Source organism: Oncorhynchus gorbuscha, linkage group LG18 (genome assembly GCF_021184085.1).
Source record: "Oncorhynchus gorbuscha isolate QuinsamMale2020 ecotype Even-year linkage group LG18, OgorEven_v1.0, whole genome shotgun sequence".
Classification (NCBI taxonomy): domain Eukaryota; kingdom Metazoa; phylum Chordata; class Actinopteri; order Salmoniformes; family Salmonidae; genus Oncorhynchus; species Oncorhynchus gorbuscha.
In genome coordinates this window covers 25,748,781-25,876,255 of record NC_060190.1, presented here as the reverse complement: position 1 = coordinate 25,876,255, position 127,475 = coordinate 25,748,781, and the positions used below count along the sequence as shown (strand labels likewise).

Below are 127,475 nucleotides of genomic sequence, written 5' to 3'. Positions count from 1 at the left end.
CCTGACTGATTTTGATCAAGAAGGTCATTCTGAGAGAGATTACATTTACATTTAAGTCATTTAGCAGACGCTCTTATCCAGAGTGACTTACAAATTGGTGCATTCACCTTATGACATCCAGTGGGACAGTCACTTAACAATAGAGCATCTAAAACTTAGGGGGGGTGGGGTGAGAGGGACTGAGATAGCGGGAGAGCTGACCAAGGACGGCACGTTCAAGAGTTTTGGAGAGAAAAGAAAGAAGGGATACTGGTCTGTAGTTGTTGACATCGGAGGGATCGAGTGTAGGTTTTTTCAGAAGGGGTGCAACTCTCGCTCTCTTGAAGACGGAAGGGACGTAGCCAGCGGTCAGGGATAAGTTGATGAGCGAGGTGAGGCAAGGGAGAAGGTCTCCAGAAATGGTCTGGAGAAGAGAGGAGGGGATAGGGTCGAGCGGGCAGGTTGTTGGGCGGCCGGCCGTCACAAGACGCGAGATTTCATCTGGAGAGAGAGGGGAGAAAGAGGTCAGAGCACAGGGTAGGGCAGTGTGAGCAGAACCAGCGGTGTCGTTTGACTTAGCAAACGAGGATCGGATGTCGTCGACCTTCTTTTCAAAATGGTTGACGAAGTCATCTGCAGAGAGGGAGGAGGGGGGGGGGGGAGGAGGATTCAGGAGGGAACGTTACGTGTATGATCTGTATGGTAATATTATTTGAATCAGAAATCCATTTGCATTGCTAGTTATAGCCTAATGTTAGCTAGCTAACATTGAACCGAGTTTGTTAGCTTTAGGTACCTGCAGATTCACACTACAGCTATGACAATGTTTGTATTGGTAGTAGTATGAGTCGGGATTATGCCGGTTCATTGTTTAACTAACTAGCTACGTCTAAACAAAGACTCCACTTTGGCCGGATTATTACATTACCCATCAAATTAGCCAGGTGTGTCTGGGGGTGACTATTGCCATTTATTGTATTTCAAGAACAAGTGTACATGTCTAGAAAATAGTGATCCATCCACTTAACTAGATGGGGCTGGGGTCGGTGGTTAGAGAATTTCCTTCACATTACCCATCAATTTAGGCAAGTGTGTCAGGAAAGCATAATTTAATATTAATTAAATATTGACAAAATATATTTATCTCGACACTTTCTGTTTTTGATGTTGATACCACTTCACTGTACCATTTACACCTTCTGTATCCTGTGCATATGACAAATAAACCTAGATTTTATTTGATTTACGTAGCTTGTGTTTACCACATGGCCTCACATGTGAATCCTAAAATAGATGGGTGGGGCTAAGGCTTACGAGGGTGTGAACGATGCTGAATGGATGTCGATAAATAATAGTTCCCCAGTAGGTGTACCAAAAGATTCAAGGACCTTTTTCTCAAAAGTGAGGTTACAAGTTTATCAACTTTCAAAGCAGAATTACTTTCCCATTGTTCTTCAACTGCAGTGTATGATATACTATTTTGTAGCTCAGAGTCTCTACTTTTATCCAATGTAAAAAACACCATTTCTAATTTTGCTACATTTTTTTATACATAAAGGGGACCTGAAATTCAAAATCAACTAGCTAAAAGATCCATAGTATGACCATCTTAAATCAATTCCATATGTCAGTCAAACAATTAGCATAACAAACAAGGTTTTGAAGTGTTTGTCCTTTGTCTATGAGATATAAGAAAGCTCAGGAAATATTTATATATTTTTTGTTACACATATTTAACGGCCCGTCTGGAAGACCAGGATCAGGTTGCAGAGGGAGGTGTTTAGTCCCTGGATCCTTAACTTGGTGATGAGCTTTGAGGGCACTATGGTATTGAACGCTGAGCTGTAGTCAATGAATAGCGTTCTCAGGTACTCCTTTTGTCTAGGTGGGAAAGGGCATTGTGGAGTGCGATAGTGACTGCATCATCTGTGGATCTGTTGGGGCAGTATGCAAATTGGAGTTGGTCTAGTTAGGGTTTCTGGGATGATGGTGATGATGTGAGCCATGACCAGCCTTTCAAAGCACTTCATGGCTTCAGACGTGAGTGCTTCGGTCGGTAGCCATTTAGGCAGGTTACCTTAGTGTTCTTGGCACAGGGACTATGGTGGTCTGCTTAAAACATGTTGGTATTATAGACTCGGACAGGGAGAGGTTGAAAATGTCAGTAAAGACACTTACTAGTAGGTCAGCGCATGCTCACAGTACACGTCCTGGTAATCCCTCTGACCCTGCGGCCTTGTGAATGTTTACCTGTCTCTCTAAAGGTTCTTACTCTCATCGGCTGCAGAGAGCATGATCACACAGTCGTCCGGTACAGCTGGTGCTCTCATGTTTCAGTGTTATTTGCCTTGAAGCGAGCGTAGAATTAGTTTAGTTCGTCCGGTATGCTTCTGTCACTGGGCAGCTCTCGTATGTGCTTCCCTTTGTAGTCTGTAATGGTTTGCAAGCCCTGCCACATCCAACGAGCGTCCGAGCAGTTGTGGTACGACTCAATCTTACTCATCTATTGACGCTTTGCCTGTTTGATGGAGCGTCGGAGGGCATAGTGGGATTTCTTATAAACTTCCACGTTACGTACTGTCACAGTGGGGACAATGTCATCAATGCACTTATTTATGAAGCCTTATTTATGATGCGGTGTACTCCTCAATGCCATTGTAGGAATCCCAGAACATATTACAGCCTGTGCTAGCAAAACAGTCCTGTAGCTGCTTAGCATCTGCTTTATCTGACCACTTTTTAATTGATCTAGTCACTGGTACTTCCAGCTTAAATTTTTGCTTTTAAGCAGGAATCAGGGTGATGGAATTATGGTCAGATTTGCTAAATTGAGGGAGAGGGAGAGCTTTGTATGCATCTCTGTGTATGGAGTATAGGTGGTCCAGAGTTCTTTTACCTCTAGTTGCACATTTAACATGCTGATATATATTTGGTAACACTAATTTAAGTTTTCCTGCATTAATGTACCCGGCTACTAGCAACACCGCTTCTGGATGAGCGTTTTCTTGTTTGCTTATGGCAGATAATGATCATTCAGTGCTGTCTTAGTGCCAGCCTCTGACTGTGGTGGTATGGAAACAACTACAAAGAATATACAGTTGAAGTCAGAAGTTTACATACACTTAGGTTGGAGTCATTAAAACTCGATTTTCAACCACTCCACAAATTTCTTGTTAACCTCTTGAGTGTATGGGGCAGTATTTTGATGTTTGGATGAAAAACTGCATATTTCTCACGCCCAGAATCTAGAATATGCATACACTCTAAAGTTTCCAAAACTGTCAAAATATTGTCTGTGAGTATAACAGAACTGACATTGCAGGCGAAAACCTGAGGAAAGTTACTTTTAAGGGTGGAACCAGCATGCAGTACTTACAGCAGGCAGAGAGGCAAGAACCATTAATTCGCCCACTCAGGGATATGCAACAATGTTCACAGCCCTGTGTAATGTTCAATATAATGTCATTACTTTACTTTTTGAAACGTAACGTATTTGTATTTTTTTACTTTTTAATTTGACATCCCATGTGTTAGGGATAGGGAGGTTGTTAAGTGGGGCTGGGGTATTAATGGGAAATATGTAAAAATAAAATAAATATATGGTTTAACCTCTCTGGTATAAGTGGGATGCTAGCACAACAGCCAGTGAAATTGCAGGGCTCCACATTCAAAACAACAGAAATCCCTCAAACATACAAGTATTATACACCATTTTAAAGATAAACTTCTTGTAAATCCAATCACAGTGTCCGATTTCAAAAAGGCTTTACTGCGAAAGCACACCATGTGGTTATGTTAGGCCAGCGCCTAGTCACAGAAAACCATACAGCCATTTTCCAGCCAATGATAGGGCTCACAAAATTCAGGAAGAGCCAATAAATTAATCACTAAGCTTTGATGATCTTCATCAGATGTCTCTCCCAGGACTCCATGTTACACAATAAATGTGTGTTCTGTCCAATAAAGTTCATCTTTATGTCCAAAAACCTCACTTGAAATTGGCGCGTTATGTTCCGAAATGCATTGTCTCAAACAAACATCCGGTGAAAGTGCAGAGAGCCACATGAAATTACAGAAATACTCATCATAAACATTGATCTAAGATGCAAGTGTTTAACATTAAAGATAACTTCTCCTTAATGCAACCCCTGTGTCCGATTTCAAAAAAGGCTTTATTGCAAAAGCACACCATGCGATTATGTTAGGTTAGAGCCTAGCCACAGAAAACCATACAGCCATTTTCCAACCAAGGAGAGGTGTCACAAAAGTCAGAAATAGCGTTAAAATGAATCACTTACCTTTGATGATCTTCATCTGATGGCACTCCCAGGTTTCCATGTTAGACAACAAATGTTTGTTTTGTTCGATAAAGTTCATCTTTATGTTCAAATACCTCCTTTTTGTTTGCGTGTTTAGTCCAGTAATCCAAATGCAAAAGTCCAGACGAAAAGTCAATCTTTAGGATGTTTTTATCATAAACCTTCAATAATATTCCAACCTGACAATTCCTTTGTCATTAGAAATGAAAGGGAACGGAGCTTGTGCTCACTGCCACGCGCGTGACTAAACTAAAGGCTTTCAGCCTGACCACTGGTTCAAACAACTCTTACTCTCTCCCCTTTCATAGTAGAAGCCTGAAACAATGTTCTAAAGACTGTTGACATCTAGTGGAAGCCATGGGAAATGCAATCTGACCCCAAAGACACAGTATATTGGATAGTCATTCACTTGAAAAACTACAAACTTCAGATTTCCCACTTATTGGTTGGACTTTTTCTCAGGATTTCACCTTCCTCCTCTTCTGTTCCCATGGGTGAATGTGTCAAAGACCTGACTGGGCCCAGCACCGCATGGTATGGATTGCTATATTGTCGTGTGGGTGTTTGTGTACTTGGGAACATGGAACTTGGTTACAGAAGAAAGCCACTTTCAATGTCCTTATGTTGGAGGCTTTCATCAAGGTAACATGACTTTAGAGCGTGTGTGATCCTGCAGCACAACACGTCACCCTTCACAAAGAACATGTTTATGTCATGTTCGACATTGGTGATTATGTGACACACTTATGCCACATTTTTGAACACGTTATAAAGCATGACATACAGTTATAGATGATTTGTGACACATTTATGAGACTTCAAAAGGGTGCTTCATCGATCACCGAGTCATATAGAGTCAATGTCAGCGCCTCCGATGAAATCTAATTAGCGTAAAATCCATCTGTTTAAGCTAGAGATATCTGGGGGGTTTTGCACCGGATCCGACGATGTCGGCCTTCCTCACCTGCGGTAAAAGGTGACAGAGCTACAGCTGTGTTTATCAGACCAGAAGACTTCTCGAAAATTGCGTCAGTATGGTTTGGCCTACAAACTAATGAACTCTCTATGGAAAGATGAGACTCTCATGACCACGATGGTGTTCTCTGTTTTGTTACGACCCCCACAAGCATCAGGGGACTCATCTGAAGTTGGTACCGCCGATCTGACAACTTCTGTCTGTAGCGTCCGAACCGTTTGGGCTACACACTAAATTACATCAGAAATAGAGGAAGGACCAAATAGAGGAAAGACTAAAAACAAACAAAATATAACTATTGTAAAATAGATTGTGTCTGTAAAATGCGTATAAGATGTATAAACTGAAGGTAGAAGCTCAAGTGTTATTGTTTTTTTTTTTTTTTTTATGTTTGCCGGGAATAATAAAGGTATATTCTAAAAAAGTATGTATGGCTATGTGTGTATATGTATGCATATGTGTATGTATATGGACATTTAAATTTAGCCCCCAAAAATATATGGGGGGATTGGAAATGATGCAGGCAATTACATTGATGGAAGCAACAATCTTTCCTCTATATTAAGCTGATCCACCTCTTAATATTTAAAAATAAAGAAATAAAACTAATGAACCCTCTATGGAAAGATGAGACTCTCACGAACATGATGGTGTTCTCCATTTTGTTACGCCCCCAAAAACGTCAGGGGCCTCATTTGAAGTCGGTACCACCAATCTGACAACTTCTGTCTGTAGTGTCTAAACAGTTTGGGCTACACACTAAATGACCCCGCCATCGAAAGGTGAGACTGTCACATTCGTTATAAGGATCGGACCAAGGCGCAGCGTGGTATACGTACATTCTTATTTATTTAAAGAATGAAACACTGAACAAACTAACAAAATAGCTAAATGAAACGTGAAGCTATACGAACGAGTGCTGAAAGGCAACTACACATAGACAAGACCCCACACCAGAAAGTGGGAAACAGGGCTGCCTAAATATGATCCCCAATCAGAGACAACGATAAACAGCTGTCTCTGATTGGGAACCATATCAGGCCAACATAGAAATACAAAAACCCCTAGACCTACAACAACCCTAGACATACAACACCCTAGACATACACTCTAGTGTACGAGACCTTCAGTTTCTTTGCAAATTCTCACGCGGAATAGCCTTCATTTTACAGAATAAGAATAGACTGACGAACTTCAGAAGAAAGTTCTTTGTTTTTCTAGCCATTTTGAGCCTGTAATCGAACCCAGAAATGCTGATGCTCCAGATACTTAACCAGTCTAAAGAAGGCCAGTTTTATTGCTTCTTTAATCAGACAACAGTTTTCAGCTGTGCTAGCATAATTGCAAAAGGGTTTTCTAATGACCAATTAGCCTTTTAAAATTATAAACTTGGATTTGCTAACACGTGCCATTTGGAACACAGGAGTGATGGTTGCTGGTAATGGGCCTCTGTACGCCTAAGTAGATATTCCTGTAACGTCGTTTGTCTGTTGAATGAAGAGAGTCAGACCGAAATGCAGCGTGTAGGTTACTCATGACTTTAATGAAATATATCGCGGTACATGAAATAACTGAATAAATACAAAAACAACAAACGGAACGTGAAACCTATTACAGCCTATCTGGTGAACACTACACAGAGACAGGAACAAACACCCACAAAATACAACGCGAACTCAGGCTACCTAAATACAGTTCCTAATCCGAGACAACGAGAATCACCTGACTCCAATTGAGAATCGCCTCAGGCAGCCAAGCCTAACTAGACGAAACACAACATATAAACCCATGTCACACCCTGGCCTACCCAAACATATAACAAAAACACAAAATACAATGACCAAGGCGTGACAATTCCATATCAAATCTGCCGTTTCCAACTACAATAGTCATTTACGACATTATCAATGTCTACACTTAATTTCTGATCAATTTCATGTTATTTTAATGGACAAAAAAATTGATTTTCTTTCAAAAACAAGGAAATATCTAAGTGACTCCAAACTTTTGTTTTGCACTAGGATGCCCAAAAGCCTGACAAGACTCATCTGAAGGTAGCCCAGTACCAGTTTAAAAAAAAGAAATGGAAGTATACACTGAGTGTACAAAACATTAGGATCCTTCCTAATATTGAGTTACAGACCCTTTTGCCTTCAGAACAGCCTGAATTTGTCTGGACATGGACTCTACAATGTGTCAAAAGTGTTCCACAGGGATACTGGCCCATTTTGACTCCAATGCTTACCACAGTTGTGTCAAGTTTGCTGGATCTCCTTTGGGTTGTGGACCATTCTTGATAAACACAGGAAACAGTTGAGTGTGAAAAACCCAACAGCGTTGCAGTTCTTGACACACTCAATCCGGTGCGCCTGGCACCTTCTACCATACCCCTTTCAAAGGCACTTAAATATTTTGTCTTGTGCATTCACCCTCTGACACATATCTCAATAGTATCAAGGCTTTACATTTTTTTTACTGCACCTAATGTCCCCTCCCCTTCATCTACACCAGCGTTTCCCAAACTCGGTCCCCAGGACCCCAAGGGGTGCACGTTTTGGTTTTTCCCTCGCCCTACACATCTGATTCAAGTAATAAACTAATCAAAAAGCTTTGATCATTTGAATCAGCTGTGTAGTGTTAGGGCAAAAAATCTAAACCTGCACCACTTGCGGTCCCGAGGACTGACTTTGGGAAACGCTGATTTTCACTGATTGGATTTCACTGATTGGAAGTGACATCAATAAGGGATCATAGCTTCACCTGGGTTCACCTGGTCTTGTTTTGTACACTCAGTGAATATGGAAGTAATGATTCATCAAATAATTTGTCAAACATTTTTATGTACTTACAGGGGTACTCAAATTCAAAATGAAATATCAAAATTATCCTTGACATGACCTTCTTAAAACAATTCCATATGTTAGCTTAGTAGAAACCCAGCCCCAGACCGTTAGACCTTAGGGGGGTTGTACATTAAGTGCAGTAATCAAGCACAGCAGTGTAGGAACAACTCCAGTTACCACCGTAATGCACATACTGTATCGGTGCATTTGTCTCTTGCTTGTCAAATGCAAGTCTCTGTCATGTTTTGTCATTTATTATCTTGTCTTGTCCCTGTGCTTCCCATTCTATTCGTTTCCCTCTGCTGGTCTTATTAGGTTCTTTCCCTCTTTCTATCCCTCTCTCTCCCCCCCTCCCTCTCTCACTCTCTCGCTCTCTCTTCTCTCTATCGTTCCGTTCCTGCTCCCAGCTGTTCCTATTCCCCTAATCATCATTTAGTCTTCCCACACCTGTTCCCGATCCTTTTCCCTGATTAGAGTCCCTATTTCACTCCTTGTTTCCCGTACCTGCCCTGTCGGATCCTCATTTATAATTCACCGTGCTGTGTCAATGTTTTGCCCTGTCGTGTCGTGTTTCCCTCAGATGCTGCGTGGTGAGCAGGTGTCTGAGTCTGCTAGGTTCAAGTGCCTTCCCGAGGCAACCTGCAGTTCTCGATCAAGTCTCCAGTCTGTTCTTGTCTTTACGTGTAGTATTATGCTTTTTGTTTTGTAAAGTTTATTCTGGATTAAATACTCTGTTTTCGCCAAGTCGCTTTTGGGTCCTCATTCACCTGCATGACAGAAGGATCCGACCGAGGAATGGACCCAGCGACTACAGACGCTCGTAACACTGCCGTCGAGATCCAAGGAGCCATGCTCGGCAGACACGAGCAGGAATTGTCTGCTGCTCGCCATGCCGTGGAGAACCTGGCCGCTCAGGTTTCCGACCTCTCTGGACAGTTCCAGAGTCTTCGTCTCGTGCCACCTGTTACTTCCTGGCCTGCCGAGCCTCCAGAACCTAGGGTTAATAACCCACCTTGCTACTCCGGGCAGCCCACTGAGTGCCGCTCCTTTCTCACCCAGTGTGAGATTGTGTTCTCTCTCCAACCCAACACATACTCTAGAGAGAGAGCTCGGGTTGCTTACGTCATTTCACTCCTTACTGGCCGGGCCCGAGAGTGGGGCACAGCTATCTGGGAGGCAAGGGCTGATTGTTCTAACAATTACCAGAACTTTAAAGAGGAGATGATTCGGGTTTTTGACCGTTCAGTTTTTGGTGGGGAGGCTTCTAGGGTCCTGGCTTCCCTATGCCAAGGTGATCGATCCATAACGGATTACTCTATAGAGTTTCGTACTCTTGCTGCCTCTAGTGACTGGAACGAGCCGGCGCTGCTCGCTCGTTTTCTGGAGGGACTCCACACAGTGGTCAAAGATGAGATTCTCTCTCGGGAGGTTCCTTCCTGTGTGGACTCTTTGATTGCTCTCGCCATCCGCATAGAACGACGGGTAGATCTTCGTCACCAGGCTCGTGGAAGAGAGCTCGCATCAACGGTGTTTCCCTGCTCCGCATCGCAACCATCTCCCTCCTCTGGCTCTGAGACTGAGCCCATGCAGCTGGGAGGGATTCGCATCTCGACTAAGGAGAGGGAACGGAGGATCACCAACCGCCTGTGCCTCTATTGCGGATTTGATGGACATTTTGTTAATTCATGTCCAGTAAGAGGCCAGAGCCCATCAGTAAGTGGAGGGCTACTGGTGAGCGCTACTACTCAGGTCTCTTCATCTAGATCTTGTACTACTATGTCGGTCCATCTACGCTGGACCGGTTCGGTGCTACATGCAGTGCCTTGATTGACTCTGGGGCTGAGGGTTGTTTCATGGACGAAGCATGGGTTCGGAAACATAACATTCCTTTCAGACAGTTAGACAAGCCTACGCCCATGTTTGCCTTAGATGGTAGTCATCTTCCCAGTATCAAATTTGAGACACTACCTTTAACTCTCACAGTATCTGGTAACCACAGTGAGACTATTTCTTTTTGATTTTTCATTCACCTTTCACACCTGTTGTTTTGGGTCATCCCTGGCTAGTATGTCATAATCCTTCTATTAATTGGTCTTGTAATTCTATCCTATCCTGGAACGTATCTTGTCATGTGAAGTGCTTAATGTCTGCCATCCCTCCCATTTCTTCTGTCCCCACTTCTCAGGAGGAACCTGGCGATTTGACAGGAGTGCCGGAGGAATATCATGATCTGCGCACGGTCTTCAGTCGGTCCCGAGCCAACTCCCTTCCTCCTCACCGGTCGTATGATTGTAGTATTGATCTCCTTCCGGGGACCACTCCTCCTCGGGGTAGACTATACTCTCTGTCGGCTCCCGAACGTAAGGCTCTCGAGGATTATTTATCTGTGTCTCTTGACGCCGGTACCATAGTGCCTTCTTCCTCTCCGGCCGGGGCGGGGTTCTTTTTTGTTAAGAAGAAGGACGGTACTCTGCGCCCCTGCGTGGATTATCGAGGGCTGAATGACATAACGGTTAAGAATCGTTATCCGCTTCCCTTATGTCATCAGCCTTCGAGATTCTGCAGGGAGCCAGGTGCTTTACTAAGTTGGACCTTCGTAACGCTTACCATCTCGTGCGCATCAGAGAGGGGGACGAGTGGAAAACGGCGTTTAACACTCCGTTAGGGCATTTTGAGTACCGGGTTCTGCCGTTTGGTCTCGCCAATGCGCCAGCTGTTTTTCAGGCATTAGTTAATGATGTTCTGAGAGACATGCTGAACATCTTTGTTTTTGTCTATCTTGACGATATCCTGATTTTTTCACCGTCACTCGAGATTCATGTTCAGCACGTTCGACGTGTTCTACAGCGCCTTTTAGAGAATTGTCTCTACGTAAAGGCTGAGAAGTGTTCTTTTCATGTCTCCTCCGTTACTTTTCTCGGTTCCGTTATTTCCGCTGAAGGCATTCAGATGGATTCCGCTAAGGTCCAAGCTGTCAGTGATTGGCCCGTTCCAAGGTCACGTGTCGAGTTGCAGCGCTTTTTAGGTTTCGCTAATTTCTATCGGCGTTTCATTCGTAATTTCGGTCAAGTTGCTGCCCCTCTCACAGCTCTTACTTCTGTCAAGACGTGTTTTAAGTGGTCCGGTTCCGCCCAGGGAGCTTTTGATCTTCTAAAAGAACGTTTTACGTCCGCTCCTATCCTCGTTACTCCTGACGTCACTAGACAATTCATTGTCGAGGTTGACGCTTCAGAGGTAGGCGTGGGAGCCATTCTATCCCAGCGCTTCCAGTCTGACGATAAGGTTCATCCTTGCGCTTATTTTTCTCATCGCCTGTCGCCATCTGAGCGCAACTATGATGTGGGTAACCGTGAACTGCTCGCCATCCGCTTAGCCCTAGGCGAATGGCGACAGTGGTTGGAGGGGCGACCGTTCCTTTTGTCGTTTGGACAGACCATAAGAACCTTGAGTACATCCGTTCTGCCAAACGACTTAATGCCCGTCAAGCTCGTTGGGCGTTGTTTTTCGCTCGTTTCGAGTTTGTGATTTCTTACCGTCCGGGTAGCAAGAACACCAAGCCTGATGCCTTATCCCGTCTGTTTAGTTCTTCTGTGGCTTCTACTGATCCCGAGGGGATTCTTCCTTATGGGCGTGTTGTCGGGTTGACAGTCTGGGGAATTGAAAGACAGGTTAAGCAAGCACTCACGCACACTGCGTCGCCGCGCGCTTGTCCTAGTAACCTCCTTTTCGTTCCTGTTTCCACTCGTCTGGCTGTTCTTCAGTGGGCTCACTCTGCCAAGTTAGCTGGTCATCCCGGTGTTCGAGGCACTCTTGCGTCTATTCGCCAGCGATTTTGGTGGCCGACTCAGGAGCGTGACACGCGCCGTTTCGTGGCTGCTTGTTCGGACTGCGCGCAGACTAAGTCGGGTAACTCTCCTCCTGCCGGTCGTCTCAGACCGCTCCCCATTCCTTCTCGACCATGGTCTCACATCGCCCTAGACTTCATTACCGGTCTGCCTTTGTCTGCGGGGAAGACTGTGATTCTTACGGTTGTCGATAGGTTCTCTAAGGCGGCACATTTCATTCCCTCGCTAAACTTCCTTCCGCTAAGGAGACGGCACAAATCATTATCGAGAATGTGTTCAGAATTCATGGCCTCCCGTTAGACGCCGTTTCAGACAGAGGCCCGCAATTCACGTCACAGTTTTGGAGGGAGTTCTGTCGTTTGATTGGTGCGTCCGTCAGTCTCTCTTCCGGGTTTCATCCCCAGTCTAACGGTCAAGCAGAGAGGGCCAATCAGACGATTGGTCGCATACTACGCAGCCTTTCTTTCAGAAACCCTGCGTCTTGGGCAGAACAGCTCCCCTGGGCAGAATACGCTCACAACTCGCTTCCTTCGTCTGCTACCGGGTTATCTCCGTTTCAGAGTAGTCTGGGTTACCAGCCTCCTCTATTCTCTTCCCAGCTTGCCGAGTCCAGCGTTCCCTCCGCTCAAGCGTTTGTCCAACGCTGTGAGCGCACCTGGAGGAGGGTGAGGTCTGCACTTTGCCGCTACAGGGCACAGACTGTGAGAGCCGCCAATAAACGCAGGATTAAGAGTCCTAGGTATTGTTGCGGCCAGAGAGTGTGGCTTTCCACTCGCAACCTTCCTCTTACGACAGCTTCTCGTAAGTTGACTCCGCGGTTCATTGGTCCGTTCCGTGTCTCCCAGGTCGTCAATCCTGTCGCTGTGCGACTGCTTCTTCCGCGACATCTTCGTCGCGTCCATCCTGTCTTCCATGTCTCCTGTGTTAAGCCCTTTCTTCGCACCCCCCGTTCGTCTTCCCTCCCCCTCCCGTCCTTGTCGAGAGCGCACCTATTTACAAGGTACATAAGATCATGGACATGCGTTCTCGGGGACGGGGTCACCAATACTTAGTGGATTGGGAGGGTTACGGTCCTGAGGAGAGGAGTTGGGTTCCGTCTCGGGACGTGCTGGACCGTTCACTCATTGATGATTTCCTCCGTTGCCGCCAGGATTCCTCCTCGAGTGCGCCAGGAGGCGCTCGGTGAGTGGGGGGGTACTGTCATGTTTTGTCATTTATTATCTTGTCTTGTCCCTGTGCTTCCCATTCTATTCGTTTCCCTCTGCTGGTCTTATTAGGTTCTTTCCCTCTTTCTATCGCTCTCTCTCCCCCTCCCTCTCTCACTCTCTCGCTCTCTCTTCTCTCTATCGTTCCGTTCCTGCTCCCAGCTGTTCCTATTCCCCTAATCATCATTTAGTCTTCCCACACCTGTTCCCGATCCTTTTCCCTGATTAGAGTCCCTATTTCACTCCTTGTTTCCCGTACCTGCCCTGTCGGATCCTCATTTATAATTCACCGTGCTGTGTCAATGTTTTGCCCTGTCGTGTCGTGTTTCCCTCAGATGCTGCGTGGTGAGCAGGTGTCTGAGTCTGCTAGGTTCAAGTGCCTTCCCGAGGCAACCTGCAGTTCTCGATCAAGTCTCCAGTCTGTTCTTGTCTTTACGTGTAGTATTATGCTTTTTGTTTTGTAAAGTTTATTCTGGATTAAATACTCTGTTTTCGCCAAGTCGCTTTTGGGTCCTCATTCACCTGCATGACAGTCTCGTAAGATTCTGTGTCTGTTGAGAGCTAACATCCATCCAACTGCCAAATGCATAGGGATACACTGCTCAAGGGATGATCTATAGCAAGGCTTCAATGGGGCCTACAGTGTTTACGATCATTCATATATGGACAAACAAGATCATACAGGTCTCCCCAATGCAGTTGATGTGATGGAATGCCAATTGTGATGCATAATGTTCCCCAAACCGCCAGAGACATCATATGGGATGCACATCATGTGTGGCTCATTCATCACAACCAGTGGCCTCTTTTCATAGCCATATCCATATTAATTTCATGTCTCTGTCAAGCCATATTAACCCTTGGGAGGAAGGCAGTAAATGCTGAAGTAAAGTTCATGTTCAGAAACTCCAGCAGCAGGGTGGCTGGTTGACATCTCCGCTCTCCGAGGCAGCGAGTTGAAATTGCTCTGGAAATGAACAGCGAAAGATCTACTGGAGCAAGAAGTTATAGTCAGTGAACCAGGAAATGGCCGCGAAGTTTCACCATCATATCATTTTTCCTGAGCGGTCAGCCCGATGACAGGTGGAGACAGAGGAAGGCGCTGACTGGGGTGTGAAAAAAACATGTATTCCTTCTGTTGAAAACTTGTGTGAAAATATAACGTTATTTAGAGTTCATTTTGGTAAATGCAACACCGTAGCATTTACATCGCTGCAACTGACATATTATGGTCAATACAGAGTAATGAACACCGATTTAGTCTTACAAGTGCTCTTTTCGTGCTATCAAACCAATGTACTGCCACTTTCCTTGTATTGCAATTCATATTTCCCTCCCAGGTTTTAAAATAGAAAACCAGGCCTCCACACATTTACCCCTGTTTCTGTTCCACTATGCTTTTCAGTCTCTCACTGACCCGAGAGAAACTCTCCTCAAAGCATAATCCCTGCACATCCTTACTGTGCAAAGTTACATTTCCCACTCCCTACATTTGACAAAATAGTCTCCGTTTTGGAGGGGATACCCATGTCATTTACAGTAACTTCAGAAAGTATTTATACCCTTTGACTTATTCCACATTTTGTTGTGTTACAGTCTGAATTCAAAATGTCAGTCTGAATTCAAAATGTATATATATATATATATATATATATATATATATATATATATATATCACCCATCTACACACAATACCCCATAATGACAAAGTGAAAACATGTTTACAGAATTTTTTACAAATTAAAAATAATTACAGAAATATCTCATTTACAAAAGTATTCACACCCCTGAGTCAATACATGTTAGAATCAATCATTTGGCCGTGATTACGGCTGTGAGTCTTTCTGGTCTCTAAGAGTGTTGCACACCTGGATTGTACAATATTTGCCCATTATTATTTTCAAAATTCTTTAAGCTCCGCAAATTTGTTGATCATTGGTAGACAACCATTTTTAAGTCTTGCCATAGATTTCAAGCAGATTTAATTCAAGACTATAGCTCTGCCACTGGGAACATTCACTGTCTTTTTGGTAAGAAGTGTAGATTTTCCCTTGTGTTTTAGGATGGTGTCCTGCTGAAAGGTGACTTAATCTCTCAGTGTCTGGTGAAAAGCAGACTGAACCAGGCTTTCCTGCTTAGCTCCATTCCGTTTCTTTTTTACCCTGAAAATAAGTGCCCTTCTTTGGAAGGCATTGGAAAACCTCCCTGGTCTTTGAGGTTGAATCTGTGTTTGAAATTCACTGCTTGACTGAGGGACCTTACAGATAATTGTATGTGCGGGGTACAGACATGTAGTCATTCAAAGGGATTGAAGACTTATTGACTCAAGACATTTCAGCTTTTAATTTTAAATTAATTTGTCACAATTTCAAAAAGCATAATTCCACTTTGACATAGCCATTGGAGTCTTAGCCATTGGAGAATGTAAAGCCCATGGAATTAAACGCCTCCGGACCTAAATCCCTGCTGATCTTATAAAGGATAGCAGCTGCTTCCCGAAACAGCCTCATGACACAGGCAACAATTGAGCAGGCAAACAGCTTCACCCACATTGAGCCATTACCTCTTGCAGTAAAGCTCAGGATATTTGGTTTCTCCAAAGCTCGGAGCATTGTTTAATATTCATAAAGGTGTCGAGATCTCTTGTTCTACCGGCATTAAAATGGTGGATGAGGTAAACAACAGTGGTGAAAAAAGTAACTACACAGGAGAGAAGCCATTTTCAAGACAAAACTACAAATTCCGTAGCCTTTTTGGAATATCGGCAGACGTAACAGAACTTCAAAGCCATCCGAAATCCATCAGAAATTGCTTACAAGTTCCATTGCTTAGCAGAAAGTCGAACATATAGCCAGACACATTTATGCCTACACATACTGACAACCTGTCTTTGAGAAAGCAAATGATTTATTCCATCATGAACAATGCCTACAATCATATTTATTTCATGACAGAGGACAAGTAGAAGAAGTGCGCATGGTTGAGAGAATTCAAGAGAATAACCATTGTGTTCTACCTGTTGACGGCGCACTGGCCTTGAAAATAAATTCGCCTCATAAATGTAAAACATTGTATTCAAATGCAGCAGTTAAAAAGTCAACCTATAGTAATGTGTCAGAAACTCAATACATTCCGAGTTTAAAGACCATGGAAAAGCCACAGCTTTGACATTCTTCCAGTTCCACACACACACACGCACACATACCTTCCACATCTCTGGATGGGCTGTCTAAAGCATTTAGTGCCGGGAGGTGTGGAGCTCAGGGCTGCCAGGCAGGTGTTATGTCCTTCTCAGTGCCTCACGTCTGCATACATCAGTTTCACTTCCCCCACAGCTCCCCCGGCTACAGCCTGGACATGACACTTCCAGGGAGAGAGCAGCGAGGAGTGGAGCTCCTGGAGAGAAGAAGAAAAGACACAGACCTGACAAAAAGTCAAAATGAGAGAGTTTCTGCAAGACCCTAAAGGTTAACTGCTTTTCAAGGCCTTGACAGGATTTCTGACTTCTCTTCAAAGGGAATGTTGAAATCCTACTGTATGTCTTCTTGAGAGAAACAAACATTTCCAGGTTTGATATAACAGAGTACTGTATGTTCATTAAATGCTCAAATAGATGATATTCAAACTGAAAAATGTATATCATCTACTCATGTAACAGTATAACTTTAGACCGTCCCCTCGCCCATACCCGGGCGCGAACCAGGGACCCTCTGCACACATCAACAACAGTCACCCATGAAGCATCGTTACCCATCGCTCCACAAAAGCCGCGGCCCTTGCAGAGCAAGGTCTCAGAGCAAGTAGCGTCACTGATTGAAACGCTATTTAGCGCGCACCGCTAACTAAGCTAGCCGTTTCACATCCCTTACACTCAGATAAAGCTAAATATAGAATATACACTGAGTATACAAAACATTAGGAACACCTTCTCTTTCCATGACATAGAATGACCAGGTGAATCCAGGTGAAAGCTATGATCCCTTGTTGATGTCTCTTGTTAAATCCACTTCAATAAGTGTAGATGAAGGGGAGGAGACAGTTTAAAGAAGGATTTGTAAGTCTTGAGACAATTAAGACATGGATGATGTACTTGTGCCATTCAGAGGGTTAATGGACAAGACAAATTTGTAAGTCGCTCTGGATAAGAGCGTCTGCTAAATGACTTAAATGTAATGTAAATGTAACATGTTTAAGTGCCTTTGAATGTGGTATGGTAGAAGGTGCCAGGCGCACCGGTTTGTGTGTGTCAAGAACTGTAACGCTGTTGGGTTTTTCACACTCAAAATTTTCCTGTGTGTATCAAGAATGGTCTACCACCCAAACGACATCCAGCCAACTTGACATAACTGTGGTATGCATTGGAGTCAACATGGGCCAGCATCCCTGTGGAACACCTGTAGACACCTTTTAGAGTCCATGCCCTGACAAATTGAGGCTGTTCTGAAGGCAAAGGGATCTGCAAGTCAATATTAGGAAGGTTCCTAATGTTTTGCAAACTCATTGTAAATAAAACCACTTCATTCTCATTGACAAGAATAGTTTTATATTGCTCTCTGAAGTTCAACCTCATATGAAATCAGAAGTTCAACAAATGAAATTAGATGGGAAAAATGATGAATAATCTTAATCTGCAAATAATATTACAGACTCATAACTGCATAATTTTGAATGTTCCTAGCAGTTTGTCCACATTGAACATTGTACCGCATATGGAGTTTTGTCAACAGGGTAAATAGTCCTCCTTAGTGCTAATGGTAATTAATAGCCACCCTTTGCCTTGATGAGAGCTTTGCAAACTCTTGGCATTATCTCAACCAGCTTCATGAGGTAGTCACCTGGAATGCATTTCAATTAACAAGTGTGCTTTGTTAAAAGTTCATTTGTGGAATTTATTTCCTTCTTAATGCGTATGAGCTAATCAATTGTGTTGCGACAAGGTAGGGGTGGTATACAGAAGATAGCCCTATATGGTAAAAGTCCATATTATGGCAAGAACAACTCAAATAAGCAAAGAGAAACAACCGTCCATCATTACTTTAAGACATGAAGGTCAGTCAATGCAGAAAATGTCAAGAACTTTGAAAGTTTCTTCAAGTGCAGTCGCAAAAACCATCAAGCGCTATGATGAAACTGGCTCAGAGTTACCTCTGCTGCAGAGGATACGTTCATTAGATTTACCAGCCTCAGAAATTGCAGCCCAAATAAATGCTTCACAGAGGTCAAGTAACAGACTGTGTGTTTCAGGCCTTCATGGTGAATTGCTGCAAAGAAATGCTACTAAAGGACACCAATAATAAGAAGAGATTTGCTTGGGCCAAGAAACACGAGCAATGGACATTAGATCAATGATCCTGTCCTTTGGTCTGATGAGTCCAAATTTGATATTTTTGGTTCCAACCGCTGTGTCTTTGTGAGACACATAGTAGGTGAACGGATGATCTCCACATGTATGGTTCCCACTGTGAAGCATGGAGGAGGAGGTGTGATGGTGTGGGGGTGCTTTGCTGGTGACACTGTCAGTGAATTCAATGCACACTTAACCAGCATGGCTACCACAGCGTTCTACAGTGATAAGCCATCCAATCTGGTTTGCGCTTAGTGAAACTATCATTTGTTTTTCAACATGACAATGACCCAACGCACCTCCAGGTTGTGTAAGGGCTATTTGACCAAGAAGGAGCGTGATGGAGTGCAATATCAGATGACCTGGCTTCCACCATCACCCAACCTCAACCCAATTGAGATTGTTTGGGATGAGTTGGACCACAGAGTGAAGGAAAAGCAGCCAACAAGTGCTCAGCATATGTGGGAACTCCTTCAAGACTGTTGGAAAAGCATTCCTCAGGAAGCTGGTTGAGAGAATGTCAAGTGTGAGCAAAGCTGTCATCAAGGCAAAGAGTGGCTCCTTTGAAGAATCTCAAATATAAAATATATTTAGATTTGTATAACACTTTTTTTGGTTACTACATGATTCCATATGTCTTATTTCATGGATGTCTTTACTATTATTGTACAATGTAGAAAACAGTAAAAAAGTACAGTAGGTGTGTCCAAACTTTGACTGGTACTGTACTTCTTAGAAACGTATAAAGCTAAATAGGTTCACTGTCTTGTTGAGGCCTACTAGCAGGTCGGTATGTTTAGTTTGTTGAATTGTTAACAAGAGAATGCTGATTCCTCGAGATACATTATCAATACATGTGTTATTGTATCCAAGCCTTGGTAAGTATGTCAAATAGTCTAGACAGCACATTTTCTGTTTTTGTGTCTGTCTACTGAATACAACCCTGTTGACAATTGAAATGCTTTTAAGTAGATCTCCTCAAGTAATTAGTATACTGGAACTGGACAAAAATCAAGGAAAATCTATCTTTGCAATGTGCTGTAAAGCTTTCACAGATAGCACAGGTTGTGAGAGTGGGAATGAAGAGGGTAGGCCACTGTGAGGAGACTTTATGTTATCCAAGCCACTGTTGTTTCCGTGAGAGTCGGGACATTCAACAAATTGCAATTGTAAGTACACTTGAAGCTCAGTCTTGTGTTGTGTGTAACTGTAACCAGAGAATCAGAAGGTCTCTGTTAGCTTGTGGTTTGGTGAGACCTCATGACTGTAGGAATTGTGGTTGCTTGAGCAGCTGTACAGTACAGTAAAACAGCAAAAACGTGCCTTTTCTACAAGAGAAAGGATTGATTTGTCTCTACTAACTAGGGTACCTATTGTAACTTGTGAGTACTTGGGAGAGTGTTTGAGTGAGTGTCCATGTGCTTTGCGCAGGTGCCTGTAAGCTGTGACTGCGCCAAGGGCTAAAATATGGTGTGTTGTCTCTTCGTGTGCATGGCAACTAAAAAGAATCCAACCGGCAGACCTGCAGTTGTGGCAGTGTCCTAATTAAAAGTACACAACGCAGATCGAACCAAGCTACATCTATATGGGGGCAGAACCCGTATTAACTTGTATAGAAGCTAGTGTTGCCAAACGTAGCTCATTCAGTATGACGAACGAGGCTCGCGTGCTTTTTTAAAATTAATGCCCTGTGTAGGTGTTCAACTACACTATGTGTTCAACCACACGTGTCCCTTAATTAAGAGCCTGCGAGCTCACTGCACGCCAATACGAGCCCCATAGGAGGAAATGTACGGTTAGGCTAACAGCTGCAGTAGCGCTGAGTCCTAGGTTAATACTGCTGTAAGGCCATGTGTTAGATGTGATGACAGCAGGTTGGTTGCTGTATTCCTCTAGTGGTTTGGAAAAGGACAGTCTCGCATAAAGTAGCATTTCTATGGAATCAATCTGTTTGCAGTAGGCTGAGAATCATATGCCTAACCCAATATCACATTTGATCAAATATACCAAATATATCCATTATATTATAGTGGAATGATTTTGAGATGCTTTTTTTTCTATGATTTGGGGAGATTTGAATGTCGTGGTCTTGCTTGAATAAACTGATGAATAGATAGATTGCTAAAGCCATGTTAGGTATATGGAATGCAATACAGGCCAACTGCAATTGTACACGTTGCCTATGCCCAGAAAAATACACATTAGGCTACCTTTTTGAGTTGCCTATATAGCAAGTAAAAACATATTTGTAAAGAAGTAAGAATAACAGTACAGGAGCTTTGACTATTGAACATATATTTTTTATAATGAGTATTCAGAAAAAAAGGATGTTAAATCCTCAGATCCCCCAATGTAACTTGTTATAAAAGTTAATAACAGTAGGCCTATAATTTTTCTAGATCCCTCCGCCTAATTGACTTTCTCTGCAAGCCACTGCACTTGTCCCCATGTATTTCTCCGTCCGCCTCTACTGGAGGTGCTTGCTTGCAGAAATACAGGGAACCAGTGCTGATAATATCCCGCAGGCGAATAGGGTACACCTTGCGCCTCATAGCGCAATTTTTGTCCGGTGCTATTTTGTATCTAATCTCCGAGGGTGCTGTCATCCAGGAAGAATTTGGATACTATTTAGTGAGCGTGCTCCGCCTAACGTGAGTTTTTCGACCACGACTTGAAACAAGAACAAAAGCAATGGGAGCATTTGGAGTGATAATATGGATTTTACATTATATGGGACTCTATATTCAATTTAACGCCGCTTACAAACCGACTGTGCGAACCGAGGTGGACAATCATATATCTGGAAATGGTAGGTTTAATTCCGTCGGTAATTATGTAGCCAATTCATTATGTTGCATATTTAATACAACTGATACATTGTGCCATGCACTCGCGACTATTCTGATTGGGTGGGGTTGACTGATGTCAAGATGGTGATGAGTATAGAGAATAAAGTTATCTGGGACACACATTAATAGTGTCTTGTAAGCCCATGTGGGCCGGGCACCGGTAGCTAGGTGTATGACACGTAAATAAAATAAATCCTTCAATCATTAACATCTTTATGACAGAATAGCATTTTTAATCAATTTGGCTTTTTGACTTCCCTGGACTGTTTAGCCTGTATCTGTGCAGATTGCTTTGTTATTATAATACATTAAACATGTGTGATATTAATGAACGCAACATTCCTTTATATGGCACGTTTGAGTATTGAAAAGGGGAATGAGTTCATGTCAACCCGGAACAACTGTTACATTAATCCAACTGTGCAATACAATTGTATGACCTCAAAGACCATTTTTGTGAGGGGCAGTTCAAACTTGATATCTGACAATGCTATATTTGGAGCAACTGTTTTGAGCAATTGCTGTTGGATTTCGTATATGGTATTTCCAGTTAGGTAGCGGTGCATCTTGGGCTAATTTACTGACAGAACAACAGAGACAAGAGGAAAATCAATGTTCATGTCCCAAAGCTATAAATCATCCATGTCATTTTAAGTTTGTTGGAGGATATATTTTCTTTTTCAACTTTTGCTTCGTTTGCGTGCTGTGAAATCAAGGGCGGCAGGGGGGTGCATTGTTGGCAGAGGTGGGATTTTAAGGGGAGGATTTTTGGAGGGAAGGAGTAGATAGGTGGCAGGTGATTCAGAACCGTATATGGCAGGTGTGAGGGCACTAGTCACGGTATGTTGAGGGTAAATACTTACTTATAAATGACTTACTTAGGAAGTTACTATGGGAATAACGGGTGAAAAAGACCTCGCATAGGAGCGCAGTGTGCAGAGTCTCATTTCACTTTCTAATAGATTTTTTTAGTAGCCAGCACCTGCTCAGAGACAATGGATGTGTGTAATCGTTCCCTATTCTAAGGTCCTATGGGAGACATTGGTAATGGATTGGACAGACAAAAAAATAGTTTAAAATCTGTATTAATAAATCATGTTATCTACAAAAATTAGTTTTCAAAATGTTAATGAGCCACCACCCTGAAACCCTGGAGTTAGGTTGGGAGGAAACATGAATAAACCAATTTATCTCATTAAGATTTCTGGACTTTTTTTTGAATGATTTCATGATTTTTTTTCAGATTTTCTTTCAGATCCCCATTAGCTGTTGAAGAAGCATCAGCTATTTTCCTGGGGTTGACACAAAACATAGAACATGACAAAATGCAGAACACAAATGGACAGGAACAGCAATGATATGTTGATGCATTATTTTAACAGCAATACCTTACCAGCAATGAGCGTGCTTGTACATACTCAAATAAAATGTAGCTCAGTAGAAGCTTACTAATTGGTGTGGCACTGCATTTTTGCCATATTCCCTGTCACAAAGATGTTTCTACAGTATTTTGGCTCTAACTGCAGGCTGCTATACAATTTAATTTGATCGTCTGCGATAAACACTTTATCATTGTGTCTCCCTATTCTGTCCCAGGAGCTCTCTCTCTCTCTCGCTCTCTCTCTCTGTCCTTAGCGCGTCAGCTTTAGCCAAATCAATATGAATGAGTGTAGCGTATACTGGCGCTGGATGAATTGACAATCTTGGATGGGTAGAAAAATCGATTACACGCATCACTCCCAGAGGGAGTTAATTAAAATGGGGTTTAACTGCAATGTTCTCTCCCCGGTCTTACGTGTAACCAGCCACAAAAGAGAATGGCTCAGGGTGGGGGGAAAGCTCATCATTTCAAAATAGGCTACTGTAGCGTAGCTATAACTCAGATCCTACTATCTTCATTCGCTGTTCTCTCTTTGGTGACCTGGAAAGAAATAGCCTTTTGTTTCACTCTTGGAGGTGACTGGCTTCTCAACCAAAATGAGAGCTGCATCCCATTGAGGTTAAGTCGTACCTCAACGTCAACTAAACAGATTAGCTGAATGTGGACTGCTGGAGACAGCAGAGAGGGCATGCCCCAACCACATCGACGGGGCCGCAGCGGAGAGGGTCAAAAGCTTCAAGTTGCTCTGCGTGCACATCACTGACAACCTGAAATGGTCCTTTCACACAGGCAGTGTGGTGAAAAAGCTGCAACAGCGCCTCTTCAACCTCAGGAGGCTACAGATGCACCATTGAGAGCATCCTTCCGGGCTCTATCACCATACCTATTGGCTATTGAGCAAGTTGAGGAGACTAAACTGGTGGGTGTAACCCTAGATAGCAAGCTGTCATGGTAAAAACATATAGACTAAATGGTCAAGTACCAGTACCCTGCCCTGGGCCACTGCCCAGCTTTGTGGTCATGTGCAGCTAAGAAGGACATAGGTCAATTGCAGTTGGTCCAGAACAAAGCAGAACGTGTTGCACTTAGATGTAAACAGAGGGAAAGTGTCCGTAACATGCATGTCAGTCTCTCCTGGCTGAAAGTTGAGGAGAGATTGTCTGCATTACTGTTGGTCTTTGTGCAATGTATTGTTGTGTTGAAGGTACCGAACGGTCTGTTCAAGCAGTTGGCACACAGTTTAGACACTCATCGGTACAACACAAGACATGCAACCAGAGGTCTCTTCGTAGTCGTCAGGTCCAGAACAGAGGCTGGGAAACGCAAAGTATTAAATAGAGCCATGACATCGGCTAACGCTCTCGGTAACCGATGTGAACAAAGCCTTTAAACAGGTTAACATTCACAAAGCCGCTGGGCCAGACGGACTACCAGTACGTGTACACAAAGCATGCGCAGACCAACGGCAAGTATCTTCACTGACATTTTCAACCTCTCCCTGACCGAGTCTGTAATACCTACATGTTTCAATCAGACCACCATAGTCCCTGTGCCCAAGAAAGCGAAGGTAACCTGCCTAAATGATTACCGCCCTGTGGCACTCATGTCAGTAGCCATGAAGTGCTTTGAAAGGCTGGTCATGGCTCACATCAACAGCATCCACCAAGATACTCTAGACCCACTCCAATTCGCATACCGTCCCAACAGGTCCACAGATGACACAATCTCAATCGCACTCCACACTGCCCTTTCTTACCTGAACAAAAGGAACACCTATGTGAGAATGCTATTCACTGACTACAGCTCAGCGTTCAACACCATAGTGCCCTCGAAGCTCATCGCTAAGCTAAGGACTCTGGGACTAAACACCTCTCTCTGCAACTGTATCCTGGACTTCCTGACGGGCCACCCCCAGGTGGTAAGAGTAGGCAACAACACATCTACCATGCTGATCCTTAACACTGGAGCCCCACAGGGGTGTGTACTTAGTCCCCTCCTGTATTCCCTGTTCACCCACGACTGTGTGGCCAAACACAACTCCAACACCATGATTAAGTTTGCTGATGGCACAACAGTGGTAGGCCTGATCACCGACAACGATGAGACGGCCTATAGGGAGGAGGTCAGAGAACTGGCTGTGTGGTGCCAGGACAACAATCTCTCCCTCAATGTGAGCAAGACAAAGGACCTGATCGTGGACTCCAGGAAAAGGCAGGCCGAACAGGCCCCCATTAACATTGACGGGGCTGTAGTGGAGCGGGTCGAGAGTATCAAGTTCCTTGGTGTCTACATCACCAACAAACTATCCTGGTCCAAACATACCAAGACAGTTGTGAAGAGGGCACAACAAAACCTTTTCCCCCTCAGGAGAATGAAAAGATTTGGCATGGGTCCCCAGATCCTCAAAAGGTTCTACAGCTGCACATCGAGAGCATCCTGACCGGATGCATCACCGCCTGGTATGGCAACTGCTCGGCATCTGACCACAAGGCGCTACAGAGGGTAGTGCGAATGGCCCAGTACAGCTTCTAGCCCCCACCCCCATTGTACACTGTTGCTACTCGCTGTTTGTTAGGTACCTATGCATAGTCACTTCGCCCCCACCTACATGTACAGATTACCTTAACTAGCCTGTACCCCTGCACACTGACTCGCTACCGGTGCCCCTGGTATATAGCCACGTTATTGTTATTCTTATTGTGTTACTTTTTAGTATTACCTTTTATTTTAGCCTAGTTGGTAAATATTTTCTTCTTCTTGAACTGCACCGTTGGTTAAGGGATTGTAAGTCAGCATTTTACAGGTAAGTCTACACTTGTTGTATTCGGCGCATGTGGCAAATAAAGTTTGATTTGATTTGACTACATATAACTCTCTGCCACACCAGGTAACTCAAGCTAGAAATAAAACCAGTTTCAGGTTTGAAAAAAACAGGTAAAAGAACACCTGACTGCACAAATGGGACCGTGAAGAGACAGCCATTTTATATATCTTGTATTGTAATTTGCATTGTACTATGTATTCAGTGGCGATTTTAGCATGTAAATCTTGGTGGGGCATAAAAAAGTGGGATGCATGCCAGCAAAGCCACAGAAAAACATAGCTGATATGGCAGACTTACTGTGGTTTCTACTGACCTTGAGCCTTCTTGGATGGGCACTTCTAAAATAACTTTATGTCAGAACCCAAGGGGCAAACATTTTTGAGCACTAACCTTAGAATTGGGAATGATGTACTGTCCATGAGTGACAGAAAACTGAGTCAATCATGACAGAAAACTGAGCCAATCAGGCTCAACTCTCTGTATTTTCTGCTGGCTAGCCCCACCACCACAGAAAGCACTGATCTAGTCTGCCTTACTCAAGGAATAAAAAAAGAGACCATGTTTGTATGTGGCTTTATTAACTCAATTACATTGTTTGCAAGCTGATATGTGACATGTATTAATGCCAAAATATCAAGCAAAACAGACAAGCCCCCCAATTAATAAAACAAAAAACAAATATATATATCTATATATATATATTTAATTATTTATGTATTTATAACCTAAAAGTGTGATGCTCAAAACAGGTGGGGCCCACCTGCCCTGAATGACGGGTTGGCACTGTATGTATTAGACCTAGATATTGGGTGTATGTTTTGATATGTAGGCTGTGTGACGATTTAGGTGTATGTACTTCAGTCCTTGACTAATAATGTGCTGTACTATGTATTATGTCATGTTTCATGTGGATCCCAGGAAGAGTAGTTGAAGCTTTTGCAGCGGCTAATGGGGATCCTAATAAATACCAAATACCAATACTACCTGGTATGGCAAATGCACCGTCCACAACCGTAGTGCTCTCCAAAGGGTGGTGAGGTCAGACTAAAGCATTATCGGGGGCAAACTGTCTGCCCTCCAGGACACCCAGTGTCACAGGAAGGCCAAGAAGTTCATCAAGGACATCCACCACACAAGCCATGGCCAGTTCACCCCGCTTCCATTTATAAGGGGGACACAGTACAGGTGCATCAAATCTGGGACCAAGAGACTGATCAACAGCTTCTATCTCTAGGTCATCAGCTTGTTAATTCTTACGGCTTGGGGTTCCGGCTTGGGGCTCCTTGTTAATCTACCCATCGTGTCCGATTTCAAAAAGACTTTACAGCTAAGTACACAATTTGATTATGTTAGGTCAGAGCCTAGTCACAAAAACACACATAGCCATTTTCCAGCCAAAGAGAAGAGTCACAAAAAGCAGAAATAGAGATATAATTCATCACTAAACTTTGATGATCTTCATCAGAAGGCACTCATAGCACTTCATGTTACACAATACATGTATGTTTCATTCGATAAAGTTCATATTTATATCCCAAAATCTCAGTTTACATTGGCGCTTTATGGTCAGTAATGTTGTGCCTCAAAAACATCTGGCAAATTTTCAGAGAGCCACATAAATTTACAGAAATACTCAATATAAACTTTGATAAAAGATACAATTATTATGCACAGAATAATAGATATACTTATCCTTAATGCAACCGCTGTGTCAGATTTCATAAAAGCTTTACGGAAAAAGTAAACCATGCAATAATCTAAGTACGGCACTCAGACACAAAAACATGCAGATACCCGCCATGTTGTGGAGTCAGAAAAGGCAGAAATAGCGTTATAAATACTCACTTACCTTTGATGATCTTCATCAAAATGCACTCCCAGGAATCCCAGTTCCACAATAAATGTTTTTTTGTTTGATAAAGTCCATAATTTATGTCCAAATACCTCCTTTTGTTAGCGCGTTCGGTAAACATATCCAAACTCACGAGGCATGGGCAAGTCCAGGCGAAAGTTCAGACGAAAAGTTCAAAAAGTCATATTACAGTTCGTAGAAAAATGTCAAACAAAGTATAGAATCAATCTTTAGGATGTTTTTAACATAAATCTTCAATAATGTTCCAACTGGAGAATTCCTTTGTCTTTAGAATTGCAATGGAACGCAGGTCGCTCCCACTTGTGCACGCATAATCAGCTCATGCCACTCTGGCAGGCCTCTGGTCGATTCAGCTCTCATTCTCCCCCACTTCACAGTAGAAGCCTAAAACAACGTTCTAAAGACTTTTGACATCTAGTTGAAGCCTTAGGAAGTGCAATATGACCCCATAGACACTGTATATTTGATAGGCAATGAGTTGAAAAACTACAAACCTCAGATTTCCCACTTCCTGGTTGGATTTTTCTCAGGTTTTCACCTGCCATATGAGTTCTGTTATACTCACATACATCATTCAAGCAGTTTTAGAAACTCAGAGTGTTTTCTATCCAATATTACTAATAATATGCATATATTAGCTTCTAGGCATGAGTAGCAGGAGGTTTACTCTGGGCACGCTTTTCATCCGAACATGAAAATGCTGTCCCCTATCCCAAACAGGTTTTAAACAGTCATCACTAGCCGGCCTCCCCAGTACCCTTTCCTGAACCTTAGACACTGTTACTAGCTGTCTACCACCTGGTGCTCTACCCAGCACCTTGGAGACTGGACTGCTTCACCCTATGTGTATAGAGACATTGAACACTTGTCACTTTAATAATGTTTACATACTTTTGTGTGTAATGTTTTGTATTGTTAGGTGTTACTGCACTGTTGGAGCAACAAACCTCAGATAATATCTGCAATTGGTGTATCCGACCAATACAATTTGATTTGACTTTATATCTATTCAGTATACTGTATTCTCGTCATGGCTCATCCTATATAACTACTAATGTACAAACCTTTTATATTCATATGATGCCCATACTGTCTATAACAAGGTTCTCCAACTATACTGTATACAGTGCCTTAGGAACGTATTAAGACCCCTTAACCTTTTCCACATTTTGTAATGATACAGACTTATTCTAAATTGGATTAAAAAAGAAAATCAGAAATCTACACACAATACCCCATAATGACAAAGCAAAAACAGGTTTTTAGATGTATACCAAATTTTAAACATAAATACCTTATTTACATAAGTATTTCAACCCTTTTTATGAGACTTGAAATTGAGCTAAGGTGGATCCTTCTTCCATTTTTCATCATTGGTATGTTTCTACAACACAATTGGAGTCCTGTGGTAAATGCAATTGATTGGACATGATTTGGAAAGGAACACACCTGTCTATATAAGGTCCCATAGTTTACAGTGTATGTCAGAGCAAAAACCAAGCCATGAGGTCAAAGGAATTGTCCGTAGAGCTCTAAGACAGGTGTGACTCGGAAGCCCCTGTCACGGCAGATTTCCTCCTCTTCCTCTGAAGAGGTGAAACAAGGATCGGACCAATATGCAGCGTGTTAGGTGTCCATGGTTTTTAAGAAAAACTGAACATGAACACATATACAAAATAATAAAGTGAACTGGCAATGAACCGGTCCCGTGTGGCACAAACACTGACACAGGAAACAATCACCCACAAAATACCCAAAGAATATGACTGCCTAAATATGGTTCCCAATCAGAGACAACGATAGACAGCTGCCTCTAATTGAGAACCAATCTAGGCAACCATAGACATACAATTTACCTAGAACGGAGCCAGCCCCATTAACTTACAAAAACCCCTAGACAAGACAAAACACATAAATCCCCCATGTCACACCCTGACCTAACCAAAATAATAAAGAAAACAAAGATAACTAAGGCCAGGGCGTGACAGCCCCTGCGCCACTCGGGAACCCCTCCCCCAACAGACACTGCGAGAAGACCAAGTAACCAAGATATTGATGGTCACTCTGACAGAGCTCTAGCGTTCCTCTGTGAAGATGGGAGAACCTTCCAGAAGGACAGGTCTCTGCAGCACTCCACCAATCAGGCCTTTATGGTGGAGTGGCCAGATGGAAGCCACTCCTCAGTAAAAGACACATTACAGACCACTTGGACTTTTCTGAAGGGCATGTAAAAGTCTCTGAGACCATGAGAAACAAAATTCTCTGGTCTGATGAATCCAAGATAGAACTGTTTGGCCTGAATGCCAAGCTTCACATCTGGAGGAAACCTGGCACCATCCCTACGGTGAAGCATGGTGGTGGCAGCATCATGCTGTGGGGATGTTTTTCAGTGGCAGGGACTGGGAGACTCGTCAGGATCGAGGGAAAGATGAATGGAGCAAAGTACAGAAAGATCCTTAATGAAAACCTGCTCCAGAGTGCTCAGGACCTCAGACTGGGGGCAAAGATGCACCTTACAACAAGACAACGACCCTACGCACACAGCCAAGGCAACACTTCCGGACAAGTCTCTGAATTTCCTTGAGTGGCCCAGCCAGAGCCCGGACTTGAACCCGATCGAACATCTCTGTAGATACCTGAAAATAGTTGTGCAACGATGCTCCCCATCCAACCTGACAGAGTTTGACAGGATCTGCAGAGAAAAATGGGAGAAACTCCCCAAATACACGTTTGCCAAGTTTGTAGCGTCATACTTCAGAATACTCGATGCTGTAATTGCTGCCAAAGGTGCCTCAACAAAGTACTGATTAAAGGCTCTGAATAGTTACAGTATGTAAATGTGATATTTCTGTTTTTCTTATTTTAGAAATTAGCTAAAAATTCGAAACATATTTTTGCTTTAACATTACTTGGTGTTGTGTGTAGATTGATGAGGGAAAAAACGATTTAATACATTTTAGAATAAGGCTATAATGTAACAAAATGTGGAAAAAGTCAAGGGGTCTGAATATTTTCTGAATGCACTGTATGTATAATGGTGTGTAAACAGCATGAATACATTTTTTAGAGTAATGTGCAAATATTGTACAATCCAGGTGTGCAAAGCTCTTAGAAACACACCCAGAAAGACTCATGAATACTTTCTGAAGGCATTGCACTCCTGAGTTTTCACCCCTGAGTCAATACATGGTATAACCACCTTTGGCAGCGATTACAGCTGAGAGTCTTTCTGGGTAAATCTCTAAGAGTTTTGCACACCTGTCTTGCACAATATTTGCACATTATTCTTGAAAAAATTCTTTAAGCTCTGTCAATTTGGTTTCGGATCATTGCTAGACAGCCATTTTCAAGTATTGCCATAGATTTCCAGAACTGTAACTAAGCCACTTACAAACATTCAGCATTGTCTGTTCAGCAACTCCAGTGTATATTTAGCCTTGTGTTTTAGGTTATTGTCTTACTGAAAGGTGGATTTTTCTCCCAGTGTCTGTGGGAAAGCAGACTGAACCAGATTTTCCTCTAAGATGAGGATGTTGCCAGTGCAAAGCTCTATTCCATTTATTTTCATGCTAAAGAACTCCCCAGTCCTTGCGAATGACAAGCATACCCATAACATGATGCAACTACCACCATGCTTGTGGCACTCAGCGATGTGTTGTGTTGGATTTGCCCCCAAACAGTTCTTTGTATTCAGGACATAAAGTACATTTCTTTGTCACATTTCTTTGCCTAAATGCAAACAGAATGCATGTTTTGGAATACTATTATGCTGTGCAGGCTTCCTTCTTTTTACTCTGTCATTTAGATTAGTATTAGTATTGTGAAGAAACTACCATGTTGAAACTACCATGCTGTTTTAACGTCATCGTTGACCTCATGGTGAAATCCCTAAGCACATTCCTTCCTCTCCGATTAGGAAGGACTCCTGTATCTTTTGGGGATTCTAAGCTGACATGGAATTGTTTTAAGATGGCCATACCATGGATCATTTAGCTATTTGATTTTGAATTTTAGGACCCCTTTAGGTATCCCCCCAAAATATTAAACAATTATTTGATAAAATGTTGAATTTAACCTTTACTACTATAGCCCATAGAAACATTTTCAATAATACATTCATAAATGGCTAAAAAGACAGTCCAAAAATAAATCATAAGTGTCGGTCCTATATCTAGGATATGTATATATATATATATATATATATATATATATATATATATATATATATATATATATATATATATATATATATATATATATATATATATATATATATATATATAAAGCTCTGGAAAATATTAAGAGGCCAGTGCAAAATGAGTTTTACTATTTATAGGTATGTGTTTGGGTAAAATATTTTGTTTGTTTTATTCTATAAACTACTGACAACATTTCTCCCAAATTCCAACTAAAACATATTGTCATTTAGAGCATTTATTAGCAGAAAATGACAACTGGTCAAAATAACAACAACGATGCAGAGTGCAAAAAAATCTCAAATAATGCAAAGTTCATATTCATTTTCAAACAACACAATACTAATGTTTTAACTTAGGAAGAGTTCAGAAATCAATATTTGGTGGAATAACCCTGATTTTCAATCACAGCTTTCATGTGTCTTGTCCTGCTCTCCACCAGTCTTTCACATCAATGTTGGTTGACTTTATGCTTCTCCTGGCGCAAACATTCAAGCAGCTCAGCTTTGTTTGATGGCTTGTGACCATCCATCTTTCTCTTGATCACATTCCAGAGGTTTTCAGTGGGGTTCAGGTTTGGAGATTTGACAGGTTCTTGATCAGGTGCTCCTCCATCAACACATTGATTGACCTGGCTGTGTGGCATGGAGCATTGTCCGGCTGGAAAAAGTTTTCTTCCAGGACAACCTTGTACGTAGCTTGATTCATGCATCCTTCACAAAGACAAATCTGCCCAATTCCAGCCTTGCTGAAACACCCCTAGATCATCACCGATCCTCCACCAACTTTCACAGTGGGTGCGAGACCTGGAGAGTCCTACAAGCCACAGTGTCTCGCACCCACTGGGAAATTTGGTTGAGGATCGGTGATATATATATATATATATACTCTGACATTGTTTGTTCTGATATTTCTTCATTTCTTTATTTCTTTATTTTTACTTTTTGGATAACGTGCATATTGTTTTGTTTTGGTTGGTATTATTACTGTACTGTTAGAGCTAGAAACACAAGCATTTCGCTGCACCTGCGATAACATCTGCAAATCTGTGTACACGACCAATAAACCTTAATTTGATTTATCAGGCCAGACACTGATGGGTTGATATATTGACCTGGCACCCAGGAGCTGTGCAGCACCGGCACTTATGTGTGGCTCAGTGGGTAGCGTACCCCGCTTGCAAATGCCAAGGGTTGAGGGTTTGATTCCCCATGGGGCCACCCATATGTAAAATGTATGCATACATGACTGTAAGTTGTGTTGGATAAAAGAATCTGCTAGATGGCATTTTATATTATATTATAGAACACAGCAGCCAATGCAGTGTTCCATGGAGTGTTTGTTTTATTTAGCCCAGGCTCATTTGTATCCAGCCCCAGATAAGTGCATTTGTCCTGGGTTTCGTGGCCCTGCATGGCCACTGCACATCCGACGTGTACAGGTCTGTAGGTCTAACACCTGTGCAGCTAGGCGGAACATTGCATGGCATCGGAAGGGAAGGTGAAGAAGTCAGGTCTAACAACACCTGGCTCCTTTGACACGTGTGTCTGGGTCTGCCCCGGTCTTGCCAATCTCACAGCATCAGGTCTCGGAAGGTTGCACAGAGAAAAGACGAGGGAGGGGGGGCAGTGTTGAGTGTGTGTCCATGTGTACCTGGAAGAGCAATAATGAACACAGTACAAGACATAAGATCTACTCTAGTAGGTAAAATGCGACATTGGACGTCATAATTGTCTGGTTGTAAATTGGTTCCCTAATTGTAGAGGCATCAGCTTATCACAAGGAAAAGATGTATATTTTGTTCACGATGACACCAAGACGTCTAGCAATGGCACATCATTATCTGTGTCACGCCCTGGCCATAGAGAGGCTTTTATTCTCTATTTTGGTTAGGCCAGGGTGTGACTAGGGTGGGCATTCTAGTTTCTATATTTCTATGTTTTCTGTTTCTACGTCTTGGCCGGGTATGTTTCTCAATCAGGGACAGCTGTCTATCGTTGTCTCTGATTGGGAATCATACTTAGGCAGCATGTTTTGCCACCTTAGTTGTGGGTAGTTGACTTTGTTAGTGGCCTGTATAGCCCTAGTAAGTGTCACGGTTGTTTTTGTTGGTGACATTCAAAATAAAAAGGAATGTACGCTCACCACGCTGCACCTTGGTCTGGTCATTTCATTTCCCTGACGACGTTCATGACAGTCTGGTAAGATATCCAGGTAACAACCATCAGAACAAAAACACCAGACAACACCAGATGATCCGGATCAACACAACACCAGATGTATTTCTCCTGGTCGCTAAAAAAGCATGAAAAAAATCTGTAGGCCTATACAACCTGACCATGACCTCACAATATGTTATTGACGCCATTAAATTCAGTTTGCCCTAGGACACTGTTTTGTTGAATATTCTGCACTGTGACAGCAGTCCAATTTGACAACATTTCAAATCCCACCCAACAGAACGTCAATGTACTCTGATTTTTCACCATGTAATCATTGATCGCGCTACATTTACCATCTGGACGTACTGTATAAGTTAATTACGCACAAAAAAAATATTTTTAAATTCTCCTCCACAGTATACCAATACTGACAACGACAACCATCATCAATACTGTCACACCCTGATCTGGTGATTGTCTCCACCCCCCTCCAGGTGTCACCCATCTTCCCCATTATCCCCTGTGTATTTATACCCGTCTTCTCTGTTCATCTGTTGCCAGTTCGTCTTGTTTGTCAAGGCAACCAGTGTTTTGTCTCAGCTCCTGCTTTTCCCTCATCTCTTTTTCTCATCATCCTGGTTTTGTCCCTTGCCTGTCCCTGAGCCTGCCATCCTGTACCTTTGCCCCTACTCTGGATAACCTACCTCTGCCTGACCTGACCCTGAAACTGCCTGTCGGCCTGTACTTTTGCCCCACTACTCTGGATTACCAACCCCTGCCTGCCTTGACCTGTCATTTGCCTGCCCCTGTTGCTGTAATAAACATTGTTCAGCACAGTCTGCATTTGGATCTTACCTGAAACGTGATAAATACCTAATCACCACCAAGTTCCTACCTTTTATTCCCTTGTTTTCTTCACCAATAAGTAACAATACTATTACTCATATTGGCATTAATCATAAAAGCGGTCATATTAATAGCTATAATAAGAGTAATGATAGTTGTAATTATAATAATAACATCAACGACAATACAATCATCATCCTCACCATCAATAAGTCAAACGAACGGCAAAAACAAGAGTATGCAGATATTCATATACAGCAGCTCATTATTTTCTCACTTTGTAAGTTGGCAGTCTTCAATCACAACACAAGGTATATCAGACCATTTTGTTCAGTTCATTAGATTCCCTTGCCAATGAAAATGGAAGAAAAGTTCAGAAACAACATTATAGGCTCACTTAGGCCTAGATTCCATCAGATCATGCCTTAACCAGTCATAGCAGATGTTGGAACTGCTGATGAAGACAGCTTGGCTGTCGAAAGGTTGGTAATTACATTTTTGCATCTGAGCTCCTAGAGTGTGCGGCTCTCTTTTATTTTCAAGTTGGAAATGCTTTTGCCATCATTCCTCACAAAGCCAAACGTTCAGAACAAGAAAGTGGGCTGCATGGGATTTCTCTTAATGTGACTCTGTTCAGCCACTGGCATTCAAATCGAATCAAATTTATTTATATAGCCCTTCGTACATCAGCTGATATCTCAAAGTGCTGTACAGAAACCCAGCCTAAAACCCCAAACGGCAAGCAATGCAGGTGTAGAAGCACAGTGGCTAGGAAAAACTCCCTAGAATGGCCAAAACCTAGGAAGAAACCTAGAGAGGAACCAGGCTATGTGGGGTGGCCAGTCCTCTTCTGGCTGTGCCGGGTGGAGATTATAACAGAACATGGCCAAGATGTGCAAATGTTCATAAATGACCAGCATGGTCGAATAATAGTAAGGCAGAACAGTTGAAACTGGAGCAGCAGCATGGCCAGGTGGACTGGGGACAGCAAGGAGTCATTATGTCAGGTAGTCCTGGGGCATGGTCCTAGGGCTCAGGTCAGTTGAAACTGGAGCAGCAGCATGGCCAGGTGGACTGGGGACAGCAAGGAGTCATCATGTCAGGTAGTCCTGGGGCATGGTCTTAGGGCTCAGGTCCTCCGAGAGAGAGAAAGAAAGAAAGAGAGAAGGAGAGAATTAGAGAACGCACACTTAGTCACACAGGACACCGAATAGGACAGGAGAAGTACTCCAGATATAACAAACTGACCCTAGCCCCCCCCCCCCGACACAAACTATTGCTGCATAAATACTGGAGGCTGAGACAGGAGGGGTCAGGAGACACTGTGGCCCCATCCGAGGACACCCCCGGACAGGGCCAAACAGGAAGGATATAACCCCACCCACTTTGCCAAAGCACAGCCCCCACACCACTAGAGGGATATCTTCAACCACCAACTTACCATCCTGAGACAAGGCTGAGTATAGCCCACAAAGATCTCCGCCACGGCACAACCCAAGGGGGGGGGGCGCCAACCCAGACAGGATGACCACAATAGTGAATCAACCCACTCAGGTGACGCACCCCCTCCAGGGATGGCATTAGAGAGCCCCTGTAAGCCAGTGACTCAGCCCCTGTAATAGGGTTAGAGGCAGAGAGTCCCGGTGGAAAGTCCCAGCATTGTCCCGCTTTAGGTATAATGCCAGGAGCCGCTTGTGGATTTGACAGCTCTGACGCAGTTCCAACTCCGTCACCGTCAAACAACCGCTATGTGGATGTCGGCCAAAGCGGATCTGATTGAATAGAGCCATTATTCACATTCAGACAATCACAATAGAGGAAAGGCAGATCAGCCCAGTTTGTTTCAAGTTCATTAGATCCGAATGTCAGTGAAATGAGAGAAAGAAATTGAAAACAACAAGAGCAGTTTTTAAATGTCCATTACTCACACGTTGCCTATTAAGCAGAGAACATATTTCCACATGCCATCCTTGTTATATTCTAGCATTAAAAATACTCATTTGAAGAACTGGCAATAACTGATAACAGGTATCCGCTTTACACATCACAACACCCTTGAAAGAACACATAATCCTCATTTGGAATCGCCCTTGACACTGAAGGACAAGTATGGTAAAATAATAATACATCTCAATATGCAGATCTGGTAATTGGAGCGATTATTAAATATGTATATTTTAACTGTAGATCTACATATATGAAATATTATTGTAATGGTTTTCTTTAGGTGAAGTAGAGGCGGACCAAAATGCAGCGTGGTGGTTATTCATGTTCTTTAATAAAAACACTAGACATGAATAAACTAACAAAAACAATAAACGTGGAAACCCAAAAACAGCCCTATCTGGTGCAAAACACAGAGACAGGAACAATCACCCACAAACACAGTGAAACCCAGGCTACCTAAATATGGTTCCCAATCAGAGACAATGACTAACACCTGCCTCTGATTGAGAATCATCAGGCCAGACATAGAAATAGACAAACAAGACATCCAACATAGAATGCCCACTCAGATCACACCCTGACCAACCAAAACATATAAACATACAAAGCAAACTATGGTCAGGGTGTGACAATTATACCATGACCCCTATTATATCATGACCCCTTTTCCATGATTTGGAAAAGGGGTCGGAGAGAGAAAGGTAGCGTAAACCAAACGAATCAGATCAAAATGTCCTGCCCCATGGAAAGTAGTGGTTTAAAATGTACTTTCTTAAACCAGCTACTGTTGGGTTTACTCATTTAATTTAGGCTAACATTAGTTTGACTCAATGTTAATTCCCCACAACACTTCCCTCCATCAGAAGACCAAGGGGAACAAAGGTAACATTGGACTTCATATCTTAACCGCAACACACTACCTCGTGGAGGGTTTTTCTGGTTCACCTGTAATGGTTAGTGCAGTGCAGAATGGCTACACTTCTACTAATGTGAACAGCATTAAGGTTATGTCTGTCTCTATATCCTTTCCATTGCCTATTGGTTGAACTTAGAGTTTGTTGTTCAGGAGTTATTCACAACTTGGATGCTATGGTTCATGTACCTACAGTAAATACCACAGGTATCAGAGAGTCAAACGTGAAGAATTCCATCTCATGGAACCAGTTTTTACCACAGATGAAAGTTCAGAATTGCGAATATGGAGTCTTCAATACACCTGTTTGAGTGAGTAATTCACCAGTTTTGCACAGTAAACCCTTTGCGTCTTGAACCTCACATGGGGGATATCCAGGATTTCTGCAGCCAATAATACATAAGGCCTTGCAGGCTTGCACAAAGCCCAATCCCCCAGACTCCCTGCTAAGTGTCACGTTCTGTGGACCTATTTATCGAAATGTTACACTGCCTGTGATCGTGATTGCCGAAGACTCCTCTCATCAGATCAAAGGCTCAGAGCATTTCTTTTGATATTCCTTGCCATAAATTCAGTGCCATGTCTAGCCCCAAAGTCCCCAGGAGCCTAATTGTTATTACACCACATTCAATTGATAGCATGGTAGAGAAGCATGTGCCTATTTCAGAATCCGTGTATTGGCCCGACAAGACTCTCAGATGACCGTCATATTGAAATGCAACAAATTTATATTTTAAGTATTTCCAACTTCCTGAGACTGAATGTTACAAAATGTGACGTTGGTGACATAGACTTCTTTTTTGGCGTCAGACTAACAGTAAACATTTGACAGGAAACATGAGATTTCCTAAAAACAGTATAATTCTAACGCACGAACAAATTCCCAGACCAATCTATCATACAGTCATAGAGTCTTAGAAATCTACTTTTGTGTAGAAATCTTGTGGATTGACCCTCCAAGGTTCAATCTTTGCTACAAAGTGGAGCTCTCCTTTCCCCGGTGTCCTCCTCTTCCAAAACACACCACTGTGCATCACTTCATCCATGTCAGACCTGTCATTCCGCTCCACTCACTCACCAGGTCTCTGTCATGACCCTCTGCTGTGACAGTGTAAATGTCCAATCTGTTGGCCCCTCTCTCACAGCCAGAGCCACATTCAATTGAAAGCCAATGCAAACTGCCTGGGCAGATGAGACTCATTAAATGGACACCAAGCAGAGTGTGTAGGAGGATTTCAAAGACTTTTTGTGCGTAATTAATTCGTACAGTACGCCCAGACGGTAAATTTAGTGTGAACAATGATTACATGGTGAAACAATCAGAGTGCATTGACGTTCTGTTGGGTGGGATTTCAAATGGTGCCAAATTGGACTATGCCCTCACAGCGCAGAATATTCAACAATTTTGTTTTTTTGCACTTCCAGGCACACATGGACACACAATCGACATTGCCTGCCTGCCCCCCCACACCACTGCCACTCTCTGTTGTCATCTATGCATAGTCATTTAAATGAACTCTACCTAGATGTACATACCACCTAAACTAATTGGTGCCCCCGCACCAATTGCACTTTAATTACTTGTTACTTTTATCTCTTATTCTTATCCGTATTTTTTGAAGCTGCACTGTCGGTTAGGGGCTCGTAAGTAAGCATGTTCACTGTAAGGTCGCATCATGTGACTAATACATTTTGATTTGATTTGACATTGCCCCCCCCCCCCCCCCCCGTTTCCCTCGTCTTTTCTCTGTGAATCCTTCCCGATACCTGATGCTGTGAGATTGACAGGACCGGGGGCAGGCCCAGACACACGTGTCAAAGGAGCCAGGTGTTGTTAGACCTGACTTCTTCACCTTCCCTTCTGATGCCATGCAATGTTCCGCCTAGCTGCACAGGTGTTAGACCTACAGACCTGTACACGTCGGATGAGCAGTGGCCACGAAACCCCAGACGAATGCACTTATCTGGGGCTGGATACAAATGAGCCTGAACCAAATCTACCAATACTAATACAGAATTATAATAATATACACTTCTCTTTCCATGACAGACTGACCAGGTGAAATCTATGATCCCTTATTGATGTCACTTGTTAAATCTTCTTCAATCAGTGTAGATGGAGGGAATGAGACAGGTTAAAAAAAGGATGTTTAAGCCTTGAGACAATTGAGACAAGGATTGTGTATTTGTGCCATTCAGAGGGTGAATGGGCAAGACAAAAGTGCCTTTGAACTGAGTATGGTAGTAGGTGCCAGCAATGCTTAATTTGAGCCATATCCTGCCAGAACAGAGATCCGGCACCTCTCAGGTTTGACCTTGTTCGTTCCGGCACCTCTTTGACTGGCTACGGTACCTTTCACAGCCTTATTTATACAATTTGTTCACTGTTTGCATAAAAAAAAAATTAAGCGATCAGAGTTAAATCAAGTTGCATCCTGGTCATTTCTCCCGCCTCCCTGAAAAACCATAATGTAAAAGCACAGTGATCCTTCTGTGCAACCTTCCTATCCTTCCACACTGATTTCAGACCTGCTCTCTTATTTGTACATATAGGTTATGGGGTGGGCCGGCAAGGTAAGTAACTGATTTTGAAGCAGGTCTTGGCAGTGGTGGTCAGCTAGTGAAGAGGTCCCTACGTAATCATGTCAGCTAGCAAAGGCTAGTAGTCTCCCTCCTGAATTTTAAACATGGAAAAGACAAATAAAAAAATGGATAAGCAAAGGCAATCAACTTTAATTAAGATTTTCAAGTCCAAAAATCCTGAAAAAGATGGTGAATCGAACCTGAAACGAGCCAGAGAACTGTCAATGGCGGATGAGAGGAATGGGTCAGAAGTTTACATACACTAAGTTGACTGTACCTTTAAACAGCTTGGAAAATTCCAGAAAATTATGTCATGGCTTTAGAAGCTTCTGAGGCTAATTGGAGGTGTACCTGTGCATGTATTTCAATGCCTATCAGTGCCTCTTTGCTTGACATCATGGGAAAATCAAAAGAAATCAGCCAAGACCTCAGAAAAAAAATTGTAGACCTCCACAAATCTGGTTCATCCTTGGGAGAAATTTCCAAATGCCTGAATGTACCACAGTCATCTGTACAAACAAGAGTAAACAAGTATAAACACATGGGACCATGCAGCCGTCATACCCATCAGGAAGGAGACGTGTTCTGTCTCCGAGACATGAACGTACTTTGGTGTGAAAAGTGCAAATCCATCCCAAAACAACAGGAAAGGACCTTGTGAAGATGTTGGAGGTAACAGAAACAAAAGTATCTATATCCACAGTAAAACGAGTCCTATATCGACATAACCTGAAAGGCCGCTCGGCAAGGAAGAAGTCACTGCTCCAAAACCAACATAAAACGGCCAGACTACGGTTTGCAACTGCACATGGGGACAAAGTTCGTACTTTTTGGAGAAATGTCCTCTGGTCTGATGAAACAAAAATAGAACTGTTTTGACCATAATGACCATTGTTATGTTTGGAGGAAAAAGGGGGAAGGCTTGCAAGCCGAAGAACACCATCCCAACGAAGCACGGGGATGGCAGCATCATGTTGTGGGGGTGCTTTGATGTAGGAGGGACTGGTGCAATTCACAAAATAGATTGCATCATGAGGAAGGAAAATGATGTGGATATATTGAAGCAACATCTCAAGACTTCAGTCAGGAAGTTAAAGCTTGGTCGCAAATGTCTCTTCCACATGTACAATGACACCAAGCATACTTCCAAAGTTGTGGAAAAATGGCTTAAGGACAACAAAGTCAAGGTATTGGAGTGGCCATCACAAAGCCCTGACCTCAATCCCATAGACAATTTGTGGGCAGAACTGAAAAAGTGTGTGCGAGCAAGGAGGCCTACAAACCTCAGCTACACCAGCTCTGTCAGGAGGAATTGGCCAAAATTCACCCAACTTATTGTGGGAAGCTTGTAGAAGGCTACTCGAAACATTTGACCCAGGTTAAATAATTTAAAGGCAATGCTACCAAATACCAATTGAGTGTATGGTAACTTCTGACCCACTGGGAATGTGATGAAATAAATAAAAGCTGAAGTAAATCATTCTCTCTACTATTATTCTGACATTTCACATTCTTAAAATAAAGTGGTTATCCTAACCTACTTAAAACAGGGATTTTTTTACTCGGATTACATGGCAGGAATTGTGAAAAACTGAGTTTAAAAGTAGTTGGCTAAGGTGTATGTAATCTTCCGACTTCAACTGTATCTGCTGGTGGAATTGTCCGTAATCTGTTATCTACGTTAGAGGGTGTGAAGTTTACTGAAAAAACCCTCATTGGAATTACGTGAGATTGTGCGTCTGTCATGCTGCCATGCAAGAGCGAGGTAGTAACAAGGCTTCAGGCCCTCTTCCCTAATATAAGTGTTTGGCACTGCTCGGGCACACAGGCTTGAGCTCGCAGTAGGTAATGTGCTAAAAGAGATGAGAGCAATCAATGATTTTCAAATACCTATGGACAAGCTATATACGGTCCATAGCGTATCCAACATAACACAAATGGAGCTAAGATAGTGCACAGAGAGTTTAGACATTCAGCTGTGCAAAAACGGCAGGATCTTTGATGGGTGGCATCCAGTTTTTGAGTTGTAGAGTCTGTGTGGAACAATTACCCAGCTCTTCACAAGCATTTCACCACAGCAGCCGAGGATGCCCGCCGAGTTTAAGTGGTCTTGCCATGCAAATATCGTCACATGCGTTTGTTAACAATCTAGGCTTTACGTTTGATGCACTTCAAGAACTACCTGAATTGTCACTCGAGCTCCAAAGGAGAGATTGCACAATTATTACTGCACACACAGGGCAGTCATCAGGGAAGCATTGCAATGGCAGAGCAGCCAGGCCGACACACACGACTCAGCCAGAGAGGGATTGAGAACTCTTTCCAATGAGTCAAACTGAATGGTGGAAGACCCAGCGACAGAGTCCTTAATCAGAGGGATTTTTACAAGGGCTTGGCGAGGAACATGGAGGCTAGAATGTTATCTCAAGGAGGACGGGCGGTGGACAATACAGGATACAGACAGTTCATCAAGGAGCTGAAGATGCTTTACGCGCAATACTGGCCAGAGGACGCAGGAGCACTGTACAGAGAAACAGAGATAGAATCTCTCTGCCAGCGGTTTGGCATTGACAGTCCACTTAGGGTCATACAGGCCTACAGGGAGTACAGGTACTACAGGTACACTCATGGTAACGATAAAGGTGCCATTCTAGATGGACCTAAAGAGCTGTTGGTGGCAGTCAGCACCAATGTAGAATGGGAGTGAGGATTTGATCATATGAATCTGATTTGCACCTCAACCTGCGCCCCTCTGCATTCCTCCACCATATCAGGACTTCTCTTTCTGAACCTTGTTATCCCCTGATCAAATTCAAGCCAGTTCCCTATGTGAGATGATGGATTTCTAAAGGACACAGATGTCACCGATACCAGGAGCAAAACAAGAAATAGGGAGAAGATGCACAAGGAAATGTCTGTGTTGAGGGAGATTTTTGAAAACGAAAAGGTAGGAACATCTTTTTCCTTTGCATACTTGTTCTGTACTGTGAAGTTAATCTGAATATGCACTTCATGTTATCACAAGTAGGAGGCCTATATATTCTGATGTGTGTTCTGCTGTAGCCTACATTGGATACTGAACAGAAATCGAAACACAATGTGTCAAGTGTTGGTCCCATGTTTCATGAGCTGAAATTAAAGATCCCTGACATTTTCCATACACACACACAAAGCTTATTCCTCTCAAACATTGTGCACAAATTTGTTAATGTCCCTGTTAGTGAGCATTTCTGCTTTGTCAAGATAATCCATCCACCTGACAGGTGCAGCATATCAAGAAGCTGATTAAACAGCATGATCATTACACAGGAGGGTTAATTGGTAGGAACCCGATTACTGGGATTTACCGCCCACAATCACACCCTTTTCCCGGGATAAATAACTGTGAGAAACCGGTAAATTATAATAAATTATTTATATTAACAGCATGGCGTGAAATAGAACTATTATATTACATGCGATGTCTAAATCTGGCTTCTCTATGGCCTCTGCATGATGAATCAACGCTCAGGGTGGGGACAGACAGCCCATCTCAGTATAGAGTGCAGTTCACAATATCATGTAGACCTATCATCTCATCATGATAATGTTTTTTCTTGTGACAGGTAGGCCTACATTTGTTACAGCATAGCCTATGCTACAGTGATATAAAGACCGAATGCGCATCTAATTTACCCATCTCCATCTGACTTTCGGGGGTTACCTTGGTTTTTAATTGTAATGATTTGTTTTTTGAGTTTTTGAGAGTTTTGAGAGATTTTAAACAGCCAATCACTTAAGCAGTCTTTCTCTCCATCAACTCCATTCAAATTGGATCCAATATAGATATTCCTGTTCTAGATTGATATATCGCACTAAATATAGATGTCCAAGTCTACCTCTTTCAGGTAATAAATACAATGTAGTATTAGCCTTATATTTAGCTAATTAATGATGGGTTATGCATATAAGCTTCTAACGTATAGCCACTGTCTCTTGCGCAATACACACGCACCTCTGCTCCACTGGCTTCTCCCTAAAAACACTCCTTAGCTCTTGAACTAGAATAGCTTGCTGGACGTAATTTTTTAGTATTTCTTATACTAATAGACTATTCCAAGAGGGACGCAAGCTCTTTTTTCCTCTATGTTAAATGCAGCAGCCAATAGAACTCATGAGTGGTTTGAAAGAAGAGTTGAAAGCACGATGGCTGTAGACTATAGCGGTTATTTATTCAAACCCATAAGCAGAGCCCCACCTGTTTTGAGCCCCACATTTTTAGCATTTATTTTCTGGGGGCTTGCCTGTTTTGCATGTTATTTTGGCATTAATACATGTCACATATCAGTTTCCAAACGATGTAAAAAATAATATATATATATTTTCTTGAGTAAGACAGCTCCAAAAGGCAGGCGTTTCAGCCTAGCTCAGAGCTTTATGTGGTGGTGGGGCAAGCCAGCATAAAATATGGAGCGCTGCACCGTGATTGTCTCAGTGTTCTGTCACTCATGGGGACTTTACGTCACTGCCAAGTGTAAGAGGAGACATTGAAAATTCTAGCCCTTCGGCTTCTGCCATAGAAGTGCCCATCCAAGAAGGCTCAAGGTCATTGGCCACGGATAAAATGACGTCAAATCACGCTTTATCTACAGTAGCTTATATTGGACTGATCATGTCAACATCACACTTACACAATCTTAGCCTAATATTTTGGTCTATTTACCTCTCTTTAATTTTGCCTACTGTTCTACCGTAGCCTATAACCTGTTTTAGATAAATGCAATCATCGAATAGTGTAAGAGCTTTCATTGTCTTCTAATATGCCCCCTTTATTTATTCTACAGTTCTAACTTGGTGTACAGGGAGAGCACTGAAAGAACGGCCCATGTTCTGAATTCTGTCGCTGTACATTTCAAAAGTGCTAAACAAATAGTTATATTGACTAACATTACGTCTGTCCTAGCTTGCTCGTTGTCTTAGTCGAAACTACGAATTGCCTCTTATGCGCATGTCGTCCCATTATGCCATAGTTTGTACATCTCAATTGTCATTAGAAACCACATTTGCTAAAGCAAGTCAGCCATATCAGCTATGTTTTTTTATTCAGTAAATGAGGTTGAATGAACTGTTTTGCTGCCAGACAAGGCTCCGCTGATAACCAGGTGTAGCAGTGGTAAGATGTTGGGACTAGAGGTCAACCGATTAATCGGAATGGCCGATTAATTAGGGCCAATTTCAAGTTTTCATAACAATCGGAAATCGGTATTTTGTCTTTTTTTATACCTTTCTTTAACTAGGCAAGTCAGTTAAGAACACATTCTTATTTTCAATGACTGCCTAGGAACGGTGGGTTAACTGCCTCGTTCAGGGGCAGAATGACAGATTTTCACCTTGTCAGCTCGGGGGATCCAGTCTTGCAACCTTACAGTTAACTAGTCCAACGCAATAACGACCTGCCACTCTCTCATTGCACTCCATAAGGAGACTGCCTGTTACGCGAATGCAGTAAGCCAAGGTAAGTTGCTAGCAAGCATTAAACTTATCTTGTAAAAAACAATCAATCATAATCACTAGTTAACTACACATGGTTGATGATATTTATTACTAGATATTATCTAGCGTGTCCTGCGTTGCATATAATCTGACTGAGCATACAAGCATACAAGTATCTCACTGAGTGGTGGTAGGCAGAAGCAGGTGCTTAAACATTCATTCAAACAGCACTTTCGGGCGTTTTGTCAGCAGCTCTTCCTTGTGTGTGAAGCATTGTGCTGTTTATGACTTCCAGCCTATCAACTCCCGAGATGAGGCTGGTGTAACCGAAGTGAAATGGCTAGCTAGTTAGTGCGCGATAATAGCGTTTCAAACGTCACTTGCTCTGAGCCTTCTAGTAGTTGTTCCCCCTGCTCTGCATGGGTAATGCTGCTTCGATGGTGGCTGTTGTCGTTGTGTTGCTAGTTCGAGCCCAGGGAGGAGCGAGGAGAGGGACAGAAGCTATACTGTTACACTGGCAATACTAAAGTGCCTATAAGAACATCCAATAATAACTACAACCTATTATAACTACCCATTCCTATAATAACTACAAACTAAAACTTCTTACCTGGGAATATTGAAGACTCATGTTAAAAGGAACCACCAGCTTTCATATGTTCTCATGCTCTGAGTAAGGAACTGAAACCTTAGCTTTCTTACATAGCGCATATTGCACTTTTCCTTTCTTCTCAAACACTTTGTTTTTGCTTTAATTAAATCAAATCGAACATGTTTCATTATTTACTTGAGGCTAAATTGATTTTATTGATGTATTATATTAAGTTAAAATAAGTGTCCATTCAGTATTGTTGTATTGTCATTATTACAAATAAATTAAATAAAAATCTGCCGATTAATCGGTATCAGCTTTTTTTTGGGTCCTCCAATAATCGGTATCGGTATCAGCGCTGATAAATCATAATCTGTCCACCTCTAGTTGAGACTGTTGTTGGGACAGCTTTATATAGGTCCTAACAGTCTGTGGGCACCGTCTGTCACAGTTATAGTGGAATTCATGTATTGTTTAGTGTTGAGTTGTGTTGTGGCTTTGCTGGCATGCTTCCCACTTTTTTTTCCCCTACTAAGCTTATATGCTAAAATGTAAGCTTGTGGTGTGTATTGTGCACTAGCCTATATCATATAGCCTATCCTATTGGATAACGACACAATAATTTGGGCTTTTTTGGGCTTGGGCTTGTTAAAGGTCCAATGTATTTAATGTATGTCTCATCAGGCTTGCATTTTCGATCAAAGCTTTATTCAAATCCAGACCTCGGCCTATTTATATGCTATATAATACTTTTGAATGACGCTTTTGGTTTTGGGACGTGGAACATTTGTAAAATACCGGAAAAGTATTCAACCTTATTACACAAGTGCACCTTGTGCTGGAGACAATACAAGGCCACTTTAAAATATGCATTTTTGTCTAACAACGCAATGCCACAGATGTCTCAAGTTTTGAGGGAGCATGCACTTTCTCTACCATAAACCGCCTCCAATGTTGTTTTAGAGAATTTGGGAGTACAACCAGCTTCACAACAGCAGACTATGTGTAACCACGCCAGCCCAGGACCTCCACATCCGGCTTCTTCACCTGCAGGTTTGTCTGAGACTTGCGAACCTGGACAGCTGATGAAACTGAGGAGTATTTCTGTCTGCGATGAAGCCCTATACTGGGAAACAAAACTCATTCTGATTGGCTGGGCCGGGTTCCTAAGTGGGTGGGTTTATGCCCTCTCAGGCCCACACATGGCTGCGCCCCTGCCCAGGCATGTGAAATCCATAGATTAGGGCTTAATTCATTTATTTAAACTAATTTATTTCCTTATATGAACTGTAACTAAGTAAAATCATTGAAATTGTTTCATGTTGCGTTTATATTTTTGTTCAGTATATATTCAGATATCAAATCAGATTATTGTGATATGTTTGTTCTACTGCTACATTGATGTCTTGAAAAGTATATGAAATTCAACTCTTGTAAGCCATACAGCTGAGTGTGTGGATATGCAATGGCAGGTGTTCTGTATTTACATCTAAAAATGATGTACATTAATAGCTTGAAAATCAGGCTATAAGAAATTCTGACTTGTAAGCCCCACAGCTGTATGCACTGTATATATGCAGTACCAGTCAAAGGTTGGATACACCTACTCATTGGTTTTTCTTTATTTTACTATTTTCTACATTGTAGAATAATGGTGAAAACATCAAAACTATGAAATAACACACATGGAATCATATAGGAACCAAAAAAGTGTTAAACATAATATATTTTATATTTGAGATTCTTCAAAGTAGCCACCCTTTGCCTTGATGACCGCTTTGCACACTCTTTGCATTCTCTCAAACAGCTTCACCTGGAATAATTTTCCAACAGTCTTGAGGGAGTTCCCACATATGCTGAGCACTTGTTGGCAGCTTTTCCTTCACTCTGTGGTCCAACTCATCCCAAATCATCTCAATTGGGTTGAGGTCGGGTGATTGTGGAAGCCAGGTCATGCAGCACTCCATCACTCTCCTTCTTGGTCAAATAGCCCTTACACATGCTGGACTTGTGTTGAGTCATTGTTCTGTTGAAAATCAAATTATCGTCCCACTAATTGCAAACCAGATGCGATGGGGTATCACTGCAGAATCCTGTGGTAGCCATGCTGGTTAAGTGTGCCTTGAATTCCAAAGAAATCACTGACAGTGTCACCAGAAAAGCACACACCATCAGATCTCCTCCTCCATGCTTCACGGAGGGAACCACACATGCGACGATCATCCGTTCTACCCTACTCTGCTTCTCACAAAGACACAGTGGCTGGAACCATAAATATCACATTTGGACTCATCAGTCCAAAGGACAGATTTCCACCGGTCTAATGTCCAATGCTCATGTTTCTTGGCCCAAGCAAGTCTCTTCTTCTTATTGGTGTCCTTCCTTAGTCGTTTTTTTGCAGCAATTCAACCATGAAGTCTCCTCTGAAAAGTTGATGTTGAGATATATTTGTTACTTGAACTTTGTTAAGCATTTATTTGGGATGCAATTTCTGAGGCTTGTAACTCTTATGAACGTATCCTCTGCAGCAGAGGTAACTCTGTGTCTTCCTTTCATGTGGCGGTTCTCATGAGAACCAGTTTCATCATAGCGCTTGATGGTTCTTGCGACTGCACTCAAAGAAACTTTCAAAGTTCTTGACATTTTCCAGATTGACTGACCTTCATGTCTTAAAGTAATGATGGACTGTTGTTTATCTTTGCTTATTTGAGCTGTTATTGCCATAATATGGACTTGGTCTTTTACCAAATAGGGTTATCTTCTGTATACCAACCCCTACCTTGTCACAACACAACTGATTGGCTCAAACACATTAAGAAGGAAAGAAATTCCACAAAATAACTTTTAACAAGGCACACTTGTTAATTGAACTGGTTGAGAGAATGCCAAAAGTGTGCAAAGCTGTCATCAAGGCAAAAAGGTGGATACTGTCACATCTACACCCGCTCCTACCCTCTGGCGTTCGACGTTGCCGGTATACTAACTACCAGTCCTGGGATCCATCATTACATGCACCTGGCGTCAATCATTATGCGCACATGCACATCATCATGAGGCACACATGGACTCCATTACCTCACTTATTACCTCCCCTATATCTGGCAATCCCTTAGGTTCCTTCCCCAGTCAGTATTGATCCTGTGTTTATGCAAAGACGCTACTGTTATGTTGTCTCATTTGTTGTTTTATTAAACGTTTCACCTGCACCTGATTCACCTGAGCTCAGGTGCATCCTGTTTCCATTTATCATCCTTGAGACGTTTCTACAACTTGATTGGAGTCCACCTGTTGTAAATTCAATCGATTGGACATGATTTGGAAAGGCACACACCTATCTATATAAGGTCCCACAGTTGACAGTGCATGGCAGAGCAAAAACCAAGCCATGAGGTCAAACGATTTGCCCGTAGAGCTCCGAAACAGGATTGTGTTGAGGCACAGATCCTGGGAAGGGTACCAAAACATTTCTGCAGCATTGTCCCCAAGAACACAGTTGTCTCCATCATTCTTAAATGGAAGAAGTTTGGAACCACCAAGACTCTTCCTAAAGCTGTCCGTCCGGCCAAACTGAGTAATTGGGCGAGAAGGGCCTTAGTCAGGGAAGTGATTAAGAATCCAATGGTCACTCTGACAGAGCTCCAGAGATGCTCTATCGAGATGAGAGAAACTTCCAGAAGGACAACCATCTCTGCAGCGCTCCACCAATCAGGCCTTTATGAAAGAGTGGCCAGAGGAAAGCCACTCCTCAGTAATAGGCACATGACACCCCACTTGGAGTTTGCCAAAAGGTACCTAAAGGGCTATCAGACCTAGAGAAACAAGATTATTTGGCCTGAATTCCAACCGCCACGTCTAGAAGAAACCTGACAACAGCAGCATCATGCTGTAGGGATGTTTTTCAGCGGCAGGGACTGGAAGAATAGTCAGGATCGAGGGAAAAATGAATGGAGCAAAATACAGAGAGATCCTTGATGAAAATCTGCTCCAGAGCGCTCAGGACCTCAGACTGGGGTTAAGGTTCATCTTCCAACAGGACAATCATTAAGTCGATTTGACAACATCGGTGAATTGGCAGAGCGCCAAATTCATATTAAATTACTATAAATATTAAACTTTCATGTAATCACAAGTGCAATTCTTGGATGGTTTGTCCTAGGGGTTTCTCCTGCCAAATAAGTTCTGTACTCACAGACATCATTCAAACAGTTTTAGAAACGTCAGAGTGTTTTCTATCCAAATCTACTACTAATAATACTATGCATATCCTAGCTTCTGGGCCTGAGTAGCAGGTAGTTTACTTTGGGCATGCTTTTCATCCGGACGTGAAAATACCGCCCCCTAGCCTAGAGAGGTTAAGGAATCTCTTCCGTGGTGCCCCAAAATCTCAATTAGTTAATTGTTACATAATTAATTTAATGGGATAAAAATGAAACACAGTTAGTGGATTAAATAATAACAGTCTTCAGATTAATGAAAGTAATGTCATGACACTGCAGTAACATGACATACCTAACGCCATGTATCACTCAAATCCTCTCAGTGCACTTTAAATTACTCTCTGCATGTATAAGACTGACGACTGTGTAATATGTTATTTTCAACAAATTACTCTACAAGCTAGTATCTATTTGATAGTACATTTCCATGATATGACAGTTCAGTTACAAATCTACAAGCACAGTAACTACACACAATGGTCGAAGCCATCGGAACGTCCAGTGACTGCAACCCTTACTCTTTGTTGACTACGGATGACCATTTAGGATTAATATTTAGGCCTGTCGAAAAACAAGTGCAGGAAAGGAAGCAGGATGGATGGAAAGTGTTGAATGGAATGAGAGAATGTGCGATGACAACACACGACTTTGACAACACAGTGTTTTGTTTTTGTTTTCTGTCACTGTCGTCTGTCTTTTCGCCTGATCAGGCATCTAGTTCTCGGTTCCAGACGTAACACATATGGCTCTAACCCATGGTAATTAGAGTACTGTGATTTGGCCAAACTCATCCAACTCCCTTTAGAAAGACTGAACGACTGAAAGAGAGAGAGGGAAGGGAGAGAGAGAGAAATAAAAATAGATTGCCAGATCGACCTCACGCTGGTACTTCCTCGCTGGATTTATCTGTCTAAGTTCATGTTCGACTCCCGTGAGGAGGGAGCGAATTTTATAGAGTGGCATCTCTCGAGATTGAGCTATGTTTACATGAATTGGTTTAGATATTTATTTACTTCAAGCACTTTCTGCTTTATTTAATTATTTATCCCCTTTTCATTTTTAATGAGGTTTCAGGCGACAGCTGCCAGCAGTGTCTGTGTGTTAGGGCCACATTTCTATCATAGTACTCCAAGTCATACAGTGAAAATGTCACGTGTGCGCAGGGTGTTTAAAAATGCACGTGTTGCATCTTCAAACGAGCATCGTCTGCAACTGCCGGGGGAGGATTATGACACCACTGCCTTTATGAGGTTTTCTGCTTGAAACTGCACAGTAGCAAATTTAAAATTGCTGGCTAGCAAGGCTGACTGTAAGTAAAATTATTCAAGTTGAACGAGAATGTTTCAATTTAGAAACTGCTCCCCTCTCTTGGAAGGATTTTTGTGGTAGTACGAAATACCACAAAGGTGTCAGTATTGAAATCCAAACGTTGCCGTTTGATTCCCGCTGTCGTTCTCAGTGGCGAGAGGCCGACGAAGCGGACTGGAGGTATGCAACATGTTGACTTATCATCCAGCCAAGGTTAGAGGATTGATTTCCCACCACACTAATGTGATTTAAGTCACGAACGTGCTGGATGTTTGCTGAGCAGGCCTGTCAGGACCTGACGATGGCACAAAGCACCCTGGGATATGGCCTGTTTGTCAACAAGTCATGTTTTATACATCACTGGAAGAAGACGCCTGCATACTGAGGTGGAAGACAATTTGACATCTGTCAGATCAATAAGGCAGGGAGACAGAGAGAGAGAGAGAAAGAGAGAGAGAGAGAGATGCAGAGCCCTTTTCCAAACATTATTTGCTGGTGGTGATGATGTGTTGTAAATAGAAGTGTGTGCTCAGCATGAAGTGTTGATGTGAGTGGGTGGATGGAGATGTGTGTGAGTGAGTGAGTTTGTGGGTGTATTGTATGTATTTGTGTGTGAGTGTATAGGCAGTGCTTTGATGATTGAAAAAAATATATACAGTGCCTTCAGAAAGGATTCATACTCCTTGACTTATTCTACATTTTGTTGTGTTGCAGCCTGAATTCAAAATGGATTAAACAGATTTTTGTTATCTCACACATCTACACACAATTAAGTGATAAAGAAACAAGAGGCCCTGCTCTACAGTATGATGAATATAGTCACAGGTAAATGGCATTGTTCGGCCAGATGTGATAGCGAGGGGTCGGTCAACCCATTTACCTGTGACTGTATTCAGGATACAGCACTGCCTCATGTGCCTTATTGCTTTAATGTGTCACCAACATATGAATAACATATTAATACCAATTAATTACATATTTTCAATACAACTTTATTTTAATAAATACATTCATAAAATGTAATTATTCTACCAGACGATATAGCACAAAAAAACAAAAACAAAAATCTGGTTGTTCGTTATTTTGGTCATGTTGCTACAGGCAGGAACGACCCAGTCATTCATAATTTTTGTGTAGTCGCTATGCAAACAAAATGGTTGCTATGTAGGCTGGATAATGTTCTTGTTATTTGCTAGCTAGCTAGCTAGCCAGCCAACTTTTCAGCTAACTCATTCATGTCAAACATTGAACCTGGAATGACAGTACACAAGCTGCATTTTCATTTGTTATATATTGTTTTCTATTGGCATTTACTTGGATTTGTCCATGATAATGACATTGTTCAGTGATTTCTAACAATGTTGTTCGTTGATTTCATCAAGCTTGGAAAAAGTTGTCTTGTCTTGTCTGGACACACTCTGTGTTTAGTACAGAGACCAAAATTGAAAAGTTAAATATTGTTTTTGGGCTTATATTAACTCCCACTGTAGCAAACTAAATGCTAGGCTGGAAGCAATGGGAAATAATGTGCGAGTTGAGATAAATACAAGAGATGATTCGGACAGCAGCATGAACATTATATTCTTATGAAGGTATGGGGATCATTTTCAGATGGAACTGTTAGCAGACATAGTGTGCCTGTGCCAGCAAATACAGGGTGGCTCGGAATGCTGCTTGTCCAATCAGAATCCAGGGTCAAAACAACTAGTTTTATAATACCCCATAATGACAAAGTGAAAAGATGTTTTCATACATTTTTGCTAATTTATTGAAAATGAAAAACAGAAATATCTCATTTACATAAGTATTCTCACCCCTGTGTCATTAGATGGCTGTGATTACAGCTTTGAATCTTTCTGGGTAAGTCTCATAGAGCTTTGTACACCTGGATTGTACAATATTTGCACATTCAAGTTTTATCAAGCTCGGTGAAGTTGGTTGTTGATCATTGCTAGACAGACATTTTCAAGTCTTCCATAGATTTTCATTTAAGTCAAATTTAAGTGATTTAAGTCAAAACTGTAACCAGGCCTGAATCACGTTTTCCTCTAGGATTTTTTTATTAGGGGGGTAGAGCAGCTTTAATATTGCAGACAGATTGTGGCTTCTATAAATGTAATTGTCTGCATCATTTCCAATACCCCATATATACAGTTGAATGTGGAAGTTTACATCCACTTAGGTTGGAGTCATTAAAACTTGTTTTTCAACCACTCCACAAATGTCTTGTTAACAAACTATAGTTTTGGCAAGTCGGTTAGGACATCTACTTTGTGCATGACACAAGTAATTTTTCCAACAATTGTTTAGAGACAGATTATTTAACTTATAATTCACTGTATCACAATTCCAGTGGGTCAGAAGTTTACATACACTAAGTTGACTGTGCCTATAAACAGCTTGGAAAATTCCAGAAAATTATGGCCTGGCTTTAGAAGCCACTGATAGGCTACTTGACATCATTTGAGCCAATTGGATGTATTTCAAGGCCTACCTTCAAAGTCAGTGCCTCTGCTTGACATCATGGGAAAATCAAAAGAAATCAGCTAAGACCAGAGGGAAAAAAATTGTAGACCTCCACAAGTCTGGTCCATATTTGGGAGAAATTTCCAAACGCCTGAAGGTACCACGTTCATCTGTAAAAACAATAGTATGCAAGTATAAACACCATGGGACCACGCAGCCATCATACCGCTCAGGAAGGAGACACGTTCTGTCTCCTAGAGATGAACGTACTTTGGTCTGAAAAGTGCAAATCAATCCCAGAACAACAGAAAATGACCTTGTGACGATTCTGTAGGAAACAGGTACACAAGTATCTATATCCACAGTAAAACGAGTCCTATATCGACATAACCTGAAAGGCCACTCAGCAAGGTAGAAGCCACTGCTCCAAAACCGCCGTAAAAAAGCCAGACTACAATTTGCGACTGCACATGGGGACAAAGATCGTACTTTTTGGAGAAATGTCCTCTGGTCTGATGAAACAAAAATAGAACTGTTTGGCCATAATTACCATCGTTATGTCTGGAGGAAAAAGGGGGAGGCTTGCAAGCTAAAGAACACCATCCCAACCGTGAAACATGGGGGTGGCAGCATCATGTTGTGGGGGTGCTTTGCTGAAGGAGGGACTGGTGCACTTCACAAAGTAGATGGCATCATGAGGAAGGAACATCATGAGGATTTATTTAAGCAACATCTCAAGACATCAGTCAGGAAGTTAAAGCTTGGTCGCAAATGGGTCTTCCAAATGGACAACGACCCCAAGCATACTTCCAAAGTTGTGGCAAAATGGCTCAAGAACAACAATGTCAAGGTATTGGAGGGGCTATCACAAAGCCCTAACCTCAATCCTATAGAGGATGTGTGAGCAGAACTGAAAAAGCGTGCGCAAGCAAGGAGGCCTACAAACCTGACTCAGTTACATCAACTCTGTCAGGAGGAATGGGCCAAAATTCACCCAACTTATTGTGGGAAGCTTGTGGAAAGCTACCCAAAATATTTGACCCAAGTTAAACAATTTAAAGGCAATGCTACCAAATATTAATTGAGTGTATGTAAATGTCTAACCCACTGGGAATGTGATGAAAGAAATTAAAGCTGAAATAAATCCTTCTCTCTACTGTTATTTCACAGTCTTAAAAACTGACCGAAGACAGGGAATTTGTACTAGGATTAAATGTCATGAATTGTGAAAAACTTAGTTGTGTATGGTGTATGTAAACTTCCGACTTCAACTGTGTATACACACACACACACATATATGTATATATATATATTTCCATCAAATTAAATATATGTTCCTTCTTTAGTATTTTCCCCTACCCCTACCACCCCTCCCCTAATTGGAGTAAACTAATTGACAACAATACTGACAACAATAGCATGTGTAAGCTGGAAGTTATAACCTATACATTTTATGGAGACAGTATATTTTAGTCATCTTTTTTAAATTATTCAGCTAGCCTCAACCCTTTCTCTTAAACCATCCAGTTTTAATTTCCATATATTTTCAACTGTGCTGTGATGTTTCACAAAGTTTCTGAACCTTTATATTCTCATAGATTCTACAGATTGTAAATTAAGTGCTACTTGCAAAGTTAGCTCCAGGTAAATGTTTAAAGTCTTCAAGCATTCCTGGACCTGTGACCAAAAACAGGCTACATTTCATTTATCACTATTTTCTTTAAACAATTTTGATCTTTAATGTAGGGCTGACAGACAAGTTCCTTACCTTCTCCCCCTTCCACTTGTCTCTTCCAGTTTTGCGGTAATGCTGCAATCAGTTGATTGTAATTTTCAATTAGTATACGGTTCCTTGCAAAAATATTCATCCCCCTTGGCATTTTTCCTATTTTGTGCATTACAACCTGTAATTTAAGTATAGTTTTATTTGGATTTCATGTAATGGACATACACAAAAAAGTCCAAATTGGTGAAGTGAAGTCAAAAAAATAACTAATAAAAAATTCAAATAAAAAACGAAAGTGGTGCGTGCATATGTATTCACCCCCTTTGACATGAAGCTCCTAAATAAGATCTAGTACAACCAATTAACTTCAGAAGTCATAAAATGTATGAAATAATGTCCACCTGTGTGCAATCTAAGTGTCACATGTCACAAACTACCTGTCACATAATCTCAGTATATATACACCTGTTCTGAAAGGCCCCAGAGTCTGCAACACCACAAAGCAAGGGGCACCACCAAGCAAGTAGTACCATGAAGACCAAGGAGCTATCCAAACAGGTCAGGAACTAAGTTGTGGAGAAGTACAGACCAGGGTTGGGTTATAAAAAATATGAGAAACTTTGAACATCCCACGGAGCACCATTAAATCCATTATTAAAACATGGAAAGAATATGGCACCACAACAAACCTGCCAAGAGGGGGCCGCCCACCAAAACTCACGGACCTGGCAAGGAGGGCATTAATCAGAGAGACAACAAAGAGACCAAAGATTGGAGTATCTGTCCATAGGACCACTTTAAGCCACACACTCCACAGAGCTTGGCTTTACGGAAGAGTGGCCAGAAAGAAAGCCATTGCTTAAATAAAAATAAATAAAAAGCATATGGAAAAAAACATATGGAAGAAGGTACTCTGGTCAGATGAGACTAAAATGGAGCATTTTGGCCATCAAGGAAACGCTATATCTGGCGCAAACCCAACACCTCTCATCACCCCAAGAACACCATGCTGTGGGGATGTTTTTAAATCGGCAGGGACTAGGAAACTGGTCAGAATGGAAGGAATGATGGATAGCGCTAAATACAGGGAAATTCTTGAGGGAAACCTGTTTCAATCTTCTAGAGATTTGAGACTGGGATGGAGGTTCACCTTCCAGCAGGACAATGACCCTAAGCTTACTGCTAAAGCAACAATCAAGTGATTTAAGGGGAAACATTTACATATCTTGGAATGGCCTAGTCAATGCCCAGACCTCAATCCAACTGAGAATCTGTGATATGACAGATATGACTGTACACCAATGGAACCCATCCATCTTGAAGGAGCTGGAGCAGTTTTGCTTTGAAGAATGGGCAACAATCCAAGAGGTGCCAAATGTATAGAGACATACCACGAGAGACTTGGAGCTGTAATTGCTGCAAAAGCTGGCTTTACAAAGTATTGACTTTGGGTGGGTGAATGGTTTTGCACATTAAAGTTTTCGATTTGTCTTATTTCTAGTTTGTTTCACAAGAAAACATATTTTGCATCTTTAAAGTGGAAGGCATGTTATGTAAATCAAATGATACAAAACCCCAAAAACTATTTTAATTCCAGGTTGTAAGGCAACGAAATATGAAAAATGCCAATGGGGTGAATACTTTCACAAGTTTAACTATAATATTTGTTGTAATATTTGTTCTCTATTTTCTGCTGGATTAAACTGAAATTGAAACCAGCTTTCTATGGCTTGTTTTAAAAATAGCAATATTTTGGAGATTATTTTATTTTCAGACAACCGAAAGGGAGAGGTTGTAAACTGATTAAAGAGAAAAATACCATTCTTGAACATGGGGTGAGCCATTTTTACTAATCTGCTACAACTGGTTTTGGATTGAAGTAAAGCTTTTGTATGACTGAAACCTTTAGTGAGAGGTCCAATGTTAAAATATTTACTCCTTTCTGCCCTCCAAATTCATATTCAATATATAAATAGGCATGTTAAATGTTATCTGGCTTGTTGTTCCAAATAAAGTGGAATATTCTTTGCTCTTATAATTTAAAAAAACAAGTCATTAGGTGTAGGCAGCGCCATGAGCAAATAGTATACTGGGATACGACTAAAGAGTTAATCAGTGTGATTTTTCCTCAAATAAACAGGTATTGCCCTTTCCATAGTATCAAGATCTTATCTATCTTTGCCAACTTTCTATGAAAATGTATGAGAGTGAGAATTTCTTCCTTTCAGAATAGGAATACTGATTGTAATCCAGAGCGGTTAGAACAATTCTGTGTGGCTGTGCAGCCATCCAAATAAAATCCAAATATATAAAAAAAACATGTTTTTAAGCCCTGGATTTATAGCACCTTGATATTATTGTTGGATCTGATATTAATAGCTAACATTTCGATAGCCATAAATAGATATGCCTATGGTGGGCAACCTTGTTTTACTCCTCAGTTTAATACTTTCTGAGAAGTAGACAATTTTATTTGTACATCTGGGGTTAGTATACATAATTTTAACCCATTGTATAAGAGATTCTCCAAAATGAAAATAGTCCAGGCATTTATATATCAATTCCAAACTTACTTTATCAAAGGCCTTTTCAAAGTCCGCTATGGATACCATGCCTGGTTTCCCAGATTTTTCATAGTATTCTATTGTTTCCAGTACTTGTTTTATAGTATCTCTAATGTATCATCAATGTAAAACACCTGTCTGATTAGGATTAATAATATCTGTCAATGCCTTTTTAATTCTGTGCTCTATGCATTTTGCTATCATTTTTGCATCACAACATGGAAGTGTATGGGGCCTCCTGTTTTTTAAAAATGGACTGGATCTTTATTTACCACCTGGGTCCTGGTTCAGTAATAGTGAAATCGGACCTTCTTGCTGAGTGTCTGAAGGTCTACCATTTTTATAGGAATGGTTAAAACATGCTAATAACAGACCCTCTGAGTACACCAAATAATGTTTGATATACCTCAACTAGTATGCCATCCAGCCCTGGAGTTTAAAGCCTTTTATTGCATCATGAAGTTCAGAAAATAATCGGAGAGGATAATTCTGACCCACATACAACAATATCATGATTACAGAATCAGGATTTTCAGTGCTTTGAACAGGCCTACACCGTGCCATCTACTGGTTGTGGTACTACTTCCACACTGTCATGGGGAAACAAAAAGTTAACTACATAAATTAAAGTAAGATTTTTAAAAAATGGTACATCTTTCATATCACTTATAAGTAGATGCATGTATTTTACATGTCTCAATATAACAACTGACCACATACCTATACTAGGGTCAATTTAACATAATGAACCTTTGGTTTTCAGATGTAATGTTTTTTAAATCTCACCTTAGTTACATTGGCATTTCTTGGTTGTGGTGCCTTCCTTTTCAGAGGATCAGAATAAAAATGTCAGTTTTGAAAAACCCAATTCCAACATTTAATCCTATCCGATTGCCGAAATCTGATGAATTAACTTTAAAAAACTGGGCCCTGTGTCAGAGTCTAGGTGATGTGGGTAAGGCGGAGTCAGGCACAGGACACAGAGATGAGTAATAATAGTAACTTTACTCAAAAATAATCTTCCAAAAAGGAGAACGAAAATCCAGAATCACATAAACGAAACAACTGATAACAATAAACACGCACAAAACCATGATGGCTCCAGAGGGTTAAATAGGGAAATAATTCAAACGTAATGGGAACCAGGTGTGTACAATACAGAGAAAACAAATGGAAAAAGAAATGTAGATTGGTGGAGGCTAGAAAGCCGGTGACGTCGACCGCCGAACGCCGCCCGAACAAGGAGAGGCACCAACTTCGGCGGAAGTCGTTACCCCCTGGTTTCCTGCACATTAGTAGAATAAATATCACAAACAGGACAATAGGAGAAACAGTGACAAAAAGTGTTGCATTTTATAAGTCATGGTCCTGCTGGGTTTTTCCACGCTCAACAGTTTTCCACGTGTATCAAGAATGGTCCACCACCCAAAGGTGTATTGGGAATAATTATATTTATTGTTATCTTTTTACCCCTTTTTCACCCCAATTTCGTGATATCCAATTGTTATTTACATTCTTGTCCTATCACTGCAACTCCTATACGGACTCAGGAGAGAGGAAGGTCGAGAGCCATGCATCCCCCGAAACATGACTGCTTCATGACACACTGCATACTTAACCCGGAAGCCAGCCGCACCAATGTGTCAGAGGAAACACCGTACAACTGGTGACTGAAATCAGCGTGCATGCGCCCAGCCCTCCACAAGGAGTCGCTAGAGCATGATGGGACAAGGACATCCCAGCAGGCCAAACCATCCCCTAACCGTGACGTCGCTAGGCCAATTGTGCGCTGCATCATGGGTCTCCCAGTCGCGGCCAGCTGCAACACAGCCTGCGATCGAACCTGGGTCTGTAATGATGCCTCAAGCACTGCGCAACTCGGGAGGCTGGGAATTAGTATTTGACATGTGTACATATAGTATATATACAGTGGGGAGAACAAGTATTTGATACAGTGCCGATTTTGCAGGTTGTCCTACTTACAAAGTACGTAGAGGGGTTGCAACAATGGCAGCGGATAGTTTTAGAAAGAGAGGGTCCAGATTGTCTAGCCCAGCTGATTGTACGGGTCCAGGTTTTGCAGCTCTTTCAGAACATCTGCTACCTGGATTTGGGTGAAGGAGAAGCTGGGGAGGCTCGGGCGAGTAGCTGCGGGGGCGGCGGAGCTGTTGTCCGGGGTTGGAGTAGCCAGGAGGAAGGCATGTCCAGCCATAGAGAAATGCTTATTGAAATGTTCAATTATCATGGATTTATCAGTGGTGACCGTGTTACCTAGCCTCAGTGCAGTGGGCAGCTGGGAGGAGGTGCTCTTGTTCTCCATGGACTTTACAGTGTCCCAAAACAATTCCCAAAACTTCTTAACCTCATTGAGCATTATGCACTGTGCTCTTGCGGTCATCTTTGCAGGATGGCCACTCCTAGGGAGAATAGCAACAGTGCTGAACTTTCTCCATTTACAGACAATTTGTCTTACCGTGGACTGATGAACATCAAGGCTTTTAGATACTTTTGTAACCCTTTCCAGCTTTATGCAGGTCAACAATTATTTATCTTAGGTCTTCTGAGATCTCTTTTGTTCGAGACATGGTTCACATCAGGTAATGCTTCTTGTGAATAGCAAACTCAAATTTTGTGAGTGTTTTTTTATAGGGCAAGGCAGCTCTAACCAACATCTCCAATCTTGTCTCATTGATTGGACTCCAGGTTAGCAGACTCCTGACTCCAATTATCTTTTGGAGAAGACATAGGGGTTCACATACTTTTTCCAACCTACACTGTGAATGTTTAAATGATGTATTCAATATAGATATGAAAAATACAAAAAAATTGTTATTAGCTTAAGCACACTATGTTTGTCTATTGTTGTGACTTAGATGAAGATCAGATCATATTTGATGACCAATTAATGCTGAAATCCAGGTAATTCCAAAGGGTTCACATACTTTTTCTTGTCACTGAAAGGAAACAAATACTTTGACCCATGTTTGTTCACAACCATTGCGCTATATCTATCTATCTTTCCATCAGCCTGTTTGTCTTACCATGTGTCTGTCTGTATGTCTGACTGTCTGTCTTTTTAGCCAGATGTTCTTTATCGACACGAAATATACAAAAGTATGTGGACAGCCCTTCAAATTATTGGATTCGGCTATTTTAAAATCTAACACACAGCCATGCAATCTCCATAGACAAACATTGACAGTAGAATGGTCTTACAGAAGAGCTAAGGGACTTTCAACATGGCACCGTCATAGGTGGCCACCTTTCCCAAAAGTCAGTTGGTCAAATTTCTGCCCTGCTAGATCTGCCCCAGTCATCTGTAAGTGCTATTTTTGTGAAATGGAAACAAGGAGCAACAACAGCTCAGCCATGATGTGGTAGGACACACAAGCTCATAGAACAGTACCGCCAAGTGCTGAAGCGCATAGTGTGTAAAAATCATCTGTCCTCGGTTGCAACACTCACTACCGAGTTCCAAACTGCACTGGGAGCAATGTCAGCACAAGAACTGTTTGTCGGGAGCTTCATGAAATGGGTTTCCATGGCTAAGCAGCCTAAGATCACCATGCACAATGCCAAGCATCGGCTGGAGTGGTATGAAGCTCGTCGCCATTTGACTCTGGAGCAGTGAAAATGCTTTCTCTGGCAGTCCAAAGGACAAATCTGGGTTTGACCGATGCCAGGAGAATGCTGTCTACCCCAATGCATAGAGCCAACTGTAACGTTTGGTGGAGGAGGAATAATGGTTTGGGGCTGTTTTCATGGCTCTGGCTCGACCCCTTAGTTCCAGCATACAATGACATTCTAGGCGATTCTGTGCTTCCAACTTTGTGGAAACAGTTTGGAAAGGCCCTTTCTGTTTCAGCATGACAATGCCCCTGTGCACAACACGAGTTTCATACAGAAATGTTTTGTCTAGATCGGTGTGGCAGAACTTGACTGGCTTGCCCAGTGCCCTGTCCTCAACCCTATCGAACACCTTTGGGATGAATTAGAACATTGACTGCAAGCCATGCCTAATCGCCCAACATCAGTGCCCAACCTCACGAATGCTCTTGTGGCTGAATGGAAGCAAGGCCCTGCAGCAATGTTCCAACATCTAGTGGAAAGCCTTCCCTAGAAGAGTGGAGGCTGTTACAGCAGTAAAGGGAGGACCAACTCCATATAAATGCCCATGATTTTAGAATGAGATGTTCGACTAGCAGGTGTCCACATTACTTTGGCCATGTAGTGACTCATGCTCTGTATTTTTAAGCCTGAAGCCTTACTGATATGAAACCAGTTATTTTCACATTTCTAAAACAGGCATGAGCAAGCACAAACAAGATTAAGAAATGCATACAGTACCAGTCAAAAGTTTGGACACACTTACTCATTCACGGGTTTTTCTTTATTTTTACTATTTTCTACATTGTAGACATAAAAACTATGAAATAACACGTACGGAATCATGTAGTAACCAAAACAAGTGTTAAACAAATCTAATACGTGAGATTCTTCAAAGTAGCCACCCTTTGCCTTGATGACAGCTTTGCACACTCTTGGCATTCTCTCAACCAGCTTCATGAGGTAGTCACCTGGAATGCATTTCATTTCACAGGTGTGCCTTGTTACTGTAAACACTCATTTGATTAATTACAATAACATCACATCAACAACCACTGCATGGTTATGAATTTCAACAACTCTAATTAAGAACGTAACCATGTTGCTGATTTTGCACAAATAATTCACTGTTTCCTTGCATGTAGTCGATGCATAGAGAATCACTCTTCCGTGTTATTTTTTGTCAATTTCCTATACACGGGGGGATACAATGCTTGTTTTCATCTTTGATCATTGAAATGGTTCTAATTCTCTGTAAATTGGTAGGGCCAAGGCTGCATGCATCCTTCCTTTCCTGGAGTATAGAAGGACATCATGGATGGAATTCCTACCTAGAGACATCCTTTCCACTCTGCACTCACTCACACACACCCACACACAGACACAAGTCAGGAGACACATAAGCACTAGTGTGCCACTGAGAGCATCACTGTGTACCAGACAGGAGAGGAGGAACAGGGACTGCACACTCAGCGAGAGAGAGAGAAAAGAGAGAGATGGGGGGGGGGGGGTTATAGAGAGGGAGTGAGTGAGGAGGAGAGAGAGAACAGAGGTGCAGGGGGGGTATAGAGTGGGAGGAAGGAGTGAGGAAATAAGAGGAGAGGCAACAGCTCTCAGTAGAGGGGAACCAAGAGGGAGAAACCTGAGGGTTTGTTTTAGAGGAGGAAAGCAACTCAGTGTGAGTGTGAAACTGTAGGTGAGGGAGAGAAAGAAGGAACAAAAAATAAAAGGATACACACCACAGGAGGTTGGTGGCACCTTAATTGGGGAGGACTGGCTCGTGGTAATGACCGGAGCAGAATAAGTGGAATGGTATCAAATACGTCAAACGTAAAATGGTTTGATTCCATTGCATTCCCTCCATTTCAGCCATTATTATGAGCCGTCCTCGCCTCAGCAGCCTCCTCTGATACACACATATGAGAGAGTGAAAGATAACAGTCGAGAGAGAGGGAGGGGAATTTGAGAGAAAATGCTTGAGTCTGCAGAATTAGTATTTTTAGTAAGTGTCTTTTGGGTTGGATTTGAAAGAGCAGGGTCTACCTCAAAGCTATAAGAAAGCAATTCCATGGTAACAATTTTGGTTTGTATGGACTTGACCAAATCTGCTCCAATCATAGACATCTATCTTCAACTTTGGACATCGCAGTACAGCACAGTAGAGAATAGTTCACTCTACTCTAGTGTGCACTACTGTACAGTACTGCAATGTATTGTACTGACCTATACTCTACTTTTCTTTACTGTACTGTACTTTACTGTGCTGTCCAAACTTGTGAAAAAGACATATGTGATTGGTTCAGATTTGGACTACTTTTCAACGCCCATAGACGTCCGGTGTCTGTGCTTAGTGAGTGAAAGGGCTGGTTCCAGTAAATGGAAATAGAGGGGGCTCATGGGTAGGTAAGAGCGGGAAGAGGTGACATTAACTGAAAAGAGAGAGACAAGGAGAGAGAGAGGAAGGGCAGTCCAGACTTTGACCACCACACAACAGAAAGAGAGAGAAAACAGTTATGGGCTGAACATAACAGTATGCCAGTAGCAGGTGACCCAACTGTGGTTTGTGACTACAATGAATTCCCATTGTAGCCAATTCAGTTGAATCATATAAAATCACATTTGATTTGTCACATGCGCTGAGTACAACAGGATTTTTTTTTAATTATGAAAAAGGCAATGCCACAGAGTGACATTCTCTACAATCGCACCAAAAAACAATTACTGAAAAAGGCAATGCCACAGAGGGACATTCTCCACAATCACACCATTGACAAGACTATATAAAAAGATTGCTTGAGTTTTCTAACATTTTCAAGTTTCCCAAGTGGAATAGAATAGCCCTGAAGGAAAGTTTATATCTTAGAATTTCCTCCCCCACTTTCTCTCCTCATAGACAAGAGTTTTTTTAAATAAAATAGTTTGAATTTTAGAGCCAATGTCATGTTTTGTCTTAGATTGTCTTGTCATTTTGCTTTTCCCTCTGTTCATTTTCCCCCTGCTGGTCTTTTTAGGTTCGTTCCCCTTTTTCTCTCTCCCTTCCTCTCTCTCTTCTCTCTATCGTTCCGTTCCTGCTCCCAGCTGTTCCTATTCCCCTAATCAATCATTTAGTCTTCCCACACCTGTTCCCGATCCTTTTCCCTGATTAGAGTCCCTATTTCTCTCCTTGTTTTCCGTTCCTGCCCTGTCGGATCCTTGTCTATTGTTCACCGTGCTGTGTCTATGTATCGCCCTGTCGTGTCGTGTTTCCCTCAGATGCTGCGTGGTGAGCAGGTGTCTGAGTCTGCTACGTTCAAGTGCCTTCCCGAGGCAACCTGCAGTTCTTGATCAAGTCTCCAGTCTGTTCTCGTCATTACGAGTAGAATTATGCCTTTTGATTGTAAAGTTACTTTACTGGATTAAAGACTCTGTTTTCGCCAAGTCGCTTTTGGGTCCTCATTCACCTGCATAACAGAAGGATCCGACCAAAGAATGGACCCAGCGACTACAGATGCTCGTAACACTGCCGTCGAGATCCAGGGAGCCATGCTCGGCAGACACGAGCAGGAATTGTCTGCTGCTCGCCATGCCGTGGAGAACCTGGCCGCTCAGGTTTCCGACCTCTCTGGACAGTTCCAGAGTCTTCGTCTCGTGCCACCTGTTACTTCCTGGCCTGCCGAGCCTCCGGAACCTAGGGTTAATAACCCACCTTGCTACTCCGGGCAGCCCACGGAGTGCCGCTCCTTTCTCACCCAGTGTGATATTGTGTTCTCTCTCCAACCCAACACATACTCTAGCGAGAGAGCTCGGGTTGCTTACGTCATTTCACTCCTTACTGGCCGGGCTCGAGAGTGGGGCACAGCTATCTGGGAGGCAAGGGCTGATTGTTCTAACAATTACCAGAACTTTAAAGAGGAGATGATTCGGGTTTTTGACCGTTCAGTTTTTGGTAGGGAGGCTTCTAGGGCCCTGGCTTCCCTATGCCAAGGTGATCGATCCATAACGGATTACTCTATAGAGTTTCGCACTCTTGCTGCCTCTAGTGACTGGAACGAGCCGGCGCTGCTCGCTCGTTTTCTGGAGGGACTCCACGCAGTGGTCAAAGATGAGATTCTCTCTCGGGAGGTTCCTTCCAGTGTGGACTCTTTGATTGCTCTCGCCATCCGCATAGAACGACGGGTAGATCTTCGTCACCAAGCTCGTGGAAGAGAGCTCGCGTCAACGGTGTTTCCCTGCTCCGCATCGCAACCATCTCCCTCCTCTGGCTCAGAGACTGAGCCCATGCAGCTGGGAGGTATTCGCATCTCGACCAAGGAGAGGGAACGGAGGATCACCAACCGCCTGTGCCTCTATTGCGGATTTGATGGACATTTTGTCAATTCATGTCCAGTAAAGGCCAGAGCTCATCAGTAAGCGGAGGGCTACTGGTGAGCGCTACTACTCAGGTCTCTTCATCTAGATCCTGTACTACTATGTCGGTCCATCTACGCTGGACCGGTTCGGGTGCTACATGCAGTGCCTTGATTGACTCTGGGGCTGAGGGTTGTTTCATGGACGAAGCATGGGCTCGGAAACATGACATTCCTTTCAGACAGTTAGACAAGCCTACGCCCATGTTTGCCTTAGATGGTAGTCATCTTCCCAGTATCAGATTTGAGACACTACCTTTAACTCTCACAGTATCTGGTAACCACAGTGAGACTATTTCTTTTTTGATTTTTCGTTCACCTTTTACACCTGTTGTTTTGGGTCATCCCTGGCTAGTATGTCATAATCCTTCTATTAATTGGTCTAGTAATTCTATCCTATCCTGGAACGTTTCTTGTCATGTGAAGTGTTTAATGTCTGCCATCCCTCCCATTTCTTCTGTCCCCACTTCTCAGGAGGAACCTGGCGATTTGACAGGAGTGCCGGAGGAATATCATGATCTGCGCACGGTCTTCAGTCGGTCCCGAGCCAACTCCCTTCCTCCTCACCGGTCGTATGATTGTAGTATTGATCTCCTTCCGGGGACCACTCCTCCTCGGGGTAGACTATAATCTCTGTCGGCTCCCGAACGTAAGGCTCTCGAGGATTATTTATCTGTGTCTCTTGACGCCGGTACCATAGTGCCTTCTTCCTCTCCGGCCGGGGCGGGGTTCTTTTTGTTAAGAAGAAGGACGGTACTCTGCGCCCTGCGTGGATTATCGAGGGCTGAATGACATAACGGTTAAGAATCGTTATCCGCTTCCCCTTATGTCATCAGCCTTCGAGATTCTGCAGGGAGCCAGGTGCTTTACTAAGTTGGACCTTCGTAACGCTTACCATCTCGTGCGCATCAGAGAGGGGGACGAGTGGAAAACGGCGTTTAACACTCCGTTAGGGCATTTTGAGTACCGGGTTCTGCCGTTTGGTCTCGCCAATGCGCCAGCTGTTTTTCAGGCATTAGTTAATGATGTTCTGAGAGACATGCTGAACATCTTTGTTTTTGTCTATCTTGACGATATCCTGATTTTTTCACCGTCACTCGAGATTCATGTTCAGCACGTTCGACGTGTTCTACAGCGCCTTTTAGAGAATTGTCTCTACGTGAAGGCTGAGAAGTGCTCTTTTCATGTCTCCTCCGTTACTTTTCTCGGTTCCGTTATTTCCGCTGAAGGCATTCAGATGGATTTCGCTAAGGTCCAAGCTGTCAGTGATTGGCCCGTTCCAAGGTCACGTGTCGAGTTGCAGCGCTTTTTAGGTTTCGCTAATTTCTATCGGCGTTTCATTCGTAATTTCGGTCAAGTTGCTGCCCTCTCACAGCTCTTACTTCTGTCAAGACGTGTTTTAAGTGGTCCGGTTCCGCCCAGGGAGCTTTTGATCTTCTAAAAGAATGTTTTACGTCCGCTCCTATCCTCGTTACTCCTGACGTCACTAGACAATTCATTGTCGAGGTTGACGCTTCAGAGGTAGGCGTGGGAGCCATTCTATCCCAGCGCTTCCAGTCTGACGATAAGGTTCATCCTTGCGCTTATTTTTCTCATCGCCTGTCGCCATCTGAGCGCAACTATGATGTGGGTAAATCGAACTGCTCGCCATCCGCTTAGCCCTAGGCGAATGGCGACAGTGGTTGGAGGGGGCGACCGTTCCTTTGTCGTTTGGACAGACCATAAGAACCTTGAGTACATCCGTTCTGCCAAACGACTTAATGCCCGTCAAGCTCGTTGGGCGTTGTTTTTCGCTCGTTTCGAGTTTGTGATTTCTTACCGTCCGGGTAGCAAAAACACCAAGCCTGATGCCTTATCCCGTCTGTTTAGTTCTTCTGTGGCTTCTACTGATCCCGAGGGGATTCTTCCTTATGGGCGTGTTGTCGGGTTGACAGTCTGGGGAATTGAAAGACAGGTTAAGCAAGCACTCACGCACACTGCGTCGCGCGCGCTTGTCCTAGTAACCTCCTTTCGTTCCTGTTTCCACTCGTCTGGCTGTTCTTCAGTGGGCTCACTCTGCCAAGTTAGCTGGTCATCCCGGTGTTCGAGGCACTCTTGCGTCTATTCGCCAGCGCTTTTGGTGGCCGACTCAGGAGCGTGACACGCGCCGTTTCGTGGCTGCTTGTTCGGACTGCGCGCAGACTAAGTCGGGTAACTCTCCTCCTGCCGGTCGTCTCAGACCGCTCCCCATTCCTTCTCGACCATGGTCTCACATCGCCCTAGACTTCATTACCGGTCTGCCTTTGTCTGCGGGGAAGACTGTGATTCTTACGGTTGTCGATAGGTTCTCTAAGGCGGCACATTTCATTCCCTCGCTAAACTTCCTTCCGCTAAGGAGACGGCACAAATCATCATCGAGAATGTGTTCAGAATTCATGGCCTCCCGTTAGACGCCGTTTCAGACAGAGGCCCGCAATTCACGTCACAGTTTTGGAGGGAGTTCTGTCGTTTGATTGGTGCGTCCGTCAGTCTCTCTTCCGGGTTTCATCCCCAGTCTAACGGTCAAGCAGAGAGGGCCAATCAGACGATTGGTCGCATACTACGCAGCCTTTCTTTCAGAAACCCTGCGTCTTGGGCAGAACAGCTCCCCTGGGCAGAATACGCTCACAACTCGCTTCCTTCGTCTGCTACCGGGTTATCTCCGTTTCAGAGTAGTCTGGGTTACCAGCCTCCTCTGTTCTCATCCCAGCTTGCCGAGTCCAGCGTTCCCTCCGCTCAAGCGTTTGTCCAACGTTGTGAGCGCACCTGGAGGAGGGTGAGGTCTGCACTTTGCCGTTACAGGGCACAGACTGTGAGAGCCGCCAATAAACGCAGGATTAAGAGTCCAAGGTATTGTTGCGGCCAGAGAGTGTGGCTTTCCACTCGCAACCTTCCTCTTACGACAGCTTCTCGTAAGTTGACTCCGCGGTTCATTGGTCCGTTCCGTGTCTCCCAGGTCGTCAATCCTGTCGCTGTGCGACTGCTTCTTCCGCGACATCTTCGTCGCGTCCATCCTGTCTTCCATGTCTCCTGTGTCAAGCCCTTTCTTCGCACCCCGTTCGTCTTCCCTCCCCCTCCCGTCCTTGTCGAGAGCGCACCTATTTACAAGGTACGTAGGATCATGGACATGCGTTCTCGGGACGGGGTCACCAATACTTAGTGGATTGGGAGGGTTACGGTCCTGAGGAGAGGAGTTGGGTTCCGTCTCGGGACGTGCTGGACCGTTCACTTATTGATGATTTCCTCCGTTGCCGCCAGGATTCCTCCTCGAGTGCGCCAGGAGGCGCCGGTGAGTGGGGGGTACTGTCATGTTTTGTCTTAGATTGTCTTGTCATTTTGCTTTTCCCTCTGTTCATTTTCCCCCTGCTGGTCTTTTTTAGGTTCGTTCCCCTTTTTCTCTCCCCTTCCTCTCTCTCTTCTCTCTATCGTTCCGTTCCTGCTCCCAGCTGTTCCTATTCCCCTAATCAATCATTTAGTCTTCCCACACCTGTTCCCGATCCTTTTCCCTGATTAGAGTCCCTATTTCTCTCCTTGTTTTCCGTTCCTGCCCTGTCGGATCCTTGTCTATTGTTCACCGTGCTGTGTCTATGTATCGCCCTGTCGTGTCGTGTTTCCCTCAGATGCTGCGTGGTGAGCAGGTGTCTGAGTCTGCTACGTTCAAGTGCCTTCCCGAGGCAACCTGCAGTTCTTGATCAAGTCTCCAGTCTGTTCTCGTCATTACGAGTAGAATTATGCCTTTTGATTGTAAAGTTACTTTACTGGATTAAAGACTCTGTTTTCGCCAAGTCGCTTTTGGGTCCTCATTCACCTGCATAACAGCCAATCTCAATCGAGATGACCTCCCATTCAAATCAATTATGCTTCTCAGATTTGACATACTAGACCCTACTAGACCCTACCTGTCATGTTTGTCATTTATTGTCATGTCTTGTCCCTGTGCTCCCCATGCTATTCGTTTCCCTCTGCTGGTCTTGTTTGGTTCTATCCTTCTCTCTCCCCCTCCCTCTCTCACTCTCTCGCTCTCTCTTCTCTCTGTCGTTCCGTTCCTGCTCCCAGCTGTTCCTATTCCCCTAATCATCATTTAGTCTTCCCACACCTGTTCCCGATCCTTTCCCCTGATTAGACTCCCTATTTATTCCTTTGTGATCCGTTCCTGTTCCGTCGGTTCCTTATATTGTATTCACCATGCTGTGATTGCGTTTCGCCCTGTCCTGTCGTGTTTTTTGCCGTGATTGTGTATCACCCTGTTCTGTCGTGTTTTGTGCCTTCATCAGACGCTGCGTGTGAGCAGGTGTCTCAGTCGACTACGGCCTGCGCCTACCCGAAGCGACCTGCAGTCTGTGGCCGCTTCTCCAGTTGTTTTCCCCTCTACAAATCTAGAGGATGTCAGTTATTCCGTTTTGAACATTATTAAACTCTGCTTCTGTTAAGTCGCTTTTGGGTCCTCTTTTACCAGCATGACAGAAGGAACCGACCAAGGAATGGACCCAGCGACTTCAGACGCTCGTTACACTGCCGTCGAGTTCCAAGGAGCCATGCTCGGCAGACACGAGCAGGAATTGTCTGCTGCTCGCCATGCCGTGGAGAACCTGGCCGCTCAGGTTTCCGACCTCTCTGGACAGTTCCAGAGTCTACGTCTCGTGCCACCTGTTACTCCCTGGCCTGCCGAGCCTCCAGAACCCAGGGTTAATAACCCACCTTGCTACTCCGGGCAGCCCACTGAGTGCCGCTCCTTTCTCACGCAGTGTGAGATTGTGTTCTCTCTCCAACCCCACACATACTCTAGAGAGAGAGCTCGGGTTGCTTACGTCATTTCACTCCTTACTGGCCGGGCTCGAGAATGGGGCACAGCTATCTGGGAGGCAAGGGCTGATTGCTCTAACAGATTCCAGAACTTTAAAGAGGAGATGATTCGGGTTTTTGACCGTTCAGTTTTTGGTGAGGAGGCTTCTAGGGCCCTGGCTTCCTTATGCCAAGGTGAACGGTCCATAACGGATTATTCCATTGAGTTTCGCACTCTTGCTGCCTCTAGTGAGTGGAACGAGCCGGCGCTGCTCGCTCGTTTTCTGGAGGGACTCCACGCAGTGGTTAAGGATGAGATTCTCTCCCGGGAGGTTCCTTCAGATGTGGACTCTTTGATTGCTCTCGCCATCCGCATAGAACGACGGGTAGATCTTCGTCACCGGGCTCGTGGAAGAGAGCTCGCATCAACGGTGTTTCCCTGCTCCGCATCGCAACCATCTCCCTCCTCTGGCTTTGAGACTGAGCCCATGCAGCTGGGAGGGATTCGCATCTCGAATAAGGAGAGGGAACAGAGGATCACCAACCGCCTGTGCCTCTATTGCGGAGTTGCTGGACATTTTGTTATTTCATGTCCAGTAAGAGGCCAGAGCCCATCAGTAAGCGGAGGGCTACTGGTGAGCGCTACTACTCAGGTCCCTTCATCTAGATCTTGTACTACTATGTCGGTCCATCTACGCTGGACCGGTTCGGGTGCTACATGCAGTGCTTTGATTGACTCTGGGGCTGAGGGTTGTTTCATGGACGAAGCATGGGCTCGGAAACATTACATTCCTTTCAGACCGTTAGACAGGCCTACGCCCATGTTTGCCTTAGATGGTAGTCATCTTCCCAGTATCAAATTTGAGACACTACCTTTAACTCTCACAGTATCTGGTAACCACAGTGAGACTATGTCTTTTTGATTTTCCGTTCACCGTTTACACCTGTTGTTTTGGGTCACCCTGGCTTGTATGTCATAATCCTTCTATTAATTGGTCTAGTAAGTCTATCCTATCCTGGAACGTTTCTTGTCATGTGAAGTGTTTAATGTCTGCCATCCCTCCCATTTCTTCTGTCCCTACTTCTCAGGAGGAACCTGGCGATTTGACAGGAGTGCCGGAGGAATATCATGATCTGCGCACGGTCTTCAGTCGGTCCCGAGCCAACTCCCTTCCTCCTCACCGGTCGTATGATTGTAGTATTGATCTCCTTCCGGGGACCACTCCTCCTCGAGGTAGACTATACTCTCTGTCGGCTCCCGAACGTAAGGCTCTCGAGGATTATTTGTCTGTGTCTCTTGACGCCGGTACCATAGTGCCTTCTTCCTCTCCGGCCGGGGCGGGGTTCTTTTTTGTTAAGAAGAAGGACGGTACTCTGCGCCCCTGCGTGGATTATCGAGGGCTGAATGACATAACGGTTAAGAATCGTTATCCGCTTCCCCTTATGTCATCAGCCTTCGAGATTCTGCAGGGAGCCAGGTGCTTTACTAAGTTGGACCTTCGTAACGCTTACCATCTCGTGCGCATCAGAGAGGGGGACGAGTGGAAAACGGCGTTTAATACTCCGTTAGGGCATTTTGAGTACCGGGTTCTGCCGTTCGGTCTCGCCAATGCGCCAGCTGTTTTTCAGGCATTAGTTAATGATGTTCTGAGAGACATGCTGAACATTTTTGTTTTTGTCTATCTTGACGATATCCTGATTTTTTCTCCGTCACTCGAGATTCATGTTCAGCACGTTCGACGTGTTCTACAGCGCCTTTTAGAGAATTGTCTCTACGTAAAGGCTGAGAAGTGCTCTTTTCATGTCTCCTCCGTTACTTTTCTCGGTTCCGTTATTTCCGCTGAAGGCATTCAGATGGATTCCGCTAAGGTCCAAGCTGTCAGTGATTGGCCCGTTCCAAGGTCACGTGTCGAGTTGCAGCGCTTTTTAGGTTTCGCTAATTTCTATCGGCGTTTCATTCGTAATTTCGGTCAAGTTGCTGCCCCTCTCACAGCTCTTACTTCTGTCAAGACGTGTTTTAAGTGGTCCGGTTCCGCCCAGGGAGCTTTTGATCTTCTAAAAGAACGTTTTACGTCCGCTCCTATCCTCGTTACTCCTGACGTCACTAGACAATTCATTGTCGAGGTTGACGCTTCAGAGGTAGGCGTGGGAGCCATTCTATCCCAGCGCTTCCAGTCTGACGATAAGGTTCATCCTTGCGCTTATTTTTCTCATCGCCTGTCGCCATCTGAGCGCAACTATGATGTGGGTAACCGTGAACTGCTCGCCATCCGCTTAGCCCTAGGCGAATGGCGACAGTGGTTGGAGGGGGCGACCGTTCCTTTTGTCGTTTGGACAGACCATAAGAACCTTGAGTACATCCGTTCTGCCAAACGACTTAATGCCCGTCAAGCTCGTTGGGCGTTGTTTTTCGCTCGTTTCGAGTTTGTGATTTCTTACCGTCCGGGTAGCAAGAACACCAAGCCTGATGCCTTATCCCGTCTGTTTAGTTCTTCTGTGGCTTCTACTGATCCCGAGGGGATTCTTCCTTATGGGCGTGTTGTCGGGTTAACAGTCTGGGGAATTGAGAGACAGGTTAAGCAAGCACTCACGCACACTGCGTCGCCGCGCGCTTGTCCTAGTAACCTCCTTTTCGTTCCTGTTTCCACTCGTCTGGCTGTTCTTCAGTGGGCTCACTCTGCCAAGTTAGCGGGTCATCCCGGTGTTCGAGGCACTCTTGCGTCTATTCGCCAGCGCTTTTGGTGGCCGACTCAGGAGCGTGACACGCGCCGTTTCGTGGCTGCCTGTTCGGACTGCGCGCAGACTAAGTCGGGTAACTCTCCTCCTGCCGGTCGTCTCAGACCGCTCCCCATTCCTTCTCGACCATGGTCTCACATTGCCTTAGACTTCATTACCGGTCTGCCTTTGTCTGCGGGGAAGACTGTGATTCTGACGGTTGTCGATAGGTTCTCTAAGGCGGCACATTTCATTCCCCTCGCTAAACTTCCTTCCGCTAAGGAGACGGCACAAATCATTATTGAGAATGTATTCAGAATTCATGGCCTCCCGTTAGACGCCGTTTCAGACAGAGGTCCGCAATTCACGTCACAGTTTTGGAGGGAGTTCTGTCGTTTGATTGGTGCGTCCGTCAGTCTCTCTTCCGGGTTTCATCCCCAGTCTAACGGTCAAGCAGAGAGGGCCAATCAGACGATTGGTCGCATACTACGCAGCCTTTCTTTCAGAAACCCTGCGTCTTGGGCAGAACAGCTCCCCTGGGCAGAATACGCTCACAACTCGCTTCCTTCGTCTGCTACCGGGTTATCTCCGTTTCAGAGTAGTCTGGGTTACCAGCCTCCTCTGTTCTCATCCCAGCTTGCCGAGTCCAGCGTTCCCTCCGCTCAAGCGTTTGTCCAACGTTGTGAGCGCACCTGGAGGAGGGTGAGGTCTGCACTTTGCCGTTTCAGGGCACAGACGGTGAGAGCCGCCAATAAACGCAGGATTAAGAGTCCAAGGTATTGTTGCGGCCAGAGAGTGTGGCTTTCCACTCGCAACCTTCCTCTTACGACAGCTTCTCGTAAGTTGACTCCGCGGTTCATTGGTCCGTTCCGTGTCTCCCAGGTCGTCAATCCTGTCGCTGTGCGACTGCTTCTTCCGCGACATCTTCGTCGCGTCCATCCTGTCTTCCATGTCTCCTGTGTTAAGCCCTTTCTTCGCACCCCCGTTCGTCTTCCCTCCCCCTCCCGTCCTTGTCGAGAGCGCACCTATTTACAAGGTACATAAGATTATGGACATGCGTTCTCGGGACGGGGTCACCAATACCTAGTGGATTGGGAGGGTTACGGTCCTGAGGAGAGGAGTTGGGTTCCGTCTCGGGACGTGCTGGACCGTTCGCTCATCGATGATTTCCTCCGTTGCCGCCAGGATTCCTCCTCGAGTGCGCCAGGAGGCGCTCGGTGAGTGGGGGGGTACTGTCATGTTTGTCATTTATTGTCATGTCTTGTCCCTGTGCTCCCCATGCTATTCGTTTCCCTCTGCTGGTCTTGTTTGGTTCTATCCTTCTCTCTCCCCCTCCCTCTCTCACTCTCTCGCTCTCTCTTCTCTCTGTCGTTCCGTTCCTGCTCCCAGCTGTTCCTATTCCCCTAATCATCATTTAGTCTTCCCACACCTGTTCCCGATCCTTTCCCCTGATTAGACTCCCTATTTATTCCTTTGTGATCCGTTCCTGTTCCGTCGGTTCCTTATATTGTATTCACCATGCTGTGATTGCGTTTCGCCCTGTCCTGTCGTGTTTTTTTGCCGTGATTGTGTATCACCCTGTTCTGTCGTGTTTTGTGCCTTCATCAGACGCTGCGTGTGAGCAGGTGTCTCAGTCGACTACGGCCTGCGCCTACCCGAAGCGACCTGCAGTCTGTGGCCGCTTCTCCAGTTGTTTTCCCCTCTACAAATCTAGAGGATGTCAGTTATTCCGTTTTGAACATTATTAAACTCTGCTTCTGTTAAGTCGCTTTTGGGTCCTCTTTTACCAGCATGACACTACCCTACATACTAGACCATACCTTATAGTGAAATGCTTACTTACAAGCCCTTAACCAACAATGTATGAAGTAAAAAATAGAAAGTAAAAAATAGAGCAGTGGTAAAATAACAATAGAGAGACTATATACAGGGGGTACCGCTACAGGGTAAAAGTACAGGGGCACCGGTTAGTCGAGGTAACTCAGGTAATATGTACATGTAGATAGAGTTAAAGTGACTATAAAAAGATAATACACAGAGAGTAGCAGTGTAAAAGAGGGGGGCAATGCAAATAGTCTGGGTAGCCATTTGATTAGCTGTTCAGGAGTCTTATGGCTTGGGGGGTAGAACATGTTAAGAAGCCGTTTGGACCCAGACTTGGCTCTCCGGTACCGCTTGCTGTGCGTAGCAGAGAGAACAGTCTCTGACTAGGGTGACTGGAGTCTTTGACAATTTTTAGGTCCTTCCTCTGATACCACCTGGTATAGTGTTCCTGGATGGCAGGAAGCTTGGACCTAGTGATGTACTCTACTGAGCCGTACGCACTACCCTCTGTATTGCCTTGCGGTCGGAGGCCGAGCAGTTGCCATAACAGGTAGTGATGCAACCAGTCAAGATGCTCTCAATGGTGCAGCTGTAATCTTTTCAGTCTCCTAAGGGGGAATAGGCTTTGTCGTGCCCTCTTCACGACTGTCTTGGTGTGTGTGGACCATGATAGGTTGCTGGTGATGTGGACACCAAGGATCTTGAAGCTTTCAACCTGCTCCACTACAGCCCCATCGATGAGAATGGGGGTGTGCTCAGTCCTCTTTTTCTTGTAGTCCACAATCATCTCCTTGATCACGTTGAGGGTGAAGTTGTTGTCCTGGCACCACATGTCCAGGTCTCTGACCATAGGCTGTCTCATCATTGTCGGTGATCAGGCCTACCGCTGTTGTGTCATCGGCAAACTTAACGATGGTGTTGGAGTTGTGCAGTGTTGAGTGAACAGTGAGTACAGGACGGGCCTGAGCATGCACCCAGGAGGGGCCCCCATGTTGAGGATAAGCATGCTGGTCAGGAAGTCCAAGATCCAGTTGCAGAGAGAGGTTTTTAGTGCCAGGGTCCTTAACAGAAGTTATTCTTTTTTTGGTCATTCTGTTACAGATTTGGTAACAGAATGACGCGTTTTAATCACTTAAACCAAATTTATATCAGTATAAACACTACAACTAATTGCTAGATCTATCTTGTTATGTGTTGGAATATTATATTCATTTGAGAGAGACTTAGTAAGTTCTTCCCCAAATTTTTTTTTTCAAAATCAATTAATTATTGCAATAATGAAACCGTCGACCCGGCAATCTTGCCTACCCTTTATAGACCATGCTGTTCCTTATATACCTGTTACTAAGATTGCTCAGTTTTAGCTGGTTCAAACCATCCCATATAGATTGGGGGCAACATAAGCCACTTTGGGTTCCTCCTGTGGTCATCTGCCAGGATAATAATGAGGCTGTTCTTTCTGTTCCTCCAGCCTATCTCTATCTTGGTGGCTCTCACCACATCTGATCTATGGAATGCCAGCTGTATGTTTTTTATCACCAAACCATCACTTAACCAGTTGCCAGCCCAAGCTCCATAAAGACTCCTCTCAGTTAACTCAGAACCTTACTCTAACAAATAAAACAACCATTTGGTGCATAAACATAACATTACATTGTAATCCAGCTACCACATTCCCCCATTTTGAGAATTCTCTCAACTTAAAAAGCAGAATTATAAGGTTTAAAAAAATTCTGGTTAGTGCCTAATGAACATGCCCAAGGACAAGTATCATGATTCCACCATTATATTATTATTATTATTATTATTATTATGTATAAGGCATCGCCTATGGACTCTATGTTCTATTAGCATAAACCTGCTATAGTTCCGGAGTATTATCATTATCAAAAATTACAATTTGGCAATGGATATAAATCCAATAGATTAGGATCAAATTTACTCTCAGGACCAGAGTTCACCTCTCCATTCCCAAGGCATGCTGAGAATAGCCATTGGTCAACATCTTCAGTACACAACAACTTCTTTACCTATGTCACAATCATCATAACAACAATCAAAACAATCAATCCATAATACCTGAATTGCTCCGATTAACATACCAAAAATTTCTCAAATCAATTGGGCAGTTTAAAGAATCATTCTGCTTCCAAATCATAATTAAAACCCAAATAATTATTCTAACAAAGTTTAGAATGACATTGCTCAGTGATTCACATTGGTTCTATCACCCAAAATGAAAACCCTCAACTTAACGCACTGACAGAATGTACATTTATATTACTATACAAACGATTAATCTCATAATTCTAGTATTAAGTTTCTCATCAGGGTTATAATTGCAGATCAGTATCTCAATGCATTCCTAGCCTAAATCACTATACATTTTGCAGTGTATAAACCTCCTCAATCAACCTGATACCCCAAAATAACAATTTTAGACAAGTCGAAATCAGTTATGGGCACAGGTGAACAACCCCTTCCTTTTCCCGGCCCTCAATCTTGTGGCATTTCTTAATTTTTCTTCTGCAGATAGCTTTACAGTTCAAAGTGGATGGCCCAAGACAATGTCCCAATTTCAATGTCTCACTTGAACCCCACCACAACTTCTACTATGTCTTGTCCATTTGCCAACCAGTATACAAGCAATATCAGAGAAGTTTTGGAACGGATCTCTCCCCATGCTCACTCCATGTGGACTTCTGTTGTATTCCTGGGAGAAAAGGCATGAGAGAAAAGGCAGTTGATAACTTCAACTGGATGCTGTACACCGATTGCTCGGTTCGGACTCAGGTCACTCGGAAGAGGTGGTGCAGGACAGGGCCGTAGTGAACACCATTTCTTCATCTGGTTAGAGGATGTTTTGAGGTCCACACCATTTGGTAAAAGTACCCCTCCCGTGCATTTAGATCCCATCTCCACCATAACCTTAAGAAAGGACAGATCAGAACAATAATTTAGTTCAGTGCATCTTTGATTCCGTAAATCCAAACAAATGATCTACTGTATGACAAAGTATTATTACAATCCAATAGTCTTAATGCAAATCTCTAAAACACATGTCTTTGAAAAAAATTACATCACATTCTGTTGAAACAATTTTTCCAATTAGCCCTATACTTCCCTTATCACACTGTCAACCTCATGGCAGAGTCATAGGATCAGGAAATGATCCCGATCATTCAGCAGACCCAATCTGGTGAGATTTATCGAAACAACCATTTGGTGGATAAATATAACATCATCTTGTAATCCTGCAACCACAGTTACTTCTGCGAAATGTAATCATCTTCCCTCCTCATGAAGGAGAGAAATAAGAAAATATCTTAAAGATAGGTGGGTTTTTTGGAACAGAATGACAATTATTTCTTAAATTTAACAGAAGGCAAATTATTTTTGCAAAGCTAAATATAAACATTGATATTATTTGGCAGGGTCTTTAATTCAACATGAATGTGTTTTCAGGTATTGTTAATAGCTTTTAAGAATTTTTATGTTTTCTAAGACTGCTGTTTCATCTGATACCAGATTCAAAGTCTTTGCCTATTCCACATTTTTAGGATGGAAAATGGTTGAGTAATGTATATGCCTTAATTTCTCAAAAATATAGAATTTTAGCTTTCATTTTATGTGCTCCTATGAACTTCAAGTTAGTGCTCGTGGGGATTTTTTTGACGTGGAAATGTCGAAGACCATCCTACTGTGGTGTGGAATCCCAACTTTAAGCCACATACAGGACTCCCTGCATATCCCTGTCCTTGAGATGACTTTTCTTTACTTTAGGGTTCCATCTATTAGGCTATGGATACAGAAGACTGAGGGCAGCAAAGGCAGTTTGTCAAAATTAGACTTCACTGTCTGCTCATTCACGGCTTTCATGGCTCTTCTCAAGCGGTATGCCTATATGAAAGTGATCACAAACCAAAGCTGTAGTTCATTGTTAAAAAATAATAACTTCGCTATGATCCTTTTTGTTCATTTTCTCTCTGTCAACCACCATCCTTCACCTATTTATTTGTGCTCGTGTTTATCTTCTTTTAAGTTAGATAATATGAGCAAACAACTGTCTGGTGTATGCTGTTGTCAGTAGACTGCCAAGCACTGTTGCTATCTTGGGTATGCCACACTTTCATTTGGATGTTCCAATAAACCACTTTTAAAAAAGGAGAGTGCATGCCTTCACACTGTTCATGATTCAAAAAATGACAATGAAAGGTCAATGTTTGGGTCACTTTCTGTTCTGTGTGATGCACCCTTTGGAGCATTTCAAGTGTGTGTAGGCACCCTTTAATTATATGTGTGCAGTTTTCAGACAGTTTTTGGATAATAAAGTAAATGAGCTCAGGGCGAGGATCTCCTTCCAGAGACATCAGGGATTGTAACATACTCTGTTTCACGGAAACATTGTTCTCTCAAGATATACTGTTTCCTTCCATTCAGCCATCTGGGTTGTCAGTACAATGTGCACACAGGAATTAAGAACTCTCCGGGAAGAAGAAAGGCGGTGGTATATGTTTCCTGATTAACCACTCTTGGTATGATTGTGATAACAAACAGAAACTGACGTCCTTTTGTTCACCTGACCTAGAATACCTCACAATCAAATGCCGACCATATTACCTCCCAAAAGAATTATCTTCGGTTATAGTCACAGCCCTCAGGCCGATACCATGACGGCCATCAAATAACTACACTGGACTTTATGCAATCTGGAAACCACATATCCTAAGGCCGCATTTATTTATTTTTAACAAAGCAAATGTGAGGAAAACGCTACCGAAGTTCTACCAACACATTGACTGTAGTACTGGTAAAACATTGGACCCCTACTCCTCAACTTTTCAAAATTCCTACAAGGACCTCCCCCGCCCTCCCTTTGACAAATCTGATCACGATTCAATTTTGCTCCTCTCTTTCTATAGGCAGAAACTCAAACAGGAAGTACCCATGCTAAGGTCTATTCAATGCTGGTCTGACCAATCGGGATCCATGCTTCAAGATAGTTTTGATCACACGGACTGGGATATGTTCCAGGTAGCCTCTGAGAATAACATCAACGAAAACACGGATACGGTGACAAGAGTTCATCAGGAAGTGTATAGGAGTTCTGTGACTTTTAAAACCTAACCAAACCAGAAAATGTGGATAGATGGCAGCATTCATGCAAAACTGAAAGTGCAAACCACCGCATTTAACCATGGCAAGGTGACTGGAAGTATGGCCGAAAATGAACAGTGTAGTTATTCCTTCCATAAGGCATCACGTCAGTACAGAGACAAAGTGGAGTCGCAATTCAACGGCTCAGACATGATAAGTATGTGGCTGGGTCAACAGACAATCACGGACAAAGGGAAAACCAGACACATCGCGACCACCCATCTCTTGCTTCCAGACAAGCTAAACGCCTTCTTTATCTGCTTTGATGACAACACAGTGCCACCGACGCAGCCCGCTACCAAGGACTGTGGGCTCTCCTTCTCCATGGCCAGCATGAGTAAGACATTTAAGTGTGTTAACCCTCGCAATGCTGCCAGCCCAGACGGCATCCCTAGCCGCGTCCTCCCTTATAGGGCCCCCCACAAACTCTGGGTCATGATCCCCACCACAATTGCAACATGGCCACTCTTCACTCCGATTTTTGTACACTCCACTCATCTGCACACACTTGAAACATGTCCAAATCCTTTACAGTTTATACATTGTAGTGGTTTTGGGACAAATGCTCTTATCTCACTATCAGATATTATAGAACTGACATGCTTTCTTCCTTTTCTCCATCTACCATCGGGGTCAAGCGTTGAGCACTAACCAAACCTGGGATTCTCGATGCAAGGTTTTCTGCCTTAACGTGTTAGTCCTACCCCCTACTTTTTCGAACATTCTGTTAAAAATCGCGCAACATTTCAGTGCCCTGCTGCTCATGCCAGGAATATAGTATATGCATTTAAAAAATCTGACTTGTTGCCTGGATTCACAACGAGTGTAGCTTTAATTCAATACCCTGCATGTGTATTTTAATGAACGTTTGAGTTTTAACTAATACTATTAGCATTTAGCGTAGCGCATTTGCATTTCCAGATCTCTAGATGGGACGCCTGCATGCCAGGTAGGACCAAGAGGTTAACTTCCCTCAACACCCTTGAGGTAACTTCCGTCGACACCCCTGGGATGACTCCCTTAACAGATGCCCAACTCTAGAGTTCGAAGCACGTTACTTCAGATGACACGATTCTTGTGAGGCCTGCTGTCCTTGTCCTCTATTCCTCAGGCACATCATTCATTATTAGAACAAGCCCACTCCTGGTCACTCAGATAGATTTCACTTTTCCCGGCAAACAATTCACCCGCTTCATGACCCAGATAAATATCATTGTTAGAAAAAAACAGCCCAATTTAGTTTACCTTTATTTAACTAGGCAAGTCACACCCCATCCTGTGAACGGGACCGTTGTCATCATCTGACACTAATTAGCATAACGCAACGGACATAAATCTTCCTAGAAAATATTCCTATTCATGAAAATCACAAGTGAAACATATTGGAACACAGCTTAGCCTTTTGTTAATCACCCTGTCATCTCAGATTTTCAAAATATGCTTTACAGCCAAAGCTAGACAAGCATTTGTGTAAGTTTATCGATAGCCTAGCATAGCATTATGCCTTGCTAGCAGCAGGCAACCTTGTCACGAAAATCAGAAAAGCAATCAAATTAAATTGTTTACCTTTGATGAACTTCGGATCTTTTCACTCACGAGACTCCCAGGTAGATAGCCAAAGTTATTTTTTTCCCAAAATATTATTTTCTGTAGGCAAAATAGCTCCGTTTGTTCTTCACGTTTGGCTGAGAAATCGACCAGAAATTGCGGTCACTACAACGCTGAAAAATATTCCAAATTAGCTCCATAATATCGACAGAAACATGGCAAACGTTGTTTAGAATCAATCCTCAAGGTGTTTTTCAAATATCTATTCGATAATATATCCAACGGGACAATTGGTTTCACAGTAGAAGCGATTGGAATAATGGCTACCTCTGTACTTTACACAAGATTTTCTCCGGGAGCATCATGTGACCACTTGCGCAATGTAGCCCCTTACGGGTATTCATCAACATAAATCCGTAAAACTACGTCACAATGCTGTAGACACCTTGGGGACTACGTAGAAAGCATAAGCTCATTGGCACGCAGCGCTTTCAAAATATGGGGCACTTCCAGATTGGATTTTTCTCAGGCTTTCGCCTGCAACATCAGTTCTGTTATACTCACAGACAATATATTTACAGTTTTGGAAATGTTAGTGTTAAGAACAAATTCTTATTTTCAATGACAGCCTAGGAACAGTGGGTTAACTGCCTGTTCAGGGGCAGAACGACAGAGTTGTACCTTGTCAGCTCAGGGGTTTGAACTTGCAAACTTCTGGCTACTAGTCCAACGCTCTAACCACTAGGCTACCCTGCCGCCCCGATAAGAAGTGAACCCTTGTACGACATACACTTATCATTCCCTTCAATTTTCGACACCTTTTTCATTCCATTCTTCGACTACTACTGTTGTCTGTTCATCTTCTCCAACTCTGCCCTTCTCGTTTCAAATTTGACATCCACTTCCACCATGACTCCTCATGGTCCTCAACCTACTATCGACGCCAAAAAACCATGCATATAACCAAAATCCACACGTGTTTACTTGGTTTTGAGCATGTGAAATAAATTTAAACGACAGTACCGGTGGGATGAGATAACTTGTGCTCCATAAACCACACCCCAGTGGGCAGAGGCATGTTGCTTGTTCACTGGGACACATTTTACCATGAGAAAGACAGATAGCCCTCTCATTTTACAATGGTCTACGCTAGTTGACAAGCCAGACCTGCTTGACATTCCCTCTCTGTATGTATTTCAATAAACACAATAGCATTTTCATTAGATTAATAATAATAATAGAATAAACACTAAAACACCACAATAAAACACCAAAATCCATTAAATAAACAACATCGCAAGGACCATTCATTATTCATTTGTTAAGGGCAGGTCTTAACTCTTGAAACTCTGGGGGCGGTATTTCATTTTTGGATAAAAAAACGTTCCCGTTTTAAACGGGATATTTTGTCACGACAAGATGTTCGACAATGCATATAATTGACAGCTTTGGATAGAAAACACTCTAACGTTTCCAAAACTGCAAAGATATTGTCTGTGAGTGCAACAGAATGTTACAGGCGAAACCCAGATAAAAATCCAATCAGAAAGTGCCCCATATTTTGAAAGCACTGCATGCCAATGACTCCTTATATGGCTGTGCATGGGCTATGAATGAGCTTACAGCTTTAAAAAAAAGCTTAAAGCTTAAAGCTTACGCTTTTTACGTATTCCCCAAGGTGTCTACAGCATTGTGATGTATTTTTACGCATTTATGTTGAAGAATAGCCGTAAGGGACCACATTGAGCAAGTGGTCACATGATGGCTCCCGCAGAAAATCTTGCGTAAAGTACAGAGGTAGCCATTATTCCAATCGCTTCTAATGAGAAACCAATAGTCCCGGTGGATATATTATCGAATAGATATGTGAAAAACACCTTGAGGATTGAATCTAAACAACATTTGCCATGTTTCTGTCGATATTATGGAGCTAATTTGGAAAAAAGTTTGGCATTGTAGTGACCACATTTTCCGGTCGATTTCTCAGCCAAACGTGAAGAACAAACGGAGCTATTTCACCTACAAAAATAATATTTTTGGAAAAAAGGAACATTTGCTATCTAACTGGGAGTCTCGTGAGTGAAAACATCTGAAGTTCTTCAAAGGTAAATTAATTAATTTGATTGCTTTTCTTATTTTCGTGAAAATGTTGCCTGCTGCTAGCAGGGCATAATGCTAGGCTATGATAAACTTACACAAATGCTTGTCTAGCGTTGGCTGTAAAGCCTGTTTTGAAAATCTGAGATGACAGTGTGATTAACAAAAGGCTAAGCTGTGTCTCAATATATTTCATTTGTGATTTTCATGAATAGGAATATTTTCTAGGGATATGTATGTCCGCTTGCGTTATGCTAATTAGTTTCAGGCGATGATTACGCTCCCGGATCCGGGATGGGTAGTATCAATAGGTTTTTAAGGAATTCATTTATGAATTAAAAATGCATTTCAAAAGAACAGAATGTCATATTTTGAGTTTAAATATATTACTGTGCTTTGAGTGTAGGAGTGCATGTGGGGAGCTTCTGTAAAAAAGTTATATTTTGAAATATAGCTCATTTGTCAGAGTTGCTTGGCAAGCATAGGTGATTTGGAAACTGCAGAATCTGCTCTTTCTGATACTATATAGACATCAAAATGTCTTACCTGCTTGTGACACTGTAAGAGAATTAGCAAAAGTCACTTTTTGGCACTCCATTTAATTTCCCTGCCTCTGTTGTCAATTCCAAACTGTGCTGTTTATCAGATTATTCATATACAATCTAACAATTGATAATATTCTCACCCATTGGACTATAGTCAATTTAATGTTTGTCTTTAGGCTAACTCTATTATTATAAGTGTGAAATTAGTTTGTTTCAATGGGCCGTCATTAGCTCCAGATGCCTGACAGGCAGGGGGGAAACATTGATATGTCCTCTTAAAACTGCTTAGAACACAAATTCTGTTTGTGTTATTAAGATTCTAACAACGATAGTGTGTTAGACTTATTTAGCAAAAGTCAAGGACGAGTGGGACATAACTTTAAAAATGACAGGGTAATAAAAAAGTGCATGTGTTTTGAGTCAATATGACGCTCTCTGCTCTCCTAGTGTTAAATGGTTACATTTGTGGCCACCTTGTCACTATCTCCTGGTCCCTGAGCCTAGCCTAACCTACTACCTCCTGGTCCCTGAGCCTAGCCTACTATCTCCTGGTCCCTGAGCCTAGCCTAACCTACTACCTCCTGGTCCCTGAGCCTAGCCTACTATCTCCTGGTCCCTGAGCCTAGCCTAACCTACTACCTCCTGGTCCCTGAGCCTAGCCTATTATCTCCTGGTCCCTGAGCCTAGCCTAGCCTACTACCTCCTGGTCCCTGAGCCTAGCCTACTATCTCCAGGTCCCTGAGCCTAGCCTACTATCTCCAGGTGCCTGAGCCTAGCCTAGCCTACTACCTCCTGGTCCCTGAGCCTAGCCTATTATCTCCAGGTCCCTGAGCCTAGCCTAGCCTACTACCTCCTGGTCCCTGAGCCTAGCCTATTATCTCCTGGTCCCTGAGCCTAGCCTAGCCTACTACCTCCTGGTCCCTGAGCCTAGCCTACTATCTCCAGGTCCCTGAGCCTAGCCTACTATCTCCAGGTGCCTGAGCCTAGCCTATTATCATCTGGTCCCTGAGCCTAGCCTAGCCTACTATCTCCAGGTCCCTGAGCCTAGCCTACTATCTCCAGGTGCCTGAGCCTAGCCTACTATCTCCAGGTCCCTGAGCCTAGCCTAGCCTACTACCTCCTGGTCCCTGAGCCTAGCCTATTATCTACTGGTCCCTGAGCCTAGCCTAGCCTACTACCTCCTGGTCCCTGAGCCTAGCCTACTATCTCAAGGTCCCTGAGCCTAGCCTACTATGTCCAGGTGCCTGAGCCTAGCCTATTATCTCCTGGTCCCTGAGCCTAGCCTAGCCTACTATCTCCAGGTCCCTGAGCCTAGCCTAGCCTACTACCTCCTGGTCCATGAGCCTAGCCTATTATCACCTGGTCCCTGAGCCTAGCCTAAACTACTACCTCCTGGTCCCTGATTATAATCTAACCTACTACCTCCTGGTCCCTGAGCCTAGCCTAACCTACTACCTCCTGGTCCCTGAGCCTAGCCTAACCTACTACCTTCTGGTCCCTTAGCCTAGCCTAACCTACTACCTCCCGGTCCCTGAGCCTAGCCTAACCTAACCTACTACCTCCTGGTCCCTGAGCCTAGCCTATTATCTCCTGGTCCCTGAGCCTAGCCTACTATCTCCTGAGCCTAGCATAGCCTACCATCTCCTGGTCCCTGAAACTAGCCTACTGTCTTCTGGTCCCTGAGCCTAGCCTAGCCTATTGTCTTCTGTAGGTCTATGTGAGTTGCATGTTAAATGCAAGAGTCATGGAATTACATAGGGCTATAAGACTATTTGGTCTCTAATGCAAAATCACATGTTAGATGGTTTGTTGTGTGCTATCAATTACAGTCAGATATGATAGGTTATGCTTTTGTGATGATTTGAGTGCCTAACTTTTGACCTTTTATAAATCAATCTGTGGAAACCATAGATCGAAATGGCTTACATTGAGCTAATAGCCTTGGTTTTTACCTTTACTTAACTAGGCAAGTCAGTTAAGAACACATTCTTATTTTCAATGATGGCCTAGGAACTGCCTGTTTAGGGGCAGAATGACAGATTTGTACCTTGTCAGCACAGGGATTTGAACTTGCAACCTTGCGGTTACTAGTCCAACACTCTAACCACTAGGCTACCCTGCCACCCCAAGGACAAAGTAGTACATTTTCTGTGTGACATAGGATGTGAAATCTGAAAACACTTGACGCTGGAATGTCACTCTAAGCATTTCATTGGCTCTTCTGACAGTCCATCAACTCCTGTCTAAACCCTACATCACAGACACTGACAAAGCACATGCCTGCAATCCATATATTGTAGTGCAGCAGGAGAGAGTGGTTTCACCACTGTAGCACATTTATAACCATTCATCTAAAATATTTTGTACATTTTAAACAAAAAAAAACACTTTATGTTTTTCACAGACGGGCAAAATTAATATGAGATGAAAGGTGAGAGCCTATCGAGTTCAGGAAGCCAAGATAAAGCTCTGTGCGATTCACAGCGATTGGGGGCAGGCATTTTGGTCAAGAGAGACCATTTAGAAAATATGCAAATGTTCTCTTACACTAAACATACACATATGTATTTTACAATTATAAGGAAGGTGAAATCTTATAGTTAGTGGTTGTATCATTAGATTATACTATATTTATAAAGAATATAAGAAATTTCAAGACTTATTCATGTCATTTTTTGAATAGAAAATGCATCATATAAAATATTTTGTATTTTCATATTTGAATCATATTTGTACTGTGTACTTGAGCTTGTGTCCTCAAAAGTGACTACACCTCAGCAATTTATAACAATTTGTACCTGAAAGGTGAGATTTGAACCTTTCTTGGAATATTCAGCATTGCTAGTTATTGTTTATGGCCCTCTCATGATAAATAATTACTTTTGGAGATTACGTAGATTGCATTTTGTAACATTTAGCTGTTTTAAAGGCACTGTTATCACCCTTTTCAGAGGAGTTTTATTTCATAGACTAAAGCATGTTACCTCTCGTGCCCCCAGTCTAGTGAAATACTCGGTCTCTCTGGAAGATAGAAGTATCCTATCATAATAAATACACTACTTTGACAGACAGCATCTCCCCTAGCCTACTTTCTACCCACCACGATACCTCGTACGGGTCCCCTTTTCATGGTAAACTTTTCCTTTGAACCATACTCCAGGTCGCAAGTTTTCATTTCCCAACTTTCTTCCTTCCCACCATTCTCAGGCACAGCAGCAGCTGCACCTTCCAGACCTTCCGCTATTTCTCCAGTCTTCGACTCACCCTTACTCTCTACAGCTTTCCCAATCTCCATCTCACTCCCTCTATGATCACTACCATCCAGAGGAGGCTGGTGGGAGGCGCTATAGGAGGACAGGCTCATTGTAATGGCTAGAATGGAATAAATGGAACGGAGTCATAAGTGGTTTTCATGTGGTTGATTAGTTTGATATTACATTTTACATTTGACATTATTCCAATCCAGCCATTATAGTGAGCCTGTCCTCCTATAGGTACTCAAGCTCAGTTTTATTTTATTATTCATGAAAAGCAGGAGATGTAGGTTTCCTTTTTGGAGATCTACTTCCGATTTTCCGCCATCTTTTTTTGCTCATCTTAATTTTGCGTTACTCATCGTGGTCATTATTTTTCTTCTTGTCCTCCATCCTGCTCAAATTCTCACTTTTCCGCTCTTTTAGCATCATTTTGCTGTCGTCCGCCCTGAGTAGATGTAGCTTGCTTCGTGATATACCACTCAGGTGTTTATGAGAAGGACCGCGTATAGTGATGAGGTGTCCTCAAACTTGCCTATTTTATGGTTCTAGACGCAGGGAATTCAGAACACAGCCTTTCCTCTCAAGGTTAAAGCATTTGGCTGCTGAAGTACAGCAGTGTTTATGTACCTTTTAACATATTTACCATTTGCCCTCACCAAGAAGAGGTAAGAGTTGAATATCCCTTGGTAAATGGACAGATGTATAATAATTTCTATTACATTTTAACCATGAGGTTTTCACTCCATCTTTTCTGCATACTTTTTGCTATATTTTGTATCCTGTGCAAATTTGAATTGTCTTGGAACTACTCTGCATGATCTGTTTATTTGATAAACAATATTTGTGCAAGAATATAAAATAAACAAATAGGAGTAACCCACTTGTTCAGGACAATGCACTTACTCCCAAAATAACTCACCACTGTAAGTACATAGTCATATAAAATCAATATGGAGAGAGAGTGAGCAAGAGCGAGAGATCTTTTTAGTAAAAAATGTGAGACTCAATGGGGTGTGATGAGTGTACAATCACACATGACCTCAGGCTGCTACGCTGTGTAGAGCAGGAACTGAATGTACTGAACATACATCTAGTTTCACCGCTCATTATTAAACCACCATCATTAGCGCGACGATAGATCAAATGAAGATAGATCAAAATGATTGATGTGAATGTAATGAACCAGTTGTCATTGTCCTGAAAAGCTCCTGGGGATGCAGGCTTTCGTTCCAGCCCAGCACTACCACACCTGATTTAACTTAGCATGGGCCAGATTGAAGATCACGATTAGTTGATTATTTGAAACAGGGATGTTCATGATAGGCTGAAGCAAATGCCTGCACACCATGAATGGGAATTGGAGACCCCTGGAATATACCTTGATTTAATAGAGGCATGATACGGTGATAATGTGTATTGTGTTCTCTAAGCGTTTGTCGTGCAGGGATGCGGGGACAATATTTAATCACAACACAAGACAAAGGCTGCTCTATGACCGGTGTAGGGTTTCCTTAATGTTTCTCTATGTTCTATACACAAGGGGTCGCTGCAGGAGACATGGCAAAACAATAGGCAGCCAGGAAGGATTGCGAAATGTAATGGACGCAGAAATGCCTACAACCCTTTTAATTCTTTTCCATAGGGGCATATCTTTTCAGGGGTAAATCACTTAGATAAGACAAACATTTTTCACAATCGTACATATCTATTGAAGTAGTTATTTATTATGATACATTTTGTACACATGCTTCTCATTACCTAAAGGACAACATCCTTAAAAAGCATGACTCAAAATGCGATTAGATGAGCCAGTCGAATTGCATTTGTCTGATACATCTGCAATGTCTTTAAGACACACAAAACATCTCTCCTACTCACATCTCCCTACAGTATACAAGAACATCCCTTCCAAAATCCCCAAAGTGCCCTTCAACTTAACTATCTTTATCCTTGCTGAAGTTTTATCATCATATCAGATGGTGGTGCATGTTAAACAACAAGACATCGCTTAAACAGAATACCAGTGGCTACCTTATCTTTCAAAGACTTGTCTCTAAGACTAAAGCACTTGGTGGAGGAAGCCTTTGTGGTGGTGAAATTATGAAGGATGATTAGTCCATGAATTAGCAATGTGTTTTAAGGGAGCAGTTTATACAGGATTTAGCGATGGTCTAATAGCTGGATGTGTGGGGATAGATAGGGGATATGAGGGAGTGATGTCTTTGTTTGAGAGATGTCCCTGGCTACTTTAGCCCTCTGAAGGATCACGAAAACAAAAAAGCCCACAGCAAAGCTGGGTGGTATTCATTAGGTGCCAAATGGAAAACAAACGACTGAAACAGGGAGGGACTAGCTGAAGATGTCCAATAAGAAACACTCTTTTTTTAGTGTTACTGTTCTTTAGCAAAGACTTTTTGACCCTTTCGTGATTTAAAGTCACAAATGTATCACTTTTATTTCCAGTGCTACCCCTGGTTGGTCACTTTTTCTGGTCACTTTTCGGGTGCATACATGCTCAGTCTCTTCACTCTTTCTCCATTAAGCTCTCTTCACGGAGGTCCCTCATGACACTACAACGCATAGCGGTCAGGATGTGGAGATGGCCTGTTCATTCCGGGGGGCGGGGCCCTCCTACTCCCTGGAGATCCAGTGGTGGTACATGAAGAACCACAGAGACTGGCCAGAGAAACCCGCCTGGACCTCCAATCAGGTGAGCCGCTGAGAGGAATGTTACGGTCGGAGGGCGGGACTTGCCTTTTAAGGGGAGATTGTTTTTGGCCGTTGGGTGTTTGGGTGACACGTGAGTCAACGATCCGAGTTACTGTTCTGTGATTCTGTTTGACATAGAGTAGCAGTGGTTGTGTTAGCTCAGGAGTTGGTGAGCACAATTAAACAATGTAGTTCCACTCACTAAATATTAGTAACTGTCAACCCTGGTTTGTCTATTGAAAGGTTACAAATGGAGCCCCCAATCACTACTTGAGACACATGTGTCGGTGTGTGTATAACATTTTCCCAACCTCCTAATGTCAATACAATATTTTCTTGTTTCATAAAAGAGTAGCCCTGTATCTGATTATCATTATCATCAATATTTGATTAATTCTCAGCTAAAATATTTATTACCTTTTAAAATGTATTCTAAATGTACAGCAGTCGGGTTTTAGACCATGTCATAGAACTGTCTCTGCTGCATCCACAGTTATAAATGATGTTGTTAACTGTATTAATAAAAAGCAACATTGTGCTGCCCTCTTCATTGACCTGTCAAAGGATTTCAATACTGCTGATCTCTCACTGCTAATTCAGAGGCTTTCCTCAAATTGGCCTAGACCAGGCTGCATGTAACTAGTTAAAAAATACTATAGATATATAACTCAATGTACAGTACATTCTGAAAATATTTAGATTGGGAGAATGTCATATGGTCAGATGAAACCAAAATATAACTTTTTGGTAAAAACTCAACTCGTCGTGTTCGAGGACAAAGAATGCTGAGTTGCATCCAAAGAACACCATACCTACTGTGAAGCATGGGGGTGGAAACATCATGCTTTGGGGCTGTTTTTCTGCAAAGGGACCAGGACGACTGATCCGTTTAAAGGAAAGAATGAATGGGGCCATGTATCGTGAGATTTTGAGTGAAAACCTCCTTCCATCAGCAAGGGCATTGAAGATGAAACGTGGCTGGGTCTTTCAGCATGACAATGATCCCAAACACACCGCCTGGGCAACGAAGGAGTGGCTTCGTTAGAAGCATTTCAAGGTCCTGGAGTGGCCTAGCCAGTCTCCAGATCTGAACCCCATAGAAAATCTTTGGAGGGAGTTGAAAGTCCATGTTGCCCAGTGTTACGAATCCCTTTTGGCCCGACAGTCTAGGGGGGATGGTAATGAGACCCGTAACATAACTCATGCAAATTATTATTGTGACAAAGTAAAAGTGTGAATGAAATAACCACGACAACAGAAATCTACCGTCAAACTAGGTTTATTTATAAACACATGGTAATGGGGGGAGCAGGAAAAGGGGCTGAGCTGGACCCAAGGAAAGAAACAATAAATATACAAAAACACACCCCTAAGCTAGACTAGCCTACTTTAACAGCTAACTAACTAACCAAAAATACAGTGGGTGGTCCGCCCAGTTCTACCTAGTGTATTTAACAAAGTTCACCTACGGGTAGTGTATGCCCATGGGCGACTTGTCTTGGTTTCCCCTTTTCCCACTTGCAAACAAACAAACACCATAACCAAAAACAATACTCACAGGTGATGACAAAGTGCTATGGAGGTGCTTTAAACAAAAGAGAGGTTAAGATACAAAGCGAGAGTGAAACACAGAGACCTACAGACATGGCATTTACAGAGAGATTGAGCTGAGCTGATGAACAAACAAATGATGGGGTTTTTAAACCATGGGGAAGGAACTGTGATAGGTCAGGAAATAGGAGGAGGTGTGTCTTCTGATTGATGATTGATTGTTGACTGACTGGGGAGTGATGATTTCCACCTGTGAGGGGAGAAGGAGAGAAAAGGAACACACACACAGGATACACACACACACAGGATAACTGTATCCGTAACACCCAGCAACAGCCCCAAAACATCATTGCTCTTGAGGAGATCTGCATGGAGGAATGGGCCAAAATACCAGCAACAGTGTGTGAAAACCTTGTGAAGACTTACAGAAAACGTTTGACCTCTGTCATTGCCAACAAAGGGTATATAACAAAGTTTAAACTTTTGTTATTGACCAAATACTTATTTTCCACCATAATTTGCAAATAAATTCATAAAAAATACTTTTTCTCTCATTTTGTCTGTTATAGTTGAAGTGTACATATGATGAAAATTACAGGCCTCTCTCATCGTTAAGTGGGAGAACTTGCACAATTGGTGACTGACTAAATACTTTTTTTGCCCCACTGTATAGGGAAGATAATCAAGTAGGTTATGGAGTTCAGGTGAGTATCATGAGGTGCAGGTGTGCAAGACGATGGTGAGGGATAATCAGCAGCCTGATTACTTAGAGCCCAGAGAGGGTGTATATGTGACACTGTGCTTGTAATGAAGTTTGTCTGTTGTTTGAAGTGAGTCAGACCGAAATGCAGCGTGTAGGTTACTCATGACTTTTAATGAAGAAAATGCTGTACATGAAATAACTGAGAATACAAAACAACAAATGAGTGAAACTACTTACAGCCTATCTGGTGACTAACACAAAGACAGGTACAATCGGCCACGAAATACAACGCGCACTCAGGCTGCCTAAAAACGGTTCCCAATCAGAGACAACGAGAATCAGCTGACTCCAATTAGGAATCGCCTCAGGCAGCCAAGCCTAACTAGACACACCCCTACTAATACACACTCCTAATTAATACAAACCCCAATACGAAATACAACATATAAACCCATGTCACACCCTGGCCTACCCAAACATATAACAAAAACACAAGATACAATGACCAAGGCGTGACAGAACCCCCCCCTAAGGTGCGGACTCCGGGACGCACCTCAAGAGCATAGGGAGGGTCCGGGTGGGCGTCTGTCCATGGTGGCGGTTCTGGCTCGGGACGTGGACCCCACTCCATAAATGTCCTAGTTCCTCCCCTTCGCGTCCTAGGATAATCCACCTTCTCCGCCGACCATGGCCTAATAGTCCTCACCCTGATCCCCACATAACTGAGCGGCAGCTCGGGACAGAGGGGCAGCTCGGGACAGAGGGGCAGCTCGGGACAGAGGGGCAGCTCGGGACAGAGGGGCAACTCGGGACAGAGGGGCAACTCAGGACAGAGGGGCAACTCAGGATAGAGGGGCAACTCAGGATAGAGGGGCAACTCAGGATAGAGGGGCAGCCCGGGACAGCGGGGCAGCCCGGGACAGAGGGGCAGCCCAGGACAGAGGGGCAGCCCGGGACCGAAGCAGCCCGGTACTGAGGGGAAGCCCGGTACTGAGGGGAAGCCCGGTACTGAGGGGAAGCCCGGTACTGAGGGGAAGCCCGGTACTGAGAGGAAGCTCGGTACTGAGAGGAAGCTCGGTACTGAGAGGAAGCTCGGTACTGAGAGGGAGCCCAGTACAGAGAGGGAGCCCAGTACTGAGAGGAAGCTCAGTACTGAGAGGAAGCTCAGGCAGGTAGTAGGCTCCGGTAAATCCTGGCTGGCTGGTGGACCTGGATGATTAAGGTTGTCTGGCCAATCTAGAAGATCTTGGTAGACTGGCACTTCTGGCGGATCCTGGCAGACTGGCACTTCTGGCGGATCCTGGCAGACTGGTGACGCTGGGCCGACTGGCGGCGCTGGGCAGACAGGAGACTCCGGCAGCGCAGGAGAGGAGAAAGGCTCTGGCTGCTCTGAACAGGAGAGGTGCACTGGACGCGCTGGGCCGACTGGGAGCACTGGTGGCTCTGGACAGACAGGAGACTCCGGCAGCGCAGGAGAGGAGAAAGGGTCTGGCTGCGCTAAACAGGCGGGAGACTCCGATAGCGCAGTAGAAGAGAACAGCTCTGGTTGCGCTAAACAAGCGGGAGACTCCGGCAGCGCAGGAGGGGAGAAAAGCACTGGCTGCGCTGAACAGGCGAGGCGCACTGGAGGCCTGGTGCGTGGTGCTGGAACTGGTGGTACTGGCGCGAGGACACGCACAGGAAGCCTGGTGCGGGGAGCTGCTACCGGAGGACTGGTGTGTATAGGTGGCTCTGGATAGACCGGACCGTGCAGGCGCACTGGAGCTCTTGAGCACCGAGCCTGCCCAAGCTTACCTGGCTCGATGCCCACTCTAGCCCGGCCAATAGGAAGGGCTGGTATGAGTCGCAGCTGGCTCTGCACCCGCACTGGAAACACCGTGCGCTCCATAGCATAACACGGTGCCTGCCCGGTCTCTCTAGCCCAACGGTGAGCACAGGGAGTATGCGCAGGTTTCCTACCTGGCATAACTATTCTCCCTTTTAGCCCCCCCAATACATTTTTTGGGGTGACTTTCCGGTTTCCAACCGCGTCGCAGTGCTGCCTCCTCATACTCACGCCTCTCCGCTTTAGCTACTTCTATTTCCTCCTTGGGACGGCGATATTCTCCCGGCTGCGCCCAGGGTCCTTTTCCGTCTAATATCATCTCCCAAGACCAGAAGTCCTCATATTGCTGCTCCTCACAATTAACAGGGAGAGTAGGCTCAGGTCTGACTCCTGACTCTGCCACTCTCTCTCTGCGCTTTCCCCCGTTACCTACGGTTTTCGCTCTGTATAGCTGTGCTTTCCTTTTCGATTCCATCCGTGTATAGCCCTCTTCGCATTGCTGTAGGGAATCCCAGGCGGGCTCTTGCACTCGCTCTGGGTCGGCCGCCCACCTGTCGATTTCTTCCCACGTCGTATAATCCCTGCTTCTGCCGTCCATATCGTCCTCCTTTAGCTCCTGCCAGTTCACACGCTGCTCGGTCTGTGAATCGTGGTGGGCGATTCTGTAATGAAGTTCGTCTGTTGTTTGAAGTGAGTCAGACCGAAATGCAGCGTGTAGGTTACTCATGACTTTTAATGAAGAAAATGCTGTACATGAAATAACTGAGAATACAACAAATGAGTGAAACTACTTACAGCCTATCTGGTGACTAACACAAAGACAGGTACAATCGCCCACGAAATACAACGCGCACTCAGGCTGCCTAAAAACGGTTCCCAATCTGAGACAACGAGAATCAGCTGACTCCAATTAGGAATCGCCTCAGGCAGCCAAGCCTAACTAGACACACCCCTACTAATACACACTCCTAATTAATACAAACCCCAATACGAAATACAACATATAAACCCATGTCACACCCTGGCCTACCCAAACATATAACAAAAACACAAGATACAATGACCAAGGCGTGACAGTGCTTACAAATATCTGGGCATCTGGGTAGATGAAAAGCTGTCTTTTACAAAGCATGTTGATGAGTTGGCGAAGAAGTTGAGAATAAAAATGGGCTTCTTCTGTAGAAATAGGTCTTGCCTCTCGCTCAATAGTAGAAAGCAGATTTTTCCAGTCGATCTTCCTATCGGTCCTACATTATGGCGACATCATCTATATGAACACAGTCATTAACGCCACCGGATGCAGTTTATCATAGCACATTCCGCCTTATTACGGGTGACATTTTTAGGACTCATCACTGTATTCTCTACCAGCAAGTTCCTTGGCCCTCTATGATGTCATATAGGTTGATACATTGCTAGGTTTTCATTCCTAAAGCTCTTTTACAAAAAGTCTCACTGTACCTAGCATCATTTACTACACTTTAGACATACGAGTTACCACATCCGGTCTCAGGGATGGCTAATTCTGGAAATCCCTTTGACCTCTATTGAGTGAGGTCAATCAGATCTTAGTTTTCTTGCATCTTATTATTGGAACACTTTTTTTTAAATGTTCTGGTGCCTCTAGGGAAATTCAGAAAGCTGATTGAGGACCTTATTACTGGTGAATGTGTTTGTTTTCTATGACTGTGTTTTTCTTGCATTTTTTTTGCATGCGTTTTGTATTTATATTTTGTTATGTGTATTTGTTAAGTCATTTATCAGGGCTCATCGGTAAAGGAAACCTTGGTCTCAGTATGACTCCCTGAGAAAATAAAGGTGAAATAAAATACATTAATTAAGCCCACATGGACTTTGTTAACACACTATTACCATTCAAAGAGATCATGTTCATTACTGTTGACAGAACTGAATTGACTGAATCCACATTTGTCTATAATACAGCACACAGAGGAAATACTTTACCCACAGCCCTTGGCATTGGAAATAATAGATAATTGCTGATTAGCATTTTACTAGCACTGTGGGAGGAGGTTGACTACTATAACTTATGGAAAGTCAAACCCCCTGCTGTGATGCTAGATACTGTAATTGGCACTAAGGAAGGAATAGATTTTCCAAATCTCTGTTTGATGCATAATGCATACCCATGTCCCTAAGAACATTAACAACTTCATAGTTAAGAACACTATAATAATATGGAAGAAAACTAAACATATTCTACAAGAACCAACACCACTCCCTAAAAATACAACCTTATGAAACAATCCTTGGATAGGTTTTCAGAATAAATTGGTCCAAATGGAAACTAAAGGCATAGAAACCATAAATGACTTGGTAACAGGAAATCCATGTAGCTCCATGACAGAATAAAAATACACTTTGGACTGACCAATGTATGTAGTTTCTAATGCACGCAACTTAAAGGTTACATATCACAAAATGTCGATTTGAAATCCTTTGGACACCAAAACAATCTTGAGGGAATCTTATTTGAATCAAAAAAAGGATGGTCATATGATACGGAATATATACTGTACAAAACCTTGTAGAGAGCATATCCAACTGACAATCTCTTAGAAGAAAATATAAACTATTGGAACCAAGACTTAAAAAGAGCTGATGTTGGCACAAGATGGGGGGGGAGTTGGAGTATAACTCCTGAAATTACAGTTAACAAAAAAAGTACTCTTCATCTAGTATAAACGAATGTATAGAATTCATTGTACAAGAGACAAAATTCACAAATTCTACAGCACAACAGCAGAGTCACGTCTTAAGTGTAAAACCAATAACGGTATATATATGTATATATACAATATATATATATATTTACATTTATTTGAACAGTTCAACAGGGAGTCATGCTGAGACCAAGGTCTCTTTCACATTTGAGACCTGTATATACATCAATACACATCAAACACATCCATTTGTTTAGTTTTTTACCTTTAACTGGGCAAGTCAGTTAAGAACACATTATTATTTTCAATGACGGCATAGGAACAGTGGTTTAACTGCCTGTTCAGGGGCAGAACGACAGATTTGTCAATATACTCTCTGCACATCAATAAACATCAATATACACATCAATATTCACATCAATACACTAAAAGCAAAACACAATCATAGAAAAACATGTGAAGTCATATTTGATTATATCTCAATTGATAATGTATATCTCTTGCGAATGTTATTTCAGCCATATGCCTGACTTATTGTAACAAATTCCTTATAGGTGGTGCCAATGGAGGAGATGTCTAAGGATGCCACCAAAATAAGTGTGAGGACACATGTACAGTCTTCAGTACTGCACTGTAAACTAAATGGACTCTTAACTAAACATGATTAACTCATTATGAACCTAATGATTTCTGTTGAAACCCATAAATATGATTCATATTCATGTGACTCACAAATACATGATCTCCTGCCACAGGTGGTGAAAGTGGCTGGGAGCAACATCTCCCACAAGCTCCGCCTCTCCAGCGTCAAGCAGTCAGACGAGGGCACATACGAGTGCCGTGTCATCGACTTCAGCGGCAGCGTTGCGCAGCACCACCGCGTCCGGGCCTACCTCCAGGTGGAAGCCGAGAGATGGCTGGGTCACGGGTCAGCAGACACCCAGCCCCAGGAGCCCCGACACAAGGGACAGGGGAGCCAGGTGCACCCCCACCAAACAGAGGACCGGGAACTGAAGAGGCGATCGGCCGATGACAGCACCACGGACTGCACTGAGAGCTGTGTGCTCTAGAGTCTGGTTCTGTCTCCAGATAGGAATAACAGCAGTGCATGTTCCCGATTATCTTAAGAAGGATGATTATTTTTACACCAGCAGAGGCCTGGACAAAAACTGCTTAATTTATGTTAATTTATGAATCGATTTGTTTGGTTGTTTGTTCATCTGAGATTTGTTCATGTTTGTTTGAATTCGGGTTGTCACAGACCACCAGAGGGCATGATCGTGTTGTCTTGGTTCTTAAATGTAATGTTATTTCTCATCGACTTTGTTAAATGCTTTGTCCATGATTTCTGACTCTGGAGTTGTGATGGGTGAAGATGAGGGTGTCGTTGGGAGGAAAGGATTCGGGGAAGGCCTGTATCTCAATAGTATGAAGTATCTTCCTTCCTTTGTCTCCTTTCCTTAATAAGCACGGATCTGAAATGAATGGAAAGGACAAAGCAATATATACTTTCGGGCTCTTGAGTGGCGCAGCAGTCTAAGGTTAAAAGGTTAAATAAATAAAACAATTAAAATACTGAACAAAAATATAAACGCAACATGGAACAATTTCAAAGATTTTAATGAGTTACAGTTCATAGAAGGAAACCAGTCAATTTAAATAAATTCATTTGCTCTAATCTATGGATTTCACATGACTGGCCAGGGACGCAGCCATGGGTGGGCCTGGGAGGGCATAGGTCCACAATCTTGGGAGCCAGGTCCACCCAGTGGGAAGCCTGGCCCAGACAATCAGAATGAGTTTTTCCCCACAAAAGGGCTTTCTTACGATCCCGCAGGTGAAGAAGCCAAATGTGGAGGTCCTGAGCTGGCATGGTTACACTTGGGCTGTGGTTTTGTGACCAGTTGGATGTACTGCTAAATTCTCTAAAATGATGTTATGGCTTATGGTAGAGAAATTAACATTACATTCTCTGGAAACATCTTTGTTGGATATTCCTGCAGTCACCGTGCCAACTTGAGATATCTGTGGCATTGTGTAGTATGACAAAACTGTACATTTTAGAGTGGCCTTTTATTGTCTCTAGCACAAGGGGCACCTGTGTAATGATCATGCTGTTTAATCAGCTTCTTGATATGCCACACCTGTCAGGTGGATGGATTCCTGCTCTTGGCAAAGAATAAATGCTCACTAACATGTAAACAAATTTGTGCACATAATTTGAGAGAAAGACACTTTTTTTTGCATACAGCATGAATCATTTCTGGGTTCTTTTATTTCAGCTCAAGAAAAATGGGGCCAAAACTTGACATGTTATGTTTACAATTTGTTCAGTTTAGTAGCTACCAACCCAGGTATTTCTGTATCTGAAGTTATGAATTAAAGGAGACAATTAGAGGAAGTGATTCAGGAGTATTTAGACCCCATAGGTCATCGAAAGATACATATTGCTCTCGGTGACATACACTTTGAAATACCTTGTTTCTTAATGGTCTTTAATGAATGGAAATGTATTCCAAAAAAAGCGACAGTATTTACATGTAAATAACACTTTAATGGATCAAGCTCTGTGAAAGGACTTTGAAGGTTGTTCTTTGGCTTGTACTTACATTTTGTTTTGATGTTTTGTAAAAAAAAATCTTGATCGAAATGTGTAACTTTCTAAACCACTTCTAGAATATCCAACGTAAACCCAAACATACATGTATGCCTTCATAACATTGAATAAATTGTATATTATCTCCACACTGTACACACACAATTTTCCTATCAGCACAACACAATGTATCAAGTGCTAATTAACCAAATGAATCATTGCACACTATGGGCCAGTTTCCCAGCCCCAGATTAAACCTAGTCCTGGACTAAAATGCATTTTTAATGGAAATTCTCCATTGAGAATGATTGTTAGTCCAGAACTACGCTAAATCTGTCTGGGAAACCTGCCCTGAGAGTATGTTAATTCTAGCTTTTTTGTCTCAACTAGCGCTGGGTCTTTTTTTGTGCAATTATTTCGTCAATGGAGTTAAAATGTCAAGTTGTGTTTTTTAAATATTTTTTAAATCTTCTCATCCTTCTCTTCTTGACTGTATTTGTTCTTCAATCTAAGTGATGCTGTTTGATAGCTATTCTGTTAAATACATTGATTTGATGGAGAAAAAAAAAACCTTGGTCTTTGGAATGATTTTTTAAAAAATTGTTCAGTTACAGGACTATGATGTCTGCGTGATCTCCTGTCAGAGAAAAATTGTATGCCAAAAATCAAAACATTTCAAAACGATAGTTGATGAAACAGTTGTATCTCAATGGCGGTATTGAATGCTTCTGTTCTTTTACATCTGATTTGCTGTGATCAGGAATCTACCAGAAAATACTTTTTGAAGCATCTACAGTCCATGTTGACTCCAATGCTTCCCACAGTTGTGTCAAGTTGGCTGGATGTCCTTTAGGTAGTGGACCACTCATCATACACACAGGGAAAACCCAGTACTGTAGGCAGTTCTTGACTCCAGCCTTATTGATGTCACTTGTTAAATCCACTTCAATCAGTGTAGATACGGGGAAGGTACCAACTACAGATAACAATCGACTTAAGCCATGAACTCACCAGTAGTGTTCAGTGCAGAGAGCCTTGTGTTCCTCACTCGACGGTTTGCCCTGTCTTTTTCCTTTCAATAGTGAAAAGGTAACAAGGTGTATAAAGTAATGTATTCAAGTAAAAATTTGTGAACACCATAGAATAGAAGACAGGCAATTACTGTTACACATTTTATTCATCTTTTTTCAAAGATTCTCCAATGGTAATAGATAGTAGGGACAACAATTCATATTTTAACTTAGTCAAGTTGGTTTTAACATACAATGCATACAACCATGGAATTATACTATGTGGGGTTATAAGATAGGTTTAGTAGAAGGGTTACAAGCCACAATAAACTTGGATTAATTTAACTATTTCTCATTGTCTTTGTTCATAGCAGATTGGGATACAGTGCGTTGCTGCCACCTATAGGGCTAAAAATGAATTACAATTACTGATGCACTTCTCTTGAACAGATGATAGAAGTCCATGTAACACTATCTAATCACCTGACTCCTACCTATTCTCCTTTTCACAGTGATACATTAAATGCAATGTGTGATTTTAAGGCCTTTACAGTTCGAAGAGGGTTAATGTTTAACAAACACACACACGTCCTATATCAACTTTGATTCAACCAGTGGGGAACTTCTAATCTTTTCCACGATGGTGGCTGTTATTCAATTGGACAATGCAATAAGTATTATACCGATCGTCAGTGGCCGTACTCAACTACAATACTCCAACAAATGTTTTAGCGTAAGCCAAGCGTTGTATGTAAGCGGGACCCAGTTTGTTTAGAAAGGACATCATGCTCAAACACGAAGCAGCTCCTTTCTTCAGCACCATGTCAATGACGTCACGTGCCTTCTCTTCCCTCACACAAATCCCCTTCACTGCTTTCACGTCATTGGCAATAATCCCTTTCTGTTACAGAAGTCCATCCAGCAAAACATCAATAACAGGCTTTGACACTCAAGCCACAAACTCCTTCCCCACAGAGCGCTGTTGTTTCTCTGCAGAACTCAGAACTCAGCTGTTCCTTTGCTGAATCACTCTCAGCCTGGAAGAGGTAGAATATACCTCTGCAAAAACTAAAGAGTAACCCTGCCACAGCAGTGCGTCTTGATCCATATTAGTCAGTTAGTGAGTTTAATAACATCAAACATGGAATGATACAAAACTGATAACATCGGTTCGCAATCAAGGGAGTAATGAAGTTCAGGTGTGACTGTTGATGCTGAGACGCAGGTGTGCGTAAAGATAGGTTGCCAGGACCAGTGGTTAGCATACTGGTGACGCCGCATGCCGGAGCAGATGTGACAATTGTTGTGACAGAACACTGAGACAATCACAGTGCAACTAGAGAACATACCAATCGACTATATCCATCAGTAATTTCTACTTTTTGCTCTTTCCAGATTCATTTGGATGATTAATTTAATCAAATGTTCTTGCAGCTTTTTCTCCTTTGTTTCACTCCTCCTAATGCCCCTTCTGTGGCTTCCTCAACTACTCCAGCCTGTAAACCAGCTACTGTCCGACCTGCTACTCTACCTGATGCACCATTCCCTATTTAAACTACCCCTCATAGTTTAACTGATGTCCCTCCCAAAATTGCAACCTTTTCTCTGTCCCCAGCCATCTTATCTTTCCCATTTTGCCCCCATACATATGGCTTCTTTGTTTCTGTCTGGGATCACTAATCTAACCACCTGTAATGTATACCTTTCAGCTCCCAGTTGGTGCACAAAATAAATAAATACAATTGGGGGGGGGGGTATTACAGGTACAATATTCACAACAATTCATATATTAGGTTTATATAACAAAAGTAAGTAATACATCATATGATCACACAGGATTTTGTAATAGGGTTTCTCAAGGGACCACATTGCTCCTGAGTGGTGCAGCGGTCTAAGGCACTGCATCTCAGTGCAAGAGGTGTCACTCCTGTGTGTTCCACACGGAACTGCTTCGGTTAGTTATTTCGCGTGTCGTTTATTGTTTTGTTTCAGTGTTCGGAGGAAGACAGCCGTTACACTGAGACTCTTTCTGCTTATGGCGATGGGCTTGTCCGGTCTGCAGTGAGCGGCCAGCTGGATAAAACTGCCGAAAGTGGTGTAGGGCTTCTTAACAACCAACTTTTTGGTCCTCTTGCAGAAGATTTGCTGGTACTGGACATCTCCTGGAAAGTGGACGAGACGTAGAACAACATTACTTTGTTGGTAATGGTATCAATCGAATGGGACCAGCTAGTTTAGGGACAATGGGGGGGACATTGGGAGCTGCTTTAGAGAGGAAAGTTTAGTCAACAAAGTGAACAGGCTGGGAGGCTAAAGAAGGTGTGAAAAACTCTTACACAGTATGAATTGATGTGTATGGGAGATTGAAGAGAAATGGCACCTCAATCCAGTGTTGTATCGGTCTCGAGACCACATATTGAGTGTCTTGGTCTTATCTCTGTGTCAGATATATTTACTCTGTCTTGGACAGTGAGGATTCATCATTTCTTCGAGACCAGCAGAGTAAAATAGATCAGCTTACACTCAGTCAGCAGATTAAACGGTTTTGCCAGGCCAAATATATACACTCCTTTCTTGAAACCTTAATATTTTAACAGCTTTTTTATCCAGGCCTGCAACTTTCACTGGGGACGGAGGGGTCATGCCCCCCCCCCAGTTCTATCATTGCAATGTTATACAAAAAGCGGGCAACTGTGAGCTTTAGGATCATGCAGATGCCTTTGAGCAGTCGGATAGGCTGTTTGGAGTGTTCAGCAAGTTGGATTTAGGGCAGCACAGACACCACAGGCTGTGTGAAGGCAAAGCTTCTGGAAGGCTGGCTGGACCAGCACGGGAGAGTTGAGCATAGTTCAGTGTGTGTGTGGCGCTCTTTCACCGAGTTGTAAATGCAGAGCAGAAAGTGGCTACTATTTAGTTGGCTGATGTAGCTGGCAAGGTAACTGCAGGTCAGTTTTAGCCTCTTTATGTCTGTCATAATAGCCACCTCAAATCGCTATCTAACAGCTGTTATTTGTATGGAAATGTTTGGAGCCTTTGTTTTGTCTCATTTCAAAAGTAAATTCACTTGGCTAGCTTTCGTCAGTTGATGTACCTGAACACATTTTGGGTGTGTTCATAAATTCAGTCTACCTCCGCTTCAGAGCACTTGTCCGAGTGTGCCAGTGCGCAGAATAACGGATGAATTTACTAACCCTCAACACCAGTTGAATATGGAAGGTGTCAGTAAAAGCCGGCAAAAAAAAAGCATAATGCAATTGTTGCCAGCAGCACAGTAAGTCATCAACCCTCAGGATAACATGAAAACAGCCTAACCAGTACTGGAAGTAGCTAACAAGCTAGCCAATTTTAGCTTGGGTGCTTGACTGAGGTCAGAACATTCGGATCAACCCTACTCATTGGCCAGAGTATCCCGTGTGCGCAAAACGCTCTGAATTTACAAATGGACATTCGTACAGCACAGTTGCTCTGGATAACTTAACGGCCTAATCAGCTCTGTTAGGGCGAGTAATGTTCAGTGAGCTTGATACCCACGCCTCTTGGACGGATTGCAACACTCAACTCCCCATGGAGTGAAAGAGGTATGTGATTGCAGGTGCGAGTAAGGATGACAGAGGCAGAGAATATTATAATTTACTGGGAATTTATTTCCATAACACGGTAATGTGGGGAAAAGGGGCTGGACAGAGCAAAAGCAAAGAAAGTACAAGTTAGAGTCCTCTCTCCTACCTTACCTGCCTACCCACTACTTAGCTAACCTTATCGCCACCTGGTGCACCCAGGTCTTACCTAGTGTGCATTGACAGAGTACATACTCTATATATATATATATATGCCCGCAGGCCACTTGCCTAAGCACTCCCAAGGTGTCTTCCCCTTCGGAACAAATGAAACAGGATACAAACTTAAAGTGAACAATCAAGAACACTGAGTCCTATTCACGCACGCACGCACACGCACGCGCGCACACACACACACACACACACACACACACACACACACACACACACACACACACACACACACACACACACACACACACACACACACACACACACACTTCAACAAAACTGTATCTGCGCAACAACCAACTCAGGACATCCAAGAAGCTCTCTCTTCCACAAAGGGACACTGGCTTTTATCCAGCTGCAGAAGGAGTTTGTAATTGCCGACAGCTGTATCCCCTAACGAGAGGGTGGGATCAGAGCGCCAATCTGCAATGAGGCCAACCAATCAGCTGCTTGGGGGAATCCAGGAAGACATTTCCTGAAATACACACATACATATGCACAACCCACAACACAGAAACTGGGGAACGTAACAGAGCTGTTCTCTCATTTGTGTCTGGATGTTGCTATCAAGTTAGCTTGAGTGCTTGACTGCTATTTTTTATTATTATTATTATTATTATGAACAAAACAAATCCCAAAACAGAAATATACAAACAAGAGTACAAAAACCTAACAGTATTACATATCGAGATACATTTATTATTTGATCAAAAGTTATGTATTGCCTTTTTGTTTTTAAACTTACTAATAATTTCTAAATGATATTTAAATTATATATTAAACAATGTGAAGAGGGCTTTGTTCTCCACCCACTATGGACAAGGAATCTGCCCTGTAAAATAAACAAATGAACAATGAACATTAAACCAGGGTACATATACTTTGTGTCTAAATAAAACATCATATCAGAGTCTTTCAAATGAACATTAATAGTAGTTTCTTTTAACTGCCACGTGAAATCTGAGTGTGTGAATAATGTGGAAAAAGATGTGCTTTTAATACAACAGGTAAGCTAACGCATACAAAGCAGAAAGAGGACTGTCTCCAAATAATCTGTGGGACAACAAAAAATGTTGTCATCCCCAAAATTGTCTGTCTGACCGCCTTCAGCATGAAAAATGCCGACCGCACTGATCTCTGTCAGGAACCACAGGTCCACAGGGAAAGGCAGTCCTCTAGTGCAGTCAGTACACAACACTATGCTCATCATGTCTTAGCAGGACCAGATGGTGACAGGGGTCGCAGCAGGATCAGACAGCCAGGGAACACCAGTCTACGGAGCTCAGGTGAATTTCGCAGTATATTAACAATGTCAGTGAATGTTCCACCTTGAATTGATGGGTAGACCTAAAGTGGCTACAGGACAGCAGCTTACATTTAGAGCTACAGTCTGTGATCTGGGAATAATGGTCATTTACATTTTTGAATCATTGATTCTATTCTTGTATAATACAATGTATAAAAGTACACCAAGGTAATTCTTTGTCACATCTCATTTTAGGAGGATCAGATTTTAAGGCAGTCTGACAAACCTCCAAATTTGATTTCAAAACTGTAACAAGGGTTGATAGATGCTTTTCCTGATGACACAAAACATGTACAACTAAAATGTGATGAAGACCTGGAATAATCTATTGATGATGATGAATGAATACAGATACTGTATGTTTGAATGCCTAGTCATGTCCATATAATCTCAGACATAAATTACTGCATAAATTAAGACCATCCATAGAACGTACTATATGCCAGTGAAACTGAATTGCATGCACTCAGAAATGTCATTCCTGTGCTGGGGGTGTTTGAAACACAACAGGGGACATACTGTATTTGCAATTTTTATGGTCTTGTGAAGGCTGGCTGAATTCTGGCAAAGAGTATGTTATTTTATCAGCATGTCTACAGATTCTCCCTTCTCCCTGTTTTTGTTTGCTTGGAAATGTTGATACAAGAGACTGTTATCTGTGTAACCAAGTCCTCAACTGGCAGTTCATTAACTTCTTATGGTATAGGTGACGCTTGCGTCCCACTTGGGCAAAAGCCAGAGAAAATGCAGCGCAGAAAATTCAAATAAAATTATATAAAAATCAAACTTTCATTAAATCACACATGTAAGATACTCAATTAAAGCTACACTCATTGTGAATCCAGCCAACATGTCAGAAAAACATCACAATTGGTCCATTTGTTCGATTAATTCCGTCCATATATATAAAAGAAAAACAGTTTCCAAAATGCGCAACTTCACTACAAAATATTTCAAAAGTTGCCTATAAACTTTGCCAAAATATTTCAAACTACTTTTGTAATACAACATTAGGTATTTTTAAACGTTAATAATCGATCAAATTGAAGACGGGTCTATCTGTGTTCAATACAGGAACACAACAAACCAAGCTACTTTTCAAGTCTTGCGCAACTCTCAACAGTGTTACGCAGTTCCTAGATGGCCGTACTTCTTCATTGCACAAATGAATAACATCAACCATCGTTTGCCAATGAGAACTCAATGAACAGACAGAGACCTCAAAAAAAACATCTGAACGGTTAGTCCTTGGGGTTTTGCCTGCTACAAAAGTTCTGTTATACTCACACACATGATTCAAACAGTTTTAGAAACTTCGGGGTGTTTTTTATCCAAATCTACTAATAATATGCATATATTATATTCTTGGCATGAGTAGCAGGAAGTTGAAATTGGGCACGCTATTTATCCAAAAGTGAAAATGCTGCCCCCTATACCTTAAGAAGTTAAATAGTACCCGCAAACTCCAGTCTCAAGGTCAATAGCGAAGAGGCGACTGCGGGATACTGGCCTTCTAGGCAATTGCAAAGAAAAAGCCATATCTTGGACTGGCCAACAAAAATAAAATATTTAAGATGGGCAAAAGAACACAGAAACTGGACAGAGGAACTCTGCCTAGAAGGCCAGCTTCCTGGAGTTGCCTCTTCACTCTTCTGCCTAGAAGCTTCCAGTTGAGGACTTGTGACGTGTCTATTTCTCAAACTAGACACTAATGTACTTGTCTTCATGCTCAGTTGTGCACCGGGGCCTCCCACTCCTCTTTCTATTCTGGTTATAGCCAGTTTGCGCAGTTCTGTGAAGAGAGTATTACACAGCGTTGTACGAGATATTCAGTTTCTTGGCAATTTCACCCATGGAATACCCTTCATTTCTCAGAACAAGAATAGACTGACAAGTTTGAGAAGAAATGTATTTGTTTCTGGACAATTTTAGCCTGTAAATAAACCCACAAATGTTGATGCTCCAGATACTCAACTAGGCTAAAGAAGGCCAGTTCTATTGCTTCTTTAATCAGACCAACAGTTTTCATATGTGCTAACATAATTACAAAAGGGTTTTCTAAAGATCAATTAGCCTTTTAAAATGATTATCTTGGATTATCTAACACAACGTGCCATTGGAACACAGGAGTGATGGTTGCTGATAATCGGCCTTGTCTCAGGATGGTAAGTTGGTGGTTGAAGATTTCCCTCTAGTGGTGTGGGGGCTGTGCTTTGGCAAAGTGGGTGGGGTTATATCCTTCCTGTTTGGCCCTGTCCGGGGGTGTCCTCGGATGGGGCCACAGTGTCTCCTGACCCCTCCTGTCTCAGCCTCCAGTATTTATGCTGCAGTAGTTTATGTGTCGGGGGGCTAGGGTCAGTTTGTTTATCTGGAGTACTTCTCCTGTCCTATTCAGGTGTCCTGTGTGAATCTAAGTGTGCGTTCTCTAATTCTCTCCTTCTCTCTTTCTTTCTCTCTCTCGGAGGACCTGAGCCCTAGGACCATGCCCCAGGACTACCTGACATGATGACTCCTTGCTGTCCCCAGTCCACCTGGCCATGCTGCTGCTCCAGTTTCAACTGGCCTGGGCCCTAGGACCATGTCCCAGGACTACCTGACATGAGGACTCCTTGCTGTCCCCAGTCCACCTGGCCATGCTCCTGCTCCAGTTTCAACTGTTCTGCCTTACTATTATTCAACCATGCTGGTCATTTATGAACATTTGAACATCTTGGCCACGTTCTGTTATAATCTCCACCCGGCACAGCCAGAAGAGGACTGGCCACCCCACATATGCTCTCTCTATTTCTCTCTTTCTTTCTCTCTCTCGGAGGACCTGAGCCCTAGGACCGTGCCCCAGGACTACCTGACATGATGGCTCCTTGCTGTCCCCAGTCCACCTGACTGTGCTGCTGCTCCAGTTTCAACTGTTCTGCCTTATTATTATTTGACCATGCTGGTCATTTATGAACATTTGAACATCTTGGTCATGTTCTGTTACGATCTCTACCCGGCACAGCCAGAAGAGGACTGGCCACCCCACATAGCCCGGTTCCTCTCTAGGTTTCTTCCTAGGTTTTGGCCTTTCTAGGGAGTTTTTCCTAGCCACCGTGCTTTTACACCTGCATTGTTTGCTGTTTGGGGTTTTAGGCTGGGTTTCTGTACAGCACTTTGAGATATCAGCTGATGTACGAAGGGCTATATAAATAAATTTGATTTGATTTGATTTGATAATGGGCCTTTGTACGCCTATGTAGAAATTCCATAAAAAATGTGCCATTTCCAGCTACAGTAGTAATTTACAACATTAACAATGTCTACACTGTATTTATGATCAATTTGATGATATTTTAATGGACAAAAAATGTCTTTCTTTCAAAACAAGGACATTTCTAAGTGACACTTTTGAACGGTAGTGTATATTTGAGGTGTACTGTATGTGTTTTTTTTGTTTTGTTTCCCTTTTGTTTCCCTTGGAAATGAAAAAAATGGTATGAACTGGGAAGAGAATTGGGTTGGGAGAGGATTTAGTTATTGACTATCAATCACATGTATTTCTAAAGCCCTTTTTACATCAGCAGATGTCACAAAGTGCTATACAGAAACCCAGCCTAAAACCCCAAACATCAAGCAATGCAGCTGTAGAAGCACAGTGTCAGCGAACAACTCCATAGAAAGGCGGGAACCTAGGAAGAAACCTAGAGAGGAACCAGGCTCTGAGTGGTGGCCAGTCCTCCTCTGGCTGTGCCGGGTGGAGATTATAACAGTACATGGCCATTAAGGCCAGATTGTTCTTCAAGATGTTCAAACGTTTATAGATGACCAGCAGGGTCAAATAATTGTTGGATGTGGCAGGTCTTGCAAACTATTACAGACTACAAAGGGAAGCACAGCCAAGAGCCCAGTGACACGAGCCTACTAGACGAGCTAAATAATTAACACTGAAACATGCATGAGAGCATCAACTGTTCCGGATGACTGTGTGATCACGCTCTCCGCAGACGAGGCGAGAAAGACCTTTAAACAGGTCAACACACCCTGGGACTTAACAGCTCCCTCTACAACTGGATCCTAGACTTCCTGATGGGCCGCCTCAAGGTGGTAAGGGTAGGTAACAACACATCCGCCATGCTGATCCTCAACATGGGGGCCTCTCAGGGGTGTGTGGTCAGTCCCCTCCTGTACTCCCTGTTCACTCATGACTGCACAGCTAGGGACAACTACAACACCAACATTAAGTTTGCTGATGACACAACTGTGGTAGGCCTGATCACTGACAACGATGAGACAGCCTATAGAGAGGAGGTCAGAGACCTGACTATGTGGTGCAAGGACAACAAACTCTCCCTCAACATGATCAAGACAAAGTAAATGATTGTGGACTACAGGAAAAAGAGGACCAAGCACGCCCCCATTCTCATCGCTAGGGCTATAGTGGGGCAGGTTGAGAGCTTCAAGTTCCTTCGTGTCCACATCAACAACAAACTAACATGATCCAAGCACACAAAGACAGTCGTGAAGAGGGCAAGACAAACCTATTCCCCCTCAGGAGACTGAAAAGATGTGGCATTGGTCCTCGGAACATCAAAAGATTTTACAGCTGCAGCATCGAGAGCATCCTGACGGGTTGCATCATTGCCTGGTATGGCAACTGCTTGGCCTCTGACCGCTAAGGCATTACAGAGGGTAGTGCGTACGGCCCAATACATCACCATGGCCAAACTTCCTGCCATCTAGGACCTCTATACCAGGCGGTGTCAGAGGAAGGCCCTAAAAATGGTCCAAGACTCCAACTACCCTAGTCATAGACTTCTTCCTGCTACCGCACGGCAAGTGGTACCGGAGCGCCAAGTCTAGGTCCAAAAGGCTTCTAAACAGCTTCTACCCCAAGCCATAAGACTCATGAACAGCTAAAGAAATGGCTACCCAGAATATTTGCACCCCTCCCATGCTGCTACTACTCTGTTACTATCTATGCCCAGCCACTTTAACAATCCTACCTGCATGTATGTAATTATCTCAATTACCTCAACATCGTTGCCCCCGCACATTGACTCTGTACCAGTACCCCTGTATATAGCCCCACTATTGTTATTCACTGATGCTCTTTAATGATTTGTTTTTCTTATCTCTTACTTTTTTCTTAATTTGAATTTTTTAGGTATTTTCTTAAAACTTCACCGGTGATTAAGGATCTGTAAGTAAGTATTTCACTGTAAGGTCTACACCTGTTGTGTTCGGCACATCTGACAAAAACATTTGATTTGATTTGATTTGATTTGACCGACCAACAACTTATTACCCTGAGAGAAGGCTGAGTATAGCGCACAAAGATCTCCACAGCACAAGCCTGAGGGGGCAAAAAACTAACAACAGGAAAATCATGTCTGTGACTCAACCCACTCAATGACGCACCCCTCCTAAGGACAACATGGAAGAGCACTAGCAAGCCAGTAACTCAGCCCCTGTAATCGGGTCGGAGGAAGAGAATCCCAGTGGAGAGAGGGGAGCTGTCCAGGCAGCGACAGCAAGAGCGGTTCATTGTTCCAATGCCTTGCCGCTCACCTTCACACCCCTGGGCCAGACTACACTCCATCATAGGACCTACCGAAGAGATGAGTCTTTAAAGGTCGAGACAGAGTCTGTGTCTCTCAAATGGATAGGCAGACCATTCCAAAAGCCCTGCCTCCAGCTGTTTGCTTAGAAATTCTAGGCACAATAAGGAGGCCTGTGTCGTCTGACCATAGCATATGTGTAGGTATGTATTGCAGGACCAAATTGCAGAGATAGATAGGAGCAAGTCCATGTAATGCTTTGTAGGATAGCAGTGATATCTTGAAATCAGCCCTAGCCTTAATCAACAGGAAGCCAGTGTAGAGAAACTAGTACTGGAGTAATATCATCAAATGTTTTGGTTCTAGTCAAGATTCTAGCAGCTGTGTTTAGCACTAACTGAAGTTTATTTAGTGTTTTATCCGGGTAGTCGGAGAGTAGAGCATTGCATTAGTTTAATCTAGAAGTGACAAAAGCATGGATTCGTTTTCCTGCATCAATTTTGGACAAAACGTTTATGATATTTGAAATGTTACGAAGATGGAAAAAAGCTCTCCTTGAAATATTATTAATATGTTTGTCAGAAGACAGATCAGGGTCCAGATTAAAGCCAAGGTCCTTCACAGATTAATTTGAGATGACTGTACAACCATCAATATTAATTGTTAGATCCAACATCAGATCTCTGTGTTTCTTGGGACCTAGAACTATCATCTCTGTTTTGTCCGAGTTTAAAAGTAAAACAGGCAAATTTAAGGCTTTGCCCAGTTTCATCAAAATGTACAGCTGTGTGTCGTCCGCATAGCAGTGAAAGTTGACATTGTGTTTCTGAATGATGTCACCAAGAGGTAGACTACATTGTGAAAACAGTAGTGATCCTAGAATTGGACTTTGAGGAATGCCTCAACTTACAATTGATTTGTTAGAGGACAAACTATCCACAGAGACGAACTGATATCTATCTGATAGATAAGATCTAAACCAGGCAAAAACTTTGTAAACCAAGTAGGGTTTCTCATCTTTACAAAATAACGTGGTGATGATGGTCTCAAAAGCAACATTGAGGTCTAGGAGCACGAGGACAGATGCAGAGCCTTGGTCTGATTCCACTAAAAGGTAATTTATCGCCTTCACGAGTGCAGTCTCAGAGCTATCATGGGGTCTAAAAACAGACTGAAGCATTTCGGCATACATTATTTGCCTTTATTACTGCCACTTTTAGTGAGTTTGGTACACAGCTGGTGGATAGGGAGCAATTTATTATGATCAACATAGGAGGGCAAAACACAGGAAGTAGTTGGAATAGGGTCCAGTGTGCAGCTTGAGGGTTTAGAGGCCATGACGTGTTCATGAATGTGTCAAGAGATACATGATTAAAAACTTTAGTGTCTCCATTGATCCTAGGTCCTGGCAGTTGTGTGCAGACTCAGTGCAGACAACTGAGCATTGGAGAAGTATGCAGATTCAAATGGGAGTCAGTAATTTGCTTTCTAATGATCATGATCTTTTCATCAAAGAAGTTAAATAATTCATCATTGCTGAAGTGAAAGCCATCCTCTCTTGTTGAATTCTGCTTTTTAGTTAGCTTTGCGACAGTATCAAAGATACATTTTGGATTCTTCTTATTCTCCTCTATTAGGTTGAAGAAATAGGATGACCGAGCAGCAAAGTGGGCTCTTCGATATCCAAGCTAGTCGAAAGAGTTCCAGTTTGGTTGAGCACCATTTCCATTCCAATTTTATGGATGCTTGCTTCAGGAATTGCGTAGTTTTTGTATAGCAGGGAGCAAATTTCATGTGACAATTTTTGTTTGTTTTTAGGGGTGTGACTGCATCTAGGGTATTATGCAAGGTTAAATGTAGATCCTCAGTTAGGTGGTTAACCGATTTTTGAACTCCGCCGACCTTCGGTAGGTGGAAGGAGTCTGGAAGGGCATCAAGGAATCTTTGGGTTGCCCGAGAATTTATAACATGGCTTTAGATGATCCTTGGTTGGGGTGTGGGCAGATTATTAGTTGCGATTGCAAATGCATTCCAATGGTGGTCCGATAGTCCAGGATTATGAGGAAAAACATTTAGATCCACAATATTTAATCGATGTGACAAAACTAGATCCAGGGAATGACTTTGGCAATGAGTAGGTCCGGAGACATGTTGGACAAACCCTATGAGTCAATGATGACTCTGAAAGCCTTTTGGAGTGGGTCTGTGGACTTTTCCATATGAATATTAAAGTCATAAAAAATGTGAATATTATCTGCCATTATCTGCCAAGGTCCGATAGGAATTCAGGGAACTCAGTGAAGAACACTGTATACAGCCCAAGAGGCCTGTAAACAGTAGCTATAAAAAGTGATTGAGTAGGCTGGAAGCTCAAAAGATGAAAGCGCAGTCATTTTTAGGGGGGTATATTGAAATTTGCTGTTGTAAATGTTAGTGACACCTCCGCCTTTGCGGGATGCGCAGGGGATATGGTCACTAGTGTAACCAGGAGGAAAGCCCTCATTTAACACAGTTAATTCATCAGGCTTAAGCGATCTTTCAGTCAGGCCAATCACATCAAGATTATGATCAGTGATTAGTTAATTGACTATGACTGCCTTGGAAGTGAGGGATCTATTTTGAGATATCAGAATCTCTTTCAACAATGACAGGATTGGAGGAAGTCTTTATTCCAGTGAGATTGCTAAAGCCATAACCCCCATATTTAGTTTTGCTCAACCTAGATCGAGGCACAGACACGGTTTCAATGACTACACTGACTGTGCTAGTGGCAGACTCCACTAAACTGGCAGGCTGGCTAACAGCCTGCTGCCTGGCCTGCACCCTATCTCATTGTGGAGCTAGAGGAGTTAGAGCCCTGTTTATGTTGATAGATAAGATGAGAGCACCCCTCCAAATAGGATGTAGTCCGTCACTCCTCAGTAGGCCAGGATAGACTGGAGGGGCTCTGGCTGGCTGGTCGGTCCGGCTGAAAGTTGATATAGAAGATGCCTTAATAAAGACAACCAAAAGTCTTTGTATTTTTCAAGAGTTGTTCATTTGTTAGGGTATTGGTTAAAGGTGCAACACAATATTTATTATTGAATTACCTTTGATCTAGTTCAGTCTCTTTAATAATCACTTAAACGTATTTAATAGCTTGATGACTGTGGGCATTTTTGCTGACTTTTTATTCTACTGTAAATAGAGACTGCATATTGGATTATGTAAAAATGCAGGAAATGAGCTTTAGATGATCAAACAAATTCTTAGGGAGCTTATGTCCCCCCCTACTTCTAAAACCAAAGTGGCGCCCCTGTTAATATCTATTATAGATATGTTTGCGCAGTGGTGAACCTATAGGCCTTCAGTCTGTGTAACAGGTTCATGATTCTGAAAGGACACTATAACTGTAATACCAGCGCACTCATGTAGGAGGGGGCACTTCTTGTCAAACACAAAGGGCCAGTGGTGTAGTGGAGGGTATACACAGGTATAAGCCGTATCTATACACATGCTTTCTATTAGTGGGCATTGCTTATACTCACTTCTTAATCCCAACTGACATGTATATAAGTAGTGTAGAGGTGCTAGACAACTGAGACTGGTTGAGAACCAACTAACCAACCACAGACGATTTAGACACAAGCATCATTGCTACCAACGCACAAACAGAGAGTGAATTAGCTATATCAGCAATTCTATTTTTAGCAACGGAGTGTTTTCTAGACAAGGGTGGAATACATGGCTACCAAATTGATACCAAATAAGAGTAACATTGGCTAACTTACGTTAGTTAACACCAGTCAAACACAGAACAAAGGTAGCTATCAGTCTAGAAGTGATAACCATGGCATAAACAAAATTGATTGACAGTGTGCTATATGATTTAGCTGATGGCTTTCAGATTTCAATACAGGACTGTATTAGCTAGCTAGCTAACTCACCCAGCTACAGTAGTCCAACTAGGATAGCAAGCAAGCTAGCAAGCTAGGTTACCTCTAATTGAGAATCGACTGTTTTGTTGTGAAGATAATGGATAATAATCACTTCTCAGCTGTCCCCATCAGTTCAGCCTGAAAATCGCTCTGATAATCTTTGGTCATCGCATCATTATTGATAGCCGCAAGCCACTAGCAGAATTTTGGTTAATCTCTGGTAGGTAGAACAGTGAAATGTAACACTTGTTTGTAATTAGCACAGCCAGGCACAGAACATCACACAGGCATGATGACAAACATTAGTGAGAAAAATGTTGGTCGTTCGAAGTAAATAACGCCATTATTCAAGTTTGTGGGCAAGCCTCTACCCAGCGGGCAGTATCAGTATGTCTATGTTTGCCTGACTTTGTGGTTCACTATGAGCAGACGAATAAACGGGGAGTCAAAACTTCCTGATTCTACCAGTGACATGAAAATGTCCCAGTTCTAGCTTGTGGTTTGGATAACGGTGATGTTTATGTTAACAATATAATGTTGTTAATATAGTAATGATGCCATGTCAGAGCCAGGGTCAGAGCCAGGGTGAAACTCCCTTTAATAAAAGCTAAATTAGTGCTGTATTCACATCTCTCCCAAATGAACCTTTGTGACATGGTGTTCAAATCATTTTGAGCAATAAAAGACCTAATTGATTCCAACATTTCAGACAAACCTATCCAGGTGATTTGCCTTTTTTGAGTTCATTTAAAGAGATTTGGGCTCCCAATAAGGCATCTTCCTCTTTGGAGAGGAGAGGAGTTCTTAATTGTTTGAGAAAGGACTTAGTCTGTCTTGATTTTTATTTTTTTATTTTACTAGGCAAGTCAGTTAAGAACAAATTCTTATTTTCAATGACAGCCTAGGAACAGTGGGTTAACTGCCTGTTCAGGGGCAGAACGACAGATTTGTACCTTTTCAGCTCGGGGATTCGAACTTGCAACCTTTCAGTTATAAGTCCAACGCTCTAACCACTAGGCTATCCTGCCGCCCCATGTGATGATGTGGGTTTACAATCAGTGGTGAACAGTTGTTTTATACAAGTGGGAGAATATTTTACTGATTCATTTGGGTTCTGATAGTAATTCTCCTGTTTCAGATTCAATCATTTCTATATTAGCTGATTGATCATTAGGTCATATGTCAAATACAGGTGTAGATAATAATATAACATCGATTTGGGAGAATATTTTATGGCTGTTTTGTCAGGAACCGGTTACGAACCCGGGTCACCGGAGTGAGAAACAGTCACTTAACCAACTGAGCCACGAATAGTCGGCAGAACCCAGAAGATGAGGCAGACACAGCAGTACTTGAGACGGTGTATTTAATGAAGTAAAAAGTGAAGTTCTTCAGGAAAACATGTAACTCCACAACCTCAAAAGGAATTCCACAAGAACAAAGGTAATCCTCCAAGACAAAAAGGTAAATCCACAAGGTGGAAGGTATAGCATAAAAAAGCCTCAAAAGATACTCAAAAATAAACAAGAACAAAAAACAGAATTCCACAAGAGAGTCTACCGGGATCAACAAGAGTTCACAGAGTACTAGGGCTGGGTGCTAACATACAAACACAGAGCAAAGAACTGAGGGAAAACAAAGGTTTAAATACAATCAGGGGAAACGAGGCACAGGTGCAAATAATAATGGGGATCAAGGGAAAACAAAAGGTCAAAAGGCACAATGGGGGCATCTAGTGACCAAAAACCAGAACAACCCTGGCCAAATCCTGACATGTTTGAGTTTGGATTACGTACTCCTCCAGGCATAAATGAGCTTGTAATCAGAGAGTATACCTTGGAGAGCCTTGTTTGCTTGTGAATTGTCATTGGTCTTATTAGATTTGTCCCATATGTCAAAAATTTGCATTCATGTCTGTCCCAATAACCAGATGGAATTGAGTTAATTCTAACAATAGGCTGTTCAGAGAATCAAAAAACATAGGACCATATGAATAAGGAGCATACATATTAAAAAAGGCTATTTTGTTTCCAATATGATTACGTTTAAGGAAAGTGATTCTGCCTTCTTGGCCATTGCCTTTATCCAAGATGGTGATTTTTAGTTTCTTATGTATTATTATGATAACCCCTTTAGTTTTTAGTTTTTTAGTTTTTTTTTTTTTTGGGGGGGGGGTAAAAAGCAGCCAGTCCGAACAAATAGTTCTGTATTCTATGCGTCCTTTTTGGAGCAGGTGAGTTTCTTGAAGCACTGATACAGTGCCTTCAGAAAGTATTCATACCCCTTAACTTATTCCACATTTTTATTATGTTACAGCCTGGATTCAAAATTGATGAAAATAACAAATAACAAATTTGTGAGTTGCAGAATAGGTGAACGGATGATGGTTCCCACCGTGAAGCATTGAGGATGAGGTGCGATGGTGTGGGAGTGCTTTGCTGGTGACACTGTCTGTGATTTATTTAGAATTCAATGCACACTTAACCAGCATGGCTACCACAGCATTCTGCAGCGATACAGTATCCCATCTGGTTAGCGCTTAGTAGGACTATCATTTATTTTTAAACAGGAAAATGACCCAAAACACACCTCCAGAATGTGTAAGGGCTATTTGACCAAGAAGGAGAGTGATGCAGTGCTTCATCAGATGACCTGGCCTCCACAATCACCCAGCCTCAACCCAATTGAAATGGTTTGGGATTAGTTGGACCGCAGAGTGAAGGATTGATTGATCTTTCAGAAGTTGATATTAAGAAAGCAGCTTGCCCGCATTAATTGAACCCTTATTTTAAAATAAAATGGTGCAGAAATCATTGCTGCCCATCTCACACATATTACATTTTTCATTGGCGAGTAATATGATTCCAAATGTCTGGAAAGCAGTGTCCAGAGTTATCAAAAGCTGCCTTTACATAAGGGTGGAGATCAGTCCCAGTTGGATAACTATCATCCCATATCTGATTAACAGTCTGCACTCGCAAAAGTTTAGGAAAACTGGTGAACTCGCAGTTGAAAGACTTTCTTCATAGTATATGTTACTCAGTTTTATCTCAATTCCAGTCGGGTTTTTAGAGCCAAGCTTAATACAATTACAACCAGCTTTCACTTTTAATTGACTTATCGAAGGCCTTTGGCACTGTTGACAATGCCCTGCTGTTGTATAGACTGAAACTGGTTGGATTAATTGTTGATGTATTGGATTGGTTCCGAAATTACCTTTCTGAAAGAACACAGTGTGTAGCATAGGAGGGTATGAAATTTGAGTTTCGAAGGCTAACAAAAGGAGTTCCCCAGGGCTCAATTTAAGGTCCAATCCTTTTTACACTGTATACAATATACAGCCATGGCCAAAAGTTTTGAGAACGACACAAATGTTACATTTCACAAAGTCTGCTGCCTCAGTGTCTAGATATTTTTGTCAGATGTTACTATGGAATACTGAAGTATTATTACAAGCATTTCATAAGTGTCAAATGCTTTTATTGACAATTACATGAAGTTGATGCAAAGAGTCAATATTTGCAGTGTTGACACTTCTTTTTCAAGACCTCTGCAATCTGCCTTGGCATGCTGTCAATTAACTTCTGGGCCACATCCTGACTGATGGCAGCCCATTCTTGCATAATCAATGCTTGGAGTTTGTCAGAATTTCTGGGTTTTTGTTTGATCACCCGCCTCTTGAGGATTGACCACACGTTCTCAATGGGATTAAGGTCTGGGGAGTGTCCTGGCCATGGACCCAAAATATCGATATTTTGTTCCCCGAGCCACTTAGTGACTTAGTCACTTTTGCCTTATAGCAAGGTGCTCCATCATGCTGGAAAAGGCATTGTTCGTCACCAAACTGTTCCTGGATAGATGGGAGAAGTTGCTCTCGGAGAATGTGTTGGTACCAATCTTTAATCATGGCTGTGTTCTTAGGCAAACTTGTGAGTGAGCCCACTCCCTTGGCTGAGAAGCAACCCCACACATGAATGGTCTCTGGATGCTTTACTGTTGGCAAGACACAGGACTGATGGTAGCGCTCACCTTGTCTTCTCCGGACAAGTTTTTTCAGAGAGAAAATAACTTTACCCCAGTCCTCAGCAGTCCAATCCCTGTATCTTTTGCAGAATATCAGTCAGTCCCTGATGTTTTTCCTGGAAGGAAGAGGATTCTTTGCTGTCCTTCTTCACACCAGGCCATCCTAAAAGTATTTTCCTCACTGTGCATGCAGATGCACTCACACCTGCCTGCTGCCATTCTTGAGCAAACTCTGTAATGGTGGTGCCCCGATCCCGCAGCTGAATCAACTTTAGGAGACGGTCCTGGTGCTTGCTGGACTTTCTTGTGCACCCTGAATCCTTTTTCAAAACAATTGAACCGCTCTCCTTGAAGTTCTTTATGATCCGATAAATGGTTGATTTAGGTGCAATCTTATTGCAGCAATATCCTTGCCTGTGAAGCCCTTTTTGTGCAAAGCAATGATGATGGCACGTGTTTCCTTGCAGGTAACCATGTTTGACAGAGGAAGAACAATGATTCCAAGCACCACCCTCCTATTGAAGTTTCCAGATCTCCTTGTCCTCGTCAACACTCACACCTGTGTTAACGAGAGAGTCACTGACATGATGTCAGCTGGTCCTTTTGTGGTAGGGCTGAAATGCAGTGGAAAACTTTTGATGGGATTCAGTTCATTTGCATGGCAAAAAGGGACTTTGCAATTAATTGCAATTCATCTGATCACTCTTCATAACATTCTGGAGTATATGAAAATTACCATCATACAAACTGAGGCAGATTTTGTGAAAATTAATATTTCTGTCAAAACGTCTGTCAAAACTTTCTGTCAAAACTCAAAACTTCTGGCCACGATGGTACAGTAAATTACACAGGGAGACTGACTCTGCAAATCTTCATCTGTATGCCGATGACACAAGTATTTATTCTAGCACATCTAATATTGAGAAGTCTTTTCAGGACTTACAGTTGGCTTTTGATGCTGTTCAATGGCAACTTTTCAAATTGAAACTTGTGCTTAATGCAAGGAGAACTAAAAGTATGATTTTGTCTTCTCTGAAAGTAGTCAGATGGAGTCACTTGCAGATTTGAACTCTACCTTGCTCAGCCCCGGCCTACTAAGTGTTAGCTTGTTAACACAGGCCTGCTAACTGTCTGAATCGCCGCGTCCTCAGCCAGCCCAACCACTCACTGGACCCATATTTACTTTCAATCTCTTTTCGATTTTTAATTAGATTATACCTTCCGGTAACCTGCCTCACCCTATATGATACGCAATCGCTATTATTTTTAATTTTTAGAACACATTCAAGAACCTCCAGAAGCTAACCAGCTAACTAGCTACAAGCTATTTAGTCATTGTTAGCCACTGCTAGAGGCTTTACCTTCTGCACAGCCAGACAGTTTTTTTTACCTGGATAATACTCGCCAGTCCCATCCACCGCTGCCCCCTGGACACTGATCACTTGGCTACATAGCTGATGAATGCTGGACTGTCCATTAATCACGGTACTCCATTCTGCTTGTTTATGTTTTATCTGTCACCCCCAGCCGCACTCAGGCTCTGTGTGTAGTTAATCCGACCCTCCCTGCCTAGTCAACGCCATTTTACCTGCTGTTGTTGTGCTAGCTGATTAGCTGTTGTTGTCTCACCTACTGTTTAGCTAGCTCTCCCAATTCAACACCTGTGATTACTGTATGCCTCGCTGTATGTCTCTCTCAAATGTCAATATGCCTTGTATACTGTTCAGGTTAGTTATCATTGTTTTAGTTTACAATGGAGCCCCTAGTTCCACTCTTCATACCCCTGATACCTCCTTTGTCCCACCTCCCACACATGTGGTGACCTCACCCATTTACAACCAGCATGTCCAGAGATACAACCTCTCTCATCATCACCCAGTGCCTGGGCCTGAAACCCAGGCCCTGCATGTCCCCAGGCACCCTCATTTGTTGACTTCTGTGATCGAAAAAGCCTTGGATTCATGCATGTCAACATGAGAAGCCTCCTCCCTAAGTTTGTTTTACTCACTGCTTTAGCACACTCTGCTAACCCTGATGTCCTTTCCGGGTCTGAATCCTGGCTCAGGAAGGCCACCAAAAATTCTGAGATTTCCATACCCAACTATAACATTTTCCGTCAAGATAGAACTGCCAAAGGGGGTGGAGTTGCAGTCTACTGCAGAGATAGCCTGCAAAGTAATGTCATACTTTCCAGGTCCATAGCCAAACAGTTCGAACGACTAAATTTAAAAATGACTCTCTCCAGAAATAAGTCTCTCACTGTTGCCGCCTGCTACCGACCCCCCCTCAGCTCCCAGCTGTGCCCTGGACACCATTTGTGAATTGATCGCCCCCCATCTAGCTTCAGAGATTGTTCTGTTAGGTGACCTAAACTGGGATATGCTTAACACCCCGGCAGTCCTACAATCTAAGCTAGATCAAATCAAATCAAATCAAATGTATTTATATAGCCCTTTCGTACATCAGCTGATATCTCAAAGTGCTGTACAGAAACCCAGCCTAAAACCCCAAACAGCAAACAATGCAGGTGTAAAAGCAGGTGTAAAAGCTAGATGCCCTCAATCTCACACAAATCATCAAGGAACCCACCAGGTACAGCCCTACATCTGTAAACAAGGGCACCCTCATAGATGTCATCCTGACCAACTGGCCCTCCAAATACACCTCTGCTGTCTTCAACCAGGATCTCAGCGATCACTGCCTCATTGCCTGTATCCGCTATGGAGCCGCAGTCAAACGGCCACCCCTCATCACTGTCAAACGCTCCCTAAAACACTTCTGTGAGCAGGCATTTCTAATCAACCTGGCCCGGGTATCCTGGAAGGACATTGACCTCATCCCGTCAGATGAGGATGCCTGGTCATTCTTTAAAAGTAACTTCCTCACCATTTTAGATAAGCATGCTCTGTTCAAAAAATGCAGAACTAAGAACAGATATAGCCCTTGGTTCACTCCAGACCTGACTGCCCTCGACCAGCACAAAAACATCCTGTGGCGGACTGCAATAGCATCGAATAGTCCCCGTGATATGCAACTGTTCAGGGAAGTCAGGAACCAATACACGCAGTCAGTCAGGAAAGCTAAGGCCAGCTTCTTCAGGCAGAAGTTTGCATCCTGTAGCTCCAACTCCAAAAAGTTCTGGGACACTGTGAAGTCCATGGAGAACAAGAGCACCTCCTCCCAGTTGCCCACTGCACTGAGGCTAGGTAACACGGTCACCACCGATAAACCCATGATTATCGAAAACTTCAACAAGCATTTCTCAACGGCTGACCATGCCTTCCGCCTGGCTACTCCAACCTCGGCAAACAGCTCCGCCCCCCCCGCAGCTACTCGCCCAAGCCTCTCCAGGTTCTCCTTTACCCAAATCCGGATAGCAGATGTTCTGAAAGAGCTGCAAAAGCTGGACCCGTACAAATCAGCTGGGCTTGACAATCTGGACCCTCTATTTCTGAAACTATCCGCCGCCATTGTCGCAACCCCTATTACCAGTCTGTTCAACCTCTCTTTCATATCGTCTGATATCCCCAAGGATTGGAAAGCTGCCGCAGTCATCCCCCTCTTCAAAGGTGGAGACACCCTGGACCCAAACTGTTACAGACCTATATCCATCCTGCCCTGCCTATCTAAGGTCTTCGAAAGCCAAGTCAACAAACAGGTCACTGACCATCTCGAATCCCACCGTTCCCTCTCCGCTGTGCAATCTGGTTTCCGAGCCGGTCACGGGTTCACCTCAGCCACGCTCAAGGTACTAAACGATATCATAACCGCCATCGATAAAAGACAGTACTGTGCAGCCGTCTTCATCGACCTTGCCAAGGCTTTCGACTCTGTCAATCACCATATTCTTATCGGCAGACTCAGTAGCCTCGGTTTTTCGGATGACTGCCTTGCCTGGTTCAACAATTACTTTGCAGACAGAGTTCAGTGTGTCAAATCGGAGCGCATGCTGTCCGGTCCTCTGGCAGTCTCTATGGGGGTGCCACAGGGTTCAATTCTCGGGCCGACTCTTTTCTCTGTATATATTAATGATGATGCTCTTGCTGCGGGCGATTCCCTGATCCACCTCTACGCAGACGACACCATTCTATATACTTCCGGCCTGTCCTTGGACACTGTGCTATTTAACCTCCAAACGAGCTTCAATGCCATACAACATTCCTTCCGTGGCCACCAACTGCTCTTAAACGCTAGTAAAACCAAATGCATGCTTTTCAACCGTTCGCTGCCTGCACCCGCACGCCTGACCAGCATCACCACCCTGGATGGTTCCGACCTTGAATATGTGGACATCTATAAGTACCTAGGTGTCTGGCTAGACTGTAAACTCTCCTTCCAGACTCATATCAAACATCTCCAATCTAAAATAAAATCAAGAGTCAGCTTTCTATTCCGCAACAAAGCCTCCTTCACTCACGCCGCCAAACTTACCCTCGTAAAATTGACTATCCTACCGATCCTGGACTTTGGCGATGTCATCTACAAAATGGCTTCCAACACTCTACTCAGCAAACTGGATGCAGTTTATCACAGTGCCATCCGTTTTGTCACTAAACCACATTATACCACCCACCACTGCGACCTGTATGCTCTAGTCGGCTGGCCCTCGCTACATATTCGTCGCCAGACCCACTGGCTCCAGGTCATCTACAAGTCCATGCTAGGTAAAGCTCCGCCTTATCTCAGTTCACTGGTCACGATGGCAACACCCACCCGTAGCACGCGCTCCAGCAGGTGTATCTCACTGATCATCCCTAAAGCCAACACCTCATTTGGCCGCTTTTCGTTCCAGTTCTCTGCTGCCTGTGACTGAAACTAATTGCAAAAATCGCTGAACTCACCAACTTCAAACATCTGCTATCTGAGCAGCTAACCGATCGCTGCAGCTGTACATAGTCTATCGGTAAATAGCCCACCCATTTTTACCTACCTCATCCCCATACTGTTTTTATTTATTTTGCACACCAATATCTCTACCTGTACATGACCATCTTGTCATTTATCACTCCAGTGTTAATCTGCAAAATTGTAATTATTTTCCTACCTCCTCATGCCTTTTGCACACAATGTATATAGACTCTCTTTTTTTCTACTGTGTTATTGACTTGTTAATTGTTTACTCCATGTGTAACTCTGTGTTGTCTGTTCACACTGCTATGCTTTATCTTGGCCAGGTCTCAGTTGTAAATGAGAACTTCTTCTCAACTAGCCTACCTGGTTAAATAAAGGTGAAATAAAAAAAATAAACAATTGTGATCTTAGGCTGGTGTGCGGCTGCTCGGCCATGTTAACCCATTTCATGAAGCCCCCGATGAACAGTTCTTGTCCTGACTTTGCTTCCAGAAGCAGTTTGGAACTCGGTAGTGAGTGTTGCAACCGAGGACAGACGATTTGTATGTGCTACGTGATTCAGCACATGGCGATCCCGTTCTGTGAGCTTGTGTGGCCTACCACTTAGCGACTGAGCCTTTGTTGCTCCTAGACGTTTCCACTTCACAATAACAGCACTTATAGTTGACAATGGCAGATATAGCAGGGCAGAAATTTGATGAACTAACTTGTTGGAAAGGTGGCATACTATGACGGTACCATGTTGAAAGTCACTTAGCTCTTCAGTTTGGCCATTCTACTGTCAGTGTTTGTCTATGGAGATTGCATGGCTGTGCGCTCGATTCTATACACCTGTCAACGATGGGTGGGGCTGAAATAGCCAAATCCACTCATTTGAAGTGGTGTTTACATACTTTGTAAATATAGATGTATGCTTCATTTTTGCCAATAGTAATGCTTTAATAACTTATACGCTAATGATTTTGAAATCCATCTGTTTAGGTGGTGACAGACATGATTCCTATAAGTCTCTTCTTACAAAGGCTTGAATAATGAACTGACCATGAATGTCATGTTGTAATCATCTCGTTCTTATTGTACATTTAAAGTCGACACCACCAAGCAAGGCGGCACCACCAAGCAAGCCATGAAGACCAAGGAGTTCTCCAAACAGGACTGGGACAAAGTTGTGGAATAGTACAGATCAGGGTTGGGTTATAAAAATATCCAAAACTTTGAACATCCCACGGAGCACCATTAAATCCATTATTAAAAAGTGTAAAGGCACCACAACAAACCTGCCAAGAGGGGGCCGCCCACCAAAGTTCACGGACCAGGCAAGGAGGGCATTATTCAGAGAGGCAATAAAGAGACCAAAGATAACCCTGAAGGAGCTGCAAAGCTCCACAGCGGAGATTAGACCACTTTAAGCTGTACACTCCACAGAGCCGGGCTTTACGAAAGAGTGGACAGAAAAAAAAGCCATTGTTTAACCCTTTCATGCGCGAGTTCCAAATATCTCTAACGGTCGCCCCAGCGTGAGTTTTCTTTTTATGCACGTGATGTTAGAACGTTCTCTCAATTCCAGGATGTGATTGTTACGCAAACAGTACATTTAACCCTCAAACCAAGGCACGCATTCATGATTCATGAGTTGGTCTATGTTGGTCTGGGGATACAACCAAGTAATAGGACGTTCTCACACCGTACTTATCAATACAGATTGAGATACAGCACATTACTGTCGCACACAGTACTAACGATGAACTACAATTACCGGTGCTCTTCAGCCTGCTTAGTTACACTTCCGTGTTTAAACAGTAGGGGTCAGTGTTACACCGGCCTATCCCCTGCTGACAGGAATAGGTCCTGAGCTTTCCCTGCTAAGCTCATAGGGTCAGGAAAAACTCTAACCATTAACCATTACACATATTTCTTAGACTACTTATCCCTTTGAAAATGTATTTCTCAATAACTGCTCTTGTGTGGTTTTCAGTGGAGTGAATGTTACATTCACAGACCATGTAAACCAGGTTGCACCATGAACCCTAGTCAAAACGTTTTGGTTTGAGGTAATGCTGATGCCAGAGTATCTTAGATAAGGCGGAACCATATTGCCTTTGTTTATGTGTGTGAGGTATTTTACACATAGATATGAGGAAGTTCAGGTTCCTTCAGATGGTGGGAGACATGTTCCATTTCAGCAGAGCTAGTTCACTGTGGTGCTCAAAAGCAGAGGTTCCCAAACTTTTTTAAATTCTATTTTATTCTATTTAGTCTACGGGCACAAGTACTGTTCATGACACAAACTGTTCACACCCCTCTTGTTGGTGAAGAGAATTCAGCAGGTTTAAAGCTTCTTCGGTCTTGCAATCCTACATTTTTGCCATGTCTAATAGGTATTCATGCGATATTTGAGTGACTAAAATATTACAACAACATCTGTGGACTAAAAAACCTAAATAAGAAAACGTTAGCTGGGCTAGTTGATCTGGACATTTCTGACAAGCTATAAATAGCTCTACGGTATGCAATTACTAACATGACAAGAGGAACTGATGATGCACTACCCAATTTCAAAATTGCACCTTGGGCATTCTGCTATTACAACTCTCAAGAGTAATTTTAAAGTCGG

The 127,475-nt window shown here is 43.0% G+C and overlaps 1 protein-coding gene across 1 annotated transcript; it reads left to right on the top strand.

Annotated features, from left to right (window-relative positions):
* The first annotated feature begins 20,996 nt into the window (after nt 1–20,996).
* LOC124003909 (V-set and transmembrane domain-containing protein 2-like protein) lies at nt 20,997–99,480 on the top strand. The gene is made up of 4 exons (XM_046312553.1): nt 20,997–21,320; nt 90,908–91,074; nt 98,391–98,435; nt 98,592–99,480. The coding sequence occupies exons 1-4, from the start codon at nt 21,203–21,205 to the stop codon at nt 98,904–98,906; spliced, it is 645 nt and encodes a 214-aa protein (XP_046168509.1). The 5' UTR covers nt 20,997–21,202; the 3' UTR covers nt 98,907–99,480.
* The last annotated feature ends 27,995 nt before the right edge of the window (nt 99,481–127,475 follow it).

Excerpts from the sequence above, each read along its gene's own strand:
- LOC124003909 (XM_046312553.1), top strand. The coding sequence starts at position 21,203 with ATGGGAGCATTTGGAGTGATAATATGGATTTTACATTATATGGGACTC. Across the intron at positions 91,075-98,390 it reads CCGCCTGGACCTCCAATCAG|GTGGTGCCAATGGAGGAGAT; the intron begins GTGAGCCGCTGA and ends AATTCCTTATAG. Across the intron at positions 98,436-98,591 it reads AGGATGCCACCAAAATAAGT|GTGGTGAAAGTGGCTGGGAG; the intron begins GTGAGGACACAT and ends CTCCTGCCACAG.